The sequence below is a fragment of the Schistocerca cancellata genome, chromosome 3 (genome assembly GCF_023864275.1).
Source record: "Schistocerca cancellata isolate TAMUIC-IGC-003103 chromosome 3, iqSchCanc2.1, whole genome shotgun sequence".
Taxonomy (NCBI): domain Eukaryota; kingdom Metazoa; phylum Arthropoda; class Insecta; order Orthoptera; family Acrididae; genus Schistocerca; species Schistocerca cancellata.
Genome location: NC_064628.1, coordinates 511,814,937 through 511,959,115, shown reverse-complemented (window position 1 = coordinate 511,959,115; position 144,179 = coordinate 511,814,937). Strand labels below are relative to the sequence as shown.

Here is a 144,179-nt window from a genome sequence, read left to right as displayed (position 1 = left end):
AAATTCGTGTGTGTGTGTGTGTGTGTGTGTGTGTGTGTGTGTGTGTGTGTGTGTGTGTTACAATGACTCTTAGTGTTCATTAAAAAATGACGATCATTCAACTTGGGACCTGTGGAATGGTACATTAGCTTATTTGTTTTAGTTGTAAATATTTGTCATGTATTGTTGTTTTTCCGACATGTTCCACATCCTGGAGGACCTCCTCACTACGGATCAATTGGAATGAAAGTAAATCTAATATAATTTAAACGCGCGCTTCGAAATGACGCCGCGTCGTAACGCGCGTTCCTCGAGGATCGCCCGTCCGCCGCGCGCCTCGAGTTCCTAGTAGTGGGTTTGGGTGTACACATGCATTCAGCCTAGCGCGCGCTTTGGTGCTCTCATCATGGAGGAACGTACGTTTGACACCGAGATCTTCATTGAAGAAGAGAAAAGTCGTCCTGTGATATGGGATATGGGAAGTAACAGAGTATTAAAAAGATCAGCGTGCCAGCAATTGGTTGATTTGTGTGCTGAAGAGGGTTGTTCAGAGGAACAGAAGAAAATTCTTGGTAAGAGGCAACTTTAATATTAAGGTTAAACTACACAGTAGATTAGTACAGTTACACATAAGTAACTGTTTTACCTTGTGACTCTAAATTTAGTCGTAAGTTAAAGCAGTTACTATTTAATAGCATTACTTATAATAGAGCATAATGCGAATAATTATGTGTAAAATTGAATAATTAACATACAAATAAACATTTGTATTTGTAACTACTGACGAAGCCTATTTGGATGTAATATCTGTCAAAGGTAACTAAAGCTACTTATTTATGTTATCTTAATTTTATTTACAGAAAGTTGTTAACATGATGTCTATTACAAATAGTGTATAATATCTAATCAATATCTACAGAGAAATGAATGACAGAAGAATATTTAATTGTTCATAATTACACTGTATTGTTGTAATGGGCAATGTAATGTTGTACTATTAACATATACTTGTCTCATAAGTGTTCGCAATTGCACTCATGTTTACACCATTTTATCTTGCCACAGTAGCTTGCCTTTGCTGATGAAGTAACGAGCAAATCTGTCCCTTACTTCTTTTGCATACATTTTGGGCCATGGAGAAGTTACTCCAGACAAGTCAACGAATGGTGCCTTATAAAATGTATCTTCATACCTGTACCCATCTCGTTGTCGTACATAGTTATGCAACACAGAACACGCCAAAACTATACTTTCTGCAAGTTCTAAACTGACTTTAGAGGCCTATGAAATATTCTCCATTTGTTTGCCATAATACCGAAGGTACATTCAATATACCTGCGAGATCTTGACAATCGGTAGTTTAAAACTCTTAATATGAGACAATAATTTTCCAACATATGGACACATGATGTGTTTCGACAGACCGAACGCATCATCTGATACAAAAACATGAGGCAATGGTGTAATGTCCACATTTGAAATTGGTTTTGCTTGTGGAATATTCAATGTACCTTCTATGAGTTTTTTTTTTCCTGTAAAACTGACGAATCATTACTTTTGCCATAGGAACCAACACCCAAAAACAAAAAACGGTAGTTAGCATCACAAACAGCTAGTAGTACAATTAAATGAAAATGTTTGTAGTTGTAAAAAAGGGACCCTGAATCATTGGGTTGCACAATACAAACATGTTTACAGTCCAGTGCTCCAAGGCAGTTAGGAAAGTTGGAATAATTTAGACAGTCGTTACTAACTTGTTCCCACTTGTCTACTGTCATAGGCGGTGTACAAATTGTTTTCAATTTGTCGCATATTACTGTACAAACTTGACGGATTATGTTCCCTATGGTTGACTTTCCTACTCTGTAATTGTAATGAAGTTCAGCAAAAGAACACCCTGTTGCCAGATACCTGGAAAAAACATGTTAATTTTTTACTGTGTTCATTGACTACAAAGTTTACAAACTTTTTTTTAGGAACAACTTTGCAAAAGAGATGGAAGAGTCTGCGTGACAATTTTGCCAGAGAATTAAAAAGAAGGAAGACCAAGATATCAGGATCTTGTGCAAGCAGCTCTACTCCTTATATATATTTCTCACGGCTCCAATTTTTAGAAAATACAGTAAGTAATAAGGAGACTACCAGTAATCTTGATGACCATGGCTAGGACACAGTCATCTTGGAGGAGGAGGAAGCAGCTACTGACGATTTGAACAGGCCTGAACAAAGTACCGAAAACCCAGTAAGTAAGAAAAAAATTAAGTTAAATCCAGATGATAAACATTTTTCGGACATTTTAAACACAAGTATTTTGCTAAGAGAACAAAGAGAAATGGAAAAAATAACGAAGATGAGGAAAAACTCTTTTGTCTCTCTCTGTACAAGGAACTGAAGAAAGTGCCTGAACACGGTAAAATTAGAAAGAAAATTCAGTTACTTGAGACAATACAAAGAGCCCTAGATTTCTACAATGCAACTGCGATTAATGAGACACGTGGAACTGTGCACTACCAACCATTCTCCAGTATGCAACATTACCAAGTATACCCAGGTGCTTTTCCAGCCCAAGCTTCTCAGTCTCCACAAGTACCGGTCACCTAACAAGCAGGGTCTGAACATCAACAATTGCCGAATATACAATATGGCCAGGTACACTTAGGAGCTTTTCCAACACATGCAACTCAGACCCCACGACGACCACAAGAGGCCGCCTCACCAGCAGATAGTTGCACTTCTCTACGAAGTTCTGAAATATTGGATTTGTACTAAAACTGAAGGATTTTCTTTACTTTAAGAACGAATAAAAATTTTTAATTAATGTCTTGTCAATTTGTTATTTTATATACAATAATTTATACTGCACATGTAATATCAGTTTATAAATAAACTTACCTCAATGTGATTACGAGTTTCTCTTCTGGTGAAATACTATCCCTAACTTAGTTCCCACTAGGTGCCAGGTCATCATGAACTATGTTCAATAACTCGTCAAAGGATGCAATCGTCATTATTAAATAATTAAAAAACTTTGGCCCATGTTTTCTTAGATTTGGGTACAGAGTTACAAAAGATCCGTGAGTTAATTTGTCACGTAAAATCGGATGTACCCAGTACTGTCTTTGCCTTCGTCTCCGTTCTTTAAGCCTGCGGTGCATAATCCAAAGACACGCTGCCTCGTCAACTTCCAAGGCTAAACTGGAGTTCAACGCGGCGTCAACGCCGTACGTGTGAACACGCCACTTTCTCTGACGCGCGTTGCAACGAGCGATGCAATGCTATCATGTGTACATAGCCTTAGCTCGGAGACCATGGCTGCTGTTACCCTTGACGCTGCATCACGGACAGGAGCGCCTGCGATGGTGTACTCAACGACAAACCTGGGTGCACGAATGGCAAAGCGTCATTTTTTCGAATGAATCCAGGTTCTGTTTACAGCATCATGATGGTCGCATCCGTGTTTGGCGACATCGCGGTGAACGCACATTGGAAGTGTGTATTCGTCATCGCCATACTGGCGTATTACCCAGCATGATGGTATGGGGTGCCATTAGTTACACATCTCGGTCACCTCTTGTTTGCATTGACAGCACTTTGAACAGTGGACGCTACATTTCAGATGTGTTACGACTCGTGACTCTACCCTTCATTAGATCCCTGCGAAACCCTACATTTCAGCATGATAATGTACGACCACGTGTTGCAGGTCTTGTACGGGCCTCCTGGATACAGAAAATGTTCGACTGCTGCCCTGGCCAGCACATTCTCCAGATCTCTCACCAATTGAAAACGTCTGGTCAATGGTGGCCGAGCAACTGGTTCGCCACAATACATCAGTCACTACTCTTGATGAACTGTGGGATCTTGTTGAAGCTGCATGGGCGGCTGTACCTGTACATGCCATCCAAGCTCTGTTTGACTCAATGCCCAGGCATATCAAGGCCGTTATTACAATCAGAAGTGGTTGTTCTGGGTACTGATTTCTCAGGATCTATGCACCCAAATTGCGTGAAAATGTAATCACATGTCAGTTCTAGTATAATATATTGGTCCAATGAATACCCGTTTATCATCTGCATTTCTTCTTGGTGTAGCAATTTTAATGGCCAGTAGTGTACATTTTTCATAATTTGTGCATTGTGCTGCCACCTACTGCCAGGTACTCCATATCAGCGACCTCAGTGGTCATTAGACATCGTGAGAGAGCAGAATGGGGCGCCTTGCGGAACTCACGGACTTCCAACGCGATCAAGTGATTGGTTGTCACTTATGTCATACGTCTGTACGCGAGATTTCCACACTCCTAAACACCCCTAGGTCCACTGTTTCCGATGTGATAGTGAAGTGGAAACTTGAAGGGACACGTACACACAAAAGCGTACAGGCTGACTCGTCTTTTTGTTGACTGATAGAGACCGCCGACAGTTGAAGAGGGTCGTAATGTGTAATAGGCAACATCTATCCAGACCATCACACAGGAATTCCAAACTGCTTCAGGATCCACTGCAAGTGCTATGACACTTAGGCGGGAGGTCATAAAACTTGAATTCCATGGTCGAGCAGCTGCCCATAAGCCAAACATCACGCCGGTATATGCCAAACGATGCCTCGCATGGTGTACAGAGCGTAAAATTGGACGATTGGACAGTGGGAAAACGTTATGTCGAGTGACGAATCATGGTACATAATGTGGCGATCCGATGGCAGGGTGTAGGTATGTCGATGAACATCATCTGCCAGCGTGTGTAGTGCCAACAGTAAACTTCGGAGTTAGTGGTGTTATAGTGTGGTCGTGTTTTTCATGGAGGGAGCTTGCACCCCTTGTTTTTTTGCGTGGCACTAACACAGCATAGGCCTACATTGTTCTTTTAAGCACCTTGTTGCTTCCCACTGTTGAAGACCAATTCGGGGATGGCGACCGCATCTTTCAACACGATCGAGGATCTGTTTACGAGGGGTGTTTGAAAAGTCCGTGCGAAGTCCGAGAAATGGCACAACCGGCGCGTATCGAGCTCATGTTTAGTTAGTAACGTCTTCGGAAAGAACACACACCAAGTTTCAGCCATATTGGTCTATTTCTTTGTGTTTGGAATTCGTGTGAATCAAGGAAGTCGAGTGATTGTTAAAAAATGGACGAAAAAGAATTTCGTGTAGTGATTAAACATTACTTTATGAAAGGCAAAACGCTTCAGGAGGCTAAAGAGAAGCTTGGTAAACATTACAGTGACTCTGCACCTTCGATTAGAACAGTTTATAAGTGTTTTCAAAATTTTCGGAGTGATGCTGAACGTTCTGGACGCCCTGTGGAGGTTACGACTCCATAAATCATTGATAAAATCCATGATATGGTGATGGATGACAGAAGAGTTAAGGTGCGTGAGACTGTGTGTGCTGTGGGCATCTCGAATGAACAGGTACATAATATTTTGTATAAACATTTGGGCATGAGAAAGCTATCCGCAAGATGGGTTCCGCGATTGCTCACAAAAATGTTCAAATGTGTGTGAAATCTTATGGGACTTAACTGCTAAGGTCATCAGTCCCTAAGCTTACACACTACTTAACCTAAATTATCCTACGGACAAACACACACACACCCATGCCCGAGGGAGGACTCGAACCTCCGCCGGGATCATCCGCACAGTCCATGACTGCAGCGCCCTAGACCGCTCGGCGCGATTGCTCACGCTTGACCAAAAACGGAATCGTGTGAAGTGTTGCAAGGATGGTTTGCAGCTGTTCAGGACGAATCCGTAGGACTTAAGCGTCGTTTCGTTTCTGTGGATGAAACGTGGATACATTACTATACTCTTGAGACCAAACAACAATCTAAACAATGGGTTACCAAGGGAGAATCTGCACCAAAAAAGGCGAAGACCAGTCCTTCGCCCAGAAAGGTTATGGCGACTGTCTTTAGCGATTCGCGAGGGGCAATCCTCATCAACTATCTGGAAAAGGATAAAACTATTGCAGGTGCATATTATTCATCGTGACTGGACCGTTTGAAAACCGAGCTGCAAGAAAAACGCCGGCGATTGGAGCAGAAAAAAGTCCTTTTCCATCATGACAATGCACCAGCACACACCTCAGCAGTTGTGGTCGCAAAATTAATGGAAATAGGATTCCAACTCGTTTCACATCCCCCCTATTGTCCAGACTTGGCTCCCTTGGACTACTATTTGTTCCCCAATTTTAAGAAATGGCTGGCGGGACAAAGATTTTGTTCAAACGAGGGGGTGATTGCAACAGCCAATAGCTTATTTGCAGACCTGGATAATTCCTATTATTCGGAAGGGATCAACAAATTAGAACAGCGTTGGACGAAGTGTATAAATCTAAAAGAAGACTATGTCGAAAAATAAAAAAGGTTTACCCCAAACACGTAAATAGTTTTTATTTTTGCATGGACTTTTCCAACGCCCCTCGTATAATGCACGGCCTGTGGCAAAGTGGTTACACAACAATAACATCCCTGTAACGTAGTGGCCTGCACAGAGTTCTGACCTGAATCCTATAGAACACTTTTGGGATGTTTTGGAACGCTGACTTCGTGCCAGGCCTCGCCGACCGACATCGATACCTCTCCTCAGTGCAGCATCCGTGAAGAATGGGCCGCCATTCCCCCAAGAAACCTTCCAGCACCTGATGGAACGTATGCGTGTGAGAATGGAAGCTGTCATCAAGGCTAAGAGTGGGCCAACACCATATTGAATTCCAGTATTACCAATAGAGGGCGCCACGGACTTGTAAGTCATTTTCAGCAACGTGTCCGGATACTTTTGATCATATAGTGTATGTTCGACCTAATGGAAACAAATAAACCTGATCTCCTTAAGGATGTTCATCTCAAAACTGGTATCAGTGACCACAACACAGTTGTAGCAACAATGAATACCAAAACAGAAAGGGCAATTAAAACAAGCAGAAAGATATTTAAATTTAGTAAGCTAGACAGCAAAACAACAGCATCGTATCTCCACAAGGAATTTGAAACCCTTAGTTCAGGACAGGAACATCTAGAGAAACCATGGCTCAAGTTTAAAAGAATAGTTGGCTGTACAATGGATAGATATGTACCCTGTAGGAAAGTTTATAATGAGAGGAACCCTCCATGGTATGGAGACTACTGCATATTAGGTATAAATCAAAGGTTAGGGCTATAGATAGAGAGTAGTTAAATGAAATGCATTTAAATCTCAAGAGGGAAATGTATGAAGCATTCTATGACTACCATAGCAGAATATTGTCAAAATATCTTTCACAAAACTCTAAGAAAGTCTGCTTTTTGTAAAGGCTTTAGTGGCACCAAAGTTAGTGTTCAGTCACTCACAGGTCAGACAGGAACTGAAATTGAGAGCAGCAGAGCAAAAACAGAAGCGTTTAACTCTGTTTAGAATTGTTTCTTCACAAAGAAAAATCCGTGAGTATTGCCCCAGTTTAATTCTTATACCACCAAAAAGATGTGTGATGTAGGAATTAGTGTCAGTGGCATTGCGAAAAAACTGAAATCGTTAAAACTGAGCAGTGGACTACCTATTAGATTCTATACCCAATTTTCATCTTGATTAGGCCTCTATTGTCCTACAACCTCTCCACCATGACATGGGGAAGTCTCCTCACAATGATGCCCACCCTCTCCCTGACCAAGTGTTCTGCACTACTGGGCGAGGGGACCTGTGTGGGGAAACCTCTCTGACCACTGAGTACATCCTTCACCCCAAGTGTATCTTTGTAAGGTGGACACATTTCGATTTATGGCTGCCAAGTAGAGTGATGTACTTTCATGTTTGTGCCATATGGTAAATAAAGGGTGTTTTAATAAGCAGCATATCATTATTAATTGTCATCCTCATCTATAAGCTAAATTCTGCACAAATATATTTACTCCCATTTAATTACTTTAGTTAATACCAGCTTGCAAACTGCATGTGTGGAAACACCTTTTAGTGGTCTCTGAAGCTGTTTGTAGGAGGATGTATATGAAAGTATCTATACCCTGTGGAAATACTGCAGTGGCATACACCACAGAACGCCACAAATTCTATTTTATTTATTTATTTCAAATTCCCTGAATCCATATAGTGATGAATCACAAGGATGTGGAACAAGTCAGGTTTACATCTTTATAGATGTATAACAAATATTTATACAATGACAAGAATGTAGCAATCTGGTGAAATAAGCTTAAAGGGTGAACTAAAACTACATAGATACAGTTCAAATAAACAGGACTTAAACTACTGAAAATACCTTTTGGTACAGTAAAAAGAAAATTTGTACATCAGCTTAGGCAGCAAAGGCGAATTACACCTAACATAATATAAACGGAGATTAGAATATAAATAGGAAATACAATAAAAATCACAAAGACGATCACTGATTAGGCCTACTTTGCAGGTAGCCACCCAGAGAGTAGAAGGACTTATCAATAAGGTATTTTCTTAATTTAAATTTAAATGTAGGTGGGGAATTAATGTGGGCTTTGATATCAGATGGGAGAGAGTTGTGACAGAATAATGAACACCTTTTTGTACAATACATAGATGCTATAGATCTCTATGCAAATCGTTTTTAGGCCTTGTATTGAGGTCATGGTATGCATTATTGGATGTTAAAATAGAATGGTTATTCAAGACAAAAATCAACAAAGAAAATAAATACTGACATGTGTTTATTAATATTTGGAGCTTACAGAACAGGTGTCTGCAAGAATATCTTAGATGAACCCCACTCATGATTCTACTTGCTCTCTTTTGCCCAGTAAAGATCGTTTTGGCTCAAAGTTGATTACCCCAAAAAATTATACCATAAGGCAAGATGCAGTGAAAATTGCCAAAGTAAGCTGCTTTGATACCATGCACGTCACCAACAGGGTAATTACGCGCAGGGCATAAATTGCTACACTTAGCCCGCATCTCGTGGTCGTGCGGTAGCGTTCTCGCTTCTCACGCCCGGGTTCCCGGGTTCGATTCCCGGCGGGGTCAGGGATTTTCTCTGCCTCGTGATGGCTGGGTGTTCTGTGCTGTCCTTAGGTTAGTTAGGTTTAAGTAGTTCTAAGTTCTAGGGGACTTATGACCACAGCAGTTGAGTCCCATAGTGCTCAGAGCCATTTGCTACACTTAGTCTTTTACAAAGATCTAGAATATGTCTAGACCAGCTTAACTTGTCATCATTTATAATGCTAGCACAGTCTAATGTGACATCTGGAAACCTGGTATTCCAGTTTCTGATTCAATGGGCAAAATCGCTATGTCTCTTCAATTAAATATTAGAAGTAGACAGTTTCAGGCTTCCACTTCTCCTTCACTGACGAAAAAACCTGACAGCCCTAGTATGTTTCAAAGACCGTTGTTCGTTTACATGGTACTGAAAATCGATTGTGAAGTGGAAAACAGGCCACAAGAAGCGGATTTCCAGAATCGAATTTGGAGTGTTGACATGACTAACCAAAAGCAGTATAGGGAAAACGGTTTATGAAATCCGCTTTTGGGGGTCCCATGTAAACATAGTGAGAGACACAATAGGTGTACCAGTACAATAAGTGGCGATTCCCTATCACCTCTGCTATACCATAAAAACTACTGTGTCCCCAAGAATACCAATACTGTGTCCAGAACTGTTATTTGAAGATGTGTAATATAATATTGTCATTGTTGCCAATGTCAGCAGTGAAAGCAAATAGCTAAAATTTAACCATGTTATATGGATGTTATTTAAAGACTGCGGCTGCACTGTAAGATTTTTATGAAGTTATATGTACTGCAGAAGTCACCTGTCACTAATATTTTATTAGTACAACACATTTTGGCAGTATCCTGAGATCATCTGGTGCATTTACAGTTAGTTTTATATTGTAGTTAATATGAAATGAGGTTAGATTGCTTTGCTGTATGTACTAGTAAGGTTAAAAAAGAGGCCTATTCAGGAAGATAAATATGTTATAGTGTGTAAATTATGTGATAAGCATGATAAGTTAATTTGGTAGCACCTTTGTTTATATTGTTGCTGGTAACTTCGTAGTGTGGCACACAGAGCACAGTAACAAGAACATCACAACTTAGTTAACACTTTCACAATCATTCGCTTACATCAATCCAAAGAGTCTTAAACCTAAGATAAACCAGTTTCTATTGCTAAAACAATAGTATACAGTGCTTTTAAACATTTATATCTAGATCAATTTATGTCATATCAAATACTTGATGAGTATTTGGTAAAGACAATTTTTTCAATGAAATAGCCATTCAACATCAAAGAAGATTTAGAGAAGGTAATATTATTATATTCAAGTTTATCATTTAATAAAATCTTTCCATGTACTGTGCTATCAATGAATATTTCCAAATCTCGATATAAGTCCTTTTGGTGTCCATTGCTCTTTTTATGTAATATATGAAACCATGCACAATATCATGGAATAGGTGGCCTGTTTTTTTTATGGGGTTGTAAGTGGTGATTTATTGTAGTTCTAGGGGTGGTAGACATTTATGTGCTTGCTGTATCTTTTTTGGAAGTCCCACCTGGTGTGGCCTACATAGAGGGCTCTGCAGATACTACCTCCTGTTTTATAAATGCCTGATTGTCAGTGTGTGTCTGTATGTGTGTTAATATTGTGTCTCAGTCTGTGTTGCTGTTTGTTATGTGTTGTGAAGGCAATGTCAATGTTGTGTGGTCTGAAAATGTTTGATATCTTGTAGTGTAGTTTCCTTGTGAAAGGAATGCAAGCAGTGAGTTTCCTTTCATTTCCTGTGTGGACATTGGTTTGACAATTACATTAACTTCTTTGACAACTGATTAATGGAATACTGACAGCATATTCAGATTATAGTATTGGCAGCTTTGGTGCTCTTAAACACTTGCTCAGTGGATTTTCAGAACGGAGGGAATGAGGTTTGCACTGTCCAGTATAATATCATCTTGTCTGTAGCCACTTGAACCCGAGCATCATATTCCATGAGGATAGCTTTGAGCATGGAATAGGGCGGGAAATTAGGCTCTGATGCCAGGTGCAATTGCTGCATCCTTTGTAGCAGTATGAGCACAGGGTGCTGTAAGACCATTGAATTGTTGGCTGTTGCCATGATGAAACAAACGTAGAGTCCATAATGGCTACATGGAACAGTATGTGTGGAATGAATAAAAGTTCTTTAAACCTTAAATACACTGGAATACAGTTGTTTATTTCGTTTATTAAAAATGAATCAAGCCGAAATTTTTCTGGAAACCAGAAACCTTGCTACTTTGTTTCTCGAATCCAATGAGCACATGAGCACTTATATGAACCATAAATCCAAAGTTCGTTACAGAATAACTTTAATATATTATCTTATTTAATTGATGTCACTTGCATGTTAAAGTCTGGAGTCTTAGGCAGATACTTGGAATTTCATGGTGTCATACTTCGCTGAGGAAGTCCCGTCAAGAGAACCAGAGACAGTGTCTAAGTTTGTGCGAGTCCTGCCATCACTAAGTCTAATACTGTCAAAGTGATGAAGAAGTAGTCCAAGGCCTTTCAGTGAAGTCCAATCTGTCTGTGATGAAGAGTGGAAAGGTGTCCATACTGTAGCGACAGATGTCCTAGGAAAGTCTTTCTGGGACTGCTCGCTGCACTGGAACTGACTTCTGGAGCTGGAGCATGAGCCAAAATAATTTCCTCACTGAGTGATATCCCATGTGTGATTGACTCCAGTCAGTATTCGTGTTAGTAGGAAATCATTCAGCCTGTGTACACTGATTGTAGCTGTGCTCATGTTTCGGTGTGCTGTTCCTGTATCACACTCTGTTGATTGGTTGGTGTATCTCACTGGTTTAAGAAGCCGTGGCCACTGGTCTGTCAGCGTATGGCCCATGGTACTGCCACCATGATATATGCTGTGTGGGTAAGTATTGGTGCCAGTGTTCATTTCACCACAGCAATCCTCTACCTCTAGGATGGAGGAGGAGAGGTGGAGACAGTTGTCCGATTCTTGTAAGATGTCCATGTCTGCATTCTCCAGGGAACGGGGTCGGGTGGCAATCTAGGTCGCTGGTTCACTTTCACAGATGAAGGTGAAGGCTTGGATCTCCGTCGAACAGTGTCATAAGGCAAGGAAATCTCTGCAGTCAGTATAGGGCCCTGAAGCAGCCACATTTGGTTGACATTTTGTGGTATCAGGAACCTACCAGGAGGTCGACTTCAACCATGGCACATCTCAGAAGTCGAGTAACTGAGGCTGACAGCCAGAAAAGGTGGTCTTGCATGCACATTATGATCCAAACTGGCTCGAAAATTGTAAAATGGTTGCTGTGGGATAGCCTGGGATACGAATTGGCCACTGGGAAGTGAATGAAAGACAACTGGGTTCGAAGGAGGAGGCCATGGAGCCATGCAGCAGTGGATGTGTGGATGTCTCCTCTTGAGCTGTTGGACAATAAGAAGAAAGAAAGACACACAGAATTCAGCAGTAGAGTGGTGGTGACTGAGCTTACTCATCTGGATCTTGAAGGAATGCACAAATCTTTCTGCCAATCCGTTCGAGACAGGATTAAATGGTGCAGCATGCACAAGGGCGATGCTGTCAGGGACACAGAAGTTGGTAAATTCAGCATAAGTGAACTGCAGACCACTTTCTGTAATGACGGTCTGTGAAAGCTCTTATAGAGAAAACAAAATAGTGTGGCCAGAGGAAATGGGAAATTGGTTCCTGTGTCAACAACTATGAGCCATGAAGAGTCTAAGAAGGTGTTGGAGAATTGGAGATGTACATGGGACCAGGATACAGAGGTGATGGGCAAAAAAGAGTAGTGACGGGTAGGGGAGACCTCCTTGCTTTGACAGGTTGAGCAAGAAGAGGTCAAGGCAGTAATGTCAGTATCCATACCTCGCCAAAAACGTGATGATGAGCTCACTGTTTGGTGAGCTTAAAATATTACTGTAGGTAAAGGACTAACGTTTCTTGAAATTTTCGGTAAAAACCTGTTTTTTGCGTGTATCTGCACTTTTTTTGAATACACGAAAGTCTTTTTGTAAATCTTTGTGCTCAAAAACCATATGATGTAATAGTAATTGCAAAGAAATCACCGATATAAAATCAGCCTGTGGTTGAAAAAAAAAAACACTTTTCCACTTCTCTTTTGTATAAGTGAAGCTCTGTATGTTTTTTAAACGTCTTTTTGCTCAGACTGCCATTGTGAGCAGATGCACATTGTTAGTTATTCGGTGTTATCTGGCTGTATACTTAGGATTAAACGTGAAACAGAAATGGAAAACCTTTTCTTATTATTCTTAGCCCAGTGTGTATAATTCCACATTTGTGTGCAAATTAAAGTTACTTTACATATCTCTGGCTGAAATAACTAAGTCAGCACATTGTTGTGGTAGGAGGCAGAGATGGGCAAACTGAAACACGTAACTGTTTCGAAACAAATGAAACGGTACAATGCAATGTTTCGATACGCTGTTTCGAAACAGTGAAACAGTTTGTGTTTTGTTATCTAATAAACCTACACATTTTATCATCTTGACTGTCTACTGTATAAGTATGTCCACAAACACAAATGAGGTGCGAGAGCACTAATCATATCGCAGAAAGTATGAAATTATCACTTAGGCGTCTTGGCAGTTTCGTATTTCTGCAGCAAATGCGCTGCTTTCGTGTCGAGTGACTTTCATACTTTTCAATTGGCTGAGGACAGCCATAGCTGAAGACAGAAGAGCCACCACGGACGGAACTGGAGGTGAGAGCAAACTGCAAAAACAATGGATATGCTACTGGGATTCCCACATTCCGTTAGTATGGGTAATATACCCATCCTGATAATTTCGATGCACATAAAGGGAATCATTGAGGATAATAGGCACAGTGACTATAGAGTCACAAATAATGCCAAATAATTCGAATAAATAACAAAATATAACAGAAAAAAATTTTGTCTTTCAAGGTGTTTCGAACCGTTACTATAAATTCACCATGCTGCCTAGTCCTTCCCGTTCACCATTACACTATCAGTGATATGTCAAACAGATTGCTTGCAATTATACCGACATCATATTTATGTATATGTCTAATAACTGTCACTCTCCGCCTTTTTTTATTAAAAATTTTGTAGGCTTACTTACGTTTCTTAATATGATTACTGTACATGAACAGAGAAGCGTATGTTATCAAAAAGTGTGATTTAACTGATTGATTTTCACATATTTATTATTTTGATTGTGAATAGTATGCGTTGTTTTATTGCTTGGTTAATGTTTATAAAGCAGATATTACGCCATTTCGGAATATGACAGTCAGCTAGAAAAGAAGCTTTATTTTCGGATATCTTAAGCTTCATGCTATTGCTTGTCAAAAAGATTTCGACACTCTTGAAGGTGTTTCATGAAGTGATATGTTAAATGTGTTTCAGTACCTGTGCCGAGCCCGAATCTCGTCCGACACAGAGGGGAATGAAACATCACTGTTTCGATACAATTAGTCCGTTCCAAGCACTGGTGGACTGAAACAGCCTTATTTTGAAACAATGATACAGTTTCTGTGTCTGGCTCGAGACCGAATCTGGTCCAGTTATCCGAGACAGGGGTGGAATGAAACACCACTGTTTCGAAACAGTGAACCGTAGCTGTTCCGAAACACTGAAACAGTTCCACGTATCGATACACTGTATCGAAACATAGAAACAGTGGCCAAGTCTAGTAGGAGCTAATGACAGAATGCAAATTGTATTTAGTCGTTAGTTTGATAGTGCTCTGAGCAAGTTATGGTTCTGAGATTTGATACCAGTCAATGTAATGGGTATAGCGCTTATGACGTGCAAGAAATTATTGTGAAAGATTCAGTCGTTTGTCTCTGATCAGTGATTCTGCTGGGCTTCAATCCCATCAGATACAGGCTCCACTAAGCAGTACTGATGGATGATGAGTCATGAAAATCAGTTTAGGTATTTGATGGTAACACATCAATGACTTTTGATGCGCATTATATGAGGTAATTCCACGCACAACAACGGTGCATCACGAGGGCCACCTTCCCACCACCTAAACTGTGTGCTGCTCTCCCTCCTTCTGGTGATATTTGCTTTATTATGAAGATAGTAACTGTTCTCGAAAGAACAGATACCATGACCGACAGCTTCTCTAGAATAAATGATAATTAATTGAAACCCTCAGCTGCCAACAGGTGTTGCTGATATACCTCGATGGGGACAGCTGAAAATGTGTGCTCCAACTGGGACTCGAACCTGGGATCTCCTGTTTACATGGCAGATGCTCTATCCATCTGAGCCACTGAGGAACTGCCCATACCTCAACACATGTCCCAGTTACAGTCAGTGCTTGATCAAATAAATTGTTACCATCTCTTCATTGCACACGCCACAGTGCTTTGAGAGCCACTCCATCATCTCCTGTACAAGAATGTATACTGGCAGTGTTCCCCAAAAAGTGAAAAAACCTCCAGAGACTTAAAGCAGGTTCTGCTTGAGTCCACCTGCCTCACTGCGTGTGTCTTGGCACTAACTCTCCTCTTGGTAGCACACGCTTCCGATTACAGCACAGGAGTGGTTCTCTGCCTAGAAGAACTACGGCCACGTCAAGAAAGAGACGTTAGCAATCATTTTTAGCATTAAGAAATTCCAAGACTTTGTCTGTGGACTTTCCATTACCTTACTGACTGACCACAAACCCTTATTGCCTATCTTCAAAGCCTCAGCTACAGTCCCTATAAAAACCGAAGACAGCTGCAATGATGGGAATTATTCCCCTGGGAATGCTCCTGTGACATCCGCTACAGGTCCACTAAACATTGTGCCAACACTGACATCTCCGCATGCCTACCAGTAGGTCACAACCTGACTTCAATGGAGACCCAGAAGTGTATTTTCCATGTGGACACTTATGTCAAAGACAGTGTCAGTGGTCTCCCGCTAGATGCCTGCCTGCTAAGCCACCACACCAAAGATGACTCCATACTTTGGCCATCATATCCAATGGCGCTACCCAGCAACAAGAAGACACTGCAGCATCAGACTTTTGGGGGACGCTAACATAGCCCTCCACCATGAAGGGTGTGGTTCTCATCCAAGGGGAAAAACGATGTACATGGATTGTCATTCCTCACTCTGGCAGCAGGTACTTGCAACGTTACATAAAGGACACTGGGAGGGTGGTGCTGATGCGCTGCTCTCTTTAGAAATTTACTTATTACTTTGATTGAACTATTACGATTTTCTGAAACCAAATGACATTGTAGCCTTTATGAGGTGGTCTAATCAAGTACTGAAGATGAGCAAATGTTTGCATACTAGTTGAGGTTGTGTTATGATAAGAACATCAAGTTATATATACACATGTTTAAATCAGACTATAGTTTTTGTAAGAAAACTGAAATGAATAGAGACACTTGTTATCAACCGCAAATAGCACGTTTTACTTATAGGACCACTTTCATAATGAGCATGCTATTCGAAGAAACCCAAAGTTGATCAAAACTGTTTAAGAACACATATATGTCTGTTAATACTAGTTTTATGGAACCCCTAAAACGTACATAAACTATTGAATTATTGCCGAAATTTCAGATAAGACAAACTGTATTGCACTTATTTATGGTTACATTCAACACAAAAGCAAAAACATGTGAGATGTTTCTAATTATTCTTGCACTGTAACATTTTCCTTTCCTTGTATCTTCCATCTCCTGTATGAGAAATTAGAAGCAAACATGAAGCATGTATTAACGATTTTGTCACAACTCTAAAGGTAATGTAGTTAAATCAGTTTATCTCCATTTCTTACGATTATTTTATCAGTAAATTAACAGCTATTTGCACCTCCTTTTCATTCTGCGTGATATTGCTATACCAAAGTGCTCCTCTCCTCATATATGGTGGAAATGTTCTTGTATGTATGATGACAGCAATATTCATAATTTTCAGACGCATCTCATGGATCTTTTTTGGTAATGACATTTTTCTTTGTCTGAAAGAGAAGACTATAATAGTTAAAAGGAATACTTCTTAAGAATGACGTTTATTTCAAAACTAGCGAGTAATGTGATGCTAGATGGTACTTCGAATTCAAATGTCTAAAATATATAAGATTTAAAATCTTTATTACTTCATAATAATGTCTGTTTGTAAGCTTTTTTCCAACAATTTTGTCTTTAGTTTCAAGTGTCATGTATTTTGATATATGCATAACTGATGTATGTGGAAGTGCAAACATATATGATTAAACCTGAGAATCAGAAAAAAAATCATGATGAATTAAGCATCCCAAAGCTGTTATGATAAAATGCAACGCAATTAAAGTGTTACATACCACAAATTAGTGAGTCACCCACCCAGTTAAAAATTAATGTGCTGCACATCACTAAAAGTATGCTCTTCGATTGCACAAATTTTATTTGCTAACTAGGAGGAGAAATCTATTTAATGACGACTCGATGCCTTATGAATGGAACAATGACATGTTCTTGGCGAAGGCATGAGGTACTCACCTCTTATGCTGGGATTAAATCATTGGCATGGATGTTCTGATGGGTTCTTAAGGTGATGCTCATCTGTGCTGTTGTCAGAGTCTGTGTATTATGCAGACAGGATTAAGAAGAACATGTATGAGTAAAGACAATGTCACAACTATTCAAACAATGAACAATAGCTGGCTGTGGCCAGTGATACTGCAAGTGGATGTCAAATCCAGAAGCGTACCCAACCAACGGCGCTAACAAAAACAATCAAATTGTTTCTTTCTTCTGCAGTCAATAAAGACCTTATGTAAGCCCGCAATATTAATTGGAAAGTTTGTAAAACTTAGTAACAAAAGATCGAAAAACAAAAATGACTTTTGCCCTACTTATGTATTGGAGAAAGGGAAAATAAAATTTTTACATGTATACATATGTATATCTACTGTAATATTAGGATTTTTTTTCATATTTGTGTATGGTTGGGTGTTAAACTGTAAAGAAATATCACAATTCCACAAGAACTGGATAACCGATGGATGTAAATAATACCTGTTTCTCTTTTGTTTATTTTTGTCGTGATAGTAGAAAGCAATATTTAGAGTGAAGTTGTGATCAAAGACGTTACCATCATAATTAATTAAACATATCATCATATGTTCCCAGAGAACAGATTAAGATGCAAAAGGCTGTAAATAAAATCTCTGCCCATGTGGCCTTACTAATAGTGACATACTGCCTTCCCTCTTATTTTTGTATACGTAAATTTTTTGTGATAACAAAAATTTTTATGTACAGGCAATGCTCAATTATGTGTGCTGTATATCTTTGTAAACATCACACAGTAGGGGTAGATGTGGCGGTAATTTTTTAAGTTGATTAAAAGACACTCTTAGTAGCTGTCTGTCTGTGTAGAAATCTGAAAGAGACCAGACACATATGAAGACTTGTGCAAAAAATGTATGCATGCCAAGTATTATTAACCTTGGATATGTGTTACATAAAGGTTGTGTGTGAAAATATATTTGGGACTGTTTTAAAAAGTTGTTTGAATATTTATTTCTTAGTTCATGGAAGTACATTACAATAATTGTTTGGACGATCATAAGGCCTGCAAGGACACCAGTAATAATGGAGGGAAACACCAATGTTTCACAGCAGCAGTGAAGAGGTATAAGAAATCAGTTGAAGAAAGGACATAAGTACATTTTTAATTTTTATATCTATATATTCATAATGAAGTATTATCGTTCAAGTTTTTCTGCATTAGCTAAGGGGACTGTTCGGATAGCCAAAGCCAATTTATCCAATAATATATTTCAGAAAACTTTAAAAAATTATTTAATCCATTAAATAATATTTCCTTATAGTTTCCAAATGCTTTTCCCATAATTTTACAGTACTGAAAAAGATAAAATATCACAGATAAATTGTTATACTAAAGTGAACCATCTAGTTTATACACTGGAAATTCATCAGTTTTAAGAGTTTCTTACATTACAACCAACAAATATTGCAAGTATGTACACTACTGGCAATTAAAATTGCTACACCAAGAAGAAATGCAGATTACAAAGGGGTATTCATTGGACAAATATGTTATACTAGAACTGACATGTGAGTACAAAAAAAAATGTTCAGATGTGTGTGAATTCTTATGGGACTTAACTGCTAAGGTCATCAGCCCCTAAGCTTACACACTACTTAACCTAAATTATCCTAAGGACAAACACACACAACCATGCCCGAGGGAGGACTCGAACCACCGCCAGGACCAGCTGCACAGTCCACGACTGCAGCACTTTAGACCGCTCAGCCATGTGATTACAATTTCACGCAATCTGGGTGGATAGATCCTGAGAAATCAGTACCCATAACAACCACTTCTGGCTGTAATAACAGACTTGATATGCCTGGCCATTGAGTCAAACAGAGCTTGGATGGCGTCTAGAGGTACAGCTGCCCATGCAGCTTCAACATGATACAACAGTTCATCAAGAGTAGTGACTGGCATATTGTGACGAGCCAGTTGCTTGGCCACCATTGACCAGACGTTTTCAATTGGTGAGAGATCTGGAGAATGTGCTGGTCAGGGCAGCAGTCGAACATTTTCTGTATCCAGGAGACCCGTACAGGACCTGCAACATGCGGTCGTGCATTGTCCTGCTGAAATGTAGGGCTTGGCAGGGGTTGAATGAAGGGTAGAGCCAAGGGTCATAACACATATGAAATGCAACGTCCACTGTTTAAAGTGCCATCAATGCGAACAAGAGGTGACCGAGACATGTAACCAATGGCACCCCATACCATCATGCTGGGTGATACGCCAGTATGGGGATGACAAATACACGCTTCCAATGTGCGTTCACTGCGATGTCGCCAAACACGGATGCGACCATCATGATGCTGTAAACAGAACCTGTATTCATCCGAAAAAATGACGCTTTGCCATTTGTGCACCCAGGTTCGTCATTGAGTACACCATCACAGGCGCTCCTGTCTGTGATGCAGCGTCAAGGGTAACAGCAGCCATGGTCTCCGAGCTAATAGTCCATGCTGCTGCAAACGTCATCGAACTGTTCGTGCAGATGGTTATTGTCTTGCAAACGTCCCCAACTGTTGACTCAGGTATCGAGACGTGGCTGCACGATCCGTTACAGCCATGCGGATAAGATGCCTGTCATCTCGACTGCAAGTGATACAAGGCCATTGGGATCCAGCCCAGCGTTCTGTATTACCCTCTTAAACCCACCGATTCCATATTTTGCTAACAGTCATTGGATCTCGACCAACGCTAGCAGCAATGTCGCGATTCGATAAACCGCAATCGCGATAGGCTACAATCCGACCTTTGTCAAAGTCGGAAACGTGATGGAATGCATTTGTCCTCCTTACATGAGGCATCACAACAATGTTTCACCAGGCAACGCCGGTCAACTGCTGTTTGTGTATGAGAAATCGGTTGGAAACTTTCCTCATATCAGCACGTTGTGGGTGTCGCCACCGGCACCAACCTTGTGTGAATGCTCTGAAAAGCTAGTCATTTGCATATCACAGCATCTTCTTCCTGTCGGTTAAATTTCGCGTCTGTAGCAAGTCATCTTCGTGGTGTAGCAATTTTAATGGCCGATAGTGTATTTACAAATATTTGTGATATGTCAAATTTATTTTCGATATATTGCATAGGTTTTGATTATTTATTTATCATTTTATTTATTTATTTATCATTTTATAGAGATATTAGTATCGAGAAGAATATCACTGATCATTTCTTATGGGTGCTCAGGCCTAGATAACTTTCTTGTTGTTTTGACCATGTCTAACAGAAGGTAGGGTAAGTTTGGCCAGTGTTTAGATTTTACCTGTTTTGAATGATGAATTGATATGCTACTCTCATGGGTTTGACTAACCTACCTACAATATTGTGAAGTTGCGTGATTGATTGACGGACTGATTTTTATTTGATCCATTTGATTACTTTATATGTGGAGTGTGTACTTGTAATATAGGGGTCAATTTAAACCTAATATCTTATAATATTTAGCCTACATATTACTATATAAGACATCAAATCGACGATAATGTTAATAATGTTGCATACATTTTCTTCTCTATTCATATTTAGGTCTTAAAGTTATTTACATTACACATGCTACAGTATATTTGTGTGATTTCAGTACATAATACAAGGAGCAGTAGCATTCGTCATTCTTTACACATACACTACTCTACACTATAACCTTTTTTCCATTAATAATTCCTTAGGGGTATATGGAATGTCTTTTCATTCACACTATATTGCAGACTCCAGTGAGACGCTTTACCAGTTGTACAACTGAGTGTCGAAAATTCTTTTCACTAGCTTTCAATATGTATGGTATTTATTGTGTGATAGGAATGAACATTTGGTTTTTTCCTTGTAATGTATTGCCTTTGATGAATGAAATTATTGTTCTGTATACGTACAATGATGGAAATGTCAATTTTTTGGATTATGGGATCAATTCTGCATGAGTCTGTTTATTTCATTTTTTTAAAAATCAAGATTGTTCTCATGACCTTTTCCTACAAAACAGAAATTCTTGTTACATTATTGCTGATGTAGTTTCGTGAAGCTGTAAATATTCCATACTGTGAATATGGTTCAAATATATTATGGTACACTCTACATAAAAGCTGTTTGTTAGCATATTGTAAAAGCTGTTTCAGCAGATATTACCTACATGTTATCTCCATTGAAGCTTGTTGTCAACTGTAACTCCCCAAAATTTTAAGAGATAACTTCTTCCTGTTTTGTTTCACCTGTGAATAGATGTATGTGATCTTGCTTTTCTTTATTCATGGGGACCATAACGTGGTCTACTTACTATTATGGTTAAAGCGTTCTGTATACGCTATTGTACTGTGTTCTTTGTTGACATAGATGCTCTTCTTTCCAGTGTTTCAAGATTTTCTTCTTCAGTCCTAATGTCATGACAGAATAAGTTTTATCCTTCTCACTGCCTTCAATATTGTTTAAAAATACACTGAACAGAAGTGAGCCAAATGCAGATCCTTGAAGTACACTGTACGCCATACCCCTTAGTTTAGATCTGCATTCATATTCCGATTTTATACACTGCACTTAGTGTTGTGATACCTAGCTGAGACCTATTTGGGATACTCTGAGATGAGGGTGTAGAAATGAAGCAAAAATATAATTACTTTTTATTTAGAACACAAATACATTTAACTTGTTGCAGCAGAAGTAGTTGATGCACCGTATTTTTCGGAAGATTTCGTGTTTTTCAGCATGTCTTTTTTCTCCTTTTACGAATCTATAAAACACCATGCAAGTTGGCTTGTAGTTAAACTCTCATTGTAAGACTGGTTCCACAGTCCCTGGCTCAAGTTGATTTCTTTCATCAGCCCACTGGGCTGACACCTACAAAAACATTCTTTCCATAGTGGCTTTGCGTGGGGGAATAGAAAACAAAAACGCGTAATTTTAGCAGTTGGCATTTGTGTTCAGGATCTTCGGTTTCATTGTGAAAGCAAATCCACCTTTCTTCCACAAAGTGTTTCGACTCCCATTCGTCTGAGTCACACTTAGTTTCAAACAGCTCTTCAGATACGTATATTTCTAAAAACAATTGTCGCTTGAGATCTTCACACCGCTTTTAGTCAGGTAAATAAGTGTGCTTTCGAGTCATCCAATCAAATACTTGATATTTATTAAATGAAATAGCCTGTTTCTCTAAGTAATCAAATACTGTGGTATAGAAAGCTGTAATCTCTCCCTCATCTTTCGAAATCAAATTAATTATTTCTTGGTTAGGGTTCTCATTCTTTAATTTGTTCAAACTCATATTGGTTTGCATGCCAATAAAATTGGCGGTCTGCCTTTCATTCAGACTGCCAATAAACTTGGCGCTCTTTCTTTCAGTTGGATTTCTTTGTGTGTCGATTAATACATTTCCTATTTCAATTATCGTGATTTTGTTCTTCCTCACACTTTTTATCTATTTTTTTTTCAAGCAGAGCCAAGGTTGACAACAGAAACATGAAGTAACTGATCGGACTACTGAAACAATCTGAAATTATTTTAAGAGGCCTGTGTTCGATACCAAAAAATTGTTTTAATGGAATCCAAAGCTTGAGTATTCTCTCAGCTGCAGGAATTAACGACAGCCATCTTGCTTTTGAATAAGACAGAAGAGTCTGATATTTGACATCAATGTGTATGCAGAACTCTTCCAGCTTCTCTGTACTTACCGTGTATATTGAAAAATAACTAAATATTTTCATGATAATTATTTCAGTGTCGACAATTAAGTCCCCAACGATGCTTGGTATGGTATTGGGGAGAATATGGGTAGGGCAACGAACCATTCTACATTTGTTCATAGTTCGTCTTTCATTTGATGGAAGACATTCAACTGGCCGCATCATTGATGCACTCTGAAGTTGGTATATCTACTCTCTCCACAAAAAGCGATTAATTTATCTAATAAAATTTGCAGTTGTCTTAAAGTGTCTGGACAAAACCTTGCAATTGCCTCCAATGTTTCGTTATTCAGAGAATCAAACTTCAACAGCTTCTGCTGGATTCAGTCAGTTTCAGTAAAGTGTTGAAGTACTGAACAACAAAAGGAACCATCTTTTCAGCTTTGTGGCTGGATGTGTCGGTGCTTGCATTTGACAAGGAGTGTGGTGAGAGAATATTTTGAACAATCGCTGTAGCATTGTTCCTGGCTGCAGACTGCTTTTCGAAGACTTTGGAGTCAGTATACATTGCGGCATTCAGTTTGACGGTACAATCAAGAGAACTGAAGGATTGATGATTTTTTACAAATTTATTAGCTGTTGTTAGTTCTGCAGCAGCAACGAGAAATTGTTCCTGGGTATATTCTTTAATCATTAATGTAGAAGTAAACTTTGATGTCGACGTTACTGCGACTCTGTTTGTATAACTCTTCGTAGAAATTTGGTGCCTTATGTCTGCCTTACCTCCATGAGTTACTGGGAAGAAACGTCTACAAATCTCACACAACGCTTTGTGTGATCGTCTGAAAAGTGGCACTTTCTCTTTCGATGCTTAGACATTTTCGTAAGCTATGATACGCTTATTAGACAGTAAACAGTCGACAATAGCTCCAGAGACTTCATGCTCTATATACCCTAAGTAAACACTTCAAACATTACTAACTTGCGCTTGTTCGTGGAAATGAGGACAACACAACACCCAGCCCCTGAGAGGAGAAAATCTACCTCCCCGGGAATCGAACACGGGGCCCCCATCCGTGGTTGTTGTTCGTATTACATTCAGAAAGAATCGTGTTATCATATCTCTATTCGAATGGAAACTGTCAGATTTTTGAAATTTTTTTATCAGTTCCCCATCTGGGGCGAGTTAGCAGCAGCATAGGTGCCGCTCTTCAGCCGAGAGACCGATTCTTCCTCGCGGCGCTGCTTAAATAGTTCCATTCCTATACTACTGGAGAATCTAGTATTTTCTCGAACGATGGCACTAGATCTAGAAGGTGCTTACATCGTTGATACAGGACACGTAACATGCAACGATATCTGTGAGACAACATCGCCAATATAAACTTGTTGACATAAATAAAACTAGGTGAGGCTGCATTCACATGCTGTGCTAACAGATGGCATTACCTCGGTACTTGAGCCAAGCTCGTAACAGTATTTTGCAAAATCGGGACAATACTGGGTCTTGTCGGGTTGTCGAAACAAGAAAGTTCATAAAGGTGACACTCCCGACTATCGGGATGGATGACGATCCTAATTTTAATTTCATTTCCTTTTTCATTGGCCCTTTTAATCATTTGTTGTACAAGGTATACAATATGATATTGCACTGCATGTCCACATTTGCCACAGCTTTCAATTTTTTTTCAGTTAGTGCTGAATAGCAGTTTGTGTCGAAAGATTTAGACAAATCCAGAAACATAGCAGACACAGAGTTTCTTATATCTAATTTACCTATAACAGATATTGTCAGGTAATTTCCCTTTCTGGAAACCATGTTCTGCTGGAAGCAGAATACTAGGTTTCTCTTGGAATGTGGTAATTCTAGTATGCATGATCATACCTAGTATTTTTGTGAAACCGAAGATTAAAGATATTGGTCTGTAGTTATTTGGGTTACCTTTGTCACCTTCCTTATTATCGGTACTACTTCCCTTTTTTTTAAATTTTTCTGGAAACGCTCTTTCTCTGATTGAGTAGTACTGTATTTTCTTACTCCAATAACTGAGGTGCAGCCTTTGTCTTGTATGGCAGCTTCCATCGCAGGGTATTGTTTGACATCTGATGACCAGCCCAGGTATGTCTATGATTATACCTACTTGGTGAGTCTGGCCGTTTTTGTGGACAACCCCTGTTATGGTTGGTAATGCATAGCCCTACATCTCCCAAGTAGACATTAAACAAAGCACAAGAAGTAGGTCATGTCTAGATGTATATAAGCTATTCAGTATATAAAATACACTGTGATGAGAGACAGTTGTAAACGTGAGTGGTCACATCGATTTTGGTATTACTATAGATCGATGATCTTTCCTTCCAGTTTTAGTCACTCTGTGTTGTGAAATGAAGTTATGACATGAAATGATAACGACTATAATTGAAACTGAATATAATAATAATGCACCCCATTAAAGTTCCTTCTAATGTTATAATTGGTTTTTTGGTGTCAGTGACAACGTTAGTACGCTGTTTTATGGCGGGTGTCAAATGTGCTCATAATGCAGCTCGACACTGGTGTTGTGCAATGCCCTCTATAAGCAGTTATTCAAATGGATCTTAATCGTCCGAATTTCTTTTCATACAGTTACTGTGTATTGCGAACGGAAGTCCTTTCGTATATGAATGTGGAACCCCGTTGACATGTGGTGAGATGAGATGGCAGTTTAGTGAACGCTGACTTAAGGTGTACTCTTCTACGTAGGGGAGGGAAGAATATACTTAAGATTGTGACATTGTAGTGTACGTTAAAAATTTCAGTTAAACGTAAATCTTGCTTAGTGCCATTTGGTTTTTTTTTAATTTGTGCGGGTGCCATTTGTGGTAGGTGCAGCAACGTAAACAGAGTATGCAAACGAGTAATCACATAGGTATCGAAATGATTGGTTGGCGGTCGCAATTCGAAACAAATATCTCGATTTAATTAGTTATCACGAGTCAGAATTTCGACAAAATGTGACCATTCTGTTGGATTCAAAAGCCGAGGGAAAATATATATAAATCAAATTTTGTATGCTGGTAATAACTTTGTTCCTTTGCGTTCTGCACAAAGCGTAGGCATCTCTTGCATGTCCTTGCTACAGCGTCGCCAACATAGGCCACAAATATATCTTCTCTGTGGTTGCCAATGACGTTAATTCATAGTTGTAAACATGGCTGCAACTGTGCAAGTGTTTGATCCACCTAGCTCAGCGAGTTCCGAGAGGTAAACGTTAAACCGCGATGTGGAGTCTTTATTTTTCCACCCATTTCATTTTCTTCTAATGTAGCTTGGCAAAATGTTTAGCACGATGACGTCTAAAATTGTATCCCTTATTGTAAACGAAAATCCCGGTCAAGGGATGCAATTGATCACCCGGCAAAACCAATGCAGAACTTGCCGACTACTGCAAAATGTCAAGGATGCTAAGTAAGAGTATGTTAGAATAATTATACTGCAGCAGAAAGTTAGTTTCTTTTATACATGTCATCGACTGTGTGCCTCCTGATTAGCAGTAGATTCGTAAATCAGTTCTCTTTTTTGTCTTAGTGATGAGGGTGAAATTGATACAGTGGATCAGGTGTTCCTGCCAGACGATGCAGAGGAGGAAGAAGAGAGAGGCTGCGATTATTACCCTGTACCGAACACACCACCTCCACAGTCACCCAGGCCACCCTCAACAGGTACGTAATTAATAGCTTCACTAAAGATAAAGGCGCATTAGGGTTACACTACGCATTAATGCCTGACCCAAATCTTATTGCATTTATCCTTAACATCAACAGATAGTAATTAATCGATCTGGAAGCAGATAAAAATTTATAGTTACGAAATCGGAAATATTGAAACTAGTAAGTGCATTGGTGAGACGTGTTTACAACTGACGGCTAACAACATGATACATCTTTGTATTGTGAATCTGTGTTCAGTTCTATGTCAAGACTATAGAAATTTGATCTTGTTGGCGTGTCTGGACAAGAAGGCCCGTAAGTGATGGTCCCGATGCAACCCTAATTTTAATTTCATTTCTTTGTTAGGTAGGGCATCGTGGTGCAGTATTTCCGTGGTTCTTTCAAATTGCTTGGATAGCCCCTTCTGGTTAGGCCCTAGTGTGGTAGTGTGTCTTGGACTCCTCGTTGCTGTGGTAGATCGTTGTGAGTTGTCGAAGTCAATGAATGTGTGTGTGAAATAAAAGTTAAATAAAAGTTGTGGTGACAGATAGGCCTGTAGCATAGCCTAATGTTTAGGGTTGTGGCATTTCACCGCACTTTGTCATATCTCACTGTCACTTTGTCTTACAAAAAATTAAAATTGCAATGTGAAATCAGAAAACCAGTATCAGATAATGGACATGACTGAGCATTTTAATGCTTATTGTGTAAATGTCGTGTACATACATTAAAAAAAAAAAATACCACAGGTTCCAATGTGTAATTACCAGTCCTTCCGTTAAGCCAATGGATAATTCCTTTTAGGATCCTAGTATTAATGAGCTGGTGTTATATTTGTGACAACACTTGATTAGATATTCATATATCATATTATAACTGTAAAGTATGCCGTGCTATTTAGCTATGTTAACAAATGTTGTTACTTTTTTTAGGGAAAAGAAACATTTTGCTTAACGGGGTTGTGATTGTGCTAACAAACAAACAAAAATTGTGTGTTGTAGCCCACCTTGACTTACTGAACAGTGTTATGTGTTTAATTCACACTAAATATTGTTGTTTCTTGTACATGTTTTATTGTTTGGACATGGTGTTATGAGTATGTAACTAATGAATGTTTCTTGCTGACGTCTGGTGACAAATTATCCTCAAAACAAATTTCTTATAATTATTAACCTACTGCTTTCTATCAGTACAGCCTGTCCCTACGTGTTCCTCAAAATTTCTGTCTAATTAAGCTGTTTGTGAAGGACCCAGGCAAATTGTATTGTAAGAGGAGGAAAATGTGTGTGTGTGTGTGTGTGTGTGTGACATTCACATACTTCATGGTATAGTTAAAGAATGGGACAAGTGGACAGCTTAGCAGTAGGAACCATTCTGTCATTTGCCTTAGGTAGTTAGGGAAACCATGGAAAACCTAACTCAAGTTAGATAGATGGAATTTAGAGCCTCCATCTTATTCGTTGCAAGGCTAATTTAAAACTACATAACCTTATTTGCTGCCTTATATATTCTTGCAAAGAAACTGTTTAATAATGAAACAAGCTAGTGCTACAATGTTAATTTATTTTCAAATACTGATTACTGCACCCAAATATGCACATTAGTTCATAATGTGACACACACACACACACACACACACATACACACAGTCGGCTGATATCAGTATATGGTTTTCTCCCAGGTATAAAACAAAGGCTGGAATTGAGGCACTTGAATACCTCAAGAGCACAAGACATAAGTCTTAACCATTGTAAAGGGTTTTTATAAAGTGTTATAGAATGGAAGAAAAAAGAAACAAACTGCAAAAGTGTTGTAAAGTGACGGATGTTTTAATGTTATTTACTTGTTACAGGTTTTACCAAACTCTTGCCATGTTCTCTTCCCCACCCACTCACCTCTGAAGTGGGCTCAACTCTTTGTGAGTACGAGTGAAGTGAGCCTGGGTCCCAAGTCAGTGCAGTACTTATTCATTTTCTGTGCTGCAGTTTTACTCTGTGACTATATTTTTTCTGTCTTATTATCTAGGACAGATTGCCTGCTGAAAACTTAGCTCGCTCTGGCTGGGTGGTGCTTATGCGGAGTGCCCTCGTGCGTAGCAGGCAGCATGATGCTGGATGTTTGGCATCATGAAGTGACCAAAGTTATCAGCCAGTGGCTGCAAGACCCTGGCAGTTGCTTAAGACAGCTCGCAATTCAGTACTGATTGTTATGGCCCTAGGAACTTTCCCTTCTTGACCACCATGGGAGGAAAACAAAACAACGTAGTTGCAGACTGCTTTTCCTTCAGTTCCATGTTCACATCCAGAAAGATTGGAATCCTTTCTCTCTTCTAAACTAATGTTGTTTGGTGGAGAATATAGGTAATATATTTGTCAAACATTCTTTCTTTAGCAGATAACAAAGTGGTTCCATCTTAAAGTGGGCATTACACGATGATCTGCCACAAATGAAATGGGTCTAGTATGACAACCATCTGGTGGTAGGATAGGTAGAACTAAGTGAATTCAGACACATTCTCCACACGCAGAAATACACCAGTTCTAAACTCCTGTGAATCTGTGCTTGTACTCTAGATGGTGATAATGTGTGCATGTGGAGAAAGGAATATTCAAAGTTGTTTATGTTTAGCTATTGTTGTTGTAATCTGTGGCCAGTGGCTAAATTCAGGTTTTCATGTTGGAGGTTTTGTGCATTTTTCATGGATTAAATCCTCATAGATGCAGTAATTAAGCAAAAGGAAAATTTTTACCAGTGGACTTTCTTTTATACAGCCCGCCAGGTTTGCCGAGAGTGCTAATGCACTGCTTCCTGGACTTGGGTAGGCGTGCCGGCCCCGGATCGAATCCGCCCAGAGGATTACTGACTAGGGCCAGTGTGCCGGCCAGAGTGGATGTGGCTTTTAGGTGGTTTTCTGCATCCCCTAGGTGAATACCAGGCTGGTCCCCACGTTCCGCCTCAGTTAAGAGACTCACAGACATTTGGTACATGTTTGCACTACTTCGTGGTGTACACTAGATGCAGACAGTTGGGGTACGCTGATTCTTTCCCTGGGGGGGGGGGGGGGGGGGGGTTCAGGATGGCAGCAGGAATGGCATCCGGCCACCCCTTCAAACTAACCATGCCAAATCAGATTGTAACAACCCCTGCCCCTGCCCCAATTGTGGGACAAAGGTGCCAGTGAAATATTATTTTCTTTTATACAGATTGTTTGCAAAAATAATTCTGTTTACCGATTGAATCTCGTTCTAAAAATGGAATGCAAGCATAGTGTACTCTGATTCAGGCATTCAGCGAGGCAAGGTATCTATATGATCTTTATGACATGTTGTATCATGTATGATTTAGATGTGTATATGTAGTGCTGTAATTGATGAAAGGTCAAGCTTGATTTGGTAGCATTTTTGGCTTTATTTCATCAAGCTAGATATGAGAAATTTCAATAGTTAGCAAGAGTACCTAATCACAAAATGAATAAACAAATGAGTTTGATTCTAACTTCCGACTAGACGAAGTTTCTTATTACATTATTTTGCCACTTTAGTGAATACCTTCTCGTATGACAGATAGTGGCTTGTCAAAATAAGCCACGTCCATTCTCATGAATTTCTGAAATTCCTGCAGATCTTCAAGCCTCAGTTCCTTTATTAATAGGGAATCAATGCCACTGCCTTTGCCCCCTCTTCCCAGCAAGGGCTAAAACTGGCAATGTCTGGCTTTTAATCCTAATCATCATCATCATCCTCCTCCTCTTCTAATCCTACTGACCTATGAGGGCAATAAGTCCAAAAATAACTGCATCCTCCATGTTCAGAAAGTGGTATAAATGGAAATTTAGGTAAATATATGCTTGTGCTACCAAGTATCATATTATAAAATGAATAGTTGAGCCCATAATTCAAAACATTAATAATGTAGTTCTTGGTATTTACATGAGAGAACAACAATTACTGAATAAATAATATAATAATAAAAACAGTTACTTATGAAATGGGAACCTGCAGCTCCATCAGTCCCCTTTAAGTTTCACACAGAATGTCATCTGGGGCACCCCTCAGTACCACCTGATTTAACTAGACTGCAGTCCATTATTCTCATTTTGCTTTTGTTGTCGTTCATCTCATATCATCCTTGCAAGACACTGTCCATTCCGTTCAACTGCTCTTCCAAGTCCTTTGCTGTCTCTGACAGAATTACAATGTCATCGGCAAACCTCAAAGTTTTATTTCTTCTCCATGGATTTTAGTACCTACTCCGAATTTTTCTTTTGTTTCCTTTACTGCTTGTTCAATATACAATTGAATAACATTGGGGATAGGCTACAACCCTGTCTCACTCCCTTCCCAACCACTGCTTCCCTTTCATGCCCCTCAACTCTTATAACTGCCATCTGGTTTCTGTACAAATTGTAAATAGTCTTTTGCTCCCTGTATTTTATCCCTGCCACCTTTAGAATCTGAACTAGAGTATTCCAGTCAACATTGTCAAAAGCTTTCTCTAAGTCTACAAATGCTAGAAACGTAGGTTTGTCTTTCCTTAATCTTTCTTCCAAGATAAGTTGTAAGGTCAGTATTGCCTCACGCGTTCCAATATTTCTCTGGAATCCAAACTGATTTTCGCCGAGGTCAGCTTCTACCAGTTTTTCCATTCGTCTGTAAAGAATTCGTGTTAGTATTTTGCAACTGTGACTTATTAAACTGATAGTTCGGTAATTTTCACATCTGTCAACACCTGCTTTCTTTGGGATTGGAATTATTATATCCTTCTTGAAGTCTGAGGGTATTTCGCCTGTCTCATACATCTTGCTCAACAGTTGGTAGAGTTTTGTTAGGACTGGCTCCCCCAAGGCCATCAGTAGTTCTAATGGAATGTTGTCTACTCCCAGGGCCTTGTTTAGACTCAGGTTTCTGTCAAACTGTTCACGCAGTATCGTATCTCCCATTTCATCTTCATCTACATCCTCTTCCATTTCCATAATATTGTCCTCAAGTACATTGCCCTTGTATAGACCCTCTAGATACTCCTTCCACCTTTCTGCTTTCCCTTCTTTGCTTAGAACTGGGTTTCCATCTGAGCTCTTGATGTTCATGCAAGTGGTTCTCTTTTCTCCTAAGGTCTCTTTAATTTTCCTGTGGGCAGTATCTATCGTACCCCTAGTGATATGCGCCTCTACATCCTTACATTCGTCCTCTAGCCATCCTTGCTTAGCCATGTTGCACTTCCTGTCGATCTCATTTTTGAGACGTTTGTATTCCTTTTTGCCTTCTTCATTTACTGCATTTTTATATTTTCTCCTTTCATCAATTAAGTTCAATATTTCTTCCGTTACCCAAGGATTTCTAGCAGCCCTCGTCTTTTTACCTACTTGATCCTCTGCTGCCTTCACTACTTCATCCCTCAGAGCTACCCATTCTTCTTCTACTGTATTTCTTTCTTCCATTCCATTTTGTGTTAGGCAAGTGTTTGTTACTAATTTCATGTCATCTTTAACTACTAGTTAGGTTAACTCTGGATTTATTAATTCTCTCTGAGAGATTGTCTGTACGTCTTCAATATTACTTTCCTTTACCTCGCTTTAAATACTCTTGTAAGTTCCCATAAGTGAATGACTCATTTAAGTTTAAGGGAGCTTGTCTGCTCAGTATGCATCATTTCAGTGCTTGTATTGTTTGTACAGTTTTACTGGTTGAATGTTCTGTGGTTGGTAATAACATCTTTGTACATATTACATAATTATTCACAGGTGTTAAATCTGTTGGTATGCATTTTTGTTGTAATTTCTCTGCAATACCTGTCAAAAGCTCACCCTCAAAGTATGCTAGCTGGATTGGATAATAAAGCATAGTAAGCACACTATCTGTTTACGGATACCCAGACTGCTTTTTTATTTTCTGCATTGTGTGTTATTTTGTCATTATATAACTTTGTTTGCTGCAGTCAACACACACTTACAAATTATTTTCTACCTGCAATAGAAATTTAGTGACTCTGGCTCACGGCACATGCATAGAACTGACATAAGAGGGTAATTCCGAAAGTTACACGTTGTTATGGCAGGCCAATGAACTGTTACTGAATGCCGCACTAAACTTCAAAGTGACATAGATGTACAACACTATTTTCCAACATAGTCACAAAGTCTGCAGCTTGTGGTGTAGGGGCTAGTGTTGTTGTCTTTGGGTCATGGGGTCCCGGGTTCAATTCCCAGCTGAGTTGGGGATTTTCTCTGCCCGGGGACTGGGTGTTTGTGTTGTCCTCGTCATTTTGCCATCATTGTCATTTGTGAGAGTGACTAGATTGGATTGTGAAAAAGGAAATGGACTGTGTAAAATTTGGGACTTTGTACGGGTGTTGATGACCGCACAGTTGAGCACTGCACAAACCAAATAATAATAATAATAATAATAATAATTGTCACCATGTGTCTATGGTGGGGAATGGGGAGAATGTTCTACCAATCATTTAGTTCTTGTTCATGAAGCTATTATAGAACTGCTGTGTGAATGTTCTCACCATTGGAAAATCTCTCCCACTAGATGTTCTTTCAGCTTGCCAAAAAGGTGGAAACTGCTTGGTGCACAGTCTGGATTGTATGATGGGTTAACATTGCTGCCAAGGCTGGACATAACATTTTGTTTGCTCCATATACCACCAGGATTTTATGGTGGTTCAGTGCCCAATTTAGACATTTTTGCCTCCCCCAAGAATCACACAGTCTCACGAACTTCAAGTTTGGAGTGCATTTCCAATTGCTGCTGCACCATTTCACTCAACTCTAATGCACTGTTCATATGTACTGCAGCAGAACTCTCTGCATGAAACTGGAACATGTACTCTCTTCTGACAATGCACCAGTGTTGTTGTGCAATCATCTTAGCATGGGATGACATGTGTGACTTACTTTCAGAAGTCCCTACATACTTACAAGCTTCGGAGGACTTTCTAATATCTGCTGTTAACAATTTGTTTTTGTGGTACAGTGCTGCTGATAAACTCTCGCCAAAAAAGATTTTGTTAGTTTTTATTGTTGAGACTTTATTTAGAATTTCTGTAAATGGCATTGACACTACAGCTAGGCGATCTCATGATTAATTTCTCCAGAGTGTGGAGTCCTGTTAATTAAATAGCTGATACTGATTTAAATTGTGTTCCTTACATTATATAACTGCATATTCATCCCTCCTTCGATGAAGTATTGTGGTAAGTTTGCCTCAAAGTGCTCGGGGACAAAAACTACAGTAAAATCCAAAGATTGAAGTTCAACTTCAAATTGCTGTATTTAACTTCGGGTCTGTTGGACCTATCTCCTTCATTATGCGGTACAATGTCATACACACACAAGCAGAAAGAGAACAGAATGCAAACAATATTTCTTTGCACCTATATTATTTTTATGGAATGAGTGGTCTGGTGACATACTAATCTATATATAGATATCAACCTGCAATCAAACTGTTGCGTTTCCTCCTATAAGTAACACTGGACATCTCACAAACTTAACATACGTTCATCAAAACATACTATGAACAAAAATAATTAAGGATTAACCATATATTGTATATAGATATTGTAGGCTTCAATTAACCTTGAGTTGGTGTTCCTTTGTACAAAGTAAGCCAACCACAAATAACGTTGTCTTGTACCATTCCATTGTTGCTTTAAAACTGCAAGCCCATACCTATGCCTTCATTATTGCTTCAGCTAACCCAGTGCTAAGGTGTGCTGTTGTATGTCCATGTGAACAACAGTAATATAAAATAAAACAGCATGCTAGGTGAGAAAAAAAATGTACAATCTGTGCAAGAAAATGACCCAGATTCCAAGCCAGCAGCAACTTTTTCACAATGTGTCAATTGTATTAGAGACAACCTGACACATGGTTGGCTATAATCTGATGCAACTGCACTGTTTAATGCTTAGTGTGTGTGATCACTGTGGAGTAAGACTTGTACATGGCATCGGAGAGGTGTAATGGAAGTTTCTTTTACTATTTTTTAATTAAACAGTGATTCATCTACTTAATGAAAGTTTGTTTTATTGTTTTTAAACTGTGATTTTGCTCATTCATATTTACCTCGGTAACATGAAGACAGCTGTTTAAATGTGTAAAAGTTTGCCATGCGCCTGCTTGTCACAAAAATCGGTGTGCCCGCTCAAAGGTTAATCCTTAATTTTTTTTTATTCATAGTATGTTTTGATGAAGGTATGTTAAGTTTGTGAGATGTCCAGCATCACTTACAAGAATGAAAAATTATTGCAGTCTTTTTCCCCACAGTGACCTGTAGAACATCTGCAAAAGAGGAGGTGGTAAAGTGAACAGAAATACATGGCTTTATCGAAAAATTAAAGGTCATGAGTTTTGACTTAGCTGTGCCACCACTTCATAGTTTATGGAAGGAAAAGTTGTGTGTAATATGCGACATGACAGACTTTGTGATGGAAAAAAATATGGTAAATTGGAGTAATAAAGACATAATAGATTGGAACATGTTTGCTTTTATAATAAAAGTAGTAGCAGTGTAGAGGCACAGTTGACATGAAATGACAGGTTGTTTGGGGGAGGGGCCAAACAGAAGGGTCATTCATCCCATTGGGTTAGGGAAGGATGGGGAAGGAAGTCAGCTATGTCCTTTTGAAGGAACCATCCTGACATTTGCCTGAAGGGATTTAGGGAAATCATGGAAAACCTAAATCTGGATGGCCGGACATGGATTTCAACAGTCATCCTCCCGAATGTGAGTTCAGTATGCTAATCCCTGTGTCACCTCACTTGGTGAAATGACTGGTGCACAGCATTAAGTGGAAGTGAATGACGCATAGTAGAAAAATTGCAAAAGAAGTTAACTGAAGTTTTGTTGTTGTAGTACTGAAGGTACAATAAGAAATGTTTTTGCAGAATTGGTGAAAACACTAACTGGAAGAGGGGATAAGATGATGGGACATTTAAGATGTCAGTAAATAACATCTATAGTACCAGAGTAACCAAAGAGGCAAAATTGTAGGGGAGGACACAGATACAGAATATAAAATTTGTACCAAAACCAGGCTTCAAATCCGGGACTCCTGATTACTGGGCAGATGTGCTAACTTCTATGTCACCCTGGCACAGTGGCTTTGCACAACTGCATGGACTACTGTACCATGCCTCTCTCCTCAATCCAGTCCTTGGATAAACCTTTTCAGTGCTATCCCTGTGCTTAAATCAGTCAACAATAGAAGGTTGGGTATTTAAGCAACATGCAAGTTCAGAGTTTTATGACTGTCACAGATGTCACGGGACCTGCAATGGTATTCATCTAATAAACAATGCCTCAGTGCAATTCGTACAAGTTGGATCTCCCAGCTACCTCCTCTTGCACTTGCAGCATCAACTGCAGCCGTACTGTCAATAAATGCTGAAGATGCTGTTCTTAATAATGTACAGGGAACGTCTATGGATAGCAACACTAAGATGAAAGCATAGGAAATTGTACTTGCTTTGTTTTCCTTGTGTTGCTGTCGTTTTTGTGAATTGCCCAGATTTTTAAGCACCAAATGGCATTGAAAGTCAAAGAATCTGAGAGTGCAATAGGTGTGCAACCCCATATTAATGTGGAAATCGTATTGTTCGTAAAGTATAAGTTTTGAAAATTTTATTGTAAGCTACTCGAAACAGTTTAGCACTACAAGCATATTTGTGACACATGTGGGTGCAGATTCAAGAGGTGCGGGATATAAAAGTACAACCTTTAAAAAACTTCAGTGTAAAATTTTTCATCATTATTCTGGCTGCAGTGTTACTGGGGTGATCGATTTAAAGCTTGCCACAATCTGATGGTAGCCCTTGTGTAGTAGGTGAGGAAGGTTTGTGTAGAAATGTGCTGCAAGCATCAACATGCCCTAAGCATGCCAAATCAGATTCTTGTTGGCAGGTACTGCAATCCAGTCCATTCCATTCCTTTCAGTTGATTCCTGGCTGCTGGAGGAATCTGTTGAGAGATAGAGATGTGCTCTGCACTATTTTGAAAGAAGGATACACTGCCAAAATGTTGCAATAGGTTGGAAGATTGTCCCAATACTGCACAGCTCTCAAATTATCCTTAGTTGTTAAGAGGCGTCCAATGTCCACATATAATACAGGACGAAAAATTGGTTGACTGGCCTTCCTGCCAAGAGCCTGGGACCAAATGTCATAAGATGTGCATTGGTACTTGGTAGACTAAACACCATTCTATGGAGATCACCAAGCAGCAGACAGGTCCTGCACTCATCAGAGAAAAACTGATGCAGTTGATCCAGATTTCATTCCATGTATTCCCTCAGCCATTTTCTTCATGCACTTTGTTTGTGGCATGTGCCCAGAGGCCAAAATGATCTAGTGGAGACTGTTGCTTACTGTTTGGGTCAATACATTCCTGCCATTGGCCTTCAGAAAGGCAGTGTGCAGTTCTATAAAGTTCTGCTTGGGGCACCTATGGGCCTTAATTTGTAGGTAGCAATCATCAGCTGGTGTTGTTGACTGGGAGAGACTGCTAAAAGGCAGATTTACAGTGTTTTGTCTCACAGGATTCTGGTTGAGTGTTTGAGTGATATTGTTGCGGTATAAGGGGAATTTCCCATGCTGACAATCCTTTTTATCATAAAGTTACAGTGTGCACACAATCTAAGCTCATAATGGTCCTTAGAGGCATCTTGACAGACTGATGGTACATGAGCTGCATGGTCTCTCCCACAGTTGGAGACACAGCACATACTGCTGAACTGCACTGTGAGTACTGGTTCACTTTCATCTCCATTCCACAGTTGTCTGTATGTAGTGATTTGCTGTGATTAACAGCCCTGAGAAAGAATTTCTGATCAGTAAAACACGAACTACACAAGTGTGGAGGGTGCAAAACTTCCTAGCAGTTTGTGACGATTGTCTTATCAAAGAGGACAGCTTTCACTTTTTTTTAATATAAATATGGTATCTATGGAAATTTTACCAAAGTTGTTAAACCGACATTCAGTTGATGTTTGCAAATTTAACTGTTGAATATGAAAACTGTTGGATTTAGCAAGTTGCATGAGCTTTGTTGAAGTGAATTACCATTTACTATCTGGTGTAACCACTTTCTTGTTTGATATTTACATATGAAAATTAGGGTACATCTTATCCAGTTGCTGTCACTTATTTTTTCCTACTCTTTTAATTTAGTTCATACCTTCTTGGTTGTAAAACCAATATTACACATTATTGCTTTACTTTCTTCTTGTTTGTTTTAGGCTCCCAGAAGTCGCCACGTTCAAAGCGGCAAAGAACTACTTCACTGTCACAGTCATCAAAGAAAACGGCATCTGAATCAATACTTCGCAGTCATAGGCGCACTATTTACACTGCAGGTCGGCCACCATGGTACAACTCAGCTGGTCAGCAAGTAGAACCCTTTGTGATTGGTAAGAAATGATGATTAATGTTAGCACTTTGATGGTTTTGCGTGAATACATTTTAACAAGTACACTATCTGACAAAAAGTGTCTGGACACCTGTCAGTGGACATTAATGAGATGTGTCCACATTTTGCATTTATGGTGGTTCAAATTCTGCTGGGGACATTTCCAATGAGGGGTCTGAATGTCTGTGGAGGAATGGTAGCTTATCCTTCCTCAAGAACTGAAACCAGAAAAGATAATGATGTTGGATGCTGGGGCCTGGTATGAAGTAAACATTCAAACTCATCCCGGCGGTGTTCCACTGGGATCAGGTCAGGACTCAGAGCAGGCACACCATTTCAGAAAAGTTAAGCCCACAAACAATTAGCTCTCTTATGCTGCTTCGACAGAGTGCATAGTCACACTAATACCATCATCATCTCTGAACTGTACCTCTACTGTATGTGGTAAACAATGTTGTAAAACATGTTCATATCCTTCCAGATACTGTCTTTTCTTAAGTACAGTAAGAGAACCGTGTCCTAACTGAAAGAAACATCCCCTTACTGTAACACCACCACCTCCATATCACACACAGCAGGTATGCTCTCCAGGCTTTTGTCAAACCCAAACCCTTCCATCAGATTGCCTCAGGGTATAGTATGCTACATCACTCCAAATCACTCATTTCCATCATCCACTGTGTAGTGCTGTTTACCATATTTACTCGAATCTAAGCCGCACTTTTTTTTTCCGATTTTTGAAATCCAAAAAACCGCCTGCGGCTTAGAATAGAGTGCAACATAAGAGGAAGTTCTGAAAAATGTTGGTAGGTGCCGCCACAGCTAACTTCTGCCGTCGAATATATGTAGCACTACACATGCATGCTCAATACTGGCGCCAAAACCTCTGCGCCGGTAAATAAATTTTAAAAAAAGGTGGAAAACGAGCTTTTTTCTCCGCCCCGAGTTTCAACCACTGCATTTTTATACATTATCCAACGAAGTAAATACAAATTCCGTATTGTTAATCTTCGAATGTAGCGGTCTTTCAATGTACTACGAAAATCCGACTGGCAAGACTGTTCGGGATGTTTGTCAATATGGCCAACTCTACGTTCTGAATTTTTTCCTACCTGTGAGAAGATATGGTTGCTAATAGTAACTTTTATGAATTGTGAGTCACATGCAGTATTCTCTTCATCAGAAGAATAATACGAATATAAACATTTTGCCATGTATTGTGTCGTGTTGCTGCTATCTCATTTAAATCCTGTCTGCCTAATAAACTACGAAACTAGATGAGACAACAGCAAACGCGGAAGAATGTACATATCATGTCATGTTCATATTCGTATTATTCTTATGCCTAATAGTGATACAGTCAGAAATAAAGCACGGCAATTGACTAGATTTTTAAATCTAAGATGACTCTAATTTCTGTGCAGAATGTTATGTACTAAAGAGGCGTGTGCAAAGATTTTCAAACGGAGAAAAATTTTCGCTAAACTCTCGTTCAGAACATCATCTATCATATGCAGTCTATTATCTGGTTCTTGTTGATTCTCTCTCTCTCTCTCTCTCTCTCTCTCTCTCTCTCTCTCTCTCTCTCTCCGTGTAGCATGCACAAAAGTAAGTCATGCCGCGAGACGCGACAGGCCATAAACACTCATTGTCAGAATGCGGCAAACAATGCATGGCACAGTACAATAATGCGTTTTCAGCTTAGAGTGAAGTAAACACCTATAACAAAGAGAACGGCAGTTATCAGGTCAAAGAAAAATAAGCAATCAATTCAAGCCAGATGAAGCACGTGAAAAAGGAAGGGTACCGGTATAAATATGGACGGAGCGCCTGACGCATAGCAATGGCTACCTGGTAAAGCGTAACTGCTAAACTTATGACTCGAGCCACACTACTGTATCATCATTCATTTGACCTAAATTGTGTCTCATATTACAATGGACCAACTTTGTTTCTCCCTTTGAATTTAGAGTCTCAAATTTCAGGTGCGGCTTAGATTCGGGAAATTTTTTTTCCTTGATTTCGAGTGTCATTTTTCAGGGGCGGCTTAGATTCGAGTGCGGTTTAGATTCGAGTAAATATGGTACACATCTCAAGCATGACTTAGTGTTGGCTACAGAAACTTGTAGTTGGAGGGACTGCTCGAAAATTGTACCCCATTCTTTTCTAACTCCCTATGCTACACAGTGACTGTGCTGGCTAGTCTACTGGTGCCACTTCGGTGGCACTAGCAGCAGGCCGGATCTAGTGGGGAGAGAGGGCAAACCAGGGTATCTGAACTGGGTGGCAATCTCGGGAGGAGGGGGCAAATTCATATTCTTGACAAGAAAAAAACAACCTTGTTTTATAAAGCACCTAGAATCCAGCGCACGTCGGTCTATCTATTATTCATATGATTTTGAAATGCACCCCTGATGGTTTTTGAACACATTCTAAGTTGATTTCTGAATGAATTATAAGTTGATTTTTGAATGTGTGCATAGTGTACATGATGTCTCTGCCAGGGGAATCCTCATCACATCTAGAAATAAACTTTCCTGCAGACAAAACGGGATGCAGCTATAGAGCGGAATATAGCTGAACCAGTGAATGCTAAGTGCTGCTTGTTTATGTGGTTGATTCGGTTTGCGAATGTTCAGCGTTGTTATAATTACTAGCGAAATCATAGATTCAGACTACCAGAGTGTAAATAAACGACTAACAGGAGTAACAGGTAAAAAAGATTATGTATTATCTTCTCGGTGTAACCAAGAAAGTGGAATTCTGACAGAAATTTTTTGGTCAGATCACTACATGAGACAGGGCCAGTTGTAGTCCCCGGTTACCAGCCGCTTAAGTTCCATTCTGGGAGTAGTGCGGAAAACGCATTTACGAATACGTAATAACGCCTAACCGGAGAATAATCACTGGATAACTAAACTGGTGATTGTGGCAGGGTTAGTGAAGTTAACTGGAGAATGAGTTTTGACAGTGGTAGCAACAGTTACAGAATTGGTGATGACAAGACTGTTTGTTAGAATGAGGAAGGAGAAGAAACGGGGAAATCACACAAATTATGGAAGAATATGACAATTCCTAATTTATACAAAAATTTCATTCTACTACTTTTCGGTCTCATGCATGAGAAACTGGAGCGTATGAATGAAATGTGAAACTATTTCCTAACGTAAAGCTTTTAGCTTGTAGTAGGCCAAATAGGTATTTCGTATTGGTACTTCGTGAATTATATTACGATGTGTTATAAAAATGATCATTATTGCCAAAACAATCTCGCTTATTTGGTGTGTGTTACAATTGCTGAAATTTTAGAAAGGCCCATTTTGTTTTCTCCAGCACAGTGACAAAATAGACATAATCAGATCGAGAAACCTCACCAGTCTTGGGTACTATTTGTATTAACAGCTTTTTCAGTATTAGACAATGGCATTTCTATTTTTCATATAGCAAAATGTTTGACGAACTTTGATAAGGTAATAGCCCTTTCGCAGAAAGGAAAGCACGCCATGTAAAGCTGTAGCAAGATTAGAGAGAAAAATCGCTAGGACCTAAGGATTGAAGAAATGTGTACTGTCTTGCCTGTCTCTTGTCTTTACTGGTTTTAGGTGTCCTAGATTTAATTTTATGTCACACAGAAGTGCAACTTATTAGCTAATAGGCAATGAAGAGTCCAGTTTTTCTGAAGCGTTCTTGTTTTCCTGGTTACAAATAATCTTATCCAGTATTAATAGCGAGGGTTTTTTTTACAAAAAAAAAAAAAAAAAAAAAAGGGGGGGGGGGGTCAGGATGTCAAACTGGCCAACTGGGAGCAGGAGAGGCACTACAGGACATTGATTTCCACTGTCCTGAAATAGTTTGATGGCATCCATTACAAAATATACATGTGTGAGCTCCACAGAGCAAAATACAGTGGTGTGCGGTATAACAATGTTGTTCGAAGATGCGTGGCACCTCACTGCACACTTAAGACCAAATAACGTGTCTTAAATTTCCTCAAAGATATATCTTTTATGTATCACTCTTCAGAAAGATGTGCACTACAAAATGAACTTATTCTTGAAAAGTTTTTTTTATGTTCTGATGTGCAGAGCAGTCTGAGTTATAGTTGGGGCGGGGAGGTGGTTAGTCTCCAAGTGACCCGTTTTTTACATTTAGTGATTTTTCTGTTTCCTCTTCATTTACTGCTCTCACATCAAATAAAAACAAGACAGATTTCTATGACTGGGAGCTATCAAGTCAGCCATTGCTGAACACTGTCTAGAACTAGATCATGCCATGAAGTATGAGGATACCAAGATTCTAGCACAAACACCCAGATTTTGGGACAGTGTTATAAGAGAATCGATAGAAATTAAAATGGCTGACAATCTTATGAACCGTGACAGAGGGTACCAGCTAAGCAGAGCCTGGGATCCGCCTCTGGAATTGTTAAAGGAGCAACGGGGCCAGCTGCAACACTACACAAACAGAAGAACCATAGACATGGAGATGGAAAATGAGCCCCTGACAGACTGCCAGGCGCGCCATACCAAAGATGGAACACCCAGAAGTGGGACTGGTGGGCGCGGACCGCAGAGGGAACATCCAGAGCCGCAGCGGACGAAAAACTGAGCGGCAATGCTCAAACAGGTCGTGGTGAGTGGGTGCGGTCAGCAGGGGGAACGCTTGGTACCCCAGACCATAGATGTAACCCCCAGGAGCGGGTTTGGTGGGCGCGGAACGCAGAGGGAACACCTAGAACCGCAGTGGATGGAAAACGGAGCAGCAACGCTCCAGCAGGTCGCAGGGAATGGGCACGGACCACAGAGGAAGCGCCTGCAGCCGTTGGTGGAGGGGGGAAGCCCATAGGCATAAATACTGGACCAGGTCCACTCGAGGAGCAGTCTCGGGTCGCACCTGATGAAGGCCACGAGCTACGTGACCGAAATATCGTACGACGCTGATATCTGGCAGAACACCCGACAACCCAAGATGTGAATTAAAATACATTCACATAATTACGGAAGGGTAAAATATGTTATTAGTTTCAGATTTTATTTCCATCTTTCTGACAGTCAAGCATGAATCGCGTTGCAGAACAATGAAGTTATTTTTGTCGGTTTGATAAATAAATTTGGCTTTATTAAGCTTTCCTGCTGAGGCAGTCAATTTATTCCACACTATTGGCTAGTTTCAACTCTTTGCTGCATTTCAGGTGCACGTTTTCATCTTCTAGCATGTATGGTATTATGCCATAGTAAATAACCAAACATGAGATAATACAGTACTGGTACTCCAAGAAAATTTATGCCCTGAAAACCACACTGAAAAGTTTCATATCTGGTCGAGGTTACATCGTTGAGAATCTGGACATACGAATGTGCACTGTAAGGCGAACTATGCATTTTAGTATGGTTCATGAAATTCTGACACTCTTGGAGTATCCTCTAATGTCTTATTTCTTTTATAACATAATGTAAGATCTTTTAATGTTTTACACGTACAAACATGGGCTTCCTGCGTCACTGTAGCTGCGCAAGTGTGGTGATGCCTATTATCTGGCGCTCTCTGACAACTGCTGAAATGAATCTATTTCTAACAGATCACGGGAAAATATTGCAAATTGTTGTTCGGAAAGCGTTATTTTCAAAGTAAATTTCCTTTTACCCAAGATGAACTTAAATCATAGTGTTTGGTCTCTTTTAAAATTCAGCTCTTTGATGACGAGCCATTTAGAATAATTTCGAGCCCAGAAGATCAGAGATTTACGTCGGTATTAAAAATTTGCTGGCGTATTTATGTGATGTATCTTAAATTGTAATATGTGCTAAACAGATCAACATTATAAGTGAAAGCTTAGCTTCTCTTGTAGCTTATTAATCTTAGAGACAAATATTGTATGCGAAAGCTTTGCTTTCTTGTAGCAACATTATGTATATTAATTTAAACCATTAACTTATCCTGTTGGTGGATTTCGAATTTATACTTTCGTAATGCGAAAATATGCAGTGTACATTTGCTGCACATCAAAGATCTTTCCAAAACGTGTTTTCTCCCCCTGATTATAGTTTTCTAAAGTGCCGAGAAATTCTACGCTGCTGTATTTAACCATATCCTATCAAAGGATAAGTTTTACAGTTCCGAGGGAAAGTATACTGTCACTTAACATGGCAAAAGCGTATTTTCATGCGGGAGAAAATGTATTTTTAACCGGGAGATCCGGGAAAAATCCGTGATTTCCCCCACCCCCCACCCCCCCCCCACCCCCCCTTGTGCGTGTATACACCCTGTTACAAGAGGTCTCCCTAATCATAATTTGTTGTGACTGTTTCTTTGTGTTTCGCTTCAGACACAACAGTCAGCATGGGCTGCCTCGATGGATTTGTTACTCAGGTGACATCCAGTAACTAGTCCATGTTCGAAGTCAGTGAGCTCACCTGATCTACCCATTCTGTTGTTAATGCTTCTCTACTGACATTATTTGAAAACTGATATTTGTCTTGACCACTGGATTTACTTTATACTACCTTATGTGTTCCAACCTTACACCGTACTCTAAGGCAGTGCAAAAGAAGTAAATAAAGGGTATGGTGGAAAAAAAACAAAACGAAACATTGGTACAGTTAACATAAAAATGGAAGAAGCAAGTGCTCAGTGAAAATGTTAATATAATGCATAAAATGCCCATTGTAAAAGAGGTAGAACTCCCCAAAATATGTATAACACATTCTTAGGCAAAATGAATTCGTCTAACATGGATACAAAGTATCCAATCTATGTTGTTTGATGACGTTTGAGTGCAAACAGACTGACTGTGTAAAAATTGAAGTATTAGGTAAAGACATCTTCCAGATGGCAGTACAATATGGTGTTAATGAAAACTGTTTTGAAATGTAGAAGTACTGATACAGTTGGTTAATAAAACATTGTTTTGACTAACAAATAATTTTATATTGTCTGTTATATCACCCAGTTTATTATTTAACAAATATCCATCTGGTTCAAGGAGACTGGCAAAAAATATCACTGCAAGATGGCTTCAATGTTTAGTGTGTAGCTGTTGCTACAAGAAGTTATTAGTCCAATAGATGGCAACTTGATACGGTATTTCCTGACATAACTTTTGTTTATAGTAATTTTGTGTTTGGTTAATTCGTGCCAAAAAATGTAACCTTTGTGTAGCTTTTCATCTTTTTTATTCATTATGTGTTCTCAATTTAGGTACTGCACAGTTTTATTGTATAACGCTTCTATGTATTCATAATATTTGCTTTCGTGAGAAGATACTCAAGCTGTTCCCGAGTTCCTGTGTACTTTGTCTATCAGGTGACAGGTAGCAGTTTATTCTTACATATCAGTGATCAGTCATAATTCTGCAATGTTTTTGAAAGCACTTATGAGTCATTACAGTGGTTTAATAGTTCACTTGTTATCACACAGTTAGCATGTTTTTGGTATTGTACCTGTTGGAACAACCGCATTTTTGGGGTTAGATTCTCATAAGACAGTGACTGGATTATATATTATGTGATATGAACATTATTTTGGAAATATTAAAAATAAATTAAAAAAATATATATAACACCTTCCATTGTGCAACATACTAGTCGCAGCATATTGTCGCTATATTTTATCTGTTTTATCTTACTTTTATGTACTGTTACCTTGGCTTTTTGTATTGCTACTTCTATTTCAAGTGAAATACAATATAATTGGATTGATAAAAAACTTGCTCAACAAGCAGTGGCAGAGGAAAACACAAACAAAGGTTAGAGAAATGTGTAAGCTTTCTGAGCCAGTGGTCCCTTCTTCTGGTGGAAGGGTTGAAGAGGAAGGAAAAGGGATGAAGGAAAAGGACTGGAGAGGTTTACGAAATGAGATGAGTTCAGAAAAGTCACCCAGAATCTCAGGTCAGGGATGGGATGAGGAGAAGACTGTTGGGAATTGCACTGGACGAGAGTTCAAAACCTGATAGTTTAAAGGTGAAAGGTACAGTAATAAGCAAGACAGTTTCAGCCTGTTCCACCATACATGCCATCTGGATTCTTCCCTTAGACAGGAGTTTCTCAGAACTCCACAGATGGGGAAACGGCATTACAACATGTTCTTGGTTATCGCCACCCACCTGACCATAATTTATGTTAATTATTTTCATTAATTTCCTCAGTCCAGCATTTCTTCTCAGTAACTATTCTTTCTTCAATCACTTTTAGTTTTCTCTCATTTATTTCCTGACCTGTGTCTGTTTTCCCCCATCCCACACCTCTACCACATACACCGATGGGGAAAAAAAGTCCCAACATGAAGGAGGAGTTGTGCAACATAAGTGAAAGTTGCTAGGCATGTTTCTACATCTGAAAGATGATGATATTCAGATTTTGTACCTGTCTCATACCGGTGGCACTAGTAGTGCAACTACGAAGAAGTCGATAAAGTTCACTTTAAATACAGGCTTTAAACAGTTGTGAGCATAAGGTACCTTAGAGACATAGTGTGCTGATGTCAGTCAGGAATGTCTTTAAGATGATGAATATGCCATGAAGTTTGACTGAGGTCCTGTAACAGGGCTGTGAGAAACTGGATGTTCGTTTCACAAACTTATTGCAGAGATTTGGCAGGATTTAGCCACTGTACATGATTGTTGGCAGCAGTGGTCATGGGAAGGTATGGTCCCCCCCAGGGGGCTTGCCACTCTTTGGCAGGTTCGTGCTCGGCTACCATGAGGCCCCAGCCTTTTGAGAATCTTTTCCTTCACGTCCTGCATATCTGTCCTCTTGCTATTCTTTTTCCCCCCTCCCTTGGGAACAGGTCTGGTATGTTATTGGGAATGTTCCGCATTGTCCATCACTGACATAAGGACAATCTCACCATTGTTTTTTGTTCCTTTTTCCTCTCCTTGTTTACCTTCTCCTATCCATCCTCCACTTCGGTGTTTGAGGTTCCTCTTTTTCTTTTCCTCCCTGTGCGCTCCTGAAGGCTGGCCCATGCGTCTGACATGTAACAAGTGACTGGGTAACGAGTAATTCCCAGTTCCAGGTCGACACGTAAGGTTCGCACATACCCCTGGTACAGGCCAGCCCAAGGGAGGGGTGATTGCCTGAGCAGCTACCTTCCCAAATTTCCAATTGGTCCTTCTGTCAGGTGTCTGGGAGGTGTGAACAATCACCTAAGGCGGGTGCGCCCCCTTGTGAAGGGGGCTCCCAGATGGAAGAAATGCACCATTGGAGATGCTGGCAGTCATGGAGATTTTCTTGCAATGAGCCAATCGTCTTCACAATCGGTGTCTACGGCACGTAAACGGATTGAGGCTAATGGTTCAAAGATCCTTCCAGCTGCATCACAGTTCCTTGTGGTTTTGCAATGGTAAATCCGTCTATTATTAAGAAAGGTCTTGGTGCAATTGCCAACCTTGTGAAATCCTGCTCTTATTTACAGAATAGCACTTTGTTTTTGGATAATACTTCTGATTCTCAAGCACGACAACTGCTTGCTGCTTTGTTTCTCCATGGCTATCCTGTTTGTGTCAAGGCCCATAGGACTTTGAATTCTTCTCATGATGTTATTTACACTAGGCTGCTTGGCGGTCTGAGGCCGAAATCCAAACATACCTCTCTGATCAGGGTGTCAGTGCCATCCATCGGGTGATGGAAAATGTAGATTCCTCTTTAGTGCCCACACACCACTCTTCTTCTCACTATTGATAGAGTGGTGCTTCTGTCAAAGATCAAAGCAGGCTATGTCTGACTGTACATTCTGACCCTGGTGCACTGCTACCCATGTCATAATTTCAAGCAAACTCAAATGTCTTGTTGAAACCTGGCCAAATGTGTAACCTGTGGTAGGGATGCACCAGAGGGCAATTGTCCGCCACCTCCTCCCTGCTGTGTCAACTGCAGTGGTGATCATGTTGCCTCCTCTCGAGATCGTCCAGTGTATCTCGATGAGCGGGATGTCCAGGAGATTTGGTCACTCACAAGTTCTTGGCTAGTCGCAAACCCCGTGTTCTACCATTTGGCACTTACAGTACTGTTCTTGCTACATCTCACTCCACGAAGGACATGGCCACACAGACATGCGACCTCAAATTAAGCTCAGAGGTTATGAAACCGCCCAGTGTCAAGGTAGCATCACCGTCCCCTCGTCCAGCTGTGCAACAAGCCATAAAACTCTTGCCTCAAGGGGTGAAGTCATCAGCCACACAACTTGCAGGCCAGAAAGGATGGGAGTAGTACTCTCATGAAGACTTCCTACATCCCACCAGCCAACCAACACCTGAGTCTTCCTCTGCTAACTGGAAAGGCTTGAGGAAGTCCAACAAAGGCAAACGGTCTTCTCCTTTGCTGACTCAAAGATCTTGTTTAGCAGTGTCGCCACTTGACACCTTCGCCCGGCCAGCCTCTGTGTCGCTGATGTGCACCACCAACCGTTTTTCTGGGTAGGACTCCGCAGACCAACAGCACAAAAAATCTGATGCTTCTGTGGGCCTCATGGAGCAGGATCCTCCTCCCCCTGTGCCCTCTAGCAGTGAGTCTTCACAGGCTGGCACTCGGAAGCTGCCGAGGTGACACCCCCTTCATTTTTTTCCTGACCATGGGTTGTCTACTCTGGAGAGCAAGAGCAAAAGCACATTCTCAGAGAAAGTTCTCAGTTTCATATGAATCCAAACTACGAACCACAATCTCTGATCCCCCTGTGGGACCGGGGGTCAGAATAGGCCCAAGGTATTCCTGCCTGTCTTAGGTGGTGACCAAAAGGAGTCTCACTTGTTTCGGCCTGTATGTAATGGTCGCCTGTCGGGTTTGACCTCCATTTTTCCAAATTCTCCTAAAGATCGAGCCAATTGGGAAAGGGTGCCTTACATGGTGCATTGTGTTCATTATGTGCTGAGACCTCTTGCATCCTTCGTTGACGTGGATCTGCACTTTCGCTCGCTCTCCAGCTGCTGGGCGAGGTCACCCTCCTGGGTACGTTTTCCACTGTTCATTGTGCATTAATGTTTTCTGTGTTGACAATGATAATGGACCTGTTTGCTTGGTTACACCTGATGTCCAGCATGTTAGCTAGTCTGTTGTGGTGGGGCTGCCACGTACCCTGTTGGTTGTAGATGCCCGACCACACAGGGATCGCTCTGAAGATGCCTTCGACATTAACTCCCCATGTATGCCAAGGAGTAGATGCTTGTCGCTCTGGGGCATCGGGACTCTCGGCAATGGCCATCATGCCAGGTGGCCTTTGCTGTGGCTGGGTGGTGCCCATGGGGAAGGCCCCTGGTCGGAGTGGGTGGCATCAAGGCGGATGATGCACGATGAAGCATACCACATCATCACTTGCTGGTGATCACACACCAGCAGTCTCTAAGTGTTCAAAAGTTGCAGTACAATGCAAGGAAGTAAGACACTAAATCATTCCCCTTCCTGGCACACCATGGGAGGAACGCCAGGATAAGGATGGCAGCGAATCTTATTTGCGCTGGTACCTCATATGTATGAGAGCTAGTGGGCACTCCTTTGTTTCAATGAAGCCTCAGTTTTTTCTTGAGCATTTAGAGGACAAGTTTGGAGAGGTGGAGGGCTTGTCCAAAATGCAGTCAGGGTGAGACTTGATAAAAACGGCATCCTCTGCCCAGTCACGGGCATTACCAGCTTCTGACAGTCTGGGGGATGTATCCGTTACTATAATGCTGAATAAGAGCTTAAATATGGTCCAGGGTATTATATTCCACAGGGATCTTCTTTTGCAGTCTGATGGCAAGCTGTGCGTCAACTTAGAGTGCCGAGGTGTTTATTTCGTCCGGCACGTCGATAGGGGTCCGAGGGATAATGCACTTCAAGCATCACATGTTGAGATTGTGGACATCCATTCCATGCCAATACTCCATGTGCCCTGCCTCCCATCTGTGTCAAATGTGGAGAGCATCATTCCCCATGCTCACCAGACTGCAGGATTTTGTAGCAAGAAAGGAACATCGTGGAATATAAGACCCTGGACTGACTTACCTACACTGAGGCTAAGAGGAAATTTGAGCGTCTATACCCTGTGGCTATGACTTACTCTTACGCCATCACTACGAGAACAGTTGTAGCCCCCCTCAGTTCCACAAATTCTAGTCGGCTCTAATAGCTGGAAGGCTACACCTGCCCCCTTGATTGTGGGGGGACTTCGCTCCCTGTTGCTCCCACACCACCTACCTCAGGAGCACTGCCCGCGCCAACCATCGGGGACACCAGTCCCCCACTTCTCAGCCAGAGAAGCGTAAGTCGTCTTTGGCTCCTCTCGCTAGGAAGGGGTTCCTTGGGTCACTCCCTTCTCCCTTTCTGCTTGTGGGAAAGATGAGACCCGCCAATGGTTGAAGTGTCCAAAAGCAGCTGGTCGCGGGGACAACTTGGATGGAGTTTTTATTTGATGCAATGAATGACAGGTTACTCTAAATGTAGAAAAATGTAAGTTAATGCAGATGAGTTGGAAAAGCAATCCTGTAATGCTGGAATAACGTTTGAGTGGTGTGCAGCAGGACAGTCATGACTATTGAATATCTAGGTGTAACATTGCAAAAGATTTGAAATGGAATGAGCACGTAAGGATGTTAGTAGGGAAGACGAACGGTTGACAGGTTTATTGGGAGAGTTTTAGGAAAATATAGCTCGTCTATAAAGGAGATGGTGTATAGAACACTAGTGTGACCCATTCTTGTGTACTGCCAGTATGTTTGTGATCCCTATCAGGTCGGATTGAAGGAAGACATCAAAGCAATTGAGAAGTGTGATGCTACTTATGTTACTGGTAGATTCAGTCAAAACACAGTTGTTAAGGAGATGCTTTGTGAAGTCAAGTAGGGAAAACCTGGAGGGATGGTGGTGATGGAGAAAATTTAGAGAATGAGCATTTGCAGTTGACTGCAGAAAAATTCTACTGCTACCAACATACATTTTGTGTAAGGACTGCAAAGACAAGAAAATATAAATTGGACTCGCTTGGAGGCATGTAGACAGTCATCCTGTCCCTCACTCCATTTGTGAATGGAAAAGGAATGGAAATGACTAGTAGTAGTGGTACATGGTTCCCTCTGCATAAACACACAAAGGGTGGTGATGGCAGCAACAGAGGTCAAATGCAGAAGTGATTGCTGTGAACTTATGGGAAATTCTCATCCAATGGTAACAGTATATAAGCCTCTGCCAGATGAATTTTTGAAAAAAATTTTCCTCCTGCCATTTTTGTTCCCCAGGATGAAGAGTAATGCAAAAAAGTGGAGTGACTGATGGATTTAATTCAATATGTGCTATGTATTTGGTTGCATAATTGAGCCCAGGGTCAAAAAGAGATGAAAACTCCTCACACACTTTGTTGGGTTTTTAGTCATAAGTGTGTCTACAAAACGTGTGATTTGCAATGAAGGTAAAAGAAATTGTGCAAAAATAGAAACCCTGCCACTGCTACCACCAAATTTACATTTCTCATAATCATATCTTGGGGTTCTTAGTGTATTTACATTCATTCAACAATTTTGTAGTTTTAACATGAAGACAGTAGTGAAGCAGATATGTCAAAATGGCCAGTTTTTGTAGATACGTTGTGATGTCTCTAAACCCCTGCTGTCAAGATTATCCAAAGGGACCACAAGGGAAATCATGGTTACTAAATCATAAAGTTGCAAGCCATATGCATGAAAAACATTGAGACAAAAATATTTTTCTGTTGATGTTATTGCTGTGAGCATGATGCTTGTGGTGGAACAAGCATTGGTAAAATTTTCACCAGTGGTGGTTTAAAAATATCTCCACTATCAATTGTTTAATTGATTTTACATTTTCCTCTTGTAATGAATTTACCTATCTTACAGCAAAAGTTAAAATATGTAGTCCACTACATCAACAATGAAAAGAAATTAAACCATGATAATCAGAAAATCAGTTCACAGATATAAAGAGTGAGATGTGAGACTTTTGAGTAAAGAAAACAAATCTGCACAGAAGTCACAAAAATATAATGAATACTTGAAAGATCATAAGGTAGTTGGTAATGTACATTTGCATGCACTGTTATTGTTGGCATTTGAAACAAACAGCACAAATGATTAGTGAGTACAGCTGTAAGATATCATTGTTGAGTAGACAGCTAAAGTGAGGAAAATGAATTCTTAGGTAAAGAGCAATTCAGATCTCTCTGGCTGAAATATTTCATTTGTGATCATTCAGGAAACATAGTACACTGGCTTTATGTTTATTTTAAATTTTATGTACTCCCTAAGAAGTCTTCGTGTAACCCCAAGTGTATGTGTACCCCAAGCTGAATTATCAGTCACAACATTGACATTGGTGTAATTTTTGTATCTTTTTGTGCTGTCTGCCCTTCCATAATGTCCCATATAATTTTAATCTTATCACCTGCATTATAAATTTCTGTTGTAACATGCATATTGCTGGACATTTTAATGATTTTTCCTAAAAAAATTTACTGTATTTTTCCAGAATAAAATTAACAAAGGATCTTGACATATTCTGGCCTATATATAAATTTCTCCTTTCTTGTCATATTTTAATTCCTGTAGTTGTCCATTTTAATTCCTATAGTTGTCCATGGCTTTGTTGGTTACTTTTTTTCCCTTGTGGACTTTCTAGATAAATTTTAGGAAAGTTATTTTCAAATATTGACACAAATTATTACTATGGAATATGTTGACTTAGACATTAACATCTCTCTTTCTATACATGCCTCATCCTATACTACCTCTTTTAACTTACTGTTATAACATTTTACCCCACCTTCATTAATAAGGCTCCCTGCTTTTATGAACATGCTTGAGATGTAAGGTGTACTTTGTTTATTTCTATTAATTGTGCACCATGATCACATAGTTTATTAACAATTAGGTGCAATGTTACCAGTCATGGTCCTGCCATCTTACTGTGTGTGAGTTGGGAATTTATCTCTGAAAACTGATTGAAACAGCCAAATAATTATTTCGCTTCATTTTTCTGTCAGAATTTTGTAAGAATCTACATCAAAATCTTCACAAACTAAATGTTTCTTCTTGTCTGACAGGTAGTTAAATAATGCATCAGATTTCTCATAAATAGCTGAAAGTTGCCTAGCGATTATCTGATGACTATTAAAAATAAAATAGAGGTAATTCTGCCGTAACTCAGAAGTACGTGCCTCTAAAAACTGATCTACACAAAAACAGCTTGTTTCAATATTTTTGACCTTCTGCACAACTTTTACATATGTTGCAACTCCTTGTCTTTTCACGTCAACTGTACAAGAAAATGATGCTAGTCTATAATATTTGATATTTAACTTCTCTATCCCTGTGGTCACATGTTCTGAGGGGCACAGAATATTTTTCACTTCAGAATTTTCCACATATTTTAGACATAAAAGCTGCCCATCTACATTGTTCTCAAACTCTCTTCCCCCCCCCCCCCCTTCCACCCAATAAGAACATTGTTCTTATTAAATAAATTAATTTTACTTCTCTCAAAACTTTTATGTGCCTCTTCTGTTTCAGTTTCTTTGAAGGCTATCTGTCTGTAACCTTTCTCTAATCTAAAAATGTGCCCCTTTGACTCCAGTAATCGTAGAGATGTTGCCTTGTGTGCTTGTGGCCCTGTTTCCACTTTGTGCAAGCTGTTCTGTCCTTCTCTCTCCTATTCAGTTCTAGGCCACATTCGTGTATCCCCATCTCTTTGTTGCAGCAACTGTTACAGCACAGATGTGGAACTTCTTCAGCCACAGCAATCCACTCAACTCTTTATTTACACAGTTGACAGCTATTTTAATCCTTGGCTAATGATGGTGCTGCTAGACCTTTGCAAACCCAACACGAGTGTGTGCTGCTGCTGCTCCTATTTCCTTCAGGTCACCTTAAATACCATGCTCAGAGTTGCTAGCCAGACTGTTTCCTGTTCCTCCAACTATAGGTACCTGATCCTCTTCTTCAAAGTCTGTGCTTGAGGCCGTATGTCCTGTCACTGGGCTATGCTTGGTACTGGGTTTCATGATGATTTTGCCTTCCTCCTTTTCTAGGATTCATAGTGGAGTCATGTACTCTGATGCGAAAGAATTAAACAAGTTTCTATCTTAAATAAAGCAGGAAATTGGTAATACCTATCAGTTATAAAAAAAAAAAATCGAAAAAACCTCTGTAGCCACTGCTTCTGCAAATAATTTTATTTAGATTCAAAACTGTATAGTTTCTGTAAGCCACATGAAAAGCTGAAATGTTCATTGTAGAGGTTGACTGTTGGTAATACAGGGTGATTATAGTTAACTTTCAAAGCACTGTAGAAATAACACCACTGTTCAGAATGACGTCAAATTGCAATGGAATATTATTGGAGAAGGGAAAAACGTACGGTAGAAGGAAAAAAATAGTGTGAAAATTGACACTGTGTGTGTCAGAATACGTAAATGAAAACTCCTATGATGTGCACGACCCATTGAAGTTGGTATAAACATGCCGGGTACACAGCTTTTCCTCCTTTCACGTCTGCGGCATTTACCGTGACTGTCTCAATGCGGGATCGCGCTGTGCGTGTAAAGCTGTATTACAAGAATGATGACTGTGCACATGTCGCTCTGCAGAAGTTCTGGACACTGAAGGGTTTGAAATAAGGTGTTGGTCCGATGACTGCCATGGGTTTGGAGAAAATGATACGGAAATGCGAAAAGATGGGTTCGTTTGGTGTGCAACCTGGTAAAGGGAGGAAACTAAGTGATTCGACGTCAGTGGAAGCAGTGGCCACAGCAATGCAGGAGGAGATGAGTGGTGGTGTGCAAGCGTGTAGTGCATGGAGAAATGCCCGAACATTGGATACACAGTGTGTAAAATCCTACAAAACATCCTTCTTTGCTATCCATTCAAAATTACCCATGTGTGCGAGTTGCTTCCTGTTGACCTGCCAGCAAGAGACCTTTTGCATTAGAATTTCTTACTTGCGTGGAAGTAGACAACGATTGGCCGTGGAAGATTTTGTGGGCAGACAAAGCCCACATCCATCTGACAAGATATGTCAACACACAGAATTGTTGACTATGGGCAATGGAAAATCCACACGCAAATCAGCCAGTACCACTTCATCCTGAAAAGGTAACTGTGTGGTGCGTGTTTACGGCATCATTTATCATAGGGCCATATTTTTTCAAAGAGGCAGATGCTTCTGGTAGGATCATTTTTATGCAAGATGGCGCACCTCCGCACATTGCAAATCCAGTTAAGCAGCTGCTGAAGCACCATTTCGGAAATACTAGAATTATCAGCTGCCATTTCCGTACAGCCTGGCCGTCCCAATCACCTGATCTTAATCCGTTTGACTGCTGGCTGTAAGGCTATCTGAAAGACGTTGTGGCAGTGATCTGGTTGCGAACTTAGCTGCATTGAAAGCACACATTGTGCAACACATTCTGAACATCACCATGGAAACAGTTTGATCAGTTGTGGGACATGTTTTTTCTTGATTTCAACTTGTTGCAGAAAATGGCGGACAGCATATTGAACATGTTTTGCACTAGTCGCATGGAAATTAATAATCCAGTTTGAATTTGATTGATGCTTTTTATGTGCTTTTGACCTCCTATGACAATTAAAAACCAATGTGGGTGATGTTTTTTATGCAGTTTTGTGCCTCAGCACAATTAAAAACAGATTTTTCCCATCCGATGTGATATGATCTTGCCTTGGTGGATGAGCTTATGTAACTAGCAGCATCACACCTGTACACCCATGCACACTGAGTAGTACAGTTTAATTTTGAAACGTACACCTTAGGCATTGTTGTACGATTCATTTGTCATTTGTAGTCAACCACTATTAAATTAGGATACTTACAGCACCCTCTATTACTACATTTTGTAACTATTTATTTTTCTTCTGTCATACGTTTCCCCCTTCTCCAATAATATTCCGTTGTAATTTGACATCATTCTGACCAGTGATATTATTTCTGCAGTGGTTTGAAAGTTTAACTTTAATTATAATCACCCCGTATCTTGTGATCAGGACACTGTATTTACAGATGTAGGTAACTGTTTGGTATGAAAAATAAGTTTAATCAAGCAAATATTAATCTACCAGTAGGAGATAAACAGCAGTTATTTAAGACAATTCAGGAAGCATAACCTTTTTTAAAGTATTGGTATTCTGTGTAACTTAAAAGGTTAAATTTAGCTGGCAGTGGCACAGTTTTAGAACAAATACACTCCTGGAAATTGAAATAAGAACACCGTGAATTCATTGTCCCAGGAAGGGGAAACTTTATTGACACATTCCTGGGGTCAGATACATCACATGATCACACTGACAGAACCACAGGCACATAGACACAGGCAACAGAGCATGCACAATGTCGGCACTAGTACAGTGTATATCCACCTTTCGCAGCAATGCAGGCTGCTATTCTCCCATGGAGACGATCGTAGAGATGCTGGATGTAGTCCTGTGGAACGGCTTGCCATGCCATTTCCACCTGGCGCCTCAGTTGGACCAGCGTTCGTGCTGGACGTGCAGACCGCGTGAGACGACGCTTCATCCAGTCCCAAACATGCTCAATGGGGGACAGATCCGGAGATCTTGCTGGCCAGGGTAGTTGACTTACACCTTCTAGAGCACGTTGGGTGGCACGGGATACATGCGGACATGCATTGTCCTGTTGGAACAGCAAGTTCCCTTGCCGGTCTAGGAATGCTAGAACGATGGGTTCGATGACGGTTTGGATGTACCGTGCACTATTCAGTGTCCCCTCGACGATCACCACTGGTGTACGGCCAGTGTAGGAGATCACTCCCCACACCATGATGCCGGGTGTTGGCCCTGTGTGCCTCGGTCGTATGCAGTCCTGATTGTGGCGCTCACCTGGACGGCGCCAAACACGCATACGACCATCATTGGCATCAAGGCAGAAGCGACTCTCATCGCTGAAGACGACATGTCTCCATTCGTCCCTCCATTCACGCCTGTCGCGACACCACTGGAGGCGGGCTGCACGATGTTGGGGCGTGAGCGGAAGACGGCCTAACGGTGTGCGGGACCGTAGCCCAGCTTCATGGAGACGGTTGCGAATGGTCCTCGCCAATACCCCAGGAGCAACAGTGTCCCTAATTTGCTGGGAAGTGGCGGTGCGGTCCCCTACGGCACTGCGTAGGATCCTACGGTCTTGGCGTGCGTCCGTGCATCGCTGCGGTCCGGTCCCAGGTCGACGGGCACATGCACCTTCCGCCGACCACTGGCGACAACATCGATGTACTGTGGAGACCTCACGCCCCACGTGTTGAGCAATTCGGCGGTACGTCCACCCAGCCTCCCGCATGCCCACTATATGCCCTCACTCAAAGTCCGTCAACTGCACATACGGTTCACGTCCACGCTGTCGCGGCATGCTACCAGTGTTAAAGACTGTGATGGAGCTCCGTATGCCACGGCAAACTGGCTGACACTGACGGCGGCGGTGCACAAATGCTGCGCAGCTAGCGCCATTCGATGGCCAACACCGCAGTTCCTGGTGTGTCCGCTGTGCCGTGCGTGTGATCATGGCTTGTACAGCCCTCTCGCAGTGTCCGGAGCAAGTATGGTGGGTCTGACACACCGGTGTCAATGTGTTCTTTTTTCCATTTCCAGGAGTGTAGTATTAATCAACATAGTGATAATTTATTGTTAATGCAGGATGCAGACCAGAATGTGTGTTTTAGAAACTATTTTTTTTTTCTTGCCTCACTCATAACAAGTCATTGTGCTCAGTGCTGAGTGTCATGACCCCATGAATCAAGTGTCTCCATCCCAAATGGTTACCAGCTTCTCATAGGGCCTCTTGAAGAGGTAGACTGGAGATCTTCTTGATTTGACACATCCAACTGCTTGCTTGTTACTCTTACCCTCAGCCTCTTGTGCTCGATCTTCCCTTCCATGATTATTTTCTCTAGATTTTCTCCATCTCTTCTCGTAATACGGCCAAAGAATTGGATAATTTTTTGGCTGGCACAAAGAAAAGAAAGGCACACGTAGCGATATTGAGTTGCTCAATAATGGAGACACTTGTTCTTCTTTCGGTCCAGTTTGTGTGCAGCCCTCTGCACCACCACCAAAGCTTAAATGAAGCAATGCACTGCTTGTCTCTGGCCATCTTTCGTAACCATAATAGATGAAAGAAAACGTGAGTGTTTCGGTGAATCAGACTAAAATAGTAATAGTGAATTTCTGGATGCATTTCACCCTTCCCATTTAAGGCATCTACAGTGTATTTTTCTGTGATAGTATAGTTTTTACTCATATTACTTATAAATTAGAAACAGTTCATTCCATAATTTTTACATAGATCAAATGTTAGAGCTACTTTCTACCTGTTCTAAGAATTTTCACATTTCTACTCATTTGATCGTAGGCTAAGAGGTGCACTTCCATTTCACTTCAGGAACTTTTCAGTTTTTTATTTTTGTCACTTTTACATTATATTTTCTGCATGACTGATTAAAAGCTTCTAATTATTTTCAGGTATTTGTGGTGGGACTGCTTCAGGAAAAACAACTGTGGCAACAAAAATTATAGAGTCATTAGATATTCCTTGGGTCACACTACTTAGCATGGATTCTTTTTATAAAGTAAGTATTGTCAGTTGAAATTTATTGGTGCATTAAAAAATGAAAAATACTTAAACTTTTAAATTAACTTGTTTTATGTTTAATAGGTTTTAAATGAGAAACAGCATGAACAAGCAGCCAGAAATGAATATAATTTTGACCATCCTGATGCGTTTGACTTTGAGCTATTGATAAACACGCTGCAGCGATTAAAAGTGGGAAAGAAGGTGGAAGTTCCTATTTATAATTTTGTAACACATTCGAGAGAGAATAGAACGGTGAGTAAACTGAAATGAATAATACTCTCTCTTTGTATGACAGTGGAGCTCAGAAATATGTAATAGAAAACCATGGTCACATTAGCTTTCAGAGCACTGGCTCGTATTCTATAAAAACTCAAATTACTTAAACAGCTGCTTCACTGCGCAGTCTGTTTGGATACTACCTTCCAGCACAAGTTTCTTTGAACCATGCAGATGGGAACTCTTGAAGCACATCTTGTGCTCTCGCACTCCTCCTATCCTAAATCTGTGCTAACTTGTCCCCAGTGCCTCACTGTACCTTCTCTCTTCTTTCCACACCATTCCTTCATCTGTATCGTGCTCTGCCTTCTTCCAGCACTCCCCTTTCGCCCACTCCTCCCCCCTTTGTGGGCATTCTCCCCCCTCTTCTTCCATTCTCTTTCCTCATCTTCACTTTTCTCTCTTCCCTCCCCCCTCTTATTCTCCTTCCACCTCCCCCTCCCATCTTCATACATATGTTTTTGGCTACCCTCTGTACTCCTTCCATCATATCATGCAGCTGCTGAGTCACCTGGCATAAGACCTCATTCTTACCCACTAGCCCCTCCTTGCATCCTTCTCTATTTCCTCCTCACCTCCGTCAACTTGGGTAGCAGCTTTCAATAACTGATATCAGTAATCAGTCTTTATGGGGGTCACGTGTGTGTGTGTGTGTGTGTGTGTGTGTGTGTGTGTGTGTGTGTGTGTGTGTGTGTGTTTGTTTGTTTGTTTGTTTCATGTTAGAAAAAGTGTTAAAAAGTGTATGTGAAAGCTATTCTTCTTTTGAGTGTTTCTGTGCTTCATAAATTAATCTGTTACAGGTGAGTGATTGCCTGTCCCTTATTTTACATACCAATAGATAAATGTGTGAGAAGAGTACATAGAATTGGTTTACTCACCCATAAGCACTTAGTGTTTATGGACACAGTTAACAGGATGTTATTGAGACTAGACCAGTTATGTTTGTGAAATGTCTTTGGGATGCCAGTAATAGTGATAATGACGCTAAAGTGCTAACTTCTCGTATTAAGGTGACAAGCAAAGTGGCAGAAAATTACATGAGTGTCCAATGGAACTGCACACAATACATTTTCTTTTTCAGTTCACAAATATAATCTGGACTGTAGGATGCTCTCTTTCGCCTGTCTGTCCAGTAATGTAATATGCACAGAAGAGTGGCTACACTAACAGCAACAGTTTAAATGAACACTCATAAAATGCTGTAAAAGCTTGATTTAACAGTTTGAAAGATGTTTTCCTTGATCTGACTTTGAAATCTTCATCTGAAACACTTCTTGAAGAACTGGTGAAAGGATAAGTGGATTAAAGGTCAAACGTCTCACAAATGTGTGAACATGTTGATGCAGCAGACTAGTAGGTATATGTAGAAGTTGGTGTAAAGAATATGAAAAAGAAGTCACTGATTTTTATTTTCAGTTAAATTTATAGTACATGGTGGACATTGGATTTATGCAAAGGTTTGTAGTAATTTTTGGCCTTGATGAAAGCTCTTATTTGAGATTAAGGACCAGGATTTAATTGTGAATAAATACGCACCTGCATTATGTATTACTCTGACAGTGCTGGAGGAGCTCCTACGTTTTGTGTCTGAAGAAAATTGCTGGTTTGCAGTTGAATCTTTTCAAGCCAAGATTCGAAATCATTTACAGTTTTAGAAGCACTTCAGTCATTGATTAGGAAAGGGACAGATGTTCGATACTGTAAGATTAGAATAATATCGAATAAACATTTAAATTCTTTTGGCCATTTGAGCATATCCAGGAAACCCTACCTTAAGCTGCATACCAAGATTTTGCAGAGGTGATGAAATTGCACATCAAAAATAATATGAAAAGTATAGATTACTACTCACCAAAAAGAGGAGATGCTGAATTGCAGACTGCACAACGAAAAGACTGCTATAATTTAAGCATTTTGACCAAAATGCCTTCTTTGGAAATAAACGGACATTATCACAAACACAACTGATACACAAACACAACTGATACACACATGACCATCTCCGGCTACTGTGGCCAGACTGCAGACTACAGCTGAGCCTGACAGGAACAGCAATCTGGTATGATTGGTGGGGGGGGGGGGGGGGGGGATAGCAGGGTAGGGGCACAGGAAGGCATAGTGTGTTTTTGGCAGTGTGGAGGACTTAGTGTGCTTTTGGGAGCATGCAGACGTGTTGGGGGCAGGCTAGGGTTGTAGAGCTGCTAGGTGCAGTCAGTTGGGAGGTTTGGGGAGTGGAAAAAGATAGGAGTAGAAAAGATAAGGACTACTGTGTGTATTGGCATAGATAAGGACTACTGTGTGTATTGGCATAATGGAGGATATTGTGTAGCCCTTTAATGGGGGAGGGAAGGAGATAGGTAGATGGACAGGTACTAGCCAAGGTTGAGACCAAGGGTTATGGCAAAGTGGGATATGTAAGTCTGCAGTCAAAGTGGGATATATTGCAGGCAGTTCAACGAAGCTAGTGTTGATTGAAGGATCCAGATGGTGTAAGCTGTGAAGTAGTCATTGAAGTGCGTCAGTGGCCAGTCAAGAAGAGACAGCCTGTGGTTGTCATATTCACTTAAAGCAGCACAGTGGTTGTGACTTAGTTTGTACCTCACATGGCTGCCTTCACAGGTAGCCCTGCCCTTGATGGGATAGGAGATGCCTGTGACCAGACTACAGTAGATAGTTGTAGGAGGCTGTATGGAACAGTTCATGCATGCAGGGATATGAGTAATTGAGGCAAGAGGTTGAGCACAGGTTAGAGTAGAGATGGATGAAGATGTTGCCTAGGTTTGGTGGACAGCACACACTGTGGGAGGCGTGTTGTAAGGATAGTGGGCAGGGTATTCCTCATTTCAGGACACAACGAGAGGTAGTTGAAACTCTGGCAAAAAATGTGGTTCAGTTGCTCCAGTCATTATTGCCACTGAGTTAAGAGAGGAGTGCTCGTTTGTGGCCTGACAGTGGGTATGTTGGAGGTGGTAAGTGTTAATGTAAGAGTCTGAGAGGACAATTTTGTTCTGTGAAGGCCTCTGTGAGACCTTATCATAATTGGATAGGGACTGCTTGTCACGACAGATACAGTGACTGCAGATGTCAAGGCTGTTTGGAAAGGACTTGATAGTATGGAGTGGATGGTAGCTGTCAAAGTGGAGATACTGGTTGTGGTTGGTAGGTTTCATATGGATGGAGGAACTGATGTAGCCATCCTTGTAGAGGTCATCATAGAGGAGCTGGCTTGTTTGGACAAGGACATGTGAAGCAAATGGAGAAAAAGTTGTTGTTCTGGAGGAATGTGGATATGGTGTCATCAACTTAATTGGGATGAGGATTTTGTTGGTCATGGTGACTGGGAAGGATGTCATAGGTTTGGAGGCAGTTGGTCAGGTAGCATAGAGTTAAATAGCAGCAACACCATGGGCGTTGAGGATGTTAGTGTAGAGGAAGTGGCCTAAACAGTGATGATGGAGTGATTATCTGGTAAAGAAACAGAAAATGTGGAGGAAATGGTTAGTGTCTCTTGTTTAGGAGGGTATGTTGTGGGTAACATGATGAAGATGTTTGTCAACGAGAGCAGAGATTCTCAGTGGGAGAGCAGCAACCGGCCACAATGAGGCATCCTGGGAGTTTAGGTTTAAGGAAGCATGTAGAAGGTAGAAGTGCGGGGAGTGGTAGGGGGTGAGGAGGGAAAATCCAGCAACTAGAGCAGCATGCATAATTCAGAATGGAACTATGACAGTTTGTGGTATGGCTTCAGTGTTCCATTTCCTGTATGTGATCTGTAAACCTCTTGTATATATCAGCAGCTTATTTAATAAAGATTTGTGAAAGTCCCCTTTTCATGATGTTTGCTGAGATGGACACAGCTGTGCTCCAGCAATCTTCACAGAACTTCATCTCCTTGTGCATGTGTGGGTGCTGAAAGAGTGTTAATTGCCTTTTACTTGCGTGATGTACGTAATTGAACTTTAAATTTTCTGTATATCAACATAATCTCCTATACTAATTGGGTTGACAGATCATCTTAAACATAGCTTGAGCAAAAACAAGAAAAGAAATATATATTTTTTTAAATAAGCCAGCTTGGCAGTAATTTTCTTGGCATCCATTTTAACGAAGACCTTTCCTTTTTTCTCATTTTCTTTTAAAACACCTTCAAAAACGTGATGCCAAGGGACAAGTAACCCCATACTGCAGACAGACTCGTGCAATTAGAAGTGATAGGTTCACGCTGCCACCCCATCTGCACATATTGTTATAATATCCCCTGCATAGGGTATTCCGACACATCTTCCATCATGGAGGAGGTTGAAAGAGGGACATTTTAAAAATATCATGTCACACTTCATATTCCTCCTGCTATGACAAAATATGCCATTTGATGCACCTTAAGCAACTAAGTACAAAAACTTGTAACATGGTGATTTTAACCCTTTGACTGCTGGAGACATAACATCTGCTTGACACAAGGTGTGGTCTGTGGCGTAATGCGGCTACCTGTGCTAACTGCCTGTTCCGCACTGCCTCACTTGCCCTGTGCTGAATATGTCTGGAGTGACTTCGACTCCAGGCGAAGCACTATTCCTCTCACAACTGATGCGGAATAATGCTCTCATTACATAGTATGTGTTACTGCAGATGTATTACTGCACAATCAGACTGAATTGTTGAAACTTATTTTCCGTCACTAAGAATTATGACAACAGGTTGGCAGCTTTACATCAGATCCCTTTTTGCTCAATCATGAGCCACCTCTTGGGAGCCTAACCCCATGTCTGATAGACTTCATACAATCCAGGAGACTCCCACCAGGTGGTGTTCTTTCCTCTGCCTCTCCAAGCGGGACTCTGCCATCTTCATATTGGCCATTTGTAGTTGGGGGGGGGGGGGGGGGGGTGCTCCATGTTTTGCTGGACTGCCCCTACCTTCTGGCTCTTCACACTAAATTTGCCCTCCCACCTTCCTTGTCCCTGGTGTTAGTGGACGACCACTACATGGTTACTTCTGTTCTCGGTTTTCTTCGTAGAAGAAGGTTTAAGTCCTTGAATTGGGGTCCTTCATTTAGTGTTTTGTCTGGTCTTTCGTGCAGTTTTTTCACCTTTCTTGTGTCTTCTTCCTCTGGTGTTGTCCCCATTGTGTTGAGATCATAGATTTTTGCTTGGGATTGGGATGGGCCAGTGGCTGTGCTGGTTTCCCAACGCATAGTGTTTCTGGGGCACCTCTGTTTTCACTATTTCCCCTCCATCCCTATTTTGTTCTTTCCTCTTCCTGGTGCCCCGACATTCCTTTTACCTCTTTGTTTTCCTACTTTCCCTTCCTCTTGACTGGACTGCACTGTTTGTGTTGCCCCTCCCTCGGTTTTCTGTCACCTTAGATTATGGAACTAATGACCTCGCTGTTTGGTCTCCCCCCCCCCCCCCCCCCCAACCAACCATCTCGTACATTGACATCATTTTTATTTGTGTTGAGAGAGCTAATAGACTGTGTTGTGTGTCAAATTAAAAAAATATATATAAAAAATATAAAAAAATTATCTTACTTATTTCTTGTAACTTGTTGCTCAATATTTTCCATGTGTGTGCCCCATGACTTGCCAGATATATGGTATGCAAGCTTCACTTCATTTAGGTGCAGGTGATCTGAATAGTAATAGGTATTTTGCTCTTCCAATGACTTATCTTTGTGTTCATTCACTTTTCTTTCTTCTGGACCTCCATTCTTCCAATTTCTTTGTGCTTCTTTTAATTCTTTTCTTTTCCTGTATCTATGTTATTACTTATCTCTGGTGTCTTCTTCGTATCCTAGTGTTCTTTTTTTCCCTCCTTTACTCTACTTGTCATCTGTTTTTTGTTTTCTTCTTCTACACTTTGTAATTGATTCAGTTTATTAGCTCTGGCAACAGGGATGAGATGTAGATTGCCATTCCTTCTATTAACAATGTGTAATACATTGTCGGAAGGACTGTCCGAAGTGTTTGACACTCATAATTCTCAAGTCAACTGCAGCTCATTTGGTCTAAGGAAAATATTATCTGATACAAAATAGTTCAATTAATGACCCACATTTGACATTCATATACCTTAAGTATTCTCTGATCCTTTGGAAAGACAATGGAATGTTCTTGAGAATTCAGAAAGGCCACTGTCATGCTTGCAGACTATGTTGTTCTTGTTAACGTATCTTCCAGGTTGCTCAGAGTTTGTTGTCAAACCACTGCCTATTTCTCTTGCCCTATCATCTTCATTTGTAATAATAACTTAACTGTACATCTTCATCTCTCTCGTTCTACTCCACTTCACTGCCTGCCCATTAAAATGTGATTTCATCTCAATTATACATTTGCTTTAAACTATGCTTCTGGAACTCGATCTTGCCTTTGCTTTTAGTCATTATCATCTGTTGAACTATACTTTCAAACTAAAGTAAATCCTTGTGTATTTCATCACGGCTATTGTCTGATGTAGACTATGAAGTCTGGTTTGATCAGATTTCATGTCCTGTTTGAGGAAATTTCCTTCATTTCTTTCAAATGCTCTTCCATTAGTGTCTCCACCCCACCCCCCCTCCCCCTGGCCACTCCCCCCTTCACACACACACACACACACACACACACACACACACACACACACACAGTAAACTTGTTTGCTTCCCCTTTTTCCATTATTTGTCATTGAGGCAGTCACACTTGAAATGATTATATTCCCTGTATCTACTTACTCCAGCATTTGGTGTGGAACTTTACCACTCATGACCAAGAGATTGATTTATCTGGCAGTCAATAAGTCTCTAATCTCTAGATAAAGCCATTGCCAGATTTTCTGACAGCTAAGACATTTGTGACATCAAATACTTTCTCTGTTACTGGATCTTTCAGGTGTACATTATCGTCCTAATGATTTTTAAAATGTGTTGAACATGTTTTTGTGACATGAATATTGAGCTAGGTTTTACATTTACATCACTCCTATTGGTTAGTTCAGAACCACTTTCAAAGTCTTCATAGTTATTTTACTCTTCTGCAGCATTGACTCCACACACATTCTCATCTTCCCACAGGTATAAGTAAATCTTCATTTTCTAGGTCAGCAAACAACCGGAAGGCACTGTAAAGCTGCTTTACAATTACTACAGTCTGAATGTTATCAAGTGCCTTGGAAGCTTCGAAACAAGCACACATTAAAGTAATCTGTATTAAGCATGTTCAGAATGTGTACTAGATATTTTTTTAGAAAAAGTGCATTTGAAAAAATTACAGGATGTTGTTGATGCACATGTTGACTATTTTTCCACATAATCGACACTATTCAGTGCAGTTGATGAGCCATTGCACAAGATTTTTTAATTCACTGTAAAGAACTCTCCTGCCAGCTCATTTGCCATATAAGAACCTCTTCAGTACATGCTAGTCAATTGAAAATTTAATTCCACTCATGTGTACATTCAGGGAGGTGAGAAGATCATAATTTGAAGATGCCAAGTCAGGGGAATATGGGGGTGGTTCAAAATATTCCAACCAAATGAGCCCAAGAGTGTATTAGTGGCTAAGGATGGGTGTTGTCGTGCAACAAGCACACTCCTCTCATCAGCATTCCCCTCCTTTAGTTTTGAATGCTCCTTTTTTTCATTTTCTCACAAAATTGCTGTCATTGATGGACTTCCCCACAAGGAAGAAATTTGAACAAAATGATGCCATTTCAGTACTCAAAACATTGATGCTTTGATTCTTTTGCCCGAAATTGTGGTTTGGAATTTTTTGGCATCGGGGGAATTGGTGGGATGGCACACTCAGATGTGTAATGAGCCACCTAAGTTTCATCTCCAGTTACATTCTAGCTCAGAAAATCGTTGCCGTCCAACTCAAGTCACTCAAGGAACCCTTGGGAGCTGTTGACCTGGTTTTGTGTGTTAGTTAGTTGGTTGTGTGTTCCATTGATCAATCGCACGGTACGGTAGCCATTATGATGTAGAATGTGTCAAGTGCACAAGAAATGCACATACGAAACAAGATTTTTTAATATGTGTATGTTACAATACAGAGTTAAGGATTAATATTTCTATTATTTACCCCATTACCTTAAATGGCACAAAATGCGTATACTATATTTATAGATTTATTTATTCCTATTCAAGAATTCATCTATAGTGTAGGAGGAGTTGTCAAGGAGATGTGATTTCAATTTATTTTTGAAGCTATTACTGCTGTCTGTCAGACATTTTATTTCATCTGGTAATTTGTTGAAAATTTTTATAACAGCATATTTTACCCCTTTCTGTGCCAAAGATAGGTTGAGTGAAGGATAGTGGTAGTATTTCTTTTTTCTGGTATTAATCATGAATGTCACTGTTGTTTTTAAAATGGTCCATGTTGTTGAGAACAGATTTCATTGGACTGCTGTCAACTGTTTTGGGACTTACCTTGTGCACAGTTTTCAGCAGCCCAGTGTTTCTGCAAGTGTCTCATATGAGAGAGTCCGGAAGTGTTCTGGAAAAATCACAGAAATTTTGTGCACTGTCAGTCAATGGTCTTCATCAACAGTTTCCTCTTCCCCCCCCCCCCCCCCCCCCCCACCAATTCAGCAGTCAAAATGGAAAGTCTTCCACTTCTCTGTTAGTCATGAACATTTGTTCTGTCTCCACTAAACTCCCTGCTCCTCTTACACACACTCATTCTGCTCATAGTTTTGATTAGTGAAAAAATTTCAGTGAGTTATTCCTTCCACATGTGGAAAGCAGATAACAACACTTGCCTCATGCTTCATGGGGTTTGTAATTAAAATCTTTCATGCAATGGAGACTGCTATGTGAGTTTATGTACTACCGTGTTGCTGCTATGCTTGCTGTGGTCAGGGAACCCTGTCTTCTACACAGTTTTGCCAGCCCTCTAGAAACAAAAAAATCACAGTCAGTTACGCTCACAGTACTCTTACTTTCTGAACATACCTTGTAACTGTGCAACTGGTTGATGACATTGAGAGTGCAATGTCATGGTTTTCAGTAAGACCTTACTTTTCCAATGGCAAGTCCTTTCAGACATTGTGTAGTCTGATGCTGCGAACTGTGGATGCTGCTGTGCTATATCTGTGACTTCAGAAATCTGACCCATTAGTATCTTCTAAAGCTATCTATCTTTTTCCTACAGTTTCAGCAGCTTTTTATACAGATAGGACCTGTTTATCATCCTGATTTTTCCAATTCTCCGTTTTCTCCATCAGGATGTATTGCTGCAGCTCATTTTGAGGCGATTATTTATCCACCGTCTTCTGGTAACTTTGTTTTTGTTCTTGCATTTGCTGTTTAAAGTTCTGCAATTCCTTGGCAGTCTCTTATGAATCCTCACTAATTCTCTTAGCTCTTGTTTCTGTTGCAAAATTTTAGCTCCTGATGGCTATCCTTATTCAGTTCCTCTAATTCCAATTTTTTTCAACTTTCTGCTGCTACTGTTCTTGTTTGTGTTAGAATGCCATCATTGCTTCCCTACAAATGTGCTATGTCCTTTGCATCTTATTGTTGTTTATAGTTTCTTTGTTGAGCTTGTTTCTTGGCTGCCCATCTCACTCATTGTGATAATTTTGTGCCCTTCTTCCAGTGTTAGACTAGACATAAATATGAAAAAAATTGTTTTTTCTGGAATTATTATTACCTGGTTATTTTCACCTTTGTGAACTCTGCTTTAATCTTCACTGCTTACTAATCTGCACCCTAATTGTCCTTGTGAAGATTCCCTACAAATCTTGGGGAATTGTACAATAGAAAGTTCTAGTCATGTGCTGCAAGCATTACTGCCTCAACATACTCCACTTAGTCATTGTTGTTACTATCCATAGATGTGCGTTTCAGGCATAAGTTGTCTGGTGACGTTTACTGCTGGTAACATCTGTCATAGTATCACTCTAGATATACCCAGAGTAATTAGGGTTTCTTGTTGGTTGGAACTGTAGATGAAAATTCTGCTGTCTCAGTTAATGAAACACACCTGTTTCAAAGCTCCTGTGATCAACTAGCATAAACTGAAAACTGTGGTGCACATGCATAGTTTCTCATCTCTGTCCCAACTATCTATCTGCTGTGGCATTACAAGGGAGCTGAGTTGGTGTATGAAAGCAATAGATACCAGTGCTCAGGTTGATGCTGTGTTCTTTGATCTTCAGAAGGCATTCAGAACATTTCCACAGTGCCACCTAGTGAACAAAATATGTGTATTGAATATCAGACCCATTGTGTGGCTAGATGAAAAGTTTGTAGCAAACAGAACACAGTGTGTTATTCTCAATGGAGAGATCTTCCACCAGAACAGTGGCCATTCTGATCCAGCCATCTCTTCAGACAGGAATCGAAACTTCAGTGGGAACATTTACAGCCCTACTGTTTTATCTACCCTGGCTACTCTGTGGGAAGAGAGACAAGCCAGATGTTTGGGAGAAAAACAATTGATTCGATACTTTAAATGTACTCAAACCGATCTGATACTTTCACTGCGATAAAGCCATAATTTTTTGTGGGGTGTATCGAAGAAAAATTTGGAGGAATTGAGTCATTAGGAATACTGTCCTATAGATCACTGTTGATTAAAGCCTTGTCTGCTGCACAACCTACATCTCTTCACACATGTGACGGTCTGGGAGACAAGATACTAGTGAGAATTGCCCAACACAAAACTTTGACTGTGGTCCAAGGAATCATATTCAACTGAGAGCTTATGCTCCAGACAAGAAGCTACAGGCTAATTGTGAGTGATGAGGCATACATTTTGTTAGGTGCATTCAAAAAGGTAGATACAGACACTTTTATCTTAGCATTTGTCCTACCATAAAAAGTTAGTCGTGGTGTACAGTTGTGACAAGAAACCTTGGATCCCACTGCCCTTGAGGTACTTTTGACACTTGTGCTTAGGTCGTATGTCATCTCATAGCACAGTGGACCCAAAAACGGGTAAGTGCAGACAACCACTCGTTGCGAACAACTACCTTTGTTTGTTAAGATTACATGGAAAAGGCCTCCATGTTCACCAGTTTGCCTAGTCTTAACACTTTTGAGCACCTGTCACCTACACCTACTGAGGCTGTAAAAACCTACATCCTGTTGATATGATGCCCAATTATGCGAAAATCCCAGCCATCATTCCCACTACCTCAACTTTTATGAAACCAATTCTCCCAACATCTTCCTCTTTTGAGCTTCCTGTGGCACTTTCTTTTGGAACCACTTCTCACACCTTGCCAGAGGAGCAACTTCCTCCTCCATTGTATACCAGTAACAGGGCTCCCTCTTGGGATCCCATAAACCCACAGGTCAGAGGCCCGATGCCAGCTTATGGCTGAAGAGCCTGTCTCACTCTTCGTCCATCCCCACACTCATCTCAGATAGGCCACTGCCAGAATTCTGGCCACCAAAGGCTGCAAAGGACAAGAAGAAGAAGAAGAAGAAGAAGAAGAATTGGGATAAGGCTACTCAGAGGCACCAGGACACCTCACACCATTGGATTCTGAACCAATGCTCATTAATGTACTTCCACTGCCACTGGTGGCAGATAGTGATCCTGGTGGGACCACTCCTCCTGGTCCCTTTATGCTTAACCTGGACACCAATAACAGGATCATTCAGTGAAACTGTAATGCGTATTACCTTCAACTGCTAGAACTATAACACTTAATTTCCTCCTCTCAGCAATTTGCATTGCTCTACATAAATGTCTTCACTGATGACCAGTCCTCAACACTCTGTGGTTATTGTGCATTCTGTCGGAACCTTGCTGGTCCTGAGAGGGCATGTGGAGGGAACTGTACATAGATTCACATAGATGGGGCTTTTAAGTGGATACCGTGTTGGAAGCAACAGTGGTGCTAGTGCAGGTGACCTCAGCAGTGTTTACACACCTCCAGGCAGGCAACTTACTTACCTTCAGTTGACCACCTTAATCCAATAATTTTGTCCCCATTTTCTCCTATGTTTGGCTTTCAGTGCATCTACCCCTGTGGGGGAATATCACTTTCTGGTTGGTGCCTTCTACAAGGATACAGGGTACTTATAAATGGTGGAAAAATCGAATTTTTTATGACTTCATTAAATTCTGTGGTCTTTCCTGATTACAGTGATATATACATTATAGGGTTTCAAATGGAAAAATGACCTATATATACCAAATTTTAAAGTTACGGTCATGTATGCCACCACGCCCCCCCCCCCCCCACCCCTTTATTTCTGTTACAGAGACCAGTATTATTTCAAAAAGAACTGTGAACTTTCTGTTTCCAGTGATTATACATGTGATACGTTGTATATGTTGGTCACAGTGCAGGTTTCTAGTGTCTGTAAATGATTATTTTTGCTAGTATTTACTTTTGTTCTACTGAAGCAGTTTGTTCATGTGTTACTGAATGAATGTATGTTGCCCAAGTGCTACATATATTTGTGGAAGTACATATCCTTTGGTGTGCAATAAATACAAACAATGCCACACATCAATAAATTCAATAAAAGGAAATTCTGTGGTAACCAGATCACAAACAAAGCAAGCCACACTTTTGAAAGTAACCCATGTATCAGGTCTTCAAGGAAGAAACTCCCACATGGTACGTCTTCTGGAGATTGAAATTTTTGTGTTAACAGTGATGCTGTTTGTAGTGGATTTGTTGTTATTGATGTGGGCATCTTATCTTTGATAAAGGAAGTGGCGAAATGTAAACAATGTGATGGTGTAGGCTGTCTGGGAATGACTGAAAAACAAAGTAGCAGGAAGGGTTTAGCATCAAAATTAGTTGTTCTGTGTAGATCCTGCAGTAAATCTACCTCAAAAATGACTTCGAACATTGTGCATAATTCGTATGATGTGAATTTGAAGTTAGTGTATGGAGTGCGTGCAATAGAAAAAGGAAAAACGGCTGCTCAAATGTTTTGTGGTTTGATGGACCTTCCTCCTCCTCCTCCTCCTCCTCCTCCTCCTCCCCAGTATGTTCAACAAGTACATATAAATACTTTCAGGTGCCTTGATGGTTGTGTCTAAAGAGTCTATGAAATGTGCAGTAGAAGAAACTAAGTATTCGTGGAACCAGGGACATTGCTGTTGCACTTGATGGGACATGGCGACATTGATGACATCAATCCTTGAATGGTGCTACTTCTCTGGAGAATGGAAAAGTTGTTGATGTTGAGTGCTTATCTAAGTACTGCCACACCTGCCATGGTAACACTGAAGGACATATTGAACATCAGTGTTCTAAGAATTATGATTACAGTGGAGGTATGGAGTGTGATGGAGCTCTACAAATATTTCAGTTTATAACATTAGATATAAGAATTACCTAGGCGATGGGGACTCTAAAGCTTTCAATAAAATTAATGAGATCAATGTTTATGGTGATACCTTGGTAACAAAACTGGAGTGTTGCGGACATGTGCAAAAGAGGATGGGTGCTATATTGAGGAAGCTACGAAGAGAAATGAAAGGGGAAGCTATGAAGAGAAATGAAAGGAAAATTGCTATCTGATGGAAAATCTGCCTGGCTGAGGCAGATTGACAAACTGAAATGACCTCCTTCAGACTTATTATGGATTGACGAAGAGGAACTGCACCTCTGAATGATGATACAGCAATGAGAAAAGCTGTATGGGCCACCTAGTTTCATAAGTAGTCCACAGATTACCACCCTGTTCATGGACTTCGCTCTAAAGGAGCAAAAGAAAGTGGTCAAATATACTATCATAAGTATTCTCTTCCTGAGCCTGTTATGAATGAAATAAAACCAATTTTTAGAGACTTGAGTGACTGTTTTGCTCATAAATGTCTTCATGCAGCCACTCAGAATACAAATGAAAGTTTCAACCACTACACATGGGGAAGATTACCCAAGAATGTTTTTGTAGGACTAAATACATTAAAAGTTGGTGTACTGGTTGCAGTGATATGTTTCAATGATGGAATGATAGGAGGGTTGGAAGTCCTGAGAAATTTAGGCATAAAATGTGGCTCTAATATGGAAGATAAATTGCTTGCATGTGACGGACAATAGGTGCATGAAGCTGAAAGATTTGCTCTTCAAGTTACTAAAGAAGCAAGAAGTGCTAAAAGGAATGCCAAGAGGAAGCTTGAAGATGAAGAAATGCTGCAGGATGAAGACTATGCTTCAGGAATGTTCGGAGGCACAGTTTAATTGGCCTCATATCTTCATTCACAATTTTGTGAGATTTGTATTTTTCAGAATTCAGAAACAAATATTTCCTAAAGTTTATAAAGCATTGCTCTGATTTTATTTCTGTAACTTGAAATAGTCCATGCCTATGTAGTAGACCTACGCTTTATTGCAGAATCAACTAAATTATAGAAAAAATAAAATTTTTATTAGAAAAAATTATAAAAATTAAAATGTAAGATGTGATTTTTTTGTTCTTTTAATGTACATAATAGGTGGAATTAAATAGGTCAAGTACCTCAGCCGTCATGTCATGCAAATCTAGTAAAAATTTGGTCTCTTTCAAATGTATAACATTGGAATAAATGACACCTCAATTTGAGGAAGCATTTTGGAAAAAGATTGCATCAATTTCTTTGTAAATTATCAACCCTAAGCAGGTTCAGAAATATTCAAAATACTTGTAATTTGTTTAGAAAGTGTGCTGCATTACCTGATACCAACAGAAAATCTGTGAAACATTTGTGTTAAAAACATATACATTATAAACAGTGCCTGAAAGAAATAGGTGTTGATTTTTATATAACATCGAGCCAGAAAAGTACCCTGTATCCTTAACTGACTTCTTACTGCCCATAATCTGTGTTTCCTCAATAGTGATACTGGAGTGTTTGTTGGTGACTGGTGACTGCTGTATTTAAGCAATGTGGCAATGCTTTGCATGCTTGAGGAACATGTGTTCTAGAGCTATTATTCCATGCAGCTGCACCTAACATCGCTACCCTAACTGTCTAGTATTAGATTGGTGTAGATATTCAGTCTTGCAAATCTTGTGATTTACCTCGAGGCCCAGCTATGCTGTGCCCCATTCTTCCTTGGCATCGGACTACTTTCTTCCATGTAGATTTCTGTAAGTGAAGTGGCTAAAAAGCAAAACATTGGTTCTCTACTTAAATAAAGTTTAGCACTTAACTTTATATATTGTCACAAACTTTCACAAAAGATTGCATGTTAAATGGGAACCAACTAATATTACTGTCTCAAAGACTTCTTGTTAAGGTTCTGTGAATAGTGTGTAACAACAATTGCTTATGTAAATCATATTAGTGTTCCTTGATGCTGGAAATCTGCCATGGTACCAGAGCTCCTGTTTTGTGCTCCATGGAGATTGCAAATGCTTTCCAGCAGGTAGACTCTGTACCTGTTGAGTAATACGTTCCTATAGTAAGTGACTCGATGTTTACAAACTAATTGTGCATTGAAGGCTCTCTTTCCAGGGATCCAGTACTCTTGGAATCTTATTTTGAAGGTGCACTTGGTGTGATATACCTCTCCTTTCCTCTAAAGTGGTTGGGGTCCTCCCTTCCTTGGTTTCACCTGGACCTGACATAAGCTCCCTTCTTTATGGATTACCTACCCATAACTCTCAATTTGAAGTACCTCCCTCCTTTCTTACTCTTTCAGTACTTCAGTGCTTTTCCCCTTTAGTTTACCTCTTCTTAAGGCTGCATCCTCTGAAAAGTAGTAGACAGCTGGATTTTCACAAACATGAGTTCTCCAGTCTATTTTCCTCCCTCCAAACCTCCTATTCCTTCTTAGTTTTGGCTTGTCATTTCTGTATCAAGCTTATTCGTAGGACACCCTGTCCTATTCCTCCCTCCCCTTGAAACAGCAACAAGCCAAGCAGAATAATACCCACAAATCACAGTCTGTAGATATGTGTGTGTACGCGTGATGTTTAGTACACACAAATCTCTCATCTCCCCTGTAAAAGCTAAAAACAAATCCACTCGTAACACATCAGATTACTACAGAAGTTAACATAATTGCTAAGGGATGTCCTCGACATCGTGTCATAAGAACAGTTAATTTTTTCATCATATGTGAAATATCCCCAGTGCAATCCTACTGTTGTAGGTTGTAAATTCTCTATATGGACTATAAAAGGAATGGATCCTGTGATAGGACGTTTGCATGTGGAAAGAGGGAAGAGAGATTTGGTACTCCTGATTGAGAAGTAAGAAAAGGGGATAGACAGGTATGTTAGGATCGAAGAAGAAAAGACAGTAACCCATAGATGGATTCCCTTACCACCCCTACCCCAGAGACACCATCTGGTAAGGTACTTCACAGAGACACTGAAGGGAGAAATTGTTCGCCATGCCCTACAGAACGGACTTGCTACAGCTTCACTATCCCAGAAACCCCAAAAATTGATCCTAACAAATCCTTATGAAATGCAATGGAATATGGAAGTACATTCACATCTTAAACGGTCAGTATAATTTCTGTAGTCAGTTTACTCATCAATCAATACCTAATAGGTGATATCACTACCCGTGATTAACCTCCCTTAAAAAAATTCACATACAAATGCAACTCTTGATTTTACCATATGACTGTAAGTAATACCGTATTTACTCGAATCTAAGCTGCACTCGAATCTAAGCCGCACCTGAAAAATGAGACTCGAAATAAAGGAAAAAAAATTTCCCGAATCTAAGCCGCACCTGAAATTTGAGACTCGAAATTCAAGGGGAGAGAAAAGTTTTAGGCCGCACCTCCAAATCGAAACGAAGTTGGTCCATTGTAATATGAGACACAATTTAGGTCGAATGAATGACGATACAGCTTCTGTAGTTTGGTTCGCGTCGTAAGCTTAGTAGTTAAGCTTTACCACGTAGCCATTGCTATGCGTCAGGCGCTCCGTCCGTATTTACACGGGCACCCTTCCTTTTTCACGTGCTTCGTCTGGTTTGAATCGATTGCTTATTTTGCTTTGATCTGATAAATGCCGTTTTCTTTGTTATAGGTGTTTGCGTCACTCTTAAAGCTGAAAATGCATTACTGCACTGTGTCATGCATTGTTTGTCGCATTCTGATAGTGCGTGTTTACGGCCTGTCGCGGCACGCGGCATGGCTTGCTTTTGTACGCGCTACCGCCGCATACAATTAAAAAAAAGAATCGTCTCATTAGCGAAACAATGGCAAGAGACTGCTATTTGTTGTTACTTACACTGCTGCTTTCTTTGATAATGATCAACAAGAATCAAATAATAGATTGCGTATGATAGAACATGTTCTGAACGAGAGTTAGGCGAAAATTTTTCTCCGTTTGAAAATCTTTGCGGCCGCTTCTTTATTACATGAAATTCTGCACAGAAATTAGTCATCTTAGATTTAAAAATCTAGTCACTTGCCGTGCTTCCTTTCTGACTGTAAGAATAATACGAATATAAACATGACACGATACGTATATTCTTCCGCGTTTGCTGTTGTCTCACTCTAGTTTCGTAGTTTATTAGGCAGACAGGATTTAAATGAGATAGTAGCAAACACGAAAGAATACATGGCAAAATGTTTATATTCGTATTATTCTTATGGTGAAGAGAATACTGTATGTGATTCATATTTCATCAGGTTCCTATTAGCAACCATCTCTTCTCACAGATAGGAAAAAATTCAGAATGTAGAGTTGGCCATATTGACAAACATCCCAAACAGTCTTGCCAGTCAGATTTTCGTAATACACTGAAATTGTGCTACATTCGAAAATGAACAATACGGAATTTGTATTTACTTTGTTGGTTAATGTATGAAAATGCAGTGGTCGAAACTCGCGGCGGAGAAAATAAGCTCGTCTTCCACTTTTTTTTTTTTTTTAATTTATTTACTGACGCAGAGGTTTTGGCGCCAGTATTTATCTTTGTGCCTACAACGCATGCCTGCATAGCGCTACATATATTCGACGGCAGAAGTTAGTTGTGGCGGCACGTATCAACATTTTTCATAACTTCCGCTTGTTTTGCACTCGATTCTAAGCCACAGGCGGTTTTTTGGATTACGAAAACTGGAAAAAAAGTGCGGCTTAGATTCGAGTAAATACGGTATGCTTCTTTGGTCAGCAATCTTACACTAAAGGAATACTTAATAGCCGATTAAATAACAGTTGACATTATTGATTTACACATTTTCACCATTAAGAACAATCTATGTTGTTACTGTGTTTCCTTTACAAGTTTAATTTGTTGTCGTCTTACAATGCTTTTAACGTATCAGTATTATATTATCCCTTTTCTTGAGCGGCTCTGGATTGACCAAGAAAACTGGTTCGGGTTGTGGTACATTTAAAAATTAGTAAGGACAACTATGCCAAGATAAAAACTTGTGTGTGCCTTTCTTCAGATTTGAGCTTTGGTGTACTTCCTTAATTAGTACCAAGTCGAGCACATCAAAGGTACATGTCATATCTTTTTCATTATATTTACATGGTCGAGTATCTGCTGCTTCTTGTAAATTTTCTTTTACAACATCGTTTAAGTTGTCTCTGTGTATATTATCATTTTCTGGCCATTTAGATAATTTAAACAGTGGCTCGCCTATGAATTTACCTCTTATTATTTCGATGGGAGATAAACTAGTAGATAAATGTGGAATTTCATAAAGTGTTGTTTGGAATTTTGGTATTTTTTGTGCCCAAGTTGTATGTCTGTCTGAATAGTAGGTCCTACATAGCCTACAGATTTTTTTCGTGATACATTCACAAGGGGTAGTTTGTGGACTGTGTTTCAAGATAACAATGTGTCTTAACGTTTTCCCATGCTAAAAGCAAGGCTTTACTCACAAACTGTGGGCCATTGTCTGTCAACAATCTGTGGCTTTCTTACCCACTAGACATCTAACCACCATCTCTGTGTTGGATTGCTTAATAGGATAGTGTTTAACACATTTAGACCAACACTCCACTAATACGAATATTTAAGTCAGCCCCTTTACTTGTTGGTAATTAGCCAAAGAAATTGGCAGTTGTGAGGTCATGTAATCCTTTAGGTATTGTTGGGTATAATTTACACATTATCACTTGATTGTTGGCTTTCATCTTTTGGCGAGTTTCACATGTATGTATTACAGACAGTACTTTCTTACTTAAGTTCTTAAAGAAGTAAAATTTTACCATATGTTGGACACATTTTGGTACCGCAAATTGTGTCCGTACCCTTGATGAATAAATGTAATTAAATAAAGTTCTACAGTTTTCAGTATACACAGTTTCCCTTAGTCTAATTTTCTTTACTCTCCAAAACAGATCCACCTTTCTAGAGTCTTCCCACTGTTCTGGTAATGAACTGGAGAACACTTGCAGGAAGTACATTGGATGTACTTCCCCATCTATTTTAAGCTTTGGAAAATGCTTATAAGAGTTCATTCCAATTCCCAACTGTAACTCGTCTAATAGTGCTGTTACTTCTAAAGATTTACCTTTAACTTCTATTAATTCCCATCTAGTTTTTGCCAATTTGTCCCATAGTCTTTTAAACTAATTGGTGGTGGTAGTGACTTCCTCCTGGCCATTTCCTGAAGTATATGAAGTCTTCTGAAATTTGTGATCTAACAGTGCTGATAAATTTGCCTCCAAACCTAAATGTATATCATGCAAAGATATGGAATCTCTTGTCACTTCTCTGTTCTAAAATGTCTATGTGCATTTGTGCATCTGACATCTGATCTTTTACCAACTTACATTCTGTTTCTGCAAAGTTACATAAACTATCTATGTTTGTATGTAAATCTTTAGTACGTTCATGTATCTCTTCCCAAACAAAGTCACATTGTTTCAAGACTTTGGTGTGTGTTTCTTCTCTTTAACATGTTGAGGCTTTGATATAGCTTATGTCCTAAATGCACCTCTAATGCTTCATGAGTGTCTCTAATCTGAGTTTCTAATTCTTTCCGTTACGTGCTTGTGAGTGTCTTTAATCTGAGTTCCTAATTCTTGTCTGTCTATTTTGGTTTACCGTTACTTGCTCATCATTGTCCTTAATCTGATTTTCTAAGAGTGAAAACTTTTTGTCCAGTCTTTGTAGTAACATTTCCATATTAATTTCTGTTGGTATTTTCCTTGTTATCACCGGCATAAACAAACACTTAATTATTACTGAATTACTGCACTACACCCACAGAAACAATTTTGAAGTGATATATTGGTGTAGCTCACTGTAGTCATACTGTATGCTGGCAATGGTCTGGTCATCAATGATTGTGTGATGATGACGCAGTGGTTTAGAGCACATGCTGGGGTCGCTGTGGTGCAGACAGCATGCTGGTGTCATGATGGTGTAGACTACACTCTGGCAGTGGATCAGTAGTTGATGGCTGTCTGCTGGCTGGATGTCGCTGCTTGTGTGCTCGCTTTTGATGGATCATGTAAGGCTGCATGTGTTGTCAATTTAGATGGATGCTCTTAGCCTAGGTGCATAGATGGTGCTGTTTAAGCTTCCTGTTACCCTTGGAAACACTTCTTCTCTTTGCTGATTTGTTATGGAATTATGTCCTTTCAGTGTGTTATTTGTCACTTTCCACTTACAACCATATGGTTGCCATGTGGAGTGTTTATTAGTGGCTGATGACTGCTGTATTTAGCTAGTATGGCGATGTTTTGAATGCTTGTCTAGCGTTTGTTATAGACCTATTACTTTATGCAGCTACACCTAACACTACCGCCTTATCACTCCCTTATTAGATTGGTGTAGATATTAAACCTTGCAACTCTTGTGAGTCACCTCAGAGTCCAGCTATACTGTGCCCTGTTGTTCCTCGGCATCAAACTTCTTTCTTCTGTGCAGTTCTCTGTAAGTGAAATGGCTAAAAAACAAAACACTGCTTCTCTACTTAAATAAAGTGTAGATTGGTTCCAATTGACTCTGTATATTGTCACAAACTTTCACAAAAGGTTACATTCTACATGCAAACAAACTAATATTACTGTCTCAAAGACTTGTCGTTAACATTTTATAAGCAGTAGATAACAACAATCGCTTATGTAGGTCATATTTGTTGCCCTTGGTGCTGGTAAATCTTCCACAATACTAGAGCTGCTTCATTCCTCTGTGCTCCATGGAGTTTACAAATGCTCTCCAGCAGGTAGACTCAACACCTATTGTATAATACTTCCCTGTAGCACGTGGCCCAATGCTTACAAACTAATTGCTATCATGCATATCTTTTCTCTGAGCTCTATATTTGATGTAAGTGATGCATGCCCTTCTGTGAATGGAATGGATCACTAAAATACTACTACCCACATCAGTGCAGCCCATGATGCATTTATAGCTATCAAACTAATGATCTCTTACCCAGTCTTGTGGCTTTACTGCATTGGTTGCTACCTGACCATCTTCGCAGTCTGACGTGACCTTTTTCGGGTGATCGTGACGCTTCCTTACCATCGCCAAATGGACCAACTAGTGCATTGGTTGCTTCGAACAGCCAATTGGCAATTTTGTGCCTCTGCTGTTACCTTTGCCCCCTGTCAGATTGTGTCAAGTTGTGCAAGACATCTCCAATGCAGTCATCCATGCCGCTGGAACAGCTGTTCCCATTTCTACAGGTCCCCTCCGCTGCTGGAAAGTTCTGTGTGGGGACCAAGACCTTGCAATAGCTGTTGAGGATCACCGAAGATCCCTGCAATGTTTTAAGTGACGTTCTTCACAGACAAACCTTCTCACTTTCAAGTGACTTCATTCTAAGAATTGCTGTATAATTAAGCAGAGTAAGAAAGAACACTGGGAATGGTATGTTTCCTCCCTGGAAACGTATGCCTGTTCATTGCAGGTGTGGCCCAAGCTCTGTAGTCTTCTGGGTCTCTTAACTATCCACAACTGTTGGGGGTCTTGTCCTTCAGGGTGGTCTTTGTGCTGCTTTGTGTGTCGTTTCTTGCTGAACATGTTGTGACCCTCTTGGCAACCACATTGGCATCCTCTTCTTATCCGACTACCTTTCTACTACAGAAATGACAAGTTGAAGACTTCCCCCTACATTTCATTGACCACTATGGCAAATCATATAATACACCTTTCACTGACTAGGAATTTTCAGGCTCTTGCCTTGTCTCATGATACGACCTCTAATTTAATTCATAATATAATGATTCAACCACCAATTTAGTATTGGAAGGCAGCGTGGAGGGTAAAAATCGTAGGGGAGACCAAGAGATGAATACTAATTTAATTCATAATATAATGATTCAACCACCAATTTAGTATTGGAAGGCAGCGTGGAGGGTAAAAATCGTAGGGGAGACCAAGAGATGAATACACTAAGCAGATTCAGAAGGATGTAGGTTGCAGTAGGTACTGGGAGATGAAGAAGCTTGCACAGGATAGAGTGGCATGGAGGGCTGCATCAAACCAGTCTCAGGACTGAAGACAACAACAACAACAACAACAACAACAACAATGATTAAACACCTGAATGCAACTCCAAGGCTACACCAATTGAATGTCTTCAACCATATTTGGCTCGAAAATGTCTTGCCTTCACAGTGGTGAGATAATATCGTTGTCCCAATCCTTAAGCCAGGAAAAAAACTCCGCATCTCTCATCAGCTACTTAGCAATTAGCCTCACCAGTGTTGTCTGCAAACTTCTTGAAAGGATGGTTGCCTGCTGACTATGTTGACTTATTGAGTTGAGAGGCCTTTGTCACCCTATCATTGTGGTTTCTGGGAGGGACAATCCATAGCTGACCATCTAGCTTGGTTGGAAAAAGCAATCCGACAGCAACATCTTATTGCTCTCTCTTTTGACCTACATAACGCATATGACTCTGCTTCACACCATCACATTTTACCTACCCTCCAGGACTGATTCTTTCGAGGCTCCCTTTTTTATTCATCAGTTTTTTTAGCCCACTGTTTGTTGTGGATTCAAGCTCGTACTTCACTCAGCTCTCCACAGGTCTGAGAGCACTCTGTCTTAAGTCACTCTCTTCCTCATCACCATCAGTGGGCTAGTATCTCTGTTGGACTGCTGGTAACCCCTGCACTATATCCCAATGATTTTTGCATTTGGTACAACTCCCACTTGTTAACCTCAGCTAAACACCACCTCCAAGGTGCCCTCTGACAGACCTCTGTATGGACACTTTCCCACGGTTCCCTGCAAAATTGCAGGTCATGCATTTCTGGCATTTGACCACCATCCATCTTGACCCAGACTTGTACATGGGTACCCAGCACTTGGAAGGAAAGTTGTTGCAGAATCTCACTTTTGGGCCTTCTTTTCAACAAAATGCTCAGTTAGTTGCCCCATATTTGTCAGCTAAAGACTAGTTGCCTGTGGAAGCTTAGTAGCCTTTTGTTCCACTCTCAAACCTCTTGGGGTGCAGATTGTGCTGCTCTTCTCCTTATTCACCAGGTCCTGGTTTCATCATGGCTTTAGTATGGTTGCCAGGTTTGTGTCTCAGTAGCATCCTCGACTCTGAAGTAGTTAGACCCACTCCATCTTTGTAGCACGAGACTGACCACTGGTGCTTTCTGGGCTTGTACCATGGATATCATCCTTGCTGAAGCTGGAATCTTCCCTTTCAGTTCCAGTGGCACCAACTGTTAGTCTCCTATGCAATTGCCATTTGACAATTTCCTGACCATCCAATGTATCCCCTTTTCACATATGTGGTACCTCTGCCAGTATCTCCACCTCTCCTCCCGGGAATGTACTCCCCATGTTTCCTTGTGCAACCCCCCGACCCCTTCTCCCACCAAGGTTGTTGCCATAGCCATGAATTAGACACTTTATATCAAGGTCTTGAAATCTGTTGCCCTCAATGATGTTTTGGCATTTGTAACCATCAATTCTTCAGGAATTTCAGTATGCTACCATCTTTTACACACATGGATCAAAAACCACGAATGAGACAGGATATGCTTAGGATATGCTTTTATATCCCCTGTTGGTCAGTGACACCGTGAGTTGCCACGGTCTTGTTTCTTTACAGTGGAGCTGATTCTCATTAAGAGATCCCTACACTTTATTTAATAAACATCTGTTGACTGCAATTTAATACGTAGTGGTTCAGTGAGCACTCTTCAGGCTGTTGGCTGGTGAAAATGTTATTCCCCAGGGGTATCTGCTATTCAAGACCTTCTTTCAGAACGTAGTCATAATGACTGTTCACTTGTCTCCGTGGGCACGGAGTCATGTAGGTATTGCAGGGAATGAATTGGCTGACAATTTGAATGGAGGAGTGATTACTCACACCACATGTGCTTTACTGGTACAAGGTGCAGATTGACGGTGCAATAAAAGACCTTTGCTCACTCAGAGATGAAATGACATGTTGTTGGCTAATGCCCCCTCTAACGAACTCTGTGCTATCAAGGAGACTACTGCTGCATGTGCTCATCCTTCTGTTCCTCCTGGAAGGAATTCATTGACCTGTCACCTCTACATTGTTCTTATCAGGCTAACCCACAGTTATATTTTACATAATGTTTTACGTAACGGGCCATCTCTGCATTGTAGTTGTGGAGCTGTACAGAAAGTAGCTCAGATCCTGGTGGAGTGCCCACTTCTTGTGGCCCTCCATGCAGAGCATGGCCTTCAGACTACTTTGCCTCAAATACTAACATTCAGTTCATGGACAGTTGAGCCGGACATCAGTTTTCATGTAAAAGTGGTTTTTATTTTTTGATATAATTTAAGCTAAATTTGGGGCAGTGGCGAAATATTTGGAATAAGGGTGTCTGAAGCTGCATGCTGTGTCTGGGGACCCTCACCCCTACCACCTTGCCCAGGTGACTCAGCCCTCTCTTACTGTTTTAATTGCTTTTCAGTGTAGTTTGTCTCATTTTCTGCTGCACCCTATTTCCTATTTTAGAGGTAATCATTTTGATTTAGCAGTAGAATAGCAATATTCATGTTTTCAATTCTTTTTTGCTTTTGTTGCAGAAAACAATGTATGGTGCAAATGTGATAATATTTGAAGGAATTTTAACATTCTACAATGCAGAAGTTTTGAAGGTTAGTGTTTTACATTGCTATTGTATTTCATATTTTTTGTTCCACTTTTGTCATCTGTGAGATTTTGAATAATGCAATAGTAATACATTACCATATGAACTATCTGTGCACTTCATTATTTAGTAATTTTGTAGGGTTCAAAGAAGGACAAATTTCTCTTTTATATGTGTGTTATGTGAATTTAACACAGAAAAATTTGTAGAATTTTGATTTTGTATGTGCTTTTGATGCATTCTGTGCTTGTATGATTGAAGAGACATATACCAATACTAAACTGCATTGTGATTTTATGTCATTGCATTGGGGGCATAACAATGGGAATAATTTAACTGGAAGTATGATGTCCGTAATATTACTTATTGTTAGTTCTATTCAGTTGTTCCTCCCTTCTGTACAATGGGCAGTTGTGGATGATTTCTAGTTCATGAGGTACATTTATGCTTTTGAATTTTATGCTATTACAGTGAAAGCCCACATTTGCGCTTTTCAAGAGATAAGAAAAATGGTGTAAAGTGCGGGTAAATGTAAAATGTGTGAAATAATGTTGTATCTATTAAAAGTTACATATAGGATCTCCCTTGCATTTTCGTACTTTATGTAACATATATGTACATAATAAGAACCAAAATATTTATCAGACTTGTTTATTATCTAATAATAATTTAGTATCTAATAAAAACCTCCAATGTAACTGGAACTGATAACTGTCTGGCAAGTAGAAACATTTGACTTAATACATCAAAATTGATGTTTTTGGAAAGCCTGCAGCTGTCATTCAGTAAGCAGATAATGAAATATTGCATCAGTTGTGTACTTTTTCATGCTTAGCATGACATTTTTTAGAGAATTTGTTCTTGTTGTCCTGCAAATATTTACATGAGTATTTTATGTGGTGGTTGCTTATGTGTTGTTCTGTGTCTTTGTGGCACTGTAATCATCATTTTCAGGTTATTAGGTGCTATGCCCCTGAATTATATAGAAAACCACACACGAAAAATATCACTCAGTTTGTGAAACATCGTGAAAAAATACTTAAGTATTTGTACTCAGCAATGACTAGTCTTGGAATGCATGTTGCTAAGCGTGAAAAAATATGTAACTGGTGTGGTGTTTATGCCAAAAACATATGTCTCGGAGTAAGCAAATGTGTTAATAGTGCTTAAAGTGGCCAGACAATGAAACACATTAAATATGGTTTGAATAACATATTGTTGTGATCACAATTGATTACGAAGGTGCGCAGGCGCAATGGAGACAGTTGGAAAATGGTTGAGATTGGTCGTGATACCTCTATTCGAATGTACCTAGTTACTCCCATCAGCCACCTAACAGAATAGCACTTGGCGGCGGCGGCGGCAGCAGCAGCAGGAGATAAAGCATGAATTTTTCAGGCTTTTACCTATTTACCGGTTCAGTTCTGCTGGGTAGAGTGCCGTGGTAACAATTGTAAATACTATTTTATGGCTAGCACCATTCACTGTAATGTAACATCAGTTACGTAAGTTGTTTTTTCCATGAAAATGTATTCACGAAGTGTAAATTGCGGGAAGATATAAGTGTGGTGACGCAAAATTGGGTGCAAATTAACATTGTGAACGTAGGAAATTGATGGGAACTATAAATGTCATTAACCACGGGAAAACATTAATTCCGTGAATGTAAAAGTGGGGTTTTACTGTACTTGAAGTCCTCCTCATATATTTAGTCCTTGACAAATGTAAACTTTTTTTATGCAAAATGTGACTTTTATCTTTCAAAGTAATCCATATATGTTAAAAATGCCGTGACACATTCTGGTTTGGATTCAGAGTTAAGCTGTAGGTTCATCTGTGACTGCTTGCAGGAAAGCTAGAGTATCCCACATTCTATAGGAGTTAGCTTGTGAAGCAATTTCATAATATCTACGATACATAGATATTGGATAATCCATTCAGCTGTTTTATTGATGGGATTTAACTTATTTGCCTGATTCCAAATTATACAGTTTCATCTTCACATGTGCTCTTGGCAGTGATCTTGTGCTGAAAGTTTGAAGTACCGAAAGTGATTCAAAAACTTAATTTTTTAAACTTCGGTCGCTGTGTGTGTGTGCCCTTCATATTGGATACTCACAAAAATGACCAATTTTATGCTTACAGTAGCGTATTGATTATCCTTGTGATTGCTTTTGGATCACTTTATATACTCACTTTATTGGTTAAGTGTGACTGCCACAAGCATGTGGAAAGATGAAATTGATCATGTGAATTAAATACCACCAATAAAATTACTGTATGGATTATCTAAAAACGGCGTGTTAATGAAATATGTCTGAAAACCCCTATGTTTTATCCATGAATGTGAATCTCACGAAGATAATAGCTTCCCCTCTCCCCATGAATGCAAAGAGGTGGTAGATTTTTGTGACTGGTTGCATGTTCCACTGTTCAGATTTCCCAATGAAACAATCCTCTGCCCATCCTGCCATCCACCTGTATACATTGTGTTATTTCACATGTCGTGCCACAATACTGCACCTGAGAGTCACACTATGTAATCAAAAGTATCCAGACACCTGGCTGAAAATGACTTAAAAGTTCGTGCGCCCTACATCGGTAATGCTGGAATTCAGTATGGTGTTCGCACACCCTTAGCCTTGATGACAGCTTCCGCTCTTGCAGGCATACATTCAGTCAAGTGTTGGAAAGTTTCTTGGGGAATGGCAGCCCATTTTTCATAGAGTGCTGCACTGAGGAGAGTAACCGATGACTGTCAGTGAGGCTGGCACGAAGTTGGCGTTCCAAAGCATTCCAAAGGTGTTCTAAAAGATTCAGGTCAGGACACTGTGCAGGCCAGTCCATTACATGGATGTTACTGTTGTGTAACCACTGCGCCACAGGCCGTGAATTATGAACAGGGGTTTGATTGTGTTGAAAGATACAATTGCCATACCCGAATTGCTCTTCAACAGTGGGAAGCAAGAAGGTGCTTAAAACGTCAATGTAGGCTTGTGCTGCGATAGCACCATGTAAAACAACAAGAGTGCAAACCCCCTCCATGAAAAATGCCACCACCACCTTCAAATTTTACTGTCGGCACTACAAACGCTGGCAGATGACGTTCACCAGGCATTTTCCATGTCCACACCCTGTCATCGGATCGCCACATTGTGTACCATGATTAGTCAGTCCACACTAAGTTTTTCCACTGTTCAGTTGTCCAATGTTTATGCTCCTTACACCAAGTGAGTCATCATTTGGCATTTACTGACATGATGTGTGGCTTATGAGCAGCTGCTCGACCATAAAATCAGTTTTCTCACTTCCCACCCACCTGTCATAGTACTTGCAATGGATCCTGATGCAGTTTGGAATTCCTGTGTGATCGTCTGGATAAATGTCTGCCCATTACACATTACGACCCTCTTCAACCATCAGTGGTCTCTGCCAGTTATCATATGAGGTTGGCTTGTACGCTTTTGTGCTTCACGTTTCCACTTCACTATCACATCGGAAACAGTGGATCTAGCGATGTTTAGGAATGTCCAAATCTCACGTACAGAAGCATGACACAAGTGACACCCAATCACCTGACCACATTTGAAGTCCGTGACTTCCGCAGAGCACCCCATTCTGCTCTCTCATTATGTCTAATGACTACTGAGGTCGCTGATATGGAGTACCTGGTAGTAGGTGGCAGCACAATGCAGCTAGTATGAAAAACATGTTTTTGGAGGTGTCCGGATACTTTTGACGCTTTCTGAAGGTAAAATTTGTCACTTCAAAAATGTGGAATAATTCAAAGGTATCAGAACTGTGATCAGTGAAACAAACAACTGTCACAAAACAAGCTGTTGTATGGTTTATATTGAATTCAGCAGACTGTTTTTTTGTTGTTTGGCCTGGTATTAGTTGATGCAGGGCTTGGCTTGTTATTCCTGTGCTTACTCATTGCCAGCAAATGTGCTGTGATGGTAAAAAAAAATTGTTGGATGTTTTATTACTAGCTTCTGATTAGCATTTCTTATGACCAAATAAAATGGTTGTGGTTGAATGTCCAACTTGATCAAAACTCTACTTACTTCAACCTGTTCAAAATTTGAGCTACTTCTGATCTGCAATAGCATGCAAAACTTTCTTGGCCAGAATTGCCTTTCCATGTCTACTAGGACCATAATTTACTGTTCATTAAAATGTTAAGAATTTTTAGTTCATTTGAGTGAACATGCTGCTATAAAAAAGACAAAATAAGGAAAGGAACTGTCAAGTATGTCCAAATTCATGAAGTATAATTTATCATCATACAGTCTCATGAATTATTGTTCTCATTTAACATGATCTCTTTTACAGTTGCTCGACATGAAAATTTTTGTGGATACTGATGCTGACGTTCGGTTAGCGCGACGATTACGTCGGGATATTTCACAGAGGGGCCGTGATCTCGAAGGTGTTCTTAAGCAGTACTGCAACCTTGTGCAGCCTGCATTCTTCCATTACATAGCACCTTCCATGGTGCATGCAGATATTATTGTTCCTCGTGGTGGTGACAACCAAGTAGCAATTGAGCTCATAGTTCAACATGTCCATACTCAGCTTCAGCTTGTAAGTAGAACATATTTGTTTACTGGTATTCACACTACTACTTACTGTCAAATTTTCTGTTGTTACAATGTTGCAGAAAAGAGTTAGAACCATACCTAAGTACAGTTACCGAAGTTCGGCAGAATGTTAGATTAGCTTTAGTGCACAGATAACTTGTTCTCTTAGTAAGAATTAATTTTCTCTCTGTCTGTCTGTCTCTGTGCGTGCGTCCATGCGTGATATCAAATCATAAAAAAGCAATTGTAAATCAATGCATCGACAATAGTATCACATACGTTCATATATATATATATGTAGGGAAACATTCCATGTGGGAAAAATATATCTAAAAACGAAGATGATGTGACTATGTGACTTACCAAACGAAAGCGCTGGCACGTCGATAGACACACAAACATATGCACAAAATTCAAGCTTTAGCTGTAGAATTGTATTCTGTCAAGCAGCAGCAACTGTATTGCACTCAAAGTAACAGTTAAGAAGTTCATAAACTTTTATGCTGGAATCTTACCTAATGGTATGGCTCATTATGCTTCCTATTGTAGCTAATCACAGTAAGGGCCACCCCTTATCATGAGGGTGCCAGATCAAGTTAGTTACGTGAGCAAATTCTGCTGTGTTGTCAGTGATTGTCATTTGTCAGCGCTGTGCTAATGAGGAGAGCAGAAACTTCTGAAATGTGCAAAGGAACAATGTGGAAAACCAACACTGAGCATTACTGGCATACAGAGAGCTATGTTACAATAATTCTACAAATTTGTGTGTTGAGAAAATGTTGAACCCTTTAAGAGTTGTAGGTACCCACATAGTGGGTTGCTGCCTGAGCTGGTACCTCCCACAGCACCCTGAGGATTAGATGCCTGGTTTAATGCCCTTTCTCTCAGTAGATTCAGAAGTTACTCAGATTTTCAGTTATAAATTGGAATCTTCTCAATTAATAAATAAGATTGTTGCAAGTCATATATGCTTTAGAGCAGGAAATGAAACATTAATTGTGTAACTTAAAGAATACATAAAATAAAGGGAATGCCAATAGCAAGAACTCGTCTATTGCGGACTGATGTGCAAAATGCAGAAACAGACAATGGAAAATAGTATTCACTGTTGTCTTGCTTAAGCCTACTATGAGTGAGTGGGTTATCTTTCCCTTATTTTTGTATTTTTTCATCCATTTTATAACTTGAAGAATCGATGTTGATGACAGTAACTGACAATTGTTATTCTTCTTCATTGAGAAAGTGCTAGTCCAACTTTTTGGACTATTTTATTTTTTTATGTGAAAGTGGTGTATTTAAAAATAATTTTGGACACCCAAGATTCATATTTTTTTCATTTATTAATAATTTTCCATTCCAACATGCCAACAAGTGTTCGCACTTAAATGCTTACTGAAACTACCACCAATGTAATGCATAGCAACACTCATTGGTGCAGTACCCATTCTTATATGATTATTGACAATGGCAACTTCTTTTGTAATTATAATTTCGTATGATTTTCAATGCAGATTGTTTGATGTAAATGGTGAAATATTCAATGGAAACTAGTAACATATTTCAAATAATTTTTTTTTTTGTAAAATACAAAGCTTTCCTATACCAAATTTCATAATGGATAGTTTTTAATAAGTAATGTTAAAGATTTCATTAATGTAAATTGAGCATTTTAGTTCCCCACAATAGTAACAACTGAAATGTTAAAAAGTTCTGTCATTTTATACAGAGTACTTAGTTCTGTAAAAAAACTAACATGGTGTTCAATGTTTGGATGTTAAGCACGTGACTGGATCATTTAACTATTTTCTACTGTAGATTATATGTTGCTACAAATGTTTCTGAACAATGTTTAGTGAAAATTGAAACCACACATAATTGTAAATATGCAGCTAAGAAAGTAAAATTAGTGTATTGTGTCCCTCACCTAAAGCAAGTACCAAAAATTTCTATTTGAAACTCTAGTTCTTCATATTATACTGTCAGTTTGGGGGCTCTGGGACTCCTAGCAGCAGCCATCAAACCAGGTGATCATAGCTCCAGCTGGATTGTGCCCATTGGGATAGCATCCATCTGGAGTAGTGTTATCATGATGCATATCTGGCACAGTGGAAAATACCTTGGTAATCAGCCAGTGGCCAGAGGCTCTGGAAGTCTCTTCAGAAAGACCAAAATTTCTTCGGTGCAAATCATTATCTTTCCTTCATTGGTCACACTATGAGATAAAAGCAAAACCGGATGAACAGCTGAAATGTACACCACTCACTTCCTGGTTTGCACCCGCACAGCAGGCGGATCATTTCTATCTACTGAGTCAGTGTTTTTTGTTGAATATTGAAAATTTTTATGGATAAATCTCTTCACTTAACAAATTATGAAATAGTTCTCTTAATTAAAACACTGTACCCTACCTATTCCCAGGTGCTGCTCACTTCTAAGAGACTTGGTGATGCATTTGTTACTGTCACACCCCATAAGAACCTAAACATACTAAAAGATTTAACTTTTCACTGCACTTAATTCTGCAGATGGATGAAGAACCAAGAGAACCCACAGAAAAATGTGAGAAACATAGATTCACCCTGGAACGTCCAGTGTCTGTGTCTCAGGGATTAACTCCCTGAGAAAGTTAAGATTGTGGTCTCCCACTGTGAGGTGATGCTGTAAGATTGTGGTCTCCCACTGTGAGGTGATGCTGTATTTCCCACTCTCGATGTGAAGCTTCACATGCCAACACATTGGGTGTATGTCTTTTTGTTGTATGTGTGATGCAATTTGTGAACACCATGGTCAGCAATGTGATGAAAATGCACTACCACCTGTTCATGTCAGGTGGTGGAAGTGACCACCATCCCCAAGTCCTGAAGCGTGATACCCTAATTATGAAATACTAAAATCCATAAATGTAAGGTCTCTGATTGTCACTTGAATTTTGCAGCTATGAAAAAGTACCATTGTTTCTATCATGCTCAGTGATACTGACTGCTGCAGATACAATGGCCATGCCAGTGACAGTACCTAGATGCCAACCTGTGGTAGTCGTGCAACTATATTAGACCCTAGGGGAGATACACACTCCCCTCTTGTGGTTCCTGCAGCACCATCTTTTGGGACCTCGACTCCTCGCACCTAGTAGAAGTGACATCCTTCTCTAGTTTCTGATGACAGGTTTCCCTTTCAGGAACCCTTTCCCAAGAAATTGACAGACCATTGACATGATATCAGCTGGGAAGCAGGAGGAGTCACAAACTGCCTGTCTTAGGTCTGCCTACTTCTGTTCAGTTCCTCGTATCGCAGCAGATATATCCTTGCAAGAGTCTGACCGTTGTAAGTACTCAAGGAGAAAAAGAAGAAAACTCAGGAGGAGGCTATTCTGGAAGCACTAGATCTCCCCCATGCTGTAGGTCTCTGAACTGATGTTCCTTGATATTATTCCACCGCCGACGGTGACAGAATGATGCTGGGGCATGCGTGAAGTGTCATCTTGGACACCTCGCACCTAACCAGGGCGACCTTATATGCTATTTCAATGGGACTGCAGTGGATATCACTGTCATCCACCAATACTATAACTTATGATGTCTTCTTCTGTGACCTGTGTTGCTGCCAAAAGAAATACATTTCACCGATCATTCAGTCTCTGAGATTACTGTGTATTCTGTTGGAACTGTACTGGCACTGGCACTGAGTGTGTGGAGAGATCAGTACATTGGTTCACACAGATGTCATCAGTGAATGTATTCCCCTCTGTATCACATTGGAAGCAATAGCACTGAAAGTGCAAAAGACCCCAGCAGATGACCATTGTAGCTTTTATTTATCCCCAGGAAGGGCATTTATTTACCTTGAGATGTCCACCTTGACCCAACAACTCCTACTTTGGGATTTCAGTGCACACCATTCCATGGCAGAGTGCCATATCGCTTGTTATGGGCCTTCCAGTTGACAAATTTCTTTACAGTCCTGATCTGCCCCTATGTGGGGCAACCTCCTTAGTTCTGTGGGGCAACCTCCTTAGTCTGCTGGGACATCAAGCTCAATTACTGTACCAGGTTTTCTTCTTTGCAGTGGTATTTTTATCAGTGTTTTAGTTATTGCTAAACACCTCGTGACCGCTTTGCATCGGTGTTTGTATCTTCTTCTTTTCCGTCTATCAGACTATCTTCTGAGTGCATAAAAGAAAAGTTGGACATACCCTATTCTTTATCCCCATCCCTGTAGTCCTCAATTAATTATAAACATTTATCACTGGAAGCTGCTTCAGGCTATTGACTTGTTGCATAAGGTTCCTGGCCCTGCATTTAGTTGTCATCAGATTATCCAACATCTGACTGTTACTCAGAGGCTCTATCTACAGATGATCTCCAATTATATTTGGCTCAAAGGCATTTTCCCTTCACAAAGAGAGATAGTGTCATTATCTCAATCCTTAAGCTAGGCAAAAATCCAACAGCTAGCTACACACACACACACACACACACACACACACACACACACACACACACACACACACACACACATTGGCCTCATCAACTTGCTTTACAAACTACTTGAAAGGATGGTAGCAAGAGAGCTATGCTGGGTTCAAGAAACATTAGACCTCTCTTACCCATTATCAGTGTAGTTTTTGTTTTTGGGGGTGGGGGATGATCTACATCTAGCAATCATCTGATGAAAATATATTGGCATCTTGTTAGGTTGAGAATAATCATCACACAGGCTTTTGCTAAATTTCAACATCACAGTTTTGATCTATATAAGTCATATGACACCGCTTGGCACAGTCACTTCTTACCTATCCTCCATGACTGGGACTTTTGAGGCTCCCTACAAAATTTTGTTCATCTGTTTTTATCACACCTATTATTTGGTGCCAGAGTTCATACATTGCTCAGCTCCCATGGATCCAGTAGAATGGCATTTTTCGAGACTCCATGCTGAATGTAAAGTTTTCTAATTGTCATCAACAAACTAGTGACATTTGTCAGAATAGTAGTTACTCTCACGCTGTAAGTGTTTGGTATAGCTTCAAATCTGTAGCCTTTGCTGAACACCAGCTTCAAGGAGCCATCCAAAGAGTCTCTGCCTGGACCCTTTCCCATGGCTTCCACTTCTCTTCCAGGAAACCATGAGTTGCACATTTCTGTTGTTGTACCATAGTTCATCCTGACCCAGCTTGGATGTTGTTGCACAGTCCTGATTTATGGTACTTGCCTTCTATAAAAATGTACCATGGCTGCCCCATGTTCCTCGACTAAACACTAGCTGCATGTGAAAGCTTAACTCTTTCTGCTTCCTCGCCCACACCTCTCGAGAAGGGGCTCATGCTGCTGTGCTCCATATTGAATGGAGCCTGGTCCCATCCAGACTGTTTTATGGCTAAGTGACACCTGTGGGTTTGAAATTTTTGGACCTAATACATGGCTGTGTAGTAAGACTGGCTCAGCACCTATTGGACTTGGCCTGTGGACAATGTCCTTGCTGAAGTGAGGATCATATCACTTCATTTCAGATGCTGTCAGCTCTTGCTCTTTTATGCAAGTACCATACAACAATTTTGTAATCATCCAACTTAAAAATATTTTTTTGTACAAGGGCATAGACCCCAATACTAGTCCTGCGATGAGATTAGTTGTTGGAATGTGCCACGAGACCATCTGCCAAGGACCCCGACCCCTCCTTTTTCTCTCCTTCATTATACCCAGACCATGAATTAGGACCAATATATTTCAAGGCTCTAAAAGTTTCAGTTGCCCCCATTTCCTTTGGCATCTTGCTCTGTAAATTCATACGGAGTATTAGGGTGCCGCTGTCATTTGCAATGATGGCCCTAAAACCAATCAATTGGATGGGATATACTTTTCAATCTCCTGCCAGTCAAGAACAACATTCGCTGCTAGGAACATGTGGTGTTTTTATAGCGGGGCTGATTGTCATTAAGAGCCCTCAACCACATACTAATTTGTAGTGACTCAGTGAGTAGTCTCCAGGCTGTTATCAATTTTTCCAATTGTCATTTCAGCCTGTGATATTTGCAAATAATAATCTTTTTCTGATTTCCGTCTTATTACCTGCTCAACTGTCTTCCTCTGGGTCCCAAGTCATGTGGGTATCTCGGTGAATGAACTGTCCAAACATTTGGCTCGAGAAGAAATTACTCGCCCAAAATTCACTTCGACGATTCCAAGTACAGATTTGCTGGTGCAAAAAAGACCTTCACTCATTCAGAAATAGAACATTTGGTACATCACTGCCCTCTATTAAATACTGCCCTCAGGGGCTCATCATTCGTTTGCTGAGTAAGGATTGGTGACACTGGGTTTACTGACTTGGAGACTGGTAAGTGCTGCCAGTCTTCTGTTACCATAAGCTCTGTGCATGCATCAGCGACCACTGTATGGTGCGGCAGTGGAACATTGTGTGCCACAGGGAATGGGGATCTTGACTAGACTGCCTGGATAATGAGGATGGTAAAAACCTTTATAAAAACCCTTCAATCTCAAGGTGTGCTGCGTGCTGATGAGATGCACTTCTGTTGAGGTGGAACAGTCGTTAGTGGGCAATCCCAGGGGAACCTGCTGCACCTCAGTTGTATAAGGCTTACTCAGGCATGCAGGACTCAGAGTGGACCCTTGTTTCCCTAGCTGCTCGTGGGACTGAGATGGATCCCTCGAAATCATCATCTCCTCTTCCCAGTGGGCACCGTGTATCGCCTGGGAATATTCACACCCAACCCTCCAAAAAAATGAGAGAGGCTAGCCCTCTTGGTAACATGCATCTGTTGAATTATAGTACCAGGGCTCAAGGAGTCATAAATCAAAATGTGTTTTTGGCCATGAGAGGAAGGAGGGGACGTTTAAAAAAGTATATCCATAAAGGCGTGGAAGGACTTGCTGGAACCTTGAAGTCTATTATGCGGCTGCGAAATGATTCCCTACTGGTTGAGACTAAGAAGGCAAAGCAGGTGCAACTACTTATGAAGACAGAAAAAATGGGGGGGAGTATGATGTAACTGTTGAACTGCATAACTCCCTTAACTCTAGAAGAGTGTGGTCACATACTGTGACATTGCAGAGATACACATAGGGGAACTTAAATAGGAATGGGTATTGCAGGGGATAGTGGACGTAGAGCAAAGGATGCATAGGAATAATGGAGAAATTGAGAAGACCTTCATTATGACTTCTAATTCTCCTATGTTGCGTGACCACATCATGGCAGGTTTCCTCCGACTTAGGGTTAGGCCTTATGTACCTAACCCTAAGCGGTGCAGCAAATGCCAGAGTTTTGGTCACACAACACTGAGTTGCAGGGGTGAAGTGACCGGTGGGAAATGTGGAAAGGTAGCCCATGAAGCTGGGATTGACTGTCCATCTCCAGCAGTCTGCGTTAACCGCTCTGGGAGCCACCCAGTCTGGAGCTGAGACTGCCCTGTTTTTGCAGAGGAATAAAAAATTCAGGACCTAAGTCACCCAGCTGATCTCCTAGGCTGAAGCCAAAAAGGAATATAAGGTGACGAAACTTCCCGTCTTTACCAGTTCTTATGCTTCCATGGTGCAGAAGCCTGTTCCTAAGGTTGATGCCTAAACACAGACATCGTCCAGTGTACCACCATCTATTACCAGCACCTGTGTACTTGGAAGTGTACATGCCTAGGCAAAACGAGTAAGGATAAATCAGTCCAAGCAACTGCCACAGAAAAGACCAGCAACAGTTCTGCAGTGAGTGTCAAGAAGGCGCACTAAAAGCAGAGTGCCTCTCAACACTCCTTTTTCCCTTCATCCTCGAAGGGACAGAGTGCAGGGAAAGGTTCACGACGTTTGTGTCAAAAGCTGTCCTGAACGCTGTCAGATGTCATTCTTTCATGTCTGACTGATGAAGAGGACATCATGGAGTTAGATACCTTGGATCCAGGAGCCCCTCCACTCCCCTCGCTCTACAAGTGCTTCACCTTCACGGTGCAAAGATAAGGGTAAATTAAAACCACATTGACGAAATGGCTCCCATCCTACAGTGGAACTCGCAGGGGTTTAGAAAGCATGTGGAGGAACTCTGTCTCTTATCTCAGGGTAGACCACTGTGTCTGTATCTCCAAGAGACTCATTTCCATCAATCATACACCCCTGAGCTGCGAGGCTATGTACTCCACAAAAAGGACGACCTGAGTGGAGAGAGAGCTAGAGGAGGTGTAGGTATTTTCGTCAGTACCGATTACCACTCCTCGCCTCTCTCACTTACAACAACTTTACAAGCAGTTGCTGTATCACTGCTCGTGCGTCATCCGTTGACAATGTGTTCTCTTTACTTGCCCCCACATGATGTGCTTGATGAAGAGGCCCTAACTGACCTTATTACACAGCTCCCCCTCCCCTCTCTGGTAATTTTAATCCACACAATGTGCTTTGGGGCTCTGCAACTACCTGCCCCAGGCGTAGAGCAATTGAGAGGCTTCTCACGTCACCATGTGCATACTTATAATTGCAGGACAGAGTACTCACTTCTGCACAGCAACTGGGTCGTTCTCTGCAATTGATCCCTCACTTTGCTCTCCAGCCCTTGCTCACATTGCCCATTGGGAAGTGGTCTATGACTTGCATGTAAGTAATTATGTCCCAATCTGGCTTCATGGCTTGGAATCTGAAAGGAAACTGCTGTGATGATGTGTGCTCTATAGAGCCGACATACTTTATAGCCAGTTGGCCCAGTTCGAACATTGTGTGAATGTCGAGGCATGGGTGGATCGTATTGCCAAAATAATCCAACATGCTGCTGCAGCATCCATTCCGCAGTCCACATAACAGAAGAGTCAACGTGTCCCTTGATGGAGTGCCGAATGCTGCTCTGCAATCAGGACCAGGTGTGCGGCTCTGCGTAGGTTCAAGTGTCGGACAACTGCAGAGAATCTTTCAGCCTTTTGGGTGATGAGGTCAGAGTGTTGCTGAATTATTCGAGAGTGCAAGAAAAGGTCATAGCAACAGTACCTGAACACCATTAGTCATTCCACAAAAATTTCTGTTGTCTGGGAGACCATCAGGAGAATTTCTGGGAGAGGAGGGAGGGGGGGAGTGGGGTCACTTCAATCCCTGGTTGCTCCCTCACCACCTAGCTCAGGAGCACTGTCCGCCCAACCATCGGGGACACCAGACCCCACTTCTCAGCCAGACAAGCGTAAGTCTTGTTTGGCTCCTCTCGCGAGGAAGGGGTCCCTTGGGTCACTACCTTCCCAGTTGTCTTGCTAGTGGGAAAGAGGACACCTGCCAGTGGCTGAAGTGCCCTAAAGAAGCTGGTTGTAGGGATTATGATCATCCTCAGTCCTGGAGACTGAATCAGTGAAGCCCTCCCAGCCAGAGAAACCCAAAGATCAGCGAGATAAATCCAGAAAGAAGACCTCAAAGACCAAGGGAATTATGGTGGCACACACACCAACTCTACCTACAAGCTCTGCGTCTGAGGGTGAGGTGAAGATTATGGCGTCCACTGAGGACCTAGATCTTGCCAGACCCTCAGACATATTGGATATAGCCTGTTCAGGAGATAAGTCAGTGGCAGCAGATGACTCTGACTGAGTGTTTCATGCCTTCCCAGTCTCACAATCACGTCATCCTCCAGTGGAATTGAGGCAGTTTTTTCCACCACCTGGCTGAGCTACAGCAACTGTTAAGTTTACACCTGCTTTCTGCATTGCCCTCCAGGAAACCTGGTTCCCAGCAATGTTCACCCCTGCCCTTCGCGGCTACAGGGGATATTACAAGAAATGTAGCGAATATAATAGTGTCACGTGGAGTTTGCATTTGAGCTGAACTCGGTATGTAGTGAACCTGTTACCCTTCAAACTCCTCTTGAAGCTGTGGCTGCCAGCATACAGACGAAGCAGAAAATAACTGTCTGCAACGTTTATCTCCCTCCAGATGGAGCGGTACCCCTGAACGTATGGGCTGCACTGATTAATCAACCCTCTAAGCCTTTCCTACATTGAGGAGATTTTAACTCTAGCTCTGCCTCTTTAATACTCAAGCTGCCACACATTTCAGTGTTGCTCATGGTAGGTACTCAGCCATTGATTTACCAATTTGCAGCCCAGGACTGCTTCCATCTGTCCACTGGAGAGCACATGACGACCTGTGTGGTAATGACCACTTCTCCATCTTCCTGTCACTCCCCTGACTTCATGCCAATGGACGCCTACCGGGATCGGATTTCAACAAGGCAGACTGGGTAGCGTACATCTCTGCTGTCACCGTTGAATCTCCTCCACCTGGTGCCATCGATGTTGTGATTGAGCAGCTCACTACAACAATAATTTCTGTGGCGGAAAATGTGATCCCTCATTCTCTAGAGTGCCCTGACGAAAGACAGTCTCTTGGTGGTTGCTGGAAGTTGCTAAGGCAATTAGTGTTGGCAAGCTCTACAGCAACATAAGTGGCACCCTTCCATAGAGCACCAAATAACCTTTAAGTGGCTCTGTGCCCGCATTCACCTGCTTATAAAACGAAGGAAACAGGAGTGTGGGGAGAGATACATGTTGACCATTGGGTGCCATACGTCACCTCCCCAAGTCTGGACGAAGATCAGACGTCTTCTTGGGTACCAGATCCCAACAGGTGTCTCTGGAGTTAACATCAATAGTGTGTTCTCTACTGACGCAAATGTGATTGGTTTGCTAAGCAATACGCTTGAGCATCTGCATTGGGGAACTACCCCCCCCCCCCCCCCCCCAACCCCCTGGCCTTTTGCACCCTCAAATGGCAGATGGAAAGTCCTCTTTCACTACAAGCCACAGTGAACCCTATAACACCCTATTTACAGAGTGGGAGCTCCTAAGCGCCCTTGCGCATTGCCACAACACAGCCCATGGGTTGTATCGTATCCACAGTCTGATGATTAAACATCTTTTGTCTGACTACAAGCGATATCTCCATATCATCTTCAACTGGATCTGGTGCGATGGCGTCTTTCCATCGCAATGGCAGGAGAGACCATCATTCCGGTGCTAAAACCCAGTAAAAATGTGTGATATGGATAGCTATCGGCCCATCAGCCTCACCAACATTCTCTGTAAGCTGCTGGAATGTATGGTGTGTTGGCGGTTGGGTTGGGACCCGGAGTCATGTGGCCTACTGACTCCATGTCAGTGCGGCTTCCGCCAGGGTCGCTCTACCACTGATAATCTGGTGTCCCTTGAGTCTGCCATCCAAACAGCCTGTTCCAGATGCCAACACCTGGTTTCCATCTTTTTTGACTGTGTAAAGCATCCGACATGACCTGGTGACGTCGTGTCCTTGCCACATTCTATGAGTGAAGTCTCCGGCCCCCGCTGTAGATTTTTATCCAAAACTTCCTTTTGCTCCGTACTTTCTGTATCCAAGTTGGTGCCTTGCATATTTCCCCCGTATTCAGGAGAATGGCATCCCACAGGGCTCCGTATTGAGTGTTTCTCTATTTTTAGTGGCCATTAACAGCCTAGCAGCAGCTGTAGGGCCGTCAGTCATCGCTTCTCTGTCTGTATGCGGATGACTTCTGCATTTTGTATTGCTCCTCCAGTGCTGGAGTTGCTGAGTGGCACCTACAGGGAGCCGTCCACAAGGTGCAGTCATGGGCTCTAGCCCGCGGCCTCCACTTTTCAGCCGCGAAGTCGTGTGTCATGCCTTTTGTACTGGTTGTGCCGTTCATCTGGAACCTGAACTTTATCTTAACGATGATACACTCGCTGTAGTGGAGACATCAATTCTTAGGACAGGCTTTTGACACCCGATTGACTTGGCTTCCTCTCCTTCATCAGCTTAAGTGGGAATGCTGGCAGATCCTCAGTGCTCTCCACTGCCTGAGCAACAGCAACTGGGGTGCAGGTCGCTCTAAGCTGCTGCAGCTCTACAGAGCCCTTGTTCAATCCCACCTTGACTATGGGAATCTGGTTTACGGTTCAGCGGCGCCCTCAGCGTTGTGTTTTCTTGACCCAGTGCAACACTGTGGCATTCGCCTAGCGATGGTAGCCTTTAGAACGAGTCCGGTGACCAGTGTCCTGGTGGAGGCCAGAGTCCCTCCATTGCCAATCCGACGTGTGCAACTGCTAACCAGTTACGTTGCACACATTCGTAGTTCTCCTGAGCATCCAAACTACTGTCTCCTTTTTCCACCTGCGGCAGTCGATTTCCTGCATTGGCGGCCCGGGTCAGGGCTCAAGATTGCGGTTCGCGTGTGATCCCTTCTCTCCGAACTCTGTTACCATCTCTACTTGAGGTCCCTTCACGTACACCTCAGCCGAAGCTTCATCTGGAAGTTTTGCATGGCCCTAAGGACTCTGTTAACCCCACCACTCTCCACTGTCACTTCCTCTCAATTCTTTACATGTTCTGGGCTCTGAAGTTGTTTACACCGACAGCTCAATGGCTGATGGTAATGTTGGCTTCGCCTATGTCCGCAGAGGCCCAATTGAACTGCATTCCTTGCCCGCTGGATGCAGTGTATTCACTACAGAGCTTGTGGCCATATCTTGTGCATTTCAGTACATCTGTTCCTGTTCTGGTGAGTCGTTTCTTCTCTGTTCTTACTCCCTTAGCAACTTACAAGCTATCGACCAGTGCTACCTTTGCCATCCTTCGGTAGTGAACATCCAGGAGTCCATCTCTGCCCTGGAACGGTCCAGTCGTTCAGTGGTGTTTGTCTGGACCCTCAGAACATGTTGGAATCCTGGGCAATGAAATTGCTGACAGGCTGGCCAAACAGGCTAAGCGGAAACCGCTCCTGAAGATGGGCATCTCTGAAACTGAATTGCGTTCTGTCTTATGCCACAAGTTTTTTCGACTTTGGGAGATGGAGTGGCATAACAGTATGCTCAACAAACTGCGTGTCATTAAGGAGACTGTGAATGTGTGGAAGGTTTCCCTGTGGGCTCCTCACAGGGAATCAGTTGTCCTTTGTTGGCTCCGCATTGGCCATACATGGTGAACACATGGTTACCTCCTTCGTCACGAGGACCCACCTCAATGTTACTGCGGTTCCCAGCTGACAGTCGTCCACCTCTTGGTGGACTGCCCACTTTTAGCCACTCTGTGGCATACTTTTAACTTTCCCAACACCCTACCTTTGGTGTTGGGTGACAATGCCTCAACAGCAGCTTCAGTTTTATATTTTATTCGTGAGGTTGGGTTTTATCATTTGATCTGAGTTTTAGCGCATGTCCTTTGTCCCTCTGTGTCCTCCATCCTAGTGTTTTTAGAGTGGAAGTTTTAATGTGTTGCGGAGTGGCTGGCTTCTCCTTTTTATTTTCGTGATCGGCCAGTCATGGTCATCTGCTCTCTTGTTTCAATCCCTTCTGCCTGTTTCTTGCATCTCTCTGTATTTTTCTTGTCCTGTTTTGTCCATTGTAGTGTTTGTTGTCCTTCTGTCATTCTTCTGGTTCTTCCTTTCTCCTGTTATTGTGCCATACTTTGTCTTGTTTTCTTCTTTCCCTTGGGTAATTGTTCTACTGGGAACAAGGGACCGATGACCTCTGTTTGACTAACCAACCAACCACCTCTGATGAAGATTACAACTGTCCATTTTCCAAATGGGTGCTGGATTCTGCATTGTTTGGGGCTCATGACACATCCCCTGGTCAAGACAGGATCCATTACAATTTGGTGTGGCACCTCACAAAGTGAAACAAAGATATCTTCCTCGCAATTTTTAATGCCATTTGGGCATGAGGTAACTTTACGAACTCGTGGTGTGAGGCAATTTTAATTCCTCTTTTAAAATCTGGGGAAGACTGTACATGCGAAACTAATTACTGTAGTGTTGCCCTCACTAGCTGCATGGGGAAGACCTTGGAGCAGATGGTCAACTGCCACCTCGCCTGGATTTTAGAATTCAGGCAACTCAGGCTTTCAGTGTGGGTTCAGGAGGTATTGCTCGACCTTTGATAACCTTGCCCTCCTGGAGGCAGCTATACATGTTTTCCTATGCTGACATCACCTTCTAGGAATTTTTTTTCCATTGAGAAGGCCTGTGATACTATATGGAGGCATCATATTCTGGAGCAGCTTCACGAATGGGGTTTTTGTGGTTGTCATCCCATTTTTATGAAGTCCTTCCTCTCACCACGATATTTGATACTGAGTCAGTGATGTCATGTCTGATGCTTTGAGCGGGAGAACAGTGTCCCTCAAGGTAGTGTCCTGAGTGTGACTGTCTTTGCTATAGCATTAAATCTGTAGTGAAAAGTCCTGTCTGTGTTTTGCTCTTCTTCAAGCCTCACAATGACAGCACATGAGTTACAACTAACTCTTTAACATTTGGATTAGTGATCGCAGAAGAGTGGTTTTTAAGTTTTCCACCGTGTTCTTTTCAACCATTCTCGTTACATTTTTAAACTGAGTCAAGGATGAGAGACACTGTCCTTACTTTGAAAGACACAGTGATGTTTCTGTGTATCTCATCATATTTGACTCTAAGCTTATGTGGTTACCACCTGAAAAAAATGGTCACTTTAGGCTTTAAGTATTTTAAAATGTCTTGACCACAGTACATGGGGAGCAGACAGGACTTGTCTGCTCCGGTTTCACAGGTCATTTGTGCAATATCAGCTCTATTATGAGTGCATGGTGTATGGGTCTGCGAGACCCTCTAATTCAAAGATGTTGTATGTGGTGCACCATGAAGGGATTTGGTTGGCCACTGTGTCATTCAGAACAAGCCCCATGGCAAGCATCTGTGCAGAGGCTGGTGAACCGCCACATCACTTCAGGCAATGAATACATATGGTGCACCAGGTGTATAAACACTGTCCACATCATACACACCCACCTACCATACAGTTGCTCGACCTCCACTGGAAAGGCTTTTTCATAACCAGCAACAAGCAATGAGGCCCTATGTGATTTGTGCACAGGATTGCCTTCTAGAGATGGGTGAGGCTGGTCTTCATGTTTTACATCGTGGTGGGAGCAGATTTCCACCTTGGCTTCTCCGGACACCCACGCTTACTTTAGACTTGATGAATTTTAAGAAAGATTGTACGTCAGATTTTACATTTCAATCTTCATTTTTTAATATTGTAGATATACATCACAGTTTCACAATAGTGTCCACCGATGGCTCCAAGCAAGAAAAATCCCGTGGCTGGTCTTTCGTGTTCCTCGACCATGTCACCAGGATTCGCCTTCATGATGAGCATACTGTTTCCTCAGCGGAGCTCCAAGCGATCCCGAAGGCACTGGAGCAGATGTTTCATATTCGGGGCAAACGGTTACTCATTTGTTCCAATTCCCTTAGTGTCTTACCATCGTTACAGAACTTGTACCCAGCTGAGGAGTTTGTCAGGCTGATATATGACCAACTGTACTTACTCCAACAGCAGAGTAAGCAGGTGTCGTTCAGCTGGGTGCCAGGCCATGTAGGAATGTGGGGAAATGAACAGGTCGATCGGGCTGCCAAGGAGGCCTGCAGAGGACAGGATGTGGCACAGTGTCCTATTCCCTTGCAGGTTGTCGTTTCTGCACTACACAGAAAGTGCATGCAATTGTGGAATGAGGAATGGGTGGCAGTGATGGGGGCACTGCCCTCTCACACTTACATTTATACTACGGCAAGAGGATCCCCCGTTTTGTGATGCTTGTGGTGTGCGTATCTCTATTGGTCATATTTTAATGGAATGCATTTTATATTGTGATCCAAGGGCAGAAGCAAATATTGGTGGGTATCTGCTCTCTATTTTAGCTGATGATGTGATGAGTGTGAATAAGGTTTTAATGTTTTGTGATATGCCTAGACTCTGGCCTAAACTTTCAGGCTGGAGGTTGTAGTGTGTTGCAGAGTAGCTCTCTCTCTCTCTCTCTCTCTCTTTTTTTTTTTGCCCCCCCCCCCCCCCCCCCCAGCCAGCCATGTCCATCTGCTATATTGTTTTAGCTCCTTATAGCACTTTCTTCGTATGTCTTCCCTTTTAGGAGGTCCACAACTCCTTTGTGGTGTGTGCGTGGTGAGCACGGTGCCCTGAACTAGTGCAGCTCTCTTTCCTATCCAGGCTGGATACCTTCCCTTTGCACATCCCTCCCTGTCCCTGATCCTTCCTGCCCGTCTTCCCCTTCTCCCTCTCTTTGGGAGTATGTTTTGTGCCTACGTCTGGAGACAGATGCTTGTGACTGTTAGATGTGGTTTCTCTTCTTTTATCTCTCTACTGGAAAGTCTCTATCCTTACTTTGTCCTTCTCTTTTCCGTGAGTCTTCTCTTTACCTTTTTCTCCACTGTGGCATTTGAGAATTCTTGTCCTTGTCTGAGAGGTCCCCTATTGAGTGACATCTTCCACCAAGCAGATCTTGTTTGCCTCAACACTACGGAACCTAGTTTTTTTGTCTCGCTTCACGTCAACCTACTCTCATTTGGCCCTTCTGGTCGGTGCTGTTCAGCTAGTTCGGCACTTTTAATGGTTTGCTCTTGCTGACATACAATCGAGTGACGATTTTACATGTGTCCTTAGATTAGAGCCACAACTACCATATATGTGCCCAAGACGCCATAAACGATCAGGTCAATCATTTTACGGAAATTATTCTTACAGCCGCAGAACATTCAATACCTCATACCTGCCCTTTGTCCCAGAACCCACCAGTTCCTTGATGGAATGAGGTGTGCCGTGACGCAATATCTGAGTGGAGACATGCTCATAGTCTTTTCCATCATCATCTTACATTGCCCAATTGTATCTGCTATAAGCAGTAACATGCGTGTTGCCGTCGCATCATCCGCGATAGCGAGAAGGCAGGCTTGGACTTCTTTACCAGCTCCTTTAGCATATTCACTCCCTCGTCTGTAGGTTGGAGTCGAACTCGGTGGTTATCTGGCACATCTAGTTTCTCCCCCGATCTCTGGGCTAACTGTCATGCTAGATACCTTAGTGGATCCAGTTGCAATTTATAACTCATTGGGTTAACACTTTACTGACATTTTGAGCTCTTCAACTTGCTCACGAGTCTTTCACCTGCAGAAACGAGCAGCAGAAGTGCGACCTCTTGCTTTCTTCTGTCAAAATTGCCAAAGCTATAGTACCATTTTTTTTCCATGCAGTAACTCCTACATGCACTCTCTTCCTCTCACTCTTCTGCCCCAGTACCGGATGCCATCTGCATCCAAATGTTGCTGCATTTATCAGACCATAGTCTGAAACCTCCTTCACCTTTATAATCGAATTTGTACCGACAGTACCTTTCCCAGAAGATAGGAAAAACTGGAAAGGACAAATGTCTCCTCTCTAGCTATCACCCTATCTCTCTCACGAGTAATGTATGTAAGGTTTTGCAGTGCATGATAAGTTGCTATTTAGGCTGGTGGCTGGAGTCCTGAAACCTTTCAACTCCTGCCCAATGTGTATTCCAAAAGCATCGTTCTGCATTTGACCATCTTGTTGCTCTCTCCACTTATATCATGAACAATTTTCTCAGGAAACACCAAACGGTAGCTATGTTTTTTGATCTGGAGAGGGCATATGATACCTGTTGGAGGACAGGCATTCACCGCACACTGTTCTCTTGGGGCTTTCGAGGTCGGCTAACCCTTTTCAGCCATGAATTTATGATAGAGCATACATTTAAGGTGCAGATGAACACTACTTTCTCCCGTACTTTCACCCAAGAAAACGGGGTGCCCCAGGTTTCCATGGTAAGTGTTGTACTGTTTGCCATCGCCATAAATCCAATTATGAATTGTCTCCTTCCTGATGTCTCAGGCTCCCTCTTTGTCAATGATTTTACAATCTACTGCAGATCTCAAAGGACCAGCCTTCTTGAATGATGTCTTCAAGGATGTCTCGATCACCTCCACTCATGGAGCATTGAAACCGGCTTCCGATTTTCTTCCAGTACGACCGTCTGTATAAATTTTTGGTGTTGTATGGAGTTTTATCCACCTTGCCTACATCTAAACCCTCTTGACCTTCCATTCATGGATGCTGCCAAATTCTTGACTTATGTTTGACAGAAAACTGTTCTGGTCTTCCCATGATTCATATCTTTCGGCTCACTGTCTGCGATCCCTCAACACCCTCTGTGTTCTGAGTGGTGCCTCCTGGGAAGCGGACCGAGTGGTCCTCCACCTATATCGCTCCTTAGTGTACTCGAAATTGGACTATGGAAGCATAGTCTACTCCTCTACATGGCCATCTATTCTTCGGCGTCTAGACTCTGTCCACCACTATGGATTGCGTTTAGAGTCTGGAGCTTTTTGCACCAGACCCGTGGAGAGCCTTTATGCTGAGACCACTGAAGCCCCGCTGTCCAGTTGGCGAGCTGTCCTTTTTTGAGTTGTTACGCTAGTCATCTGTCTTCCATGCCTGCTCATCCGACCCATGCCCTTTTTTCAACGCCGCCTTGGATTTAGGGTATGCAGGCTGCCCTTCCTCTCTACTACCACCAGGAGGCTGCTTACGTCAACTGCTACGTTCCCCTTCCTTCCAATCCCCTAAAACTTCCTTGACAAAAGGGGGATTGGTGCCACCTTGCCTTCGCCCCTGGACCTGCCTTCTCTGTGATCTTTGCCAGCTTCTCAAGGAGAGTACACCCCTCCCCCTCCCCCATAGTTTATCGTAGGACATTTGCTGCTCTATGCGCATAAATGGAGGATGCCACATTTATTTACACTGACAGCTCAGAGACCACCTGCAGTGTTGGGAGTGCCTATATTGTTGGCGACACCCCTGTTAGATTTTAGCTTCGTGACCAGCGTTTTGGTTTTACTGCAGAGCTTTACACTGTTCTCAAGGCTGTCCAATACATCCTTCACCATAAGCTGATACTGTATATTATATGCTTGAATTCGCTCAGCTCTCTTCTCAACATCCAAGCTCTTTATGCCGTACACCCTCTGGTCCACTGGATTCAGGACTGCCTCCACGTGCTCCTTGGTGTCTCTGTGGCATTCCTCTGAATCCCAGGGCATGTTGGTATCCACGGAAATGAGGCAGCCTATATAGTGGCAATGGCTGCAGTCTCCCCTTCCTCGGCTTGCTGTTTGCATGGTTCCCTTTGCTGATCTCCAGAGCGTTTTATGCTGCCATGTTGCTCTTTTATCACACAAGCATTGGTCTGCGCTTCCCGATAATAAATTACGGGACAGAAAACCTCTTTCCTGTGCTTGGACCTCTTCCTACTGGCCTCAGCGTCGGGAGGAGGTAATTTTAACTAGGCTCCGGATTGGGCACTGTCTTTTTAGCCACTGACATCTTTTAAGTGGTGATCCTCCTCCACTTTGTCCCCACTGCTCTCGACCGTGGACAGTGAGACAGCTTTTACTTCAGTGCCCTTAATTTAATCCGCTCCGCTCCCATTTACAGCTGTTGCCTGATATATATTCCCTTTTAGCAGATGACATGCTCGGCTGATCGCGTACTTGAGTTTGTGTCAGTGAGATATCAGTATTCAAAGCTCTTTTTGGGAAAACAACCCCCCTTAAATCGCAGTTTTCTAAGATTTCCTTCCGTTTTTAGTTTCCCTCCTCCTTGAGTTTCGCTCCCATTGCTGGTGATTTAAATTTTGGTTTTTTGCCCTTCACTAAGCCACAGAATTGGTGCTGACTGTAGCAGTTTTGTGCCCTAAAACCGTATCATAAAAATAATTCCTATGTCGTTAATGTTTTACTATTGACACAATACTTTGTTCCGTGGTTCTGTGCGGGCATGCACATAGTTTTCCCAACTTTTGCTACCTGTGTTTTATGTGCTGTTTTAGCTTCATGTTTTGTATATTTTACTGACACTCGTCTCACTCTGTTTTCACGCAGTCGCTAAAGACCTTGTCGTCGTGCACCCATACAAACATGTCCACTGTGCTCTATTAAATACTGCAACAACAAAAAGATTACTTGGCATTCCTCCTTCCTTTCCTCATGGAAGGAATCCACTATCCTACATCACCTCCACGAAGTTGAAGTAGATTTGCCTGTACTTTAATTTTATGTAATGAACTACCCCAACAATGTGGTTGTGGAGCTTTATACGCATTAGCCCACATACAGATGGGTACCCCATCTTTCTGGCTCTTCATTCAAAGCTTGGTCTTCTGAATGCCTTGACTCTAATATTGACAGACAACATACAAAGAGTTGAACTCGTTCTTCATTTGTGCTAAGGAAATGGCTTTTATTCTGAGATATAACATTTTAATCTGCTGTTGGGGTTGGGTCTGGGGTGTCTCTTACCTCATGCTGTGTTCAGAGGCCCTCAGTCCTACCTCTTCTGCCCACTGATTTAGTCATCTTTCTTTTACTGTGTTTTAATTGGATTTTGGCATAGTTTGTTTTTTTCTTTTTTCTGCATCTTATTTTATGTTTGAGGAGTAGCAATCCAAGAAGAAACAGTGTTAAAAATTCCTTATGTTTGTTATTAGCTGCTGAAGAGAGAACAATTGCACTGGTTCTTATGCTTCCTCCAAAGAGTGGGTTCTTTTCCTGCCTTTAGAATTAGACTGTAAAGGTTCCATCACAATGCTGAGTCCTGAGGGCTCTGAGCTACCCCCCTCCTTTTACTGGTTTCATTTCTTTCACCTTATTTGCCTTTTGTTACTGTGCAGCTGGAAAGTGTTATTTACAGTTAAGGTCTTAGCCCTTCATCAAGTTGGTGGGGATTAGAGGTAGGTGAGGTTTCTCTCACCACAGGTGAGCCATGGAGTAGTCCTTGTCTGCACTCTGATGTGTATACTACCCTGACCCATATACTTTACCTCCTTTTATTTCTCATGTATTGCTTTCAGTGCCTCAATTTTACCACTTCTACGTACTACTGAAATTCAATCAAATTTCTGCCAGACATCACAAACTCAATCATATTTATTGACTGAGGGACTGATGACCTCTCAGTTTAGTCCCTTAAACAACCAACAGTAGTTACTGGAGTACTGACATAAACGATTCACCAACCAATTATATTACCATACATTTTATGGGTGACATATCAGATCACAGAACTTGTTAAAGCAGGAGTAATATAGTAAACTTGGTTCATTGAAGAGTGGTTGCACGTTCCTCACCATTTGCAGCTAGGTATTGGCCAGCCCAGATTGGCATTTGGAGATGTTCAAAGAAAGGGAAATATGATGGTGTCAGAATTGTCCTCATGTGGTTTTGTCAGATTTCCCTGAATATGTTGAAGTAAAGATGACATTTTGAATTGAAAGACATGCCAGTTTGTCAGCTGTGACATTCATGAATTAAGCTGTTGAACAGAACATACTGGCCTAATTTTGTCACTGGTGTAGTGTCAGATATATTCAGTGCATGTTAGAAGGTCCCATACGCCTAGATAAATGAAGTAAATTGTATATTGGAGTTCTTATATATAAAAACTATATATTCAACAGATCTGTACATGCGGATCTCCACATCCCTGACACCTTGTAGAACCCCTCAGAATTTATGCTTCGAAAGGCTTCCTCAACACTATTGCGCAATTCTTTATTAGTCTTGTTTGACATCAAACTGTATGCCAAGCTTTTTATTCCACATGAGTTATCTGCTGTGGTAAGGCCTATGCTTTGTGGTGGCCATTTCAATGAGGCTGCAGGTGCTACTCAACCACTCTTAACCCAGTGGTCTCCAAATTGTTCATCAGGAAACTCACACACCTAAGTAGCAAATTGTGCTGGAGCTCCATCCCTGCAACACACGATCCAAAATTCCCGTGCCTTCAAGCATGATTTGTTAACCATGCCAGCAAAATGTCAAAGTAATTTTCTTCACATTCTCATAAGGGGGGAAAAAATAAATAAAAATGGTCTGTGACATTATCATGATGAAATCCTGACCTACATTAAGTTTTGATTAATTCAGACCATTTTATGTAGGTGATGCAACTTTAATAATGGCCCGTGTACTCTAGCATAAGGAATGTTGCAACATTGCAGCACAGTGCATTCTCTTTTCCAAGATTAAGGGGAAAATTTAGAAAGGGAATGAGTAGTATGTTGAACAACTCCAACATAGTAGATGAGTAAACATGTAGTCTTCCTGCTTTTAGACAAAAAGTTTCTACATTTTTGTGATTCAATCTTTTCAAATGTAATTATATTCTAATGTGTTTCAGAGAGGATTCAAAGTAAGAGAACAGCTGGCACATTCATACATTGGACAGCCACTTCCAGAATCTGTTTTCTTGCTTCCTTCAACACCGCAGGTGAAAGGATTGCATACATTTATTCGTAATAAAGACACACCAAGGGATGAATTTATATTTTATTCAAAGAGGCTCATTCGTCTTGTCATCGAATTTGCATTGTCACTGCTACCATTTAAGGTAAGAAAATGAGAGTTGTGAAATAACATGTTATAATGTGGTATTAAACAGAGGACATTGTTTACATTCTAAATGTGTAAATGTTGTTTTTTTTTTCTGTAGTCTGACATGCAGTCACAAACAATGTGAGAGGATTCTTTTACAAGAAGTCTTATGCTGTGGTGAATATTTCACTTGATATTGGACACAACAGAACAAACTAAGATCTGTCGTTTGTTTAGTTTTCTAGAGCATATGTTCTGAGTAACCAGAAAATAATGTGGGAGAAGGTAGCAAAACTTTGTTGATCTATGTAATGTGTCAACTGGGAATAAGTATAAAGGGTTAATCAAACATGCTTATTGGCATGTGTAGAATAAACTGTAAACAGGAGAAGTTGTGTGTGATATTGTGGTGACTGTTATTGCTGCGTGTGAAGGAAATTGTGTGGGATTTATTTTAACTGGTGATCATAGTGCTACCTTACACAGGAGACAAGGAGATAATTACCCACATCCCAGAGGGCAAGAATACATGCCTGTCACTAATTGTTGTGCAAATAGGGGGGGTGCGAACACTTAAATCTTTCCATGTGAGCTCTTATTTTGTTATGATGATCATTTTTGCCTATGTAATGGGATATAAACAAAATATGTTGATTGAAATTTCGTGAAACGATCTCATCACAATGAGATGCATGCATGCATGCAACCTAAATTCTATGTGCACAAAAGTTATTACTCTGTTAAAGCAAATTTACTTGAAAAGCGTTAAATTTATGGCCTGGTATGAAATAAGTATTTCGTTTATCTTATTGCCTCCTGAAATATTGGGAAGTTTTCTTGTAGTGTTAGATGGTTTCTATTACTAAATATGACTATTTTCGTGTCTGTTCCTTTAGTGGTAGAGTGGAGGGAAAGTTCCCAATTCAAAAGAAAATCACAAAGAACAAACACACACTGCATGCAAACAAACATTAGCTGTGGTAGGATGTAGTTAAGTAGCAGCTTCTCTAGTGCCATGTAAACAGTGCCTCATTAAACAACCAATATACAGCCAGTCACCACAGTACTAGTTTGTGCCAATTTTCCATTACAACACTCATTTTGAACATGTACTGTAGGTGAAAGTGAAACAATGTGGTCGTAAGCATGCTGACATATTGTGCAAGTCATTCTATCAGAATAGTGACTGTTATGCCACAAAATGTATCCTGATGCACATTTTAATGACCTTTCGGCTGCTAGAACTGTATTATTGTACAGAGAAGAAGAAGAAGAAGAAGAAGAAGAAAAAAACCTGCAAACACGACAAAAAATAAGAGCATAAGACAGTTCCATAGATCTTATTCATCTGTGTGCGACTTCAACATCTACCAAATTTACATATATACTCCACAAGTCACTGCACAGTGCATAACAAAAGGGTACTTCAAGCAAATTTAGCATGTTGTCATACTTCAGTTATGTATGGAGAAGGGAAACTGATGGTCTATATGCTCTCATTCTGATGTTCCTGTGAGATCATGAGGGTGGTTTGAAAAGTTCTTGGAATGGAATAGAAAAGAGTACTTACATCACTGAATTTGGTTTATTTTTCAATGTAGTCTCATTGTAGATTAATGCACTTAGTCCAACGATGTTCTAGTCCCTTGATCCCATCTTGAAAATGAGTTTCCTCCAGGCCTGCAAAGTAGTTGTCAACTCCGTCTATCAATTCTTTGCTTGAAGTTAATCTTCATCCACCAAGAAAAATTTTCAGTTTTGGGAAGAGATGGAAGTCTGATGGAGTCATATCAGGTGAATAATGTGGGTGTGGCAACAATTCATACCTTAGTTTGTGTAATTTGCCATGAAGATGGCACATGTGTGCAGGTGCACATTGTCTTCATGGAAGGTGACCTTTTTCCTCGCTAAACCTGGCCTTTTTTTCGTGTATCTTTTGTTGCAATTTGTCCAGGAGGTTAGGATAGTATATTCCAGTAATTTTTTGCCCAGTGGGGAGATAATCTTCAAACAGAACCCCTTCACATCCCAGACACCAGAACATTTGATGCCATGACCGTTCCAGCCAAAGGCATTGTCTTTGCTTTCTTTGGTGGCGGAGAATCAGCATGTTCCCACTCCTTTGACTGTTATTTTGTCTCTGGGGTACAATAGTGTACCAAAGTTTCATCTGTGGTTGGTCACTAAGTAGTACAAAAAATCTTGTTCCTTTCTGATAAAATGGGCCAAACATTGTTCTGATATGTCAATTCTCATGCGTTTTTTTTGATCCAGCATCAAGAGTCACAGCATCCATCTTTCAGATAATTATTTTCATTTCTAATTCTTCAGTTAAAATGTGATATACCCTTTCAGATTACATCTGGCAAGCATGAGGAATTTCACACTCTTTCAATCAGCGATCCTCCATGATCATTTTGTGCACTTTTGCAAGGATTTCTGTAGTAGTGACACATCTTGGCCGACCACTGCGCAGGTCACCATCTAAGCTCTCCTGACCAAATTTAAATTCATTTGTCCACTTGGCAACAGATGAATATGAAGGAGCAGAGTCCCCAGTGTATTCTGTAAAATTGGCATAAATGTCCTTTGCTTTCATACCTTTCTTTACAAAGTACTTAATCAATACTAGAATCTAGATTCCTCCCCCTCCGCTCCCCCCCTGCGGGTCCGGGGATTAGAATAGGCCCGAGGTATTCCTGCCTGTCGTAAGAGGCGACTAAAAGGAGTCCATCCCCCTCACGGGGGTAGTTAGCGCCTGCGTCCGGAGACGGACGGTTCCACGACCTATAATCGTGGTCTTTTTGGTTTTTCACTTCTCGTTTCTTCCTTCCTTTTGTTGGTTCCTTTCTTTGCTCTTCTCCACCTCACTGTCTTCCTTACTCTTTCCCTTTACTTCTCCTTGCCTTCTCATTGCCTTTTTCTCCTTGCCTTCTCATTGCCTTCTTCTCCTTGCCTTCTCATTGCCTTCTTCTCCTTGCCTTCTCATTGCCTTCTTCTCCTTGCCTTCTCATTGCCTTCTTCTCCTTGCCTTCTCATTGCCTTCTTCTCCTTGCCTTCTTCTCATTGCCTTCTTCTCCTTGCCTTCTCATTGCTTTCTTCTCCTTGCCTTCTCATTGCCTTCTTCTCCTTGCCTTCTCTGGCCTCCGCCTCGGCGTTTGAGACAGTCTGTCCTCTTTCTCCCTCTCTCTCTTCTTTTTCCTCTTCTTCCTTCCTCCCTGTGCGTGCCTGAAGGCCGACCCACGCGTTCGCACGCGTAGCCGGTGACGGGGTAACGCGTAAGACCCCGCCCTGGGTAGACATGTAAGGCACGCGCGTACCCCCTGGTAAAGGCCAGGCCCGGGGAGGGGTGATTGCCTGAGCTGATACCTTCTGACCATGCCGATTGGTCCCTCCGTCTGTTTCTCGGGAGGTGTGACCTGAGGTGTAAACATTCACCTAAGGCGGGAGTGCCCTCTGAGAGGGTCCCCACAAGGAAGGAGCGCGCCATCGGAGACGCTGGCAATCATGGGGGATTCCTCCGCAATGGATTCTACTCCATCTCTCTCGACTTCGACCCAAAAACGGAAACGTGACCAGCCAACGTTGACAAAAGTACTACCGCCTGCCCCACAGTTCCTCGTAGTTTCTCGATCTGAGGACGGAAAGGATTTTTCCTCTGTCAACCCTTTCGTTATTCATAAGGGCGTAGATGCCATAGCCGGATCTGTCAAATCTTGTACTAGGTTGCGTAACGGCACCTTATTACTAGAAACTGAGAGTGCCTTTCAGGCACAAAAACTGCTTCGGGCCACCCTCCTGTACACGTTCCCTGTCCGGGTGGAGGCCCACCGAACTTTGAATTCGTCTCGTGGTGTAGTCTATACTAGCTCCCTCGACGGATTGACTGACGAGGAGCTTCAATCTTTCCTCGCTGAGCAGGGCGTGACGGCTGTCCATAGGGTCATGAAAAAGGTCAACAATGACCTTGTACCGACCCGGACACTTTTCTTGACCTTCGATAGTGTTAAGCTGCCATCGCGCATCAAGGCGGGCTACGAGGTTATTTCTGTTCGCCCCTATGTCCCGACACCTACGCGCTGCTACCAGTGTCAGCGTTTCAATCACACTCGACAGTCTTGTTCCAATGCGGCTAAATGTGTCACTTGTGGCAGGGATGCCCATGAGGGTGACTGTCCACCTCCGTCTCCTCGTTGTGTGAACTGTCAGGGTGACCATGCGGCATCCTCCCGCGACTGTCCTGTCTATAAGGAAGAACGCTGTATCCAAGAAATTCGGGTCAAAGAGAAAGTGTCCACCTCGGCTGCTCGCAAGCTATTGGCTAGTAGGAAGCCCACGCTGCTCCCAGCGGGGAAATACAGTACTATCCTCGCCTCTCCTCGGACTACCCGGGAGGTAGCAACCCAGACATGCGATCTGACCTTCAGCACCACGGTCGTCCGTTCGGCCAGTGCTAAGATCGCGCGGTCGACGTCTCCTCTTCCTCCCATCACCCCACAGACACCAGCCCCTTCATCAGCTTCTGCTAAGACGAAGACCCCGAAGTCAGATGCACGGGTCTTCAAGAAGGAACCATCCCGTGCAGACTTCCTCCGTACCTCGACCTCCCAGCCTTCGACCGGTACTTCCACCAAACGTCCTTCCAAAAAGGCGCATAGGAAGCACAGTTCTCCTTCTCCGCCACGGTGCATTTCTTCTCCTGCGCCACCCAGCGGTTGCCGCCCCAGGCCGTCATCCGTCTCGCCTGGCCGCACCGCTGGTAGCCATACATCTGGCCGTTCACCGGCGGAGGAAGCTCCCCCTCCCGGCCATCCTCCCGAGATGGCCGATGACCCTATAGACCCCATGGATGATGACTGTCCGCCTACTGATAGCGGCGGCAGTGCTCGCTCGAAGCCAGGCCCTAAGCGGCCTTAGAGGTGACCCCTTCTCTCATCTTCCTTTTCTTACGATGGCACTTATTCACTGGAATATTTGCAGCATTCGCTCCAACCGAGAGGACTTGAAGTTGCTGCTCCGCTTGCACCGTCCGCTCGTCGTAGCCCTCCAGGAAACAAAGCTACGCACATGCGATCAAATTGCCTTGCAACAATACACCTCTGTGCGTTTTGACCTACCCCCTGTGGTAGCTATCCCAGCTCATGGAGGGGTTATGTTGCTGGTCTGGGATGATATTTACTACGATCCCATCACGTTGCACACCGGCCTGCAGGCAGTTGCCATCCGCATTACTCTCCCCACTTTTACGTTTTCCTTTTGTACCGTTTACACTCCATCGTCATCTGCCGTTACCAGGGCAGACATGATGCAACTTATTGCTCAGCTACCTGCACCATTTTTGTTAAATGGAGACTTCAATGCCCACCATCCCCTTTGGGGCTCTCCAGCATCCTGCCCGAGGGGCTCCTTGTTAGCAGACCTTTTCAACCAGCTCAATCTTGTCTGCCTCAATACTGGCGCCCCTACTTTTCTTTCGGACACATCTCACACCTATTCCCATTTAGACCTCTCTATATGTACTCCCCAACTTGCACGCTGGTTTGAGTGGTATGCACTTGCTGATACATATTTGAGCGACCACTTCCCGTGTGTTATCCATCTCCTGCAGCATACTCCCTCTCCGTGCTCCTCTGGTTGGACCATCTCCAAGGCAGACTGGGGGCTCTTCTCTTCCAGGGCGACCTTTCAGGATCAAACCTTCCCAAGCTGCGATCGTCAGGTCGCACACCTCACGGAAGTCATTCTCGCTGCTGCTGAATATTCCATCCCTCACCCTACTTCTTCTCCACGTCGCGTACCGGTCCCCTGGTGGACCGCAGCATGTCGAGACGCTTGACGTGCTCATCGACGTGCTTTACGCACCTTTAAACGCCACCCTACAGTGGCGAATTGTATTAATTATAAACGATTACGTGCTCAGTGTCATCGTATTATTAAAGAAAGCAAGAAAGCCAGCTGGGCTGCTTTCACAAGCACCTTCAACAGTTTTACTCCTTCTTCTGTTGTCTGGGGTAGCCTGCGCCGGCTATCTGGCACTAAGGTCCACTCCCCAGTTTCTGGCTTGAAGGTCACGAATGAAGTCCTTGTGGCCCCTGAGGCTGTCTCCAATGCCTTCGGCCGCTTTTTCGCAGAGGTTTCGAGCTCCGCTCATTACCACCCTGCCTTCCTCCCCTGCAAACAGGCAGAGGAGGCTAGGCCACCTGACTTCTGCTCCTCGAATTGTGAAAGTTATAATGCCCCATTCACCATGTGGGAACTCGAAACCGCACTTGGCCGATCACGGTCCTCCGCTCCAGGGCCAGATTCTATTCATATTCAGATGCTGAAGAACCTTTCTCCTGCGGGTAAAGGTTTTCTTCTTCGTACATACAATCGCATCTGGATTGAGGGACATGTTCCCGCATGCTGGCGCGAGTCTATTGTTGTCCCGATTCCTAAGCCGGGGAAGGACAAGCACTTGCCTTCCAGTTATCGACCTATCTCGCTTACCAGCTGTGTCTGTAAAGTGATGGAGCGAATGGTTAACTCTCGATTGGTTTGGCTGCTCGAGTATCGACGCCTACTTACCAATGTACAATGTGGATTTCGTAGGCGCCGCTCTGCTGTTGACCATCTGGTTACCTTGTCGACCTTCATTATGAATAACTTCTTGCGGAAGCGCCCGACCGCGGCTGTGTTCTTTGATTTGGAGAAGGCTTACGACACCTGTTGGAGGGCGGGCATTCTCCGCACCATGCATACATGGGGCCTTCGCGGTCGCCTCCCTCTTTTTATTCGTTCCTTTTTAATGGATCGACAGTTCAGGGTACGTGTGGGTTCTGTCCTGTCCGACACCTTTCGCCAGGAGAATGGGGTGCCACAGGGCTCAGTTTTGAGCGTCGCTCTCTTCGCCATCGCGATCAATCCAATAATGGATTGCCTCCCAGCTGATGTATCAGGCTCCCTTTTCGTGGACGATTTTACCATCTATTGCAGCGCACAGTGTACACGTGTCCTGGAGCGCTGTCTTCAGCGTTCTCTTGACCGTCTTTACTCCTGGAGTGTCGCCAATGGCTTCCGTTTTTCTGCCGAGAAGACGGTCTGTATTAACTTCTGGCGCTACAAAGAGTTTCTCCCACCGTCCTTACGACTCGGTCCCGTTGCTCTCCCAATCGTGGAGACAACCAAATTTTTAGGCCTTACCTTTGACAGGAAACTTAGCTGGTCTCCACATGTCATATTTGGCCGCCCGTTGTACCCGTTCTTTAAATGTCCTCCGTGTTCTCAGTGGTATGTCGTGGGGAGCGGATCGAACCGTCCTACTTCGTCTATATCGGTCGATCGTCCGCTCCAAGCTGGATTGTGGAAGCTTCGTATACTCCTCTGCACGGCCATCCATCTTACGCCGCCTCAACTCCATACAACATCAGGGTTTACGACTTGCGATCGGAGCATTTTATACCAGTCCCGTAGAGAGTCTTCATGCTGACGCTGGCGAATTGCCACTCACCTACCAGCGCGATATACTGCTTTGTCGGTATGCCTGTCGGCTACTGTCAATGCCCGACCATCCGTCTTATCGTTCCTTTTTTGACGACTCTCTTGACCGTCAATACGGGTTGTATGTCTCTGCCCTGCTACCCCCTGGAGTTCGCTTTCGTCGCCTCCTTCAGCACCTTAATTTTTCACTCCCTGCAACCTTTCGAGTGGGCGAGAGCCGCACGTCATCTTGGCTCCAGGCTCAGGTCCGCGTTCACCTTGACCTCAGCTCGCTCCCAAAAGAGGTAACCCCCGGTTCGGTCTACCACTCCCGTATTTTGGAACTTCGTTCGAAGTTCATCAACATGACTTTCATTTATACAGATGGCTCTAAGACCAATGACGGGGTCGGGTGTTCCTTTATTGTCGGGGCACACAGTTTCAAATACCGGCTCCATGGCCATTGTTCGGTCTTCGCAGCTGACCTCTTTGCCCTCTACCAGGCTGTTCTTTACATCTGCCGCCACCGACATTCTGCTTATGTCATCTGCTCAGATTCCCTGAGCGCCATCCAGAGCCTCAGTGATCCGTACCCGGTTCACCCTTTCGTACACCAGATCCAACGCTCTCTTCAGCAGCTGGTGGACGTCGGTTCTCCGGTTAGCTTTATGTGGGTTCCTGGCCATGTCGGTATCCCTGGGAACGAAGCTGCAGATGCCGCGGCCAAGGCTGCGGTCCTCCAGCCTCGGACAGCTTCTTGTTGTGTCCCTTCGTCCGATTTTAGCAGGGTCATTTGTCGGCACATTGTGTCGCTGTGGCATGCCGATTGGGCTGCACTTACCGACAACAAGCTTCGGGCCTTAAAACCTCTTCCCGTGGCTTGGACGTCCTCCTCACGCCCTTCTCGGCGGGAGGAGGTCGTTTTAGCCCGGTTAAGAATTGGACACTGCCGGTTCAGCCATCGCCATCTGCTGACGGCTGCGCCGGCGCCGTTCTGCCCATGTGGGCACTTGCTGACGGTTAGACACATTTTAATGTCCTGCCCAGATCTTAACACACTGCGCCTCGATCTTAACCTGCCAAATACTTTCGATGCCATTTTAGCGGATGACCCACGAGCAGCTGCTCGTGTTCTTCGTTTTATCAATTTGACAAACCTCGCTAAGGACATTTGACGATGCTGTTTTTTAATCCTATGCCTGTCAGTCTGTCTTTTATCGTGTTTTCCCTTTTAGTTGTTGTTGTCAACTTGTGCCTCGCGGTGCATTCTTAGTCAGGGCGCTAATGACCATTGAAGTTGTGCGCCCTAAAACCACAAAAAAAAAAAACCCTCCCCCCCCCCCCCCCCCCATCTTCTCAAATCACTATGCGGGAACAACAGAGCCACATTACCACCACAGCTCTATCCCAAGGGCACTGACGTGGCACATGTTTCCAGGCAACAGACCAATGAATTCACGTGAACAACTTGTTGCGCTAATGCTGACCCCTCGTAGTGATTCCGAGAACTTTTCAAACCACCGTGATGTGTGTGATATATATAAAACTGCAAACTAAGACTATTATTTACTCTTAATTTTGTCATTTAATCATATTTGCTGGTTATCAACACCCAGAGTGGTGGAACATTACTGAATGTAGTCAGGAGTGTATTATAGGAACTATAGTGCTGCTATCTTCAATTTTTCAAGGGGTTTTTGTTTCAGGCGCTTTATAGTGCTGTTTCATCAAAGACGAACTATAACAACTTGCCTTTTTACTGAACTTTACCACTTGGGATTTAATCCTTTTTTTTAAAGGATGAAGATGCCTGAATGTTCTTTCAGGGACAGTAGTGGAGAAATTGAAACTAGCATTCTGCTGCTAGTTAGAAAAAAATACCCAATTGTGATTGGGTATCCCATCACATATTAATTTGCTGCTGATAAAATATACGTAGGTTTATTAGTTTTAGAGTTTTGTATGAATTCTGAGACCAACTTTAAGTGATTATAGAGAAATATACCCTAAATAGAGGTTGGCGAGTTTAATTGATTTGACTTAATTCAAAATCTGGTAGTGAAATAAAATTTTACTCTTTGCATTTCAGGAGCATATAGTTGAGACACCACAAGGAACACAATATACTGGTAAAAAGAGTGCTACTGAAAAGATATGTGGAGTATCAATTTTGAGAGCTGGTGAAACGATGGAACAAGCCGTCTGTGATGTTTGTAAAGACATCCGAATAGGAAAAATACTGATACAGACAAATCTGAACACTGGAGAACCTGAGGTTTGTGTTAAAATTACATGTGTTGGGTTCTGAAAAATATGTTGTTTAATGAAATGCGTGTTCTTGGGATAACATTACATGGCATGCGCTTACATACACTATGTGATCAAAAGTATCCGGACACCTGGCTGAAAATGACTTAAAAGTTCGTTATGCCCTCCATCGCTAATGCTGGAATTCAGTATGGTGTTGGCCCACTCTTAGCCTTGATGACACCTTCCACTCTCACAGGCATACGTTCAGTCAGGTGCTGGGAGGTTTCTTGGGGAACGGCAGCCCATTCTTCACAGAGAGCTGCTGAGGAGAGGTATCAATGTCGGTCGGTGAAGCCTGGCATGAAGTCAGCAGCCCAAAACAACCCAAAGGTATTCTGTAGGACTCTGGTCAGGACTCTGTGGAGGCCAGACCATTACAGGGATGTTTTTGTCGTATAACAACTCCGCCACAGGCCGTGCAATATGAACAGGTGCTTGATCATGTTGAGAGATGCAATCACCGTCCTCGAATTGCTCTTCAACAGTGGTAAGCAAGAAGGGGCAGAAAACATCAATGTAGGCCTGTGCTGTGACAGTGCCACACAAAACAACAAGGGGTGCAAGTCCCCTCCATAAAAAACACAACCACACCTTAATACCACCACAGCCTCCAAATTATGCTGTTGGCAGTACATATGTTGGCAGATGACATTCACTGGGCGTTCGCCATACCCACACCCTTCCATCGGATCACCACATTGTGTACTGTGATTTGTCACTCCACACAACAGTTTTTCCGCTGTTCAATCGTCCAGTGTTCACGCTCCTTAACCAAGCGAGGCATTGTTTTGCATTTACCAACGTGATGTGTGGCTTACGAGCAACAGCTCGAGCAAAAAATCAAAGTTCTCTCACCTCCTGCCTAACTAGTCATAGTACGTGCAATGGATCCTGATGCAGTTTGGAATTCCTGTTTGATGGTCTGGATAGATGTCTGCCTATTATACACTACGACCCTCTTCAACTGTCGGCGGTCGGTCAGTCAACAGATGAGGTCGACCTGTAAGCTTTTGTGCTGTTCATGTCCCCTCACATTTCCACTTCACTATCACATTGGAAACTGTGGACCTTTATCTAGGAGTGTGGAAATCTCATGTACAGACGTATGACACAAGTGAAACCCAGTTACCTGACCACGTTTGAAGTCCGTGAGTTCCGCAGAGCGCCCCATTCTGCTCTCTCACGATGTCTAATGACTACTGAGGTCGCTGATATGGAGTGCCTGGCAGTAGGTGGCAGCATGTTGCAATGAATATGAAAAACGTATGTTTTTGGGGGTGTCCAGATATTTTGCATCCCATAGTGTATGTTGTTCTTTTTACTTTCATTTGATTCACATCCAAATGCATTTCACAGTGGAACATAGATTATGAATTTGGTATAACACACATGTTTTTTGGTTTTATGGTGACGCACTTGGAAAAAACCTAGTCTTGTTCTTTCACTGTTGCCATTTGTCATTGCTGGTGGTTTGAACATGTTGCTCATAGGTTCTGATACCACCTTCTGGACTTTCAAAATGATATTAACACTGTGCCATCCGGTGACACCACAGTGGTGTCGTGCGCGAAATAGGGGTAAATGGCCGGCGATACAACAGTGGTGTTGTCTGCATAGTATTGCGCAGTGGCTGGCGACAGCACGTTAGTATCCTTTGCATTTTGTTGGTGTTTTGTTTAGGTAACAATAAGTTACCCACATCAACAAGTGTTTTCTTTTTATAAGTACTTGTGCCCTTTTATCATGACGGACGAAAAAGACAATAGGATTATTTATGATGAATGCGCGGACGTCTGATGTTCTGGACGACTTGGCCGATTGGAAAGAAGACATTGGATATCAAAAAAATGAAAGTGAAGCAGAATCATAGGAAGATAGTGAAATACGTCCAAGAAGAATTCGGCGAACGCTATGATTGCCAACTGAATCAGACGAAGAAGACAGTGCACAGTGGTCAGACTTCGATAATAAATTTGAAGGATCCCAAAGTCCAAACATATTTCCCAAAGATACACAGAGTGTCGAGGGTATATTGTATGATTATGTATTGGGAACGATCTCATTGAATATATTAGCAATGAAACCAAAAAGTACTACAGTCAAAATTGCAGTAGAAGGAAACTGGATTTAAAAAAATGCCAAATTTCCCGATGTTACGGGACCTGAACTTAGAAAATGGTTTGGGCTTGCTATCCTTATGGGAATTGTAAAAAAAAAAAAGCAAGGATTAATGCTTATTGGTCAATGAGTCCGTTGATAGACACAGAGATATTTGGCAAAACGATGTCCCGCAACCAATTCAGACAAATATTATCATTTTTACATTTTTTCCGACAGCAACAATAAACTGAATAGTGCCAACCTGCTTGTCAAAGTGCAATTCATAATTGATTAATTTTCCAAAAAGTTTAAAGAAACATTTAATCAATTCAAAACATCTCAATTGATGAAGGAATGATACCGTGGCATGGATGGTTAAATTTTAAAGTTCACAATCTGTCGAAAATTGCAAAATATCGCATACTCGTTCGGATGCTGTGTGATTAGAGTACGGGATACATTTCCTCATTCAAGATATGTTCCGGCGCTGGACAGCCTTCAGCAAAAACAGTGATGGAACTATTGACACCTTCTGATGGAAAGTGGCATCACCTCTGCATGGGTAATTGTTAACTCGCAGAGAAGTTACTTGAAAAGAAAATTAGAGTTTGTGGAATGATACGGCAAAATAGAGGATTTCCAGAAAATTAAAGCGCGCAAAAGTCAATGTGTTTGAAGCTTGTCATCAACGAAAAGGTGAAAAGCGCCTGGTGACAAGACAAGTAATCTGACTTAGCACTGCTGGCGCCAAGCGAATAAATTTGTATGAGACGTGCGGGCGATAAGGTGTTAATAAAAATTTCCTTTTATTTTTGACAGCAAGTTCCAGACTGTACAGCAGGTGAGGAAACACCTACTTGAAAGCATCAAGTACTTCCTGATTGTGATTTGCCACGGGTGGTCAAGCATTGGCATGCAAAAACAAAATTTTGAAACTCAGGTTTCCTGTAGGCATATTCTGAATTCTGAACTTTCCCAAAGTTTGACAATACCTCACAGTTTATTTTCGTGCCAAACTCAAGAAAATCAAGAAGCACACATTTCCTGTCCCAAAGACAGTCACCACAGTCTCCCCCTCCCCCTCCTCCTCCCTGCCCCTCATGTTTGACCAAAGTCTTGTCTCCAGTTAAGATTCAATCACTTAATGAGTCTCTCTCTTTTTTTGTGAGAATCCAGAAATGTCAATGACACATCCATTTGCTGGTTCTTGAGTCAAGATTTTTGGTACCTATGTTGCACAAAATTTGTCATGGTCTAGCTTTTGTGCAGTGATTTGATGCAACATGAAATTTGTGGAAAATTAAACAAGAATTCTGACATTGTTTTTCTTGAATCTTGAATCGTCTTGTAGATTTTCACAACCAGTTTATCAGTCACAGTGCTTGGTCATCCACCTCGCTCTTCATTGTGAACGTTACTTCAACCACTTTAAACCTAATGCACCATTGGTACATTCCATCTTCAGTGATTACATTGTTTCTGCACACTTCACACAGTTGCCATTAAATTTCATTTGGTTTATGGTTTTTTGCGAACAAAAGCCTTATTACTGGCTGCACTTCACAACTCGTGGGATTTTTTTTTTTTTTTTTTTTTAGTGGGAACAACACTGACCTCGTGCTGGCATGGATTCATGCCAACTGAACAGACAAATGCTCAGACAACAATATGGCTGCACTAGTTGTGTCCAGTGTTGTTTCAGATGTTTGTATAAATCACTTTACAGGATCAATAGTTGATAATTGGATCTAACAAACATTTCTGTACGTAGTTCATTCTCCAGTCTTACGTGCTGCTATAGAGCAAATGTGAGGTGCTGTGGGAAGGCAAGTTGCTGCACATAAACCCCCTGCCTGTACTGTCTTATACTATGAGCTATGCAAAAAGAAAGCAGTCACTTTCTCTGAAATTAGCACAGCCATGACTGTTGTTGCACATACCTGTGTATTGGCTCAAGGTAAAAACCACTAGAACTGCCATTACATTTGTTATACTGAACACATTGCCAGTGTTTCAAACATTTATTATTCTGAACAGAATTTCTTATTTTGGATTCTTAATTTTTTTTTTCTTCACATTAAACATACATTTTATTTTGTCTTTATACAAACTAGAATGTATGTGATTAGTATATCATCTTTTTGGGAAGATGGAGTTCATATTTATTGAATAAAACATGTTTGGATCTGTTGACTTTATTTTGTAGCTTAACCTAGATCAGTGAAGGGGGCAAAAGACATGTCAACTTTTATTTTTGCAATAACTGGGCTGGCTTTTATGTTTGGGATTGATTGTCCAACCTGTAAAATACCAAGAAGTGTTGGCTCCTTGGGAATGCCTTGATGATCCTTGTAGCTTGCATGGGGTGGATCTGCATATGGAAAAGGTAAGATCAGGTATCAGAGTTGTGCCTCACACATTTGATTTAAAGGTCACTCGATCCTTTGGTTTGAACAGGAGGTGTAGGTTCTGGCTGTCTGCCCAGTCAGTTAATGTAATGCCTACAGCTGTAGATCTTGGATAGCCCAGAGTGTAGTGAGAATTAAAATCGCTGGTGTACACTGCTGGGTGTTAAGCCTTGGATAAAACACGTGAGGGTCATTTCTGTGGTGGAGGTTTATAAACATTACAGTGTGTCAGCAATACCATTTTTGTATGTATCAAATGCTCTGCTGGCGTCACTTTTGTGTCTAAATTCTCAAGGAGTGTGTTCTTCACTGGGATGGTCATACCATGCTTATCAGGATCAAATGCTTGGAATGAAATAAAAAATATCACTTGTACCATATCATTGAAGGATTTTGAGACAATGATTGGTATCCTGTATGCCAGAGGTGCCCTCTGGGCTAAAGGCATTTCCTTGCGTGACATTTCATCACATTCTTGAGGACCTAATTTTATCAGGGATACAATGACAACAGACAGAGCTTGTGAACATATCAGAGTCCACTGTTTTGATGAAATGTCGTTCCGAGCTGTGGTATTCTAGTACATTTGCAATGGCTTCCTTTATATTGGTAATGAAAGAGGCCTACCACATGACCAGCCATTAGAAGAGTGCATAATTCCTTGTCTGATGGAGCCATCTATAAATCAAGAAGGGAATGTGGGAATGTGACAATAGATAACTTCACATCTCTTCAGCTAGCCAGAAACTTCAACAGAAGAAAACATTGTTAATGATAACAATGAGAAAGATTTGCCCAAAAGTCCCCAAGTGGATGAAGAGCGACAATTCTGACTTATATTCCATCATAATCTTGAAAAAGACTGGTAAACCTGTATGCATCCTGACAGTGCTGCTGGTGAAAAAGAATAAGGCTGTCATTATTCTTGGCACACTTCATCCTGAAGTAGCAGTCAGTGAAGAAGGAAAGCAGCAGCCAGGAACTGTTAATTTTTACAATGTTACAAAGTGTGGTGTACACATCATTCAAATGATTCACAAATATTCAGTTAAGGTCAGGGTGTTTACAACCCGCGACAATCGGGAGATCTGGGAAAAACCCAGGAATTTTTTCATCCGGGAGAAAACCGGGAAAAACTTGGGAATTTTATAGAATTCGGGGAATTTTTAGTTTGCAGTTAAATTTTTGTAATATTGACTGGTAAGAATCGATACTTTAACAAAGGATATTACTGTTCCCACTACTGCAGAATAATACTGCAACAATGAAACGTGAATGAGAAAAAAAACATAAATTGCAAAGGAAATGTGCCATATACAACAGCAAAACACAGTGCTCATACAAATGTTTGCCAACAGCAAAACGTGTTAAGAGGCTTTAGGAAGACTATGCAATGCTTGATAACAACAAATTGCCTCTGATGAGTGTGACGTCACAACTGTTTACACTAGATTAGTCTTAGCAGTTACGAGCGGGGTCATGTGCATGCGCAGTTGAGTGGCGTATGTGTAGTAGCTTCTCCTGTTTCTGGCTACAGAAGTGTCGCTGATGGCTGTGTAAGCAGTTGCAACCAGCAGCTAGATGCTACCAGGAAAAATTTTACTGCCGCGCCCAAGATGCCAGGTTCACGCAGGCGCAGCAGGCCCGGATCTATGAGGGAGGGTGGGGGGGAGGGGGCACCAAATTTATATTCTTGAGGAGAAAAAAAAGCTTGTTTCACAAAGCACTTAGCATCCAGCGCATGTTGGTCTATAGATTACTCATATGATTTTGTTGCGCATCACTGTTGATTTTTGAAAACACTCTGTAAGTTGATTTCTGAATGAATAATAAGCCGCGCGGGGTAGTAGCTGTGTGGGGTCTGAGGCGACTTGCCACGGTTCACGTGGCTCCCCCCCCCCCCCCTCCCCCCTATCCCCCCATCCCACCACCCCCCACCCCTGTTGGAGGTTCGGATCCTTCCTCTGACATGTGTATGTGTTGTCCTTAGCGTAAGTTAGTTTAAGTTAGATTAAAGTAGTGTGTAAGCCTAGGAACCGATGACATCAGCAGTTTGGTCCTATAGTAAAAGAAAAGAAAGAAAAAAAAAAACATAAGTTGTTTTTGAATGCGTGCATTATGTACGTGATGTCTGTCGTGGGAATCCTCGTTGCGTCTAGAAATAAACTTTATGCAGGCTTAGGGGACCGGGCTATACAAGCTGAGTGGAGTAGAGCCGAATGACTGAACGCCAATCGCTGTCTGACTATGTCGTTTGGGTTTGCGAATGATCAGCGTTCTTGTAATTACTAGGGAAATCCATAGAGTCAGACTACCAGAGTGGAAATAAACGACTGACAGGAATAACAGGTAAGAAAGATCAAGTTTTGTCTTCTCGGTGTATTCAGGAAAATGAAATTTTGCCAGAAAAATTTTTGGGCAGATTGCTACACTAGTAAGCGCCAGTTGTACAGTCCCCATCTAGCAGCCGCGTAAGTTCTGTTCTGGAAGTAGTGCGGAAAATGGTTTGTACGAACATAACAACGCCTAACTGGAGAATGATTAGGGATAACTAAACCGGTGATTCTGGCAGGGTTAGTGGAGTTAACTGGCGAATAAGTTTTGACAAAGGCAGGAATAGTTCTAGAATTAGTGATGACAGCACTGTTTATTAGAACGAGGAAGGAGAGGAAACAGGGATATCACACAAATTATGGAAGAGTATGACGATTCTAAATTTATATAAAAATCTCGTACTACTACTTTTCGATCTCATGCTCGAGAAACTGGAGTGTATGAATGAAACATGAAACTATTTTCTAACATACTACTTTTTGGTTGTAGTAGGCCTAATAGGCATTTTATGTTGGTCTTCGTGAATTATATTCTGTTGTGTTATAAAAATGACCATTTGTGCCAAAATAGTCTCATTTATTTGGTGTGTGTTACAATTTCTGCAGTGTTAGAAAGACCTATTTTGTTTTATCCAGCAGACAGTGACAAAATAGATGTAATCGTATTGAGAAACCATACCAGTCTTGGGTACTATTTGTATTAACAGCTTACGCAGTATTAGATAATGATATTTCGATTTTTCATGTAGCAAAATGTTTGATGAACTTCGATGAGGTAATAGATTCTGTTGCAGAAAGGAAAGCACGCCATGTAAAGCTGTAGCAAGATTAGAAAGAAAACAATGCTAGGAGCTAAGGGTTGAAGAAGTGTGTACTGTATTGCTTGTCTCTTGTCTTTACTGGTTTTATGTATCCTATATTTAATTTTGTCACCCTAACAAAGTTATTAGCTAACAGGCAATAAAGAGTGCAAATTTTCTAAAGAGTTCTTGTTCTCTCGATTACAAATAATCCCATCCAGTAATAATTGCAAGATCTTTTAAAAAGAGGGGGCAAGATGTCGAACCAGGCAACTGGGAGCAGGAGAGGCAGCACAGGACATTTTAATTTCCACTGGCGTGAATGTAGTTTGATGGCATCCAGTACAAAATATACACGTTTCTATTCCATGGAGCGAAATACAGTGATGTGGATAGAAGAATGGTGTGTGAAGCGGGGCGGCATTGCACTCTGGCACACTTAAGACCAAATAACATGTCTTACATTTCCTCGAACATATATGTTTTATGTATCAGACTCTTCAGAAAGATGTGCGCTACAAAATGAACATAGTTTTGAAAATTCAATTTTTAAAATTTTTGACGTATCTCAAACTCACGATGGAGGGGGGCTGGGAGGGGGATGCCACTATCTTAGTATTCCCCCGGTTCAGAAATATTGCAGATCCGAGGCTGATGCACAGAGCAGTCTGAGTTGTAGTGGGGAAGTTTGTAGTCTCCGCGTGACCCGTGTTTACATTTAGTGATTTTGCTGTTTCCTCTTCGTTTACTGCTCTCATGTCAAATGAAAACAAAATGGATTTCTGTGGCCGGGAGCTATCAAGTGAATTAAAATATGTTCAGATAATTACGGAAGGTTAATATACGTTAATAGTTCCAGATTTTATTTTATTTCCACTTTTCTGACAGCCATGCATTAATCGCCTTGTAGAACAATGTAGTTGTTTTTGTCGGTTTTCTAAAGAAATTTGGTTTTTATTAATCTCTTACGCTGAGGCAGTTGATGTGTTTGAAACAAAGTATTTAGTTCCACACTATTGGCTAATTTCAACTGCTCGCTGCATTTCAAGTGCACGTTTTCATCTTCTAGCATGGATGGCATTATGCCATAATAAAGAATCAAAAATAAATTAATACAGTACTGGTACTCCAAGAAAATAGGTAGAGACCTACTTCATTGGGAATCTGGACATACGAATGTGCTCTTTAAGTATGCACTTTACATGTGCAATTTTAATATGGTTCACGAAATTCCGATGCTCTTGGAGTATCCTCTGATGTGTCTCTTCTTTTATGACATAATGTAAGATCTTCTAATGTTTTACATGTATGAACATACGGGCTTCCTGCGTCATAGCAACTGCCAAAGCACGGTGGCGCCTGTTATCTGGCGCTATGACGACTATTGAAATGAACCTATTTCTAACAGGTCACCGGAAAATATTGCAAATGTTGGTTTGAAAAGCGTTACTTTCAAAGTAAATTTCCTTTTACGCAAGTTGAACTATGTGCGAGAATGTACGATGAATTTCTTAAATCACAGTGCATTTGATGACTAGCCATTTAGAAGTATTTCGAGCCCAGAAGATCAGACATTCATGTCGTTATTACGAGCAAATTGATGTAGTGCTACGGGAAGCTCTCTCTCCTCAGCGGTAGCTAATTTATTTATGGAAAACTTTGAGACCAAGTCACTGGACTCGGCTAAAAATTTTACTGGCACATTTGTTTGATATATCCTGAAGTGTAACACGCGCAAAAAATATCAACTTTATATGTGAAAGCTTAGCTTCTCTTGCAGCTTATTAACCTTAGAGACACAATATTATATGTGAAAGCTTTGCTTTTCTTGTAGCAACACTATGTATATTAATTTAATACATTAACATTTCCTGTTTGTGTATCCTTGCTACTTAACAGTAATGTTACTATTAGCTGACTAGACCACGTGTCTAGTGGTCCGAATAACCGCTGTCATCGGCTGGCGTGATCACGTGACATGGGCGATGACTGGCTTACAAAAGCGCATTGCAGTCTCGATTACAATGGTTCGCAAAGAAACATGTGGTGTTTGGTGGAATTCGAATTTATACTTTCGTAATATGAAAGTACGCAGCGTACATGTTGCTGCACATCAAAAATCTTACCAAGGAGATGCCCAATGCATATCTTTTTATAATATCCTAGACATGTCAGCAATAAAGGTATGAATATTCTGCAATCAAATAACCAAGAATAAGCTGCAGGGAAGTGTTCATTCTTCGTCTAGTAAATGAACTCGTAAATGGGAAGCAACAAAGAGCAAGAGGACAACAAGAAAGCTAATCAAATGAAGGAGCAACTGTAGAACTGAACAAATCAGTAAAGCAACAGAAGTGCCAGGGCAAATGTGTGCAAAGGATAAAGATGGACGACGACATTGAGAAATGGAAAAAGTTGCTTGCAGAAAATGAGTATGAAAAGTGTTAATAATCTGCACAAAGTTTGATTTCAGTGTTAAGAAAAAGCAACTGAAGTAAATAAAGAAATGTTAGGAACTTCAGAACTTGGTAACACATCTGAGTGGTCATGCGAAGTTTTGTATGCAAAGCAGCAATCTAAAAATGTTAGAACTTTGACGTAAAGCTTTATTGAAATGTGTACGTATCATACAGATGAATGGAAAAAAATGCGTGTATTATTTTAATCATGTTACAGGTTTTTAATGCAAATCTCATTAGGGCTCAAACGAGCCCTTCCCACTGTTAGAGGTCTACCACATTTCCCACTGTTCTGTTGTTAACTACAGTAATGTTTTCTACCTATTCCAAACTACAAATTTGAATACATATTTTATATTGGTATGTGTATTGTTTATGATGTAGTTGAGAAATATATATGTGTATTTCTGAATTTGGAAAACATGGTTAAGAAATGAAAATCAGAACCCATGTTTTTGTTTGATTTTTCTATATGTAGGTGTTCGTTAAAGATGTTGTTTCCCCTGTTTAATTATACATTTTCAGTTTGCGTGAAAGTGGAAAATGTTGCAGCATGTGCACCAATGTACTGTGTGTTGCATATTTGGAAGAAGTCAGTCAGATTAATAAATGTGCTTGCAGTTTGATGATAGGTTTGATGTGAATGCATTGTTTCCAATGTGCCTTATCTATTTGACCAGCTTGTTTCCATTCATCTTGGCACGAATTTATGCAGAGTTCTCTTTTTTTTACCAGTTGTACTACCTGAGACTTCCAAAGGATATAAAGGATTACAAAGTAATATTAATGGATGCCACAGTAGCTACAGGTGCAGCAGCTATGATGGCGATCAGAGTTCTTCTGGATCATGATGTTCCTGAAGAAAATATCCTCCTGGTGTCATTGCTAATGGCAGAATCAGGTAGCATTTGCAGTAACCATTGAAGTATTTTAGTGAAATGATTAGGCTGTATGTATTACATTTTCAGTAAGTTCAGTTAAATTAAACACTGGTGTACACCGCCAAAAAAGTTAGCATTTAAGGTAGTCCAATAGTTGTGGTAAAATTTTCTTTCAGAAATATTGGCTGAAAATGAATGTCTCTGTAGAAGTCAATTTAATAACACAGAAAAAAAAAATCCATGGATATTTAGCTTGTGACTGTTATGTAGTAAGGGTATACTAGTAATTATAGTGTCTTTTAATCATGCCTGTCTGCAACTTGCCATGCCTTCTTTATGGTAAGTAGCAATCTATCTTTTCCTACATTGTTGGTATAGTAGTAATTATTTACTTTCGTCGTCTCTTAAGTAGCATGCCTTACTTTTTGATTCTGCTGCTAAATGATTTGTCTCTGTTCTTTGTTAGGAGAATACTCAAATGAAACAAACAATGTGTGCAGAAGAAAAGTATCTTTGACCTTTGTAACTTTCCAAGATCAAGACTTCCACCCTGTACTAGTTTCATGATTCAGTGCATGTCCTGCCTTATTTGCTTATCTGGTTTTGGAGATTATATAAGGCAGTGTCCCTTACTCCATCTTTTGTAAATGCTGTAGCTGACATGTTTTTTTTGTTTTTTTTTTACTGAGATCTAATTTATCCTTAGCTTTACATTTAATTCTTCTCCTGTGTTTAGGATGCTATCTTAGAGATGATCTTTTGACAGTCCTTAGGAACTGCAAAATTTTAACAGCAAAAATTTTGTTCTGATTTTTGGAATGGTCAAAGTTCCAGAACCATATGGCAGTGTTGAAAATGCTGTAACTTAATAAAAATTAATTTGCGTGTTTCAGATTTTGTGCTATAATGTTTCTATTATTGTTCAAATAGTGAAGAGTCCAGAATGCAATAACAATACGGAAAGGATAGACTGCTCCTTACCACATAGAGGGGACACTGAATCAGAAGCAGGCACAATGAAAAGGCCTGCTAAACATTTAAGCTTTCAAAAAAAGGCCCTGTGAAGTGGTAAACAAATTCATAGAAACACAACTTATACACACACGACCACTGTCTCCAGAGCTGGGACCCAACCGTGAACTGCTGCGTTACCTGAAGATGGCAGTAATTTGCGAGAGTGTGGGGGGGGGGGGGTGGTGGTGGTAAGGGTAAGGAGGCAGCATTGGGCAGGGAGGGAGAGGTACAGCAGGGTAAGGACAGGGATGGCTGAAGAGGCTGTGCTGCAGGGACACAGTGGGGACAGGATGGACTGCTAGTTACAGAGTTGTGGGGCTGTGCACTCACTCTATGCCGTCCAAGTCTCCATCATATTTGAGCATTCTGCAGTATTTCACATGTGCAAAACTGAGTGATACCTGTGGTATTCTGTGAGTTTTGTCTTAATAGCTGATACCCGTAGACAACACTGTGTTTCACAAACAGATGAGAAAACTTATTTTTAAAGTGCTGTTGTTCGTAAAATGTGTAGCAGATTCAGATGAGTTGGTCTGCAGGCTTGCCAAGAGGCAGGAATGCAGTGCAGTGGTCTGTGGTGATAGTGATTTACGAGCTGTCAGGCGCATTGTGCAGGAGGCCAAATTGTCTCAGCAGGCAATTTGAAAAGAGGAGTTTGTCTCCAGGAAAGAAACATAGCATGCCTAGGTGGGTAATAGAAATCAGCGACTTCAGTTGAGAGGGGAGTTCACTATGGCAGTGAAATTGCGCGCTGTTATGCCTGTAGCAGCTGGGTTTGAAGGCAGTGCAATATCAGTGCAGAGAATATTGGTAAACATCAAATTTAAACATGTAAAATCCAGTGACTGATGCTGCTCCTGTGATGACATTTCTAAGAACAATGCGTGAAGTATTATTAGGGTGAGACTTGGGAAAATTAAATCCACACTAGAAATTGTCTTTGGCAAACAGATGGACAGGGCAGCTTGAAATTCTTGTGGAAAGAAAGTAAACTAATATTCAGAGCAAAATCAAAAACAATCTCTGCCATGCCAAAATGAATGGAGAAGAAACATGTTGAGAATGATTTCAGAATCAGCTGTTGCCTTATTTGGATCCAGGCTGTGTCATTATGGTCAGTGAAAGCTATATCACTCTGTAGTTCTTGCCAGGCCTCCCACTACAAAAATAAGAAAAGGTGATATAGTTTCATGACAGGGCAGTAATGGCGTATCACATATTGAAACACAAACAAGAGCAGAGCTGCTGGACCTCGTGAAGGTTTCAAATGGCAGTGGTAAACGATACAAAATTCATTTCGTAGCTCTGCAACATGGTCATAAAATGAGTAGTACCTCCTCATTATTGCCTTTATAATCCTGCATACCATTGAAGAGATACATGACTAACAGAAATTCTACGTTTAAAGTAGCTGACACTGTAAAACTGATCCATGAGGCAGTAGACAAAATCCCCATTGCTAGTTGGAAGCTTGAGTACATAAGTGACAATCAACAGGAAGAAGATTATTGAAAAGAAGTTGTTCCAGAGAAATAATGAAATTGATAATCATCAGTCTGGCACCCACATTTGACAATTCCAGTTCTGAAAGCAGTGACTATGAAAGATCAGAATAAAAAGATATGTGAGCAAACTAAATTTATTTTCTAATTTCCATGGAACATTTACTTTCTTGATGAAATTAAATAATTTCTGATATAGGCCACAGTTGGACACTGAAATGAATTCAGTGATGGAGTGAAAATTTGTTCCAGACTGGGACTTAAACCTGGATTTCCCACTTCACACTAATGGTCGCCTAACCACTTCACTTATCCAAGCACACTTTACTCCTAAATTCCCAACCTGTTGCACACTACTTATGTAGCGCCTCCCATCCATCATACTTCATCATGCCGGATTCCCGCAAGAGTTCAGAAGAGTGTGTGCATCCACACTGAAGTGATCTGAATAGCAGTGTCCCACTTTTGAAAGAACAGACACCACTCTTGACCACTCAGCTGCATGTATACAGAACACACATCTCACGTGTAAATATATATGGCTTGATGGCCATTAAGATTGTTCCGGTGCAGATGCACTCTGTTGTCAGAATCCAGTGTGATGCAGCAAGTACTGTTTACATTGGAGAGGGCACACTATGTAAATAATGTGTGACAAGTTGGGAATTTGGGAGATACGGAAAGCATGCTCAGTGGTTGAAATGATTGCACCCTTAAAACGGGAAATCTGGATGAGAGGCCAGGTCTAGCACAAATTTTCACTTGTCACCATTGAATTCACTAAAGTGCCCAATTGTGGCCAATGTCAGAATTTATTCCATTTCATCATGTATACATATGGCTGAGGGATCAGTAATGGTGTCTGTTCTTCCATGCAGTAGAGAAGTTCAATGCATGATATGTTTTGTAACAGGGATTTTATTTTACTTATCTCACTATTCTCTCTGCCAATATAATGCAGTTTAAAATGCTATTTGTTGTTGCAGGTAAGTTTGTAGATCACACGTCTACTTTCACAAATAGTTCTGCCTTTGATAGAGTAGGAGAGGCTTGTGATAAGACTTCAGTAGGTGGTAGTGGAAGGGTGTATGGGACAGGTCCTGCATCTGTTTATTGCAGAGCCATGGACCAAGGGGTTGGAAGCAGGGATTGATAAGGATATTTGGTAGGTTCATTGGGCAGTAGTAAATTACCAGGTGTACAGTTATGAAATGAGCGTTGTTTTTTGTGAAAATGAAACACTAATTTTGAATTGAAAATTAAAAAAATTTTATTCAAAGTACTGACCATTGCTTTCTATACATTTTGACCACCTTTCTGGCAATTTATGGACACCACGACAATAGAAATGTTAGTCTTTTTAAGCAAACCAATCAGACACACAATTTTCGACTTCTTCGTAGGAATCGAAGTGTTCCTCAGCCAGTGCGTGTCCCATTGATGAAAACAAATGGTAGTCGGAAGGGGCCAAGTCTGGTGAATACGGCGGGTGGGGTAGCAGCTCCCAGCAAAGTGTTTTGACTGTATCCTGAACCAGTTTTGCTTTGTGTGCAGGTGCATTGTCGTGTAAAAAAATTACTTTGCCATGTCTTCTGGCCCATTCTGGTCTTTTTTTGATCAATGCATAGTTCAGATTGATCATTTGCTGTCTGTAGTGATTAGTATGCACAGTTTCATTGGGTTTTAGAAGCTCATAATACACCACACCTCTCTGATCCCACCAAACACAGAGCATTGTCTTCTTGCCAAATTGGTCTGGTTTTGCAGTCGATGTTGATGGTTGTCCTGGATTAACCCATGATTTTTCCCGTTTAGGATTCTTAAAATAAATCCATTTTTCATCGCCAGTAACAATTCGATGCAAAGTTGATTTTCTTTCATGTCTTTGCAGCAAAATTTTACAAATGGTTTTTCGGTTTTCCATCTGTCTTTCATTCAACTCACATTGCACCCATTTTCCACTCTTTTGGATCTTTCCCATAGCTTTCAAACGGTCAGAAATTGTTTGTTGTGCAACATTTAGCATTGCTGCCATTTGCTTCTGACTCAAAGTATCATCTTCATCCAATATTGCTTGCAATTCGGCATCTTCGAACTTCTTTGGTGGTCTTCCAAGTTCTTAATTTCTTACATCAAAATCATTATTTCTGAACCATTGAAACCATCTTTTGCATGTTGCTTCTAATAGACCATGATCACCATATGCCTCGACAAGCATTCGATGCGACTCTGCAGCACTTTTTTTCAAATGAAAACAAATTAATGCTTTCCGCAAATCATCACTTTCTGGTACAAAATTCGACATTGTTAACACGATGAAAACATATGATGTTGTTTGTTCCTTGACTAGATGTATACTAAATATCTTTGGCAGATGTCATACCAACCAAAAAAAAAAATAAGGCTCGTTCACAACAAATGTTCCCTATCGATATATATGTATCTTAACGCTCATTTCATACCGGTACACCTGGTATATTAAGAGGGGTGGAAAGGATAGTGGACAGGATATTCCTCATTTCAGGGCATGACAAGATGTAGTCAGAACCCTGGCAGAGAAAGTGATTCAGTTTGTGCAGATATGATTGGTACTGTCTTGAGAAGAGGGCTCTTTCGTGGTTGGACAGTGGGTATGTTGGATGTGGTAGGTGACCGGAAAGACAAGGCACAGCAGCCCTGGTTTTGGACAAGCTTGGGAGGACAATTTAGGCCTATGAAGGCCTCAGTGGACCCTTGGCATATTTGGAGAGGGACTACAAAAGTGACAGCCTTGAGTGACTAACCTGCATGGAAGTACAGAGACAGTGGTAGTGTGTGCGCATGCACGCACGCGTGCGTGCATGATGTAGAAGTGTTTGTGAATTGTCTTCTGAATACTATTAAAAAAACAACTTAGTCACCCTGCTTCATCAAGATTACTTTGACACAGTTTTCACATTGTTGTTCTTCAGTGTAAATTATTTACAGCTTAAATGTGATGTTAAAACAGATGACATAAACATCTTAAATGTGATGTTAAAACAGATGACATAAACATCTTAAAATGTACATTGCAACAGTTTTAATGTTGTATTTGTTGTTACAGGTGTTCATTCTATAGCATATGCGTTCCCCCATGTCCGTATAGTCACATCTGCTTTGGATAAAGAAATTAATGAAAAATTTTATGTTGTTCCTGGTATTGGCAATTTTGGTGACCGTTATTTTGGAACTGAGCCATCAGAGGAGGCCTTCTGATATTGTGTATGAAATTGTTGCAGTTTGAAATAAACAGTATTGCTGTAACAGTCAGTGACAGATAGTTAACTGCAACAAAAGAAAACGTGCTCTCCAGAATTGTTCAGTGGAGCAGTGTTTAATGATACAGGGTTTTTGTAATTGTTTTCAGTACTTATATGCTTTTATCACGGAAGTGAGAAGCTGTGTGTGTGTGTGTGTGTGTGTGTGTGTGTGTCGTGTAATTAGATGTTATGTTATTGGTTATTTTGTCCCTCACTGTGATTTCACCTGTGTATATCATTATTTATTTATTCACTTTTTAAAAGAAAATGGAATGAATTGTGCAATGTCAATTTGTTGTTGAAATGTGTACAAATATGCAATGCAGTGTTGCCAAGTGAATTGTGTGCCTGTTGAGGGGAAACACAGTGCCATGTTATACTGGGGTATGAAATATTGGAAGCTATTTTGGTACTTGGCATAAGGCAGAAATATAATAGTGACAATAATCTTTAGTAGTTGGCATTTTTTCTGCTTCCCTATAAAGAATGCCAATGTGTAAGAAACACAGACAGCTTGGGATTAAATACCGAACACCTCAATTTATTTGAAAAAGCAAAATCTTCATTTGCGATACTACTGTACAAGCAGTTACTGTACTGTTCAGTCACTCTTTATTGTGTTGGATACGTACATTTCTAGTTTGTCACAACTAGTGGTATATACTCTGCAGAAATTTTTGATCAGGGAATGTGCCACTTATTCCAGGCACACTCTTTGCTTGATGGGGCTGGCACTGCATCTTTTTGACACTGAGTCAAATCCCAAAAATGTGAAAAGTGGTATTTTATTAAGGGCAGTGTTTCTGTTGAATAAAGAAGTATTGTTACTACAGTTTCCAATTTAAAATTTATTTAGCATGTACAAAGCATTTTATTTCCTTTTCATTTTAGAGGAAACTTAACTTCTAATAAGATAACTTTTTGTTCAATATTAATTGATGTATTTTGTCTGACAGATAAAGTGTGATTGCATCAAGAATAGAGCCCTGCTTAAAGAACATCAAAGACATAAAGGAGTTGAACATTACATTCAGTTCTGTTAGTGATACCACCACCAGCTCCTCCTCCTCCTCCTCCTCCTCCTCCTTTATCATTAGGAATTTGTCCCCCCCCCCCCCCCCCCCAAAAAAAAAAAAAAATTGCATGTAATACTGTTGATTCCACATGAAATTTCTATTTGTACGTACTTTGCGGACCTGAATACTTTGCTGCTTTCGTGAACAACAGTTCTATCACAGTTGATGTTAAATTCAAACAGTGTGAAAGATGTAATTGCTTGTATATGCAATTACCACATATTTTATACTCAGTTATTCTATCATTATAAAACAGCCCAAAGGCAACTACCCCCTACAGCAGAATGACATGTGGCACATGCACATGTAGCAGAACAGTGTTCACTAGCTTTTGAGCTTTTTATAGTGGAAAGTGTGTACACACACGCACGCGCGCACACACACACACACACACACACACACACACACACACACACACACACACACACACACTCTTTGTAAGTGTGTGTGAGCACACCACCTTAGCTGTGGTGACACTCAATGACATAGTCTCACTGCAGCTGTGGTAGTGTGTATTTAGATGTCTGTGTGGTAGTTTGTTTGAGTGTATGCACTTTCTACAAGAAAAAGAGCCAGAGCTCGAATGCTAGTGAACGCTTTCCGTCTGTATGTGTGTACCACATCAGTCTGCTGTATGTGAGTAGTTGCCTTTGCCTTATTTTATGTATTATTCCATCAAGCAGTTTCCAGTATTGCTATTCTGTCATTGTTTTAAGTATAGTATTTGTTTAAATGCCATAGCCATGGCCCTCACTAGTTCCTCACGGTTATGGGTTTTATTATAATTATGTTAAATGCTAATATCAGACATTCTTGCTACAGTTTCCTAGTTTTATAAAATGTTATTGTAAAAACTGAATGTAGTAGAGGTCTGCAAATTGGACATTTTGCTCACTCTTACTCGCTTAAGTGCACTGCGCTCATGCATGGTGTGTGCAAGTAGGAATGCTTGTACCAGGCAGGCTATGGTTGAACAAGGCACAGTGGGAAGGAGAAGGCAGAAGCCCCCTGGTCTGGTGCACTCGCCGATTTGCGTGTCTGGAGGTTGGTGTTGCTTCAGACATTCTCCCACCAGATGATGGAATTAAACTCGCATTAACTTGGCGATGCAGTAGACGTGTACTGCTGCATAGTAGTGTCTAATCATGACATTGGTCCATAAGAGAAAATAGTGTGTATTTAAAGAATAATAAAAATTTGGAAAGGGTTTAAAGTTTCATCAGACAACTGAGTAAATATCAACTTTTGTAATCGTGGTCACACTCAGAATGAAAAATCATATTGCTGCCTTTCACGATGACGTCTGCTTTATCAATTCAAAATTATGTATGTGAAATTTATCACCTAATCATTTGAAAATCTAGCAGGAACAAAATTGTCTCCTAATTATATTCTGTTAGTGTTGCAGTTTCAAAGAACTGTCTGGATGTCATCTATTTGTATGCAGTCAAGTCTGCTTCGTCTGTCTGAGATAAGGTTCTGTGTCAACTGAAATGTCTTTCACTAGCCACATTTGAGACCGAAACTCAAAATATTCTTCTGGCTAAATTAGATACCGTGAGAAATACAGTAGTGTTCTGCTTGCACCTCAAGTAGATCGTTGTCATTACGACTATTCATTCGAACGGAATACAAGTCAATATGAATAATTTTTGTATGACATGGTCTACAGTCTAGTCACTCTGAAAACAGGAAGTACATTTTTTTTTTTGGCTGGTGACTGGCTGACAGTCTCTTGGCAGTGCTAAATATATATTTACAGATATCACACAGACAGAGTAATATTACTGTCATATTATAATTTTGTTCTAGCTTACCTGAATTAATATTTCATTACAAATTTGACACTCTTATGTTTCAAAGGTGTTCAAATTTATTTGAATTTGGTTGTTAATGCTTTGATTGTTAATTGGTTGAGGCCTGTTTAGTAGAAGGTAGGTTCGGGATGGTTGTGCAGAGGTATTCTTTATCAGATAAACTACAGTTATCTGAGCTTCTGTATTTAATCGTATTCTATAAGTCCACAAATAATCCAGCTAGTTTTTTCGAGATAATCTCAGGGCTTGGAAAAACTCAGAAATAAATGTTGTTGTTATTCATAAACTTTCTTAACATACCTCAAGCACGGTTGTAATTGAAATTATTTGCATGATGCATAAGCAAATGGGGTACTCAGTCCAGCTAAAATTAAAGTACTGTTATGCACCGTATTGAGGTACACTGCTTTCTGTCAGGACTACACTTTAGCTGAAATGAAATAAATTAATGCGGCAGCGCTCCTCTGCAACGTGATGCTGTGAAAGAAACTCTGTAAATTGAAATGCTCTTATTGCGGCTGTTAGCCACAGAAATGGGTCAAGATTGTTTTTCTTCTCTGCAGTGCTAAAAGCTGAAATCGTAAAGGATTTGACACGGGGAGTGCTAATCTTATAGATAACATGTGCTGTCATTTAACAGTAATAATATATATTCTGAAAATGACTGAATGAAACATTAGTACTTTAACAACGGATCTGAATACAGAGCTGTTCATTGAATGGTGGTCACAAAAGAAGGAAGAGGGAGAATATAATCTCTATTATCTTTATACCAAGGAGGACAAAGATTATACCCTAGGCTAGGACATCACATATATTCTTTTTTTTATATACATTATCCTTTTTTCTCCACACAAATAATTAAAGAAATAATTTTCTAATAAAATTATGGAAGAACGCAACACAGAACTTAACATCCCATCTCTGCCAGAAATGGACACAATTTTTAATAATCTGAAGAGCCACCAGAGAAATGTTACTATTCTGTGCCTCATCCAAATTTAGACTTTCTCATGTGTGAGAAAAAGATAGAACTCTTTCAGCACTTTTAGTTTCTATAGTTATCAGACGATAATATTGCAGTTCTATTGTACTGCCAGAATACCAGTGACATGGAAACTAGTGTTATGCAATTAAGTGAAAATTTAATTTTATGCACATGCAGCATGTATTGTACAAGGAAATTGGGTCTGCAGTAATTTAAATGTGCCTCGGCATCTACCAGCAATGCATTAGTGTGTCTTTTGTGTTTATACACCTGTAATAAAACAAACTAAATTGTTTGATACCTCTCGCCTTCACACCATAATCCTGTAGCAGGCAACTTGGAGGTGCTCAGGTAACTAGTGGAAATCGTGGAATTCTCAAACGAGTATGAAGAAAGTAGAATGGAATAATATTATGAAAAGGACAGTTGCTATTCACTATATAGTGGAGATGCCGAGTCACAGAGAGGAATGACAAAAAGGCTGTCACAAAACAAGCTTTTGGCCTTTCTCCAAAAATACATGCACACGTAAATGCAACTCTCTCTCACACACGTGACTGCAGTCTTTGGCAGCTGAAGCCATTTTTTGTGCCTATCTGTGCCTCAGCATCTCTGCTGTATGGTGAATAGCAACTATCCTTTTCATAATTGTTACATTCCATCTTTGAGTTTCCATTGTTTGATTTTGGAAGTAGAATGTAGTTGCTCACAAAGTCCAAAGCTCCTGTATTTACATCTGTCAGACTTTCACAGAACTACGTGCGCCAAGCAATGAGACTGAGCATAAATGCCACATGCAAACCTCAAGTGTATAGCAGTCTAGATATCAAAATGAGAAAAATAATTCTTGCTAGCCAGTAAAACTGTCTGAGTCAAGGCAAATTTAAATCATTGAAATAGAGTATTGATTGTTTGGAATGTATAGTTTGCCATCTTCATTTATGTCGATCAAGGAGAGCATTTAAAGCTATATTATACTAGGTATAATAGGAAAGGGATGTCAGGTGAGAGTAAATTTTCTTAATGTTAGGAACAGTAATGGGTGCACATTTTAAATTTGTAAAACATCCTGCCATTTTGTTATTATTTTGCTTCAGTCATTAAGGAAAAGTGAAACTTTATTCATTTAAAGGACATGAGAAAGAAAGAAATTTCTCTGATGCCTTTGAATCAGTCGAAAACACTTTAACTATTTAGTTTCATGGACACCATCTTTGAGAAAAGGGCTTTGAATTTTCATCCACATCCTGCATCTCTTGACATGAAGAGACAGTGTCATCAATCAGTTACTGTAATATAGTTATTCAGTGGAAGAGAGCAACTAATTAGTTCTGCAAGGTGAGGATAAAACTTGTTTCATTTTGCTGGGTAAGTACTATAATAGAATCACGGAGCTGTTATTGTTCAACCTTATTCCAACATTTGACATCTCATGTTTTGCTTCAAATTAATCTGTGAAAAGAAGTACTTTAATGTATAGGAGGAAAGGGAACCACTCACTTGCCACTCTTTAATGTTTGGCACATAGATTTTTGTAACTGCTAGGTTGTCGTTGTCTTCAGTCCGAAGACTGGTTTGATGCAGCTCTCCATGCTACTCTATCTTGTGCAAGCCCCTTCATTGCCAAATAAGTAATGCGACCTACATCTTTCTGAATCTGCTTACTGTATTCATGTTTTGTCTATCTCTCTGATTTTTAACACTGGACTCGCATTCGGGAGGACGACGGTTCAATCCTGTCTCTGGCCATCCTGATTTAGGTTTTCCGTGATTTCCCTAAATCGTTTCAGGCAAATGCCGGGATGGATCCTTTGACAGGGCACGGCCGACTTCCTTCCCAATCCTTCCCTAACCCGAGCTTGCGCTCCATCTCTAATGACCTCATTGTCGACGGGACGTTAAACTCTAACCACCACCACCACCACCACCACCACCACCATCTGATTTTTACCATCCACACTTCCCTCCAGTACTAAATTGGTGGTCTCTTGATATCTCAGAAAGCTTCCTGTCAACCAGTCCCTTCTTTTGTCAAGTTGTGCCATAAATTCCTTGTCTCCCTAATTCTATTTAGTACCTCCTCATTAGTTACATGATTGAACATCTATAATATTCAGCATTCTTCTGTAATCTGCAACACCATATTTCGAAAGCTTCTATTCTCTCTTTAGATAAACTGTTGATCGTCCATGTTTCACTTCCATATGTGGCTACACTCCAGACAAAAACCTTCAGAAAAGGCTTAAAACTAGAAGACATTCATCTGAAAATCTTGTATGTCTGTTGCTTTGCAGCATGTATGTGTTTGTGTATTGTACACAGGAAGCTGCACTTCAACAGTATTCATTCACCAGACCAATATTCAGGCATATACCCAATCCTCAGTGGCATATGATACAGGGAAGAAACAGACAAATGTGTACATATCACTGTTAACACTGGAACGTTCTGTGTGAACTGGAGCATAAACATAATACTTGCATATTGTGTGCATTTACATTTACATTCATTTGGTTTATATGTTCATGTCAGTTGTTTCTCTTGCATTCTTATTATGCTTTCAGTGCCTTTCGTTACAAAAGTATTTAGATTTCTCCTTTTTCATAAAGCAAATATCCTTTTGACCTGATACAAAATAATTATAGTAATTTTCCATTTTCGCAACTGGCTTGTTGCTATCAAAATGAGAAATTTGGTTTCATCAGTAGTACTCCTGTGGGGGGAAAAAAGTAGACCAGTATCTTTCCTTTTGGCGGTATATACTACCATGAAATATACATGCTTGTAGCAAAATGATATTCTCATGGAAAACATATGTAGGCATTGGTGTAGAACTTTGCTAAAGATTTGTTTTTTAATTTGAACAAGGCTTTTAGTCAGTGTGGATGAACAAGAAACTCTTTAAGTGCATGTGCTGGGAACAACTTTTGATATTTCACTAAATATTGATTGTGACAATA

The 144,179-nt window shown here is 41.1% G+C and overlaps 1 protein-coding gene across 2 annotated transcripts; it reads left to right on the top strand.

Moving 5' to 3' along the window:
* The first annotated feature begins 26,115 nt into the window (after window positions 1-26,115).
* On the top strand, window positions 26,116-138,170 carry LOC126175307 (uridine-cytidine kinase-like 1). Of its 2 annotated transcripts, none has more exons than XM_049922011.1 (11): window positions 26,116-26,367; window positions 26,692-26,825; window positions 38,055-38,225; window positions 58,683-58,789; window positions 58,876-59,046; window positions 83,912-83,983; window positions 88,312-88,563; window positions 110,599-110,808; window positions 120,340-120,525; window positions 131,396-131,561; window positions 137,143-138,170. In XM_049922011.1, exons 1-11 carry the CDS (start codon window positions 26,315-26,317, stop codon window positions 137,292-137,294), a joined length of 1,674 nt encoding a protein of 557 aa, XP_049777968.1. In that variant the 5' UTR covers window positions 26,116-26,314; the 3' UTR covers window positions 137,295-138,170. The 2 variants fall into 2 exon arrangements, with proteins under 2 accessions (XP_049777968.1, XP_049777967.1); XM_049922010.1 differs by lacking the exon at window positions 26,116-26,367 and adding an exon at window positions 26,396-26,571.
* Window positions 138,171-144,179: the final 6,009 nt, after the last annotated feature.

What these genes read in the sequence shown, in the direction of transcription:
- LOC126175307 (XM_049922010.1), top strand. Translation starts at nt 26,441, where the DNA reads ATGTTTAGCACGATGACGTCTAAAATTGTATCCCTTATTGTAAACGAA. An exon ending in ACAATGCAGAAGTTTTGAAG is followed by an intron (nt 83,984 to 88,311) that starts GTTAGTGTTTTA and finishes TCTCTTTTACAG; the next exon opens with TTGCTCGACATGAAAATTTT. An exon ending in TGAACACTGGAGAACCTGAG is followed by an intron (nt 120,526 to 131,395) that starts GTTTGTGTTAAA and finishes TTTTTTTACCAG; the next exon opens with TTGTACTACCTGAGACTTCC.